General features: G+C 41.3%; 10 protein-coding genes across 23 annotated transcripts in view; 6 read left to right on the top strand and 4 right to left on the bottom strand.

The window, feature by feature from the left end:
* The first annotated feature begins 3,427 nt into the window (after nucleotides 1-3,427).
* ccdc9b (coiled-coil domain containing 9B) lies at nucleotides 3,428-19,276 on the top strand. 6 transcript variants are annotated; one of them, XM_019275185.2, is made up of 14 exons: nucleotides 3,430-3,688; nucleotides 6,604-6,711; nucleotides 6,850-6,954; nucleotides 7,120-7,278; nucleotides 8,596-8,745; nucleotides 10,958-11,020; nucleotides 12,730-12,908; nucleotides 13,965-14,026; nucleotides 14,151-14,201; nucleotides 14,584-14,680; nucleotides 15,688-15,721; nucleotides 15,816-16,434; nucleotides 16,526-16,608; nucleotides 16,956-19,273. In XM_019275185.2, the coding sequence occupies exons 1-14, from the start codon at nucleotides 3,677-3,679 to the stop codon at nucleotides 16,980-16,982; spliced, it is 1,749 nt and encodes a 582-aa protein (XP_019130730.2). In that variant the 5' UTR covers nucleotides 3,430-3,676; the 3' UTR covers nucleotides 16,983-19,273. The 6 variants fall into 6 exon arrangements, with proteins under 6 accessions (XP_019130728.2, XP_019130730.2, XP_019130727.2 ...); XM_019275183.2 differs by having other exon boundaries at nucleotides 3,428-3,688; nucleotides 13,977-14,026; nucleotides 16,526-19,276; XM_019275182.2 differs by having other exon boundaries at nucleotides 7,123-7,278; nucleotides 16,526-19,275.
* A 4,283-nt stretch (nucleotides 19,277-23,559) lies between these two features.
* LOC104924802 (uncharacterized) lies at nucleotides 23,560-25,496 on the bottom strand. Its single transcript, XM_010738262.3, has one exon. The coding sequence runs from the start codon at nucleotides 25,056-25,058 to the stop codon at nucleotides 24,369-24,371; it is 690 nt and encodes a 229-aa protein (XP_010736564.2). The 5' UTR covers nucleotides 25,059-25,496; the 3' UTR covers nucleotides 23,560-24,368.
* Nucleotides 25,497-29,405: 3,909 nt separating this feature from the next.
* Nucleotides 29,406-47,421, top strand: plcb2 (phospholipase C, beta 2). The gene is made up of 32 exons (XM_027275073.1): nucleotides 29,406-29,489; nucleotides 29,665-29,742; nucleotides 30,271-30,339; nucleotides 31,224-31,364; nucleotides 31,753-31,832; nucleotides 31,946-31,999; nucleotides 32,096-32,171; nucleotides 32,359-32,459; nucleotides 32,872-33,032; nucleotides 33,114-33,260; nucleotides 33,348-33,505; nucleotides 35,112-35,194; nucleotides 35,318-35,402; nucleotides 36,831-37,086; nucleotides 37,186-37,268; nucleotides 37,369-37,465; nucleotides 37,591-37,675; nucleotides 37,822-37,946; nucleotides 38,202-38,353; nucleotides 38,913-39,077; nucleotides 39,212-39,311; nucleotides 39,486-39,590; nucleotides 39,769-39,830; nucleotides 39,990-40,080; nucleotides 40,180-40,668; nucleotides 40,836-41,019; nucleotides 41,517-41,658; nucleotides 42,615-42,679; nucleotides 43,216-43,272; nucleotides 43,491-43,548; nucleotides 45,409-45,492; nucleotides 46,645-47,421. Exons 1-32 carry the CDS (start codon nucleotides 29,406-29,408, stop codon nucleotides 46,813-46,815), a joined length of 3,888 nt encoding a protein of 1,295 aa, XP_027130874.1. The 3' UTR covers nucleotides 46,816-47,421.
* Nucleotides 47,422-60,097: 12,676 nt separating this feature from the next.
* On the top strand, nucleotides 60,098-62,247 carry ankrd63 (ankyrin repeat domain 63). Its single transcript, XM_010738279.2, has one exon. The coding sequence runs from the start codon at nucleotides 60,203-60,205 to the stop codon at nucleotides 61,814-61,816; it is 1,614 nt and encodes a 537-aa protein (XP_010736581.2). The 5' UTR covers nucleotides 60,098-60,202; the 3' UTR covers nucleotides 61,817-62,247.
* Nucleotides 62,248-62,320: 73 nt separating this feature from the next.
* Nucleotides 62,321-83,283, bottom strand: pak6 (p21 (RAC1) activated kinase 6). 3 transcript variants are annotated; one of them, XM_027274815.1, is made up of 10 exons: nucleotides 82,805-83,283; nucleotides 79,148-79,518; nucleotides 70,017-70,264; nucleotides 67,956-68,615; nucleotides 66,923-67,456; nucleotides 65,762-65,895; nucleotides 64,577-64,703; nucleotides 64,364-64,489; nucleotides 64,090-64,224; nucleotides 63,663-63,830 (listed from the first exon to the last, which is right to left on the bottom strand). In XM_027274815.1, exons 3-10 carry the CDS (start codon nucleotides 70,218-70,220, stop codon nucleotides 63,663-63,665), a joined length of 2,088 nt encoding a protein of 695 aa, XP_027130616.1. In that variant the 5' UTR covers nucleotides 70,221-70,264; nucleotides 79,148-79,518; nucleotides 82,805-83,283. The 3 variants fall into 3 exon arrangements, with proteins under 3 accessions (XP_010736579.2, XP_027130616.1, XP_019130693.1); XM_010738277.3 differs by lacking the exon at nucleotides 82,805-83,283 and having other exon boundaries at nucleotides 62,321-63,830; nucleotides 79,148-79,683; XM_019275148.2 differs by lacking the exons at nucleotides 79,148-79,518; nucleotides 82,805-83,283 and adding an exon at nucleotides 74,112-74,600.
* Nucleotides 83,284-83,399: 116 nt separating this feature from the next.
* bub1bb (BUB1 mitotic checkpoint serine/threonine kinase Bb) lies at nucleotides 83,400-87,670 on the bottom strand. Its single transcript, XM_010738261.3, has 9 exons — nucleotides 87,547-87,670; nucleotides 86,588-86,744; nucleotides 86,436-86,495; nucleotides 86,205-86,349; nucleotides 85,904-86,100; nucleotides 85,652-85,815; nucleotides 85,333-85,526; nucleotides 85,149-85,249; nucleotides 83,400-84,371 (listed from the first exon to the last, which is right to left on the bottom strand). The coding sequence occupies exons 2-9, from the start codon at nucleotides 86,728-86,730 to the stop codon at nucleotides 84,089-84,091; spliced, it is 1,287 nt and encodes a 428-aa protein (XP_010736563.2). The 5' UTR covers nucleotides 86,731-86,744; nucleotides 87,547-87,670; the 3' UTR covers nucleotides 83,400-84,088.
* A 63-nt stretch (nucleotides 87,671-87,733) lies between these two features.
* zfyve19 (zinc finger, FYVE domain containing 19) lies at nucleotides 87,734-91,333 on the top strand. The gene is made up of 11 exons (XM_010738259.3): nucleotides 87,734-87,952; nucleotides 88,043-88,164; nucleotides 88,264-88,317; nucleotides 88,403-88,569; nucleotides 88,669-88,811; nucleotides 88,958-89,066; nucleotides 89,245-89,463; nucleotides 89,576-89,652; nucleotides 89,839-89,940; nucleotides 90,033-90,190; nucleotides 90,408-91,333. Exons 1-11 carry the CDS (start codon nucleotides 87,899-87,901, stop codon nucleotides 90,484-90,486), a joined length of 1,284 nt encoding a protein of 427 aa, XP_010736561.2. The 5' UTR covers nucleotides 87,734-87,898; the 3' UTR covers nucleotides 90,487-91,333.
* Nucleotides 91,334-91,425: 92 nt separating this feature from the next.
* ppp1r14d (protein phosphatase 1 regulatory inhibitor subunit 14D) lies at nucleotides 91,426-99,472 on the bottom strand. The gene is made up of 4 exons (XM_027274817.1): nucleotides 98,965-99,472; nucleotides 93,097-93,177; nucleotides 92,745-92,777; nucleotides 91,426-92,630 (listed from the first exon to the last, which is right to left on the bottom strand). The coding sequence occupies exons 1-4, from the start codon at nucleotides 99,142-99,144 to the stop codon at nucleotides 92,562-92,564; spliced, it is 363 nt and encodes a 120-aa protein (XP_027130618.1). The 5' UTR covers nucleotides 99,145-99,472; the 3' UTR covers nucleotides 91,426-92,561.
* Nucleotides 99,473-101,743: 2,271 nt separating this feature from the next.
* spint1a (serine peptidase inhibitor, Kunitz type 1 a) lies at nucleotides 101,744-109,649 on the top strand. Of its 2 annotated transcripts, XM_027275230.1 has the most exons (11): nucleotides 101,744-101,816; nucleotides 102,110-102,554; nucleotides 103,049-103,206; nucleotides 103,370-103,511; nucleotides 105,333-105,500; nucleotides 106,048-106,095; nucleotides 106,876-107,007; nucleotides 107,131-107,181; nucleotides 107,328-107,498; nucleotides 108,348-108,407; nucleotides 108,652-109,649. In XM_027275230.1, exons 2-11 carry the CDS (start codon nucleotides 102,143-102,145, stop codon nucleotides 108,834-108,836), a joined length of 1,527 nt encoding a protein of 508 aa, XP_027131031.1. In that variant the 5' UTR covers nucleotides 101,744-101,816; nucleotides 102,110-102,142; the 3' UTR covers nucleotides 108,837-109,649. The 2 variants fall into 2 exon arrangements, with proteins under 2 accessions (XP_027131031.1, XP_010736559.2); XM_010738257.3 differs by having other exon boundaries at nucleotides 101,785-102,554.
* A 2,756-nt stretch (nucleotides 109,650-112,405) lies between these two features.
* LOC104924797 (pleckstrin homology domain-containing family G member 3) overlaps nucleotides 112,406-117,440 on the top strand; it is a 30,291-nt gene continuing 25,256 nt past the window's right edge. The window contains exons 1-2 of one of the 6 annotated variants that reach the window (XM_027274834.1): nucleotides 112,406-112,645; nucleotides 116,499-116,504. Coding sequence is in view for 4 of the 6 variants with exons in the window: in XM_019275163.2 (XP_019130708.2) it covers nucleotides 114,116-114,186 (71 nt within the window). In the remaining 2 variants the exon portion in view is untranslated. Of the gene's footprint in view, nucleotides 112,646-114,052; nucleotides 114,187-116,498; nucleotides 116,505-117,344; nucleotides 117,365-117,440 lie in introns of those variants that run through there. The other 5 variants (XM_010738255.3, XM_019275163.2, XM_019275164.2 and 2 more) reach the window with 5 other exon arrangements.

Genomic DNA, 117,440 nt, shown 5'->3' with positions numbered 1-117,440 from the left:
ATTTCAAGTAAACACTTCCAACACAAACCAAAAAGCACCTGTGAGAGTATTGAGATCATTTACTTAAGTAGAACAACACTGAAAAAAATAGTCCTGCATTTGTTATTTTACTCAACGTTACAAAAGTATCAGCAGCAAATTATTCTGTATCACATAAACTGATGCATTATTACTGTACATATAACATATATTACATATATGTAAAATCTCATTCTTTGAAGTAGTAAAAAGTACAATATATGCCTCAGAAAAGTAATTTTGTATTTTGCTCTCTAGTAAAGTAGAAGTATTGTATTTTGTTACATGCATTGCTGCACAAATCCAGGCCCCTAAGGAATGTGATCAAGGAAACTAAAAAACTAACAAGCAGTGCCAACCCTGCTGCTGGTGTACACATGTTCTTGTTTGTAACCAGTAAAACTAAAACAGCAACAATTGCAACACCACCCTCACTGTCTGGTATTTGCTCTAATTATATACACAATTTCAGGGCACACCTTTCTTTTGTCTCTAGGCATTTCTATGAAGTGTCACATGAGGTGATCTAGGCAGTGCATTAGACAATGCGCCTGATGTTTGATGAGTGAAGTTTTGCAGTAAACGCCCAAATTATGATGACATGAGGTGATGTGCCTTTTGTTTTCTGAACTGCCGACATGCCCAAAAAAAAGGTTTTATTCACAGTGTGGCTCTAACTCTTTCTCATGTCAAACCCCATGATCACAAAGGCGTTTTCTATTTGTGCACCAACTCGGAGAAGGTTCTCATACATGGGCACATGAAAACACTGTCAAGACATATTTATTTAGATGAGATACCCTGAACTGTGCAGGAAGCTGTCCTAAAGCTGCAGCATTTCTCAAAATGCAGCTGAAAACTGCGTGTCTGTGAAGGAAAACCTCTGCAAGGTGCCAAAAATAGCAGATCCTTTAATGGCCACCTGAGGCCGGCTACACAACATTTCAACCTCCATGAGGCCCCATGTTAAAATATCACAAAAAACTTCACAGCACAAATAAACTTGTTTACAGCCTATTATAGCTAATTTCTCTGTTCATGACAACGGTACTGAGTCTGAATTTTTTTTTAACTCACCCATTCAAAATATATTAAAATTGTGCTCAATTAACAGTGTGGCACACTTTGATTGACATTTGGGTGCCATTACAGCTTCGGCCCACCTCAGGTCTGGATCTGCATCTACATCTTTGCCGATTTTTAGATTAGGGAGGTGGAAGAAGCAGGTGTACCAACATGACGGCAGCCATAGATGAATATTTTGAGCTCTAAAACAGCTGATTTTATTATTTAAAAAAATACTTTGCTTTGATCTATTTGATAAAATAGAAATCTGATTAAATAACAGAATAACACATTCTGATCTGTTATTAATAACATCAAAAACGTGGTGTGTTTCATGCTACAAGAGGACATGGTCGGTCACAGTTGATAGTGAACAGGGGCCTCTGGTGGTGAGAACAGTAAATTATAGTCTGATCATATAAAAACATTGATGCTGGGATGTTTACAGTGCAAATACTGTGTATTTACATTATACCCAAATGTTTTTGGATCATTGTTATTGCATTACATTATTGTTTCATTTATTCCTTTTAATCTCTGGTAGATTTAAATTACATTTTTTACAAAAAAAAAAAGTCTAAAACGGTCCAATATGTTTACCCAGTGGTGCTGTCAACTGCACAATGATCACTTCAAGTCAAATATTTTATATCTCAGCTTAGCCTGAACATCTACAAATCCATGGCAAATCAGAAAACTCAATCTGTTGATGAAGACCAAGAGATATGGTCGAAAGCTCCAGGACAGGCGAGGCATCTGTCTGTAGTAGCCTGCAGCTGTTGCAGCAGTGAGTTGGCTTGTGCACTTGTTCGCACACGACCTCAGCCACTATGAATCAAGTCAGGTTATATTTTAGGAAAGCAGGCAGGGAGGGGAGGGAGGCAGCAACATGTTGGCCTTACTCCTGTCAGGACTTCTTCAGGGCTCCACACTCCAGTTGACAAAAGAGCTGGCGCCAACGTGTGGACTTGATATGCATTGTGCAACTAACTGCAGTTTGTTTCTCCTGCTGCTTGATGGTGAATCAAGCTAATGGAGGTGGAGGTCAGTACAGTTTTACTATCTATCTATCTATCTATCTATCTATCTATCTATCTATCTATCTATCTATCTATCTATCTATCTATCTATCTATCTATCTATCTATCTATCTTTATAGATTAAATTCAATGAAATTATAATAATTAAAATATAACTACTACCCACTTATACCACCCTTATAACAGGTTTATACTAATAGGTTTATACCTAGACTGCCTCTGCAGCTTATAATCACAAGGTTGAAACTACTTAGGTCACCATGTAGTATAATAATCAGCAGATATTAGTATATTTTCAAGACATTTCTTATGTTAATTCTAAAATAACTCAAATACTTATAGGCTAAAATGTTTTCTCGCTCATTAGCCGGGCTGATCCATGTAGAATGTAAGCTATGTATCTAAAAATGTAAGTCACACTGGTAACTTTCAAAGATGTGTTTGTTTCCATAATGCTCTGGCAATTGCAGAACAAGTCTCAAGTGACTGACTTCACCTCTGCAGCTCTCCTTGAGACGCCTGTGGCATTTGTCTCTCCGAGCTGCCTGTGTGCTCCATGCATGTCATTAGCTCTTAGACTTGGCTTTGGCAAAGGCAGCATGCCGTGCATGAAGAATTGTGAGAAATTCGGCAGGCAACCCCCCCCCCTCCCCTCCTCCAGGCTTTAGGAAGCTTCTTTAGTACTCTAAACATGTAGTCTGGATCTCATAGGAGACGCAGCTGTTGAAACCACAGTGGGAACAAACAACACACGCATCTAATTTATGATGTCTGGATTTATATAGTGCTATGTTTACATTCACAAAACGTTTAAAAAATGTATATTTTTTTTAAAGATCATTTCTTCTTTTGTCCCTCATCTTGTTTGGTCAGGACACTAATTAAATTAAAGCACCCACACAGAAGACACACACAACATAATTAAATATTTTAATCTCTTTTTCAAAAAAATCACAAATTATCAGCACAAATACAGACTCATATGCCTTATATGCATATAAACCTATTGCTTTAGGGAATACATCTAATTGTGGATATTTAAATCATATTTCCACTCTGGTATTTATTATGAAAAAGTAAAAAAAAAAAAAATAATAGTATTGATTTGCTTGTCAAACATATGATGACACATTTATATTAATAATTGTTCTAACTATAGTGTCATTTAAGCACAAGTGCTAATTTCCTTTAAGATTCAGAGTGCTGTACGCGGGGAGGGTGACAGGATTTTAACTAGCATGCTTTGAGCAGATGATAAGTGAGGAGGGGAAAGAGCAAGTGCTTCAGAGAGGGCGAGAGGGAGTGAGAGAGCATATGTGCAGGAGGGTGGGAGGGTTAGAGGGAGAGAGAGGGGGAGAGAGAGAGGGAGAGGACAAGCGGCGGATGGGTGCTGTGAAATCCGTTAACAGGGGAGCTCTGTGCATTTGTTAGACGTCTTGGCTGGTTGCCCAACTTGGCTCATTGTAATCGAGGCATGATCATCGACTCCAGGCAGCCCTCTCTGCTGCCTCGGCTGCCTCACGCCTGGACCCAGCCCAGCTCTCACCGCTGACATGGAAAGACCCGTGAGTGCCTTGTCTCTATCCTTCCCCTCTCTCTTCTCATCCCACACACTCTCTCTCTCTATCTCTCTTTCTCTCTCTGCTATTAGGTCTCCCCCCCCTCCTCTTCCTCTTTTGCTCTGTCGCAGATATAGCTGTGGCTACATGCAGCGTTTCAGCTGTGTTTCTGGTTCTTTCTCTCCCCCTGTTGTAGCTTCTGTAGGTGGCAGGAACGCTGGGTAGGGAGGAAGCCTTGGCAGCTTTCTCTCTCTGCAGGGCCCCCCTCCTCCCCTCCTCTGCCTGCCTGGCTGTCCGGGCATGGGTGCCGTCCGCTGGCAGACCCACAACGTCTCTGTGTGTTTTGTGTTTGTGTGCACATTTGCTTTGCTGCTGCTGCACAATATCAGAACTGGCCGAGCCAAAATCCAAAGGGGTACTGTCCCCCCACTTTGGTTTGTGGAGGCCGGTGTTCACTTCAGTCTCCGCCATTGGCCTTGCTGAGATTCGGAGTCGACAGTCCCTTCCCTTGCGCCTATTCTTGGTGGTATGTCCTCACGGTCTGTTGTGTTTGGATACCCTGACAACTAGAAGCTCTGAGGTAGCCTCTTTCCAGCCTGCTGCCTCTCTGAGTGAGTTACAACTTTTCTCATGCTCACTGTCTTTGCAACTTTGACACAACTGCCTGTTATTGTACAAAAAGTCTGTGCTGACACCTCTCCTCTCAGGTCGCAGCTCTCTTATAATAAGATTTGAGGCTGGTTGTCGACGTGAAACTCTTCGACATTGTCTCAGTGGCAGCCAGGCATAACAGCGGCGATGATGGAAAAAAGCATGAAAGAATTCCTCGCAGTCTCAATGTGATGGTCTTTGTGCGCTTGCTAGCCATGAGTCATGGTTGTTTGGTAGCAATATCACATTTAAGCAGCCTTGACTCTCTTGTCGTCACAGGGGTAACAGTGGAAGATGATTGACTCACTTTGGCACTTCTACTTCCTCTCTCTCTCTGTCAAGCAGGTTTGACCCCCTCCGAATAATTTACACAAAGCGTGGAGAATGGGATACTTCAAAATGAATTTCTCACAGATTTGACGGCGTTGTTGTCACCTCTCCTCGGCTGTGAATAACAACAGATGATGCCAGCATTGATTCAAAATGGGAAACGCTTCAGCCGACTGAGCTGAAAGCTCCTTTTTTTATTTTTTGACAATCGGAGTACTGTTGTTTGTGTGCTGAATGAAGTCTTTGGGATGATATGAAGAGAGATGCATCCCCCAAGTGCTGCCTCATGATATCAAACAAGAGACTTATAAAAGAAACAGCAGCAAACCTAGAACTCCCATCTCTTGAAAGTTTTGCCACATATTTTACCTTCTGTTAGGAATTATTTCTTTTAAAACAAACTCAAGTGACTAGTTTGTTGAGAGTAAAAATGTTTCTCTCCTAGTTGCCTGGAGCACAAGTCTTTAAAACAATAGGTTTTATATAAGGCATGAGCTGCCTTGTGACTAGTCCTCGTGCAGACATCTTATATACACTGGTGAATCGATTAAAAGAATGGTTCCTTTAGGGAAACATGCTTATACGCACTCTTGCCAACAGTTAGATGAGAAAGTCGATACCACTCATGCCTGTTTGTTAAATATGAGGGTACAGCCAGCATTGACTTAGCTTAGCACAATGACTGGAAACAAAGGGAAACAGTTAGCCTTGGCCTGTCCAAAAGTAACAAAATCCAATTTCTAGCACATTTTGTTCTGTATCTGTCCCAAAAAAAACAAGCTTTGGTTTCATTTGTGGTTGACTATTTCTGCTGCCTGGCGACTCAAGGAAGTTATGTCTGTATGCTAATCTAATCTAAGATTCCTTTTTATCAACAGATATAAGAGTGATGCCAATCTCATCTTACTCTTGGCAAGAAAACGAATAAGCGTGCTCCCGTCTTACTGTTCCTTTAAAACACTCTATACACTTCAGTGGTTTTATTGCAGCTTCATTTTTCATGGCATCTCTGACATGCCGTGCACCTGACCCGAACCCCTAGTGATCTTTAAAGAAGGTGGCATACCCTCTCCTAACCCCCGAACTGCAGAGAGATCTTCTAGGATATGTGCTCTTTAGCTTGCTAAATGGAACCACAGTAAGAAAGACTTCACAGACCAGACCAGAGAGGGAACATTAAGTTATTGCAGGCTAAAGGAAATGAGATCCATGCTTAATTTCTCCTCATATATTATCCTAATTTAGTATTCCTTTCAACTCTTTCTCCTCCTCTTAGTTAAAGATTTCTTGAAAGGAAGTGTTAACACACACCTTGTTCTCAGAATGAGGCCTCTTGTCGTGTGAGGGGGCATGCCCTGCTGACCGCATTGGGACATTTCGGATAGCCTGCATATGCATTCTCCCTGTGTAACTGAGCTACGTAATGAATGCCCCATCTGTGGTGGGTGTCGGTGTGTTAGTGTTGTGTGTTATTGCAGTACAAGCAGTGGCATGGACACACATAGAGACTTTGTGGTGAGAAAAAAAAAAGATTATGGAAGTATCAAATAATTCTCCATGTGTGCCCAGATATTCTTTATCTCAGAAAGAAATGTCCGTACAGTCTGTAACTGTCTGTACACAGTCCATGTCACAGATGTCAGTAGTTCAATTAAAAGCCGCACATAAATCAGTATATTGTTGACGAAAAGTTCCCGTGCAACTACAATATTTACCATTTTATTAAATAACAATCCTGTTCTGGTATCTGTACCCTAGACTCAAGTATCACACTAGTATCAAAAAATATCTAATGCCCAAGCTAGGGTTAGGATTAGGTTCAAAATGTAAAGCTGCAACAAGTTGAGGCACCAGAGAAACATTGTGCACTGTAGTAGATGCAGTTTCGAAATGTGAAGGTCCTTTTTATTGTATCAACCATCTGATGTGTCTCTTCCCAGACCCCCAGTGACATAATGCCCAAGAGGGATCATGAGAGGGACCTGGAGCTGGACAAGAAGATCGAGGGTCTCCGCAGGAAGAATGAAGCACTCATGAAGAGGTACAAGGTAAGGACAAGTGCTCGCAGATGGAAAAGCTTGGCCTTCACAAGGTTTAGAAGTCTCGAGTTTGTTTCTTTTCTGTGAAACCTTGCAGCTCTTTCAGGCTTCCTGATTAGTTTGTTGTCTCCGTTGAGTTGCATTTAGGAGGTGGAGGAGGACAGGAAAAGGGCAGAAGAGGAAGGAATGGCACTGCAGAGCCGAAAGGGCAAAGCCGATGATCTTACCATCACGATCAGCAAGTCGACCAGTGTGAGTTTTTTAAAATGAGGTGATGAGCTTAAGAACAGATAAAACTAGACTTACCAATGCCTCAAAACACTGTTATTGTTAATGGCAGCACATTGTTACAGTTTGTTTCTGAGGAAAAGATGCCACAAACTGAATATTTTATAAGATGTTCTTCTCTTTGGTTAGCAGGATAATCGTGTGGTGGTGACGAAGCTATTTAGCGGCGGTTCACCAGCCGGTAAAGGACAGGTGGAGGCCGGGCCTGACAGGGGGGAAGAAGGCCCTCCGCAGGGTGCTGGCCGAGGCCACAGGAAGCAGCTTATGGTCACCATGGCTGGTAAAAAGGTAAATACACTGCAGCACCAATTGAAGTGGCACAGAAAAGGAGAGCGCCTGTAGCTTCTCTGTAACAAATTAAGGAATAACACAAACGCAATTCCTCATTTTAATCAAAAAGTACATTTAGCTGAAAGCAGTGTAATAAAAAATTCAGCTAGTTTTGGGTAGAAAACAAGTATGATTACTTCATAAAGAAGGTACTTATGAAACTTATGAATGATGGATATGCAGTGTAGCTTTTATTCCATGAGCTGATGCACGTACAAAAGTCTGCCGTCTTAAGAGTTTAAAGCATTTAATCACTGTACAGCAAGGATAGGTCCAACAAGATTGTCAATTATTATGAATATTATACAACATGAACTGAACATACCTGTATCTACATATATAGAAGCTTTGGTGGCACTACGAGAAAATCTCAGAGCTTTTACAGTTGAGATTGCTGCATGTGTGTCTGCTGCTCAGCAGGTGGTTCAACTTAATATTTAATCATTTGAGGCTTCTAGTTTTTAATTTAGATGTAACACAGTGCACTCTTTCACACTTGACTCGGGCCAATATTCATAAAAAACGTTAGATGTTAGTGAGTCAATGATGAGTCAGTGCTGAAACTTGAATGAATGAAATGAATCTACTGTATATATTTGTGTTGTTGTTAATAAATTAGGCTAAATATGTCTGTTTCCTGCTCAACCAAGTTGTCAACTACAAGTGAGCCAGAGCTCTGCTTTGAGCTAACATGCTGACATGCTCACAATAAAGATACTAAAATACTGCTGTTTTAACATTTAGTGTCTAATAACGCTCAACACAAGATACAGCTGAGGCTGATGGCTTTAGTTGATTAGGTACTAAAGTACTGGAAATTTTGAAATATCATCTTGCTGGTTTTGCTACAGGAGAAGTCTGGAGATTATTAGGATGCATTCTCCATTCTCAACCATGGATATCTGTACCACATTTCATGGCAATGCGACCAATAGCTGTTGACATATTCGATTTTGCTGGGCTGAAGTGCAGTGGGCCGACTAACAGACTGACATAGCTACCAAAGAGACAAACTAAGCTAAAGCTAAAAATGTGCAGCTGTGTGAAGCTCAATACGTCTTGATCAGTCAGAAAGCTGCTGGATAAAAGCAGTCCTCTGCTGCCCATGAATAGTCTGTACAAAGGCCAGCAGGTGTTAAAATGTTGTGCTGCAAATTAATTTCTCAAGTTAATTACTCTTATGCACACAGTTTTGACATAATAAGGACAGGCACTCATATGACAGTGCACATTGCTGCAGCCTTGATACACTAATATGAATAACTGTCTCTCCAGGGTAAGAGGGTGGTGAGTGAGAGGCCAGAGAAGAAGCTGGTCCCTGTGGAAATCAAGAGCCCTACAGATGACGGACCGGGGAAGCGCATGGAGTCAGCGGGGCGGGGGAAGCAGCCGCCTCATGTGACCAAGAGAGATGCAGCAGCACAGGTCTGAATCAGACACTCCAGTGATCATACACTTCAGCATGCACCGCCCCCCCCCACACACACACACACACCAGTCTGCTCCCACTCCCACACCCCCTTTTGTTCATTCTCCCTTGCTGCACCGGCGTGTTTTACATAGATGTCAGACATGTCGGCTGGACACACCCATCCAGTGATGGAGCACAATGGTTTGTGGACAGGAGGTGGACCGTGGCTGTGAGTGACTGGTGTGGGATTAACGGAGGGAGCGCTGCTAATAGAGCTGTAGGGGTTCTTCTAATAGCCTTCTTTTTTTGTGTAACCCCACTTAGGTCTGGTGGTTAGTTATTTATTTTTCTCTCTCTGAGGAGCTTTTGTTGTATTTTTAGCCAAAAAAAAATTACCCAACCTCTGGGTGTAGGTGTCTTTGAGCGAGTGGAACAAACTGTAAGGTTGACAGAGTCCCAAAGGACCATGAAAGATAGATAGATGCTAACAACAAAAGGCCTTGTGTATCAACTGTAAGAGATCAGAGATACTATATTAAACATTAATACTGTCCTCCCATGTTTAACGCAGATAGGCAGACACACATGTGCACATGCAGTACCCCCGGCTGGGCTGTGAAATGCCACACTGTCACTGACCTTACCCCCCCCTCACCCGGGTATGCAGAAACTCTGAAACAGCTGCTCGGCCTCAGTCTAAAGCCTGACAGACACACAAGCTGCTCAATCAATAAGCTGATGCACAGACAGCTGATCCTCACCACTGTAAACCCAGACACAGTCTGATCACAGGAAGAGTCTGTGGACACAAAACCAGCCTCAATGTGTGTATATAAATATACATACATATACACATACGTCTGCCTCTGACTGGCTCATACATTGAGTGCCCGTCTGAGTTAATGTCCACTAAATCTATGGGCTCAACATGCTGTTCTCTTGTCTTTATTCCTGGCCCGCCTCGTCTGTCCCCCCTTTTTATTTATCATGTAGACTGAATCAGCACTTGAACAGTAGCCAGCGCTCCAGTGCACCAGTCATCTGTAAATCCCAGGGACCTTGTTTCCATGTGGTCGCTGTTTACATAACCAGTATCATTTAACTCATTTATGACAGAGGGGAAAACGCTGCGAAAAGAGTGTTGATGTGAGGTGAAAGTGCCACGGATCTATCTGGCGAGTGTTAGAAAAATATTTCTATGGAAAAGATCCATGCTGTATGGTTGTTACCCTGCCTCTGAAATATTTTTCGAATGAGTGCGAGTGTGTGTCAGAAAACCCTGGAAATAAATAATGACTCTGTGAGAGGGGTGTGGTTATTTGGCAGTGTCCCAGGCAGATTGTAATGCCTGGAAGTAGCTCACGACTAGACTGTCAGTTCAGCCTCACAAGCTGAGACAGGAGAAAGGAAATGTAAAGTGACGGAGAGGAGAGAGGGGAAAAAAGAGAGGAGATACTCCTGGCAGTACACCATCTGTTTCCAGCATCCATTTCTCCTCCTCTGGAACCTTAAGTGGTCTGCTCTCCTCTGGCACGATTGTTTCCCCATTCCCACCACCCTGAAAGGACCGATTTGATCTAATTAACATTCGACTGCCTTCTCACTATGAAAAGGCTCATTATGCTGCCAAAGAGACAGACCTGGCGAGGTGCCAAGATAGGGTCAGAGAGAGAGACAGAGAGAGAGAGAAGAAGGAAAGAGTGAGAAAAGAAACTAGGTAGTCAGGGGTCTTTTGTGTTTGTGCAGAAGCCAGACTGCACTCGGAAAGTGTGTGTTATTGTGTGTGTAGATGCACTAGACCACTCTGCACAGCGTTTATTGTCTGTCCCCTCTGTGTCGGCTATTTTGTGCTCTAAGTGTTGCTCTTGATGGCAACATGACTCATCCACTGTTCACCAGAGTCAGAAATACACTAAAATTAACACAAGGCTCTATCTGCTGTAGCATTTCCCCGAGCCACTGAAGTTCAACCACCTGCAGACTGCACTGAATCTGATGACCTCATCGTGGAGTGGTTTAAAAAAAACAAAATCACTCGATTCCACTTGGGGGCAGTGTAGGCCTCTTAATCTTAATGTCTGCACCCTCACTTGATTTGCTTTTATACTGTTTATGACAGCACTAATGGGACTCTTTACAACCATGTTTAATTGGAGGCCAACAACTGGATGTGTCACCCTTATTGTTATTATTCTCATCTTCCTTTTTATCTCTCGTCTCTGACAGGATGAAGTTAAACAAGGGCAGAAGAACGCCGAGGAGCATCACAGGCTTTCAGAGCAATGCCAGGTACCACAACCACACACCTACACATCATATTAACATGCAGGATTTGAGGATAAGCCGAGGGGGTTTTTATCTCCAGCTCACAGTGATCACATGATTCACTGGAATGAAATATGAGGTTTCCATATGACAGTGTCATTATGTACGCAGAGAAATGCAAATATGCACTCTACCCTCTTCACAAACACTCACCGTGCAGACAGACACAACACGTTGCCATGCACCCCCTCCACCCCGCCTCTCCTTTTTTCTAGTTTGTCCCCATCTGCCTCCCGCTGGCTCACGTGTTAACGTCGCTGGAATAGCTCAGAGCTGTCTCACAGATCAGGCGTGCGATAAACAGGCTTACAGGAGAGGCACGGAGGACTGACTTCAAAGACATGACAAGTGATGCTGTTCATGCTCTGCAGTCTGAGGTCTCAAGGAAATACCATGCTGTTTTTTTTTTTATTTTTATGAATGTGTTTCGTGTGCTGGGGGAAAGTCAGACAGCTCTTGATTTTGTTAGATGTTTTGGTTAACAAATATACTGGAAACCAGTGCAGCATTGGAGCAGAAGAAACACTTCAGCAGTGCAAAACAAAAAGAGCATGATCCCTTTTTATTGACCATTTATCAATCTTTAATCTATCTAGATCAACTCAGCTCAAGTCCTGCTCTCTCACTCAGCGCTGGCTGGACTCATCCACCCCACCTGCCTTGGCCTCTGACAACCTCCCTGCGAGGCCTTATGTAGGCGACATATTGAAAAGTGCTAATTAGTGGGGCGGCAGGGGTGGCAGAAGAACACGGCCTGTTGGAACATGCGATCAGCGCCCTCCCTTGCGGCCCTTGACATCCTCTGAGAGGCCAGAGGAGAGGGAGGGGAGAGGAGATGAAAAACACAGGATGAGCACAGATGCCATGTTCTCCCATAACTGTACACAGGAAGGCAACATGTTTACTTGGCTGTGATTGGTTCACACCTGAGAGAAAAATCATCACCTATCATGGTTACTTCTTGGCACTGGACTGTTTTTCTCTCTGTCTGTGTGGCAGCATGTAAGAAGAAATCACTCACAATTCTCATTTTTCCTCTAGACGGCAACGCCGTCTCTAAAAAAAACGAGCGCTGATGAACACTTTCTCTCGGAGATTGCTGGTCTTTTATGTGATTCCCCCTTTTGGAGTGAAGCAGTGTTTGTGGTCCTGGTGCTTTGTAACAAGAGCACACAGCCTCCGTCCCCTTTGATGTGTTAAAGAGCCTGCATCAGTTTAGTATTACAGTAACAAGCAATGCTTCCGGCTCTCATCACAGTAATCAATAAACAGGTTGAGAGGGGAATAGAGGAAGCGGACATAATTGCATTTATTGTACAACGCATTTTTTCCTGGAATATTATCTCAAAGGATTTGATTGTGTCGCCTTACAGTCATCATGGTAGACAGACAAGAAGTAACTGGTGTTTACAGTTATGTAGAAAATCAGAAATGTCCTTGTTTGTGCCCTGTTGTTCTTGTTCATGACCACCAATGCTTTTGTTGAGCCTGTTCCCTTCACTGCTCTGACTGGTGTGTAGCGTGATCCTTCACATGTATTATAATGTGACACTCTGAGGTAATCCAGTCACGTTTTCAGTTGCCAGCACTTCATTACTGATGAGTGGATGGTACCACGATATAAATCCATATTAAAAAGGTTACTTGTCATGCTCTGCTTTGTGTCTGTTAAGGAGCCCGAAAGCCCACAGGCCAGCACAGACCTAAACATCCCCACATCGAAAGAGGAGCAGGAGGAGTATCTACGGTGGAAGAAAGAGCGTGAGCAGATAGACAGGGAGAGAGTGGCACGCCACAAAAACGCCAAAGGCCAGTGGAGACGGGCGTGGGACATGGACAAAACTGAGAACATGTAAGACGTCTTGGCACGTCATTCATTATTTTCCTCTTACATTACAGGCCGTAGTGCTAACAATTCCCAAAGGTTGATTTTTGAAAGTCATTTTGGGAAATATGCTCTTTCACTTTCTCTTTGAGACATGTTGCAACCCCGTCACCCTCTCCTTTCTAGAGAGAAACACACATAAAAACACACAGTGTCTCTCTAGAGCCAGTTTTTTTTTAATGTGTACAAAAATGTAATGTAAAAATCCTCATTTGTGTTTTTTTCTCAGGCACTAATGTACATTTGTACTACTTTCGACTATATTTCTCAAAACGATGCAATCATAATACGCATAGTAACTTTAATCCCCTGAATAGCTAACTGTTATTTTAATCATCAAAATGTTGCTTCTTTCCTCTTTCTATTGAAGTTTGAGAAAAGCTTCATTCACTGTTAGTGCAGATGTGGATAGGTAGTAAGTAGTCTGTTTGTTTCTAGTCAAATTATTTAGTGAAAGAATCCATTAGATTAGGTATCTGGACTGCATGTCCTGCAGCACGTCCACAAGACTAAATCTCAGTTATAAATAATTACATAAGAATTTCATCTTTGTATGAACAGTTACATTGTCACACTTTCAGGACTCTGTTTGATCACAGCTTCCCCCATTCATTTTAAGTGTTTGTTAGATTTCAGACAAACCAGGCTCTCGTACAGAGAGTGTCCAAGCTGCAGAGTAAATTAATGTGCTGTTTAAGGGAGCATCAAAATGTAAAGAGACAAGGGAGGAGTGGATATTTTTAGCTTGGGATAAGCGATGGAATGCCTTGCCTTATTTGGTGAGGCTTAAACAAGGCCCTGGAGTAAGAATAGAAGAGGAAATGTGTTTCTGATTCAACAATTTAGATGGTCTCAATTGATGTGATACACACCAGGGTTAATGGAGTGAAACCTTTCACTGATTCTGCAAAATCTCAAAGTTAAAATGTGGCCTGTTGTGTCACCTGGTGAAAAAAATGATTGAAAAGAATGATTTTTGGAGACATGACTAAAACACTGCTTGTGTTTCTGTCTAATCTGAAGCTCCACTTTTAGGTTTTCAGACAAATCCCTCCCTGACAGAGACTGGGGACCTTCCAGCAGAGGTGAGAGATTCACAAAACATGAGGAATAACATTTTACACATCAAAATATGATGATGTCATGATGTGTTGCAGTGTTATTTTGGTAATTTCTCTTTATTATTTAACCAATTTCTTTAAATTCCAGGTGGACGTAATGCTAGAAGAGGAAAATCCGGGGCAGGTGCTGATTCAAGAGGTATCCTACACGGAAATGTTATTTATTTATGAGTTTAGTCCTTAAAATCAAAATATAGTGAACTGAAAATCTGAGAACACTTTTGTGAATTTATGTTATTTCTGAAGTCTCAAGTGAAGCACCATACTCAGAGTATCTTGTTGCTATAATTTGATATTTTCCTCGTTGAAACAAGATGTTGTAGGATATAATTCTCGTGGGGGTTCACTAAACTGGGTAAACTGGTGGGATATCAGCCAGCACGAAAATGGCAGATAACATCGAGGGTGGCTTGAAACTGAAAGACATTTAAGCCCACACATTGAGGAAACAGAAATGCTGCTGTGACAGCTGTTTGTATACAATGTCATTATTATAAATGTTCAGTATTCTTCTGTTCCAGGTCATGAGAAACGAGGCAAAGACAAGGGAGCTAAAAACGTGCAAGTGATGAGCAGTAAGGCAAAAGGCATAGATCGTCTCACTGGGAGAGCCAGGAGGTTAGTAACAACATAATTTACATTAGTGCCACACACACGCGCGCACACACAACAGCCTGATGTTAAAGTTGATTCAACCACACGGATGTTTTTAACCACAGCCTCAATTAGATGTTAGAGTTAGGAGGAAAACACACCATGACTAATAATGAAAGACGTAAACTGAATGTGGGAATTTACGTTGTTTTCCTGCACTGTGCCCTAATGTACGAATTCCCCCAGATATCATGAGAAGTCACAGCAGCTGACTAAATGCCAGAAGCCATCATCCACTTCTCAGTACATTCAATTTCTCTCCCCCAGCTTTCTTCTGTTGTGAAACAAGCCACTATGTTAAGTGGTGTTGAGGCTTTCAGGGTGTGTTACACAAGCATTGCTCATAATCTTAGCAAGCCACAGACCTAGACGTGAGGCATTATAGCCTTGCAGTGTGACAGTGTAACGTGCCAGATTTTTTCTCTGTGTGTCTGTGATGGAAATATGTACAGGTCAGGCGGACGGTGCATTCAGGTGTGTCCAGACATGTTGCTGCTATCATGCTGTCACAGCTGGTAAACTGAGCTACATTCAGCTCTGTATAGCTGATCATTTACCTTCTCTTACTTGACAATGCAGCGTTAAAGGAATGGTTTGATATTTATGGAAATGTGCTTATGATCGTACATATGAAGCTAGAACCAGGTCTGGCTCAACCCAGAGGTTACATTATATCTTGTTTATTTAACACATATAGAAAGCCAAGTGTAAAAATTACAAACCATGTTTCTTTGCACATGTGTGGGACTTAAAATGAGATATAACATTGTTACCTCAGTACAGCCAGACTAGCTGTTCTCCCTGTTTCCCATCTTTATGCTAAGATAAGCTATCTACAGACTCTCTCTTTAGCATTGCCATAGAGTTTACTGTAAATTGCATATTCTTGTGGACAACAGAATGACAGATTTACAACCTGCTATCTAGATTGTTACAGAATAGCTTCTGATAAAACTCACTTTATGTTTTAGATGGCAGGCAAATGAAGAGGGAGATAACCTCCAGGTGAGATATCAAACCTTTGTGAGTGTAAAGATGAATTGGTTCATAACTAAAGAAACAAAAACACCCGATTTGTTGACCTCGTTTCATCCTCTAGACGTCTGACACAACATTAGAGGAATTTTTGGAGGAGCTCGACGCCCTGACGGAAGGTGACGTAGAAGATCAAAAAGACCAGGACTCCAAACTGAAGCTGTCACCCAGCCCAGATTCACTGAATACATCTGAGGAAGTGAGTGGGTGCGCAGCTCCTGTGTCAGCTGCTACCCTGAGAGAGGACTCCTCTACTCAGGTGAAGGCAGAGGCCTCGTCGCCTCGGGGTTTGGAGAAGAAAGTACGCTTCTCAGAGGAACTCGTCCAGGGAGGTCATACACAACAAACCACAGGCTCTCGGGACTCTGTCAGCTCAGAATCAAGAAGTCTGAGCTCCTTAAAAGCTTCTTCACCTAAAAAAAAACAACACGAAGTGCAGGGGCCACAGCTCTCTCTCGAAAGTGCCAAGCAGGATGATGATAGTCCTCAGGATCAGGGAGGTGGTCCGTCTTCTCTTCCTGTTGCCCAGCAGCAGACACCTGAAACTGAATGTACTAAAAAAGACAGCACCCTCCCCACAGCTCCCAGCTCCCCATCCCCTGAAAAAGCCTGTGCCTCTCTACAGGAGAGCTCTGTCCAGCCTGTAGAGCTTGCCAAGTGCAACATCAGCAACACAAACACAGGTGAGCAGTAGTTTCAACGACCCTGACTTATTTTCTGACGTTACATTTGGATGATATATTCTAACTAAGCTCCTTTTTTTTTCTTTCAAAGAGGAACTAATAGACTCTGGTCTGTCTGTCCTGAGCCTGGAGTCAGGAGAAACACACCCAACACACTCCACCAGCAGTGACAAGGTCATTGTGAGAGACGGGAGGAGGGGTGGGCGAATCGATAGATGTGTAAATGGACTGATGGAGGGAAGTGCAAATGGATGATGAGTTAAATGGATGAAGAGAGAGGGAGACAGGCAGTATATCTGAGCTACCGCTGCGTAATATCCAATTTCGGTTTATTCACCACCCATGAGGCCTGCTGGTGTACAGGAGAAATAGTCTCATGAGAGAATGCCTTTCCCTCTCATCCACCACCTCCAAACAGCTTCATGATATTTAGCCACCTTCTTAAATCATTCATGTAGAATTATGGAAAATAAGTCAGCTGTAACTAAAACTGTTGTGTATTTTTCTTCTCTTTTTTGCAGGCAAGAGAGCATGGGAAGATTGTTTGATTGACATTTTCGGGATGTAAATACTGAAGCCAAATCACAGCATCATAGAGCCTTGCCTCCTTGAATTTGGATCCATCATTTTGCTTCAGGTAGCTCATTCGAGATACCCTGTTTATGGCTTACGCACAAAACCATGGTTTAATTTTGCTGTGGCGTGTCCCACCTGTGGAAGTTTTCACATATATAAAAAAAAAATTGACATAGGAACGGTGAACGTTTTGCTCAAAACCTGCTCAAATTTTTTTACATCCAAGCACTTTATGAGTATAAAAGCTTGTGTACTGACACATTACTCAGTATGTTGGTATGCTGCTTGAGTGCAATATCATTGAATGTTTACATTTGTATGAAAATTTCAAGGTACATATCAGGAGGAATTGAGGTAGCCCTTGAAAATAAACTTCAGCCACAGTCAAATTATCTAGTGCCTGATTCTGCCTTAGAGGTATTTTCAATAAACAAAAGAAAGCCGGTGTTGTATGATGATAGAGTAACGACAGACCTACAGTAGAGTCTGTATTTCTACACTCGAAACTGTGTGAGACAATATTTGTTAACTGCTTCCAGCATCAGTCGATGACCTTTGACGAATCATTGACGAATTATTAAAGGGCACATTTGAGACTTATCGTCTTATTGACCACTGACTAGGATATTTATAAGATTTAACAAAGAAATCAAGTTGGATTATGAGACTAAAAGTCTGGATGTCTCAGCCTTAGACAGATTTAGACTCTTTTCTTTTTTTTTTAAATCTCCAGTCCTCCATCTTTATGAAAGAACAGATCTAAATTGTTGGAGTGCCTCTTTAATGTTAAGCTAAACAGCAAAATCCACATTACTGGCATCAACATATATGTCATATAATATATGACTGTTTTAAAATGTAGAACTAAAATCTCAAATTTGCCCTTTAACACATTGTCATTTTGTTGGCACAGATTTACAGCTGAATCCTAATTATTTGTTCTTCCTTAGATTCTTATTATGTTTCTGAAAAACCTAATATGACATTGTAACAATGGACGGCAGAGACATGAAATTAAAACTCAAAAACTAATTTGGGAACTAATGCATGAATTTCTTTCAGTTTGCTCATGCTGCTTTTAAACAACCAGTTTGTAAGTGAGTTCCCTACAAAACAGTCTCTAATCATTTGGCCCCTGTGGGACCGACAGACTTGAAATATTGGAAATAAATCATCCAGGTCCGGAAGTCCACAGTCAAATCACTGGGATGCAGCTGTAATTCCCATTTGTTCTCTTTTATAATCATGAAAGACAACTAATATTTTTGAAAAGCTTCATCAGTTAGCCAGTTGTTGTGCCTTGCATATTGGCTTCTTCAAATACTGAAGGTGTACCTTTATGTTATGCTTTGTATCATAACACACAGTAGTGTTAAATATACTGTACTAGCAGTGCCACATCAGTATTGATTTTATTTATTTGCCTCTCCATTTTGACAACCGAATGTTAGCTAGAATGTTTTTTGCAAATCTAAAACTGTGTTTATTTATTTTCAGTATTTTATTTTTGGTATCAAATGGCAACTATAAGAAGAAGCCTTACAAGATCTCTGTCCTCAAATGAAGTTTTTTTGGCTTTTGACAATAGTAAACAGTTATGTAACCTTAAGTAGAGAACATAGTGGACATGCTCAGAGCTGCTTTCAGCTTCAGTTGTGGTTACATAAAATACAAATCATCAGGAATCTAGTAGAAGCACACTGGGAAAACAAACCAAGAAGCAACTCACAAGGTTTTGGGCCAGTCCAGCCATCAAGAAAGAAAATGTGTAGGGGCCTTATTCTATATTATATATGGGATCTGAATGGATGGTAAAGGAAACTTCTGGTCATACAGATTACCTCTGAAATATTTAAAATTCCTGTGGGATTCAATTTAGCAAAATGAAATTTAGGACCTACAACCATAGAGCAGTTCTACATTTGTCCTTTAACACATGTAGTTATTAGACATCTGCATTGTTGGCTCACATTCAAGAGGTGGTTGTGATTGTCTTGTTGCACCGGAGTGTCCACTGCTGTCCTCTATGTTTTCACATACACTCATAAGGAAGGATTTGTGAGTGCCTGTGTGTGCGGATGTGATCCCAGCTTTTTACTGCTCGGAGTGCTCATGCTAATTTAAATCTGTGTGCAACATAGCTTAATTTACTGTAGAACAATTTGGAAGGAGGCATACAGAATGTCAATAAAGTTTTTCTGTATCAAACTCTTTTGTTGCACTGTCATCCTCTTACTCCCCCGCCCTCTCACTGACTGATGCACCTGCGATCACCACCACCACATGCATGAATATCGAGCCTCTGGAGAGTTTTTATGTCCGTAGAAAAAGGGGAAAAAAAAGGTCACTGCAGTGAGTCTCAGGGAGAAACAGGTGCAGATGTGACAGAAATGTTGAGCACGTTGTGACATCAACAATCCGTATAGTTAGACCTCAGTCGACTGAGCCTGCCTTCATGTTTTCATGCTGCATTTGATTAATTTCAGATGAGCTCTCTGCAGGGCTGTCACATTGGAAACGGCTCCCTGTCAGCCCCATAGGTGGGACCTCCCATAGGCGCTACTATTTTAATTATCTCCTCCCAAGGCTATCTCCATAGCAGCCTTCTGCGACTGAGACTCTTGGGCTTGTGACCTGAAATACAGCAGCCTCACTCTCCTTGAAAATGAACTTTAATGTTTTCTTTTCTTTACTTTTTAACACACGCAAGCCTGAAGCTTTTTTAAATTCCCTCTAATGGTATTATAAAACACAGTCCATAGCACTTATGGCTCACTTTGGTGCTAAACTAGCGAATAGTTTGAAGGGTCTGACGCAATAGTACACTACAGTGGGGGTGTTGATATTATGGAAATAAGACCTGTAGGCTGTGTTAAAGGGATTGAAGTGCAGTGTAGGATTATGTCAGCTGCACTCTGCGGCAGAGACAAGCTTCTTGAGGAAAAAAACTTCTGGTTAGAGCAGCATTAAAGAAGGTGCTGCTGAGACATGACAAAATCATGTTGTGTGTGCAACATGCTCTAAAACAATGTCACGGAATGAGGCTACAGCTAAGCCTAATGGATTAATGTTAACTTCCGACTGGAGATGATCATTATTTGGGATTTGGACAAAAAGCACTCCCGAAACAAGTGCAATGAGAGAAGGATTAAAAGATGTCCTATAAATGAAGCTGCAGCCAGCTACCTGTTAGCTTAGCTTAGCATAAAGACTAGACTGGCTCCATCTAAAATGTCAAAATTCAGCCACCAGGGGCCAGTCGGTAGTGTAGTGGGTTAAGCGGCCGCCCCGTGTGTGGAGGCCACAGTCCTCGCTGCAGCTGGCCCCGGTTCGAATCCCGCATCGGACGGCTTTACTTCGTGTCACTCCCCCTCTCTCTGCTCCCTGTCTATCTTCAGCTGTCCTATCATTAAAGGCATAAAAAGAAAAAATAATTTTTTTTAAATTCAGCCACCAGCACGTCTAAAGCCTACTTACATCTATATTCAATTTATTTGTCTCATTTGACATTACTCAAACCCCCAATATGAGCAACAGCTGGATAACATCCTAGCTTTTAAACCAAGGCTTAAAGCATATTCAGTGCTACAGTACAACCTCACGGTGACGGCATGAATTCAAGAGGTCAGTCACTGCATCTGGCCAAGAAACAGTCTGGCACATAACCCCCTGTAAAAACCACAAACTGTCCACAGGTTATGACAAAGCCACGTTAGCTGGTTTGCGTTCCCAGTCCAGTTGACAGATATGACAGTGACATCAATGTTATCATCTAACTTTAGCTAAAATCTAAATTAAACATGGCGCCATCTATGAGCCATGCTTTTGAGGTAACAGTCGGAGGCTTTCGAGGTGTTTCATTACAGTTGATGGATGTAGGTTAAGCGGAAGCGAGGTCTGGCCTGGCCCTGCGACCCTGACAGAACCTCACACAGGCAGGCTGGCAGTCCCCACTGAGCGTGTGCGTCATCTTCCCAGCCCCTGTCATGGTTTGGGATATAACAACCACGCCTCAGCAGCTGCCCTGATCAAGGAGAGTGTATGTGCTCCCCCACCTCCTCCTCCTCTATCACCACCCTCCTCTTTCCCCCCAGCCAGAAGGCTGGGCTGACAAGGTGTCCATGTGCTGTCTGACATATTGATCTGAGGTTGTTTCTATTTGCTACCACCTTTTAATAACCCTATTTAAAACCCTGTCTGTTTAAACAACTGTCATTTTTGTGATTGTTGCATCATGGGATGATTTTTGTCTTTTGAAGCATAAAAAGTAATGTGATATTAAATTGGTCAATTGGTATTGGTTGACAATTACCACTAGCTAGTGGCCAGGTTTTACCTTTTGAAGCAAATTTTAATAAGTCTGCACCTGTGTTTATATGTATGTCCATATATTATATGTACATAAATATATACAGTATGTGCATCTTTGTCATCTACATCATAGAAATACATAGTTCTTGTTTCAGCACTGCAAACTAGCAATGATTGAAAAATCACTGGCATATATTTTTCAAAAAGTCTGAAAACATCATTATCATTAAACTCCCTGAAAGATGACAACACAACCTCTACCTTTACGCACAAGCTGTACTGGATTTATTATCGATCACTCCACACTTTCGCCCTTTTAGTAATCGAAAAAGCTATTGTGCACTGCCTTCATATTATTCTCCTGTATTGCAAGACATCGTGTTAATATTTCATAACTTTTGTGATGGTGTCTCACTCAAAGAAAGGCCTTTAATTCCTCCGGCTTTGTTACTGAAAAGGTCTCTTGGTTGTAGTGTGTCACCCTCCCCAAATGATGTCAAATCCGATGAAGGAAACAGTTTCTGAACTTTAAAACTCTCAAACATGTTTATCGTTACTTCATTTGGACGCTTCTCTGTGCAGAATGATGTGCAGAGTTTGACACTAGAAGGCCATTTCCATAGAGGAAATTTGGGTGATTACCATACATCTCAGAATCTCTCATATCTCTCATAAGCGTGATTTTGAAGTATCACAACTGGTTTGGAAGCCAATCAGAGTCCAACATGAAACACACACGGTACATTGCATATTCATAGATTCTTGGAACAGTGTGTTCAGACGCAAATTAGACAATTTTTCAATGTCTTACTTGTCTGGATGGGATCTTTAAGCATGTTTATGCATGCGCTCCTTACATTATCAGCAGTCTGGCAAAGGTGTGTCTTACTGTACGTTGTCTGTCTGATAGATAATGGGTGATTGGCATTAAAGTGAGCAGTACAGCTGCAATTGCCACACAATTTTTTTCTGATTTGATAAATGTATTGTATGTCTGTGTATTTCCTGTTTAAAGAAACCATGTGATCCATTATCTGAGCCACAAAATAAATCCTAAACTGAACTCTAATGTAACATGTGACTGATTTCATGTAAGATAATGTAATCAGCTACCTTGGTGACTTGGTTTCAAGAGCCATAAGGTCAGATGATGTGTCCTGACTCAGACGTAGCTTCCAGCAGTAACTGTCATTAGTGATGAACTCCTTCATCAATAGGTCAGCCATTACTGCTCTCATATATCACAAGAAGCCATAAGAGGCATTGGAAAGAGACCTTTCAAGGCCCTCTTTTATGCAGAGGCCACAGCAGCATTGACAAGTCTGTAATTGTGTTATACACACTCTATATTACATTTTTCCGTCGCATGTTGTTTGTGTTGTGACGATGGGGGATGTTTGTGCATGATGCATGTCTTCCCTGATGAATGGACTTCCTCTTTGGCCCACAAGACACATACCTTGGCTTTGCTTCTAAAAATCTGTCATGTGTATGTCATCACTGTTTACATCACAGCGCACTGGCTGCTCAGCGGAAATCAAGTGGTTTTATTTTCAGCGTGATAGTGAATGATGCTTGTCACCGCCAGCATGGAAACCAAACCTTTCAGGCAAACTCCTTTTTTTTCAGAGAGAGTTGGATCAAAATAGCACCGAGCGGTATTGTGTAATGTGTTCCTCTTTGTTTTGTACGGTGCAACAACAGAGCTCTTAAATCGATACACCTCCCTCACATGCTGCTAAGACAGCTGCACGGGGTTGGTTGGTCTTATTTCCACTTCATAGTTCATCACATGTGACTGTGTAGTTTCTGTGAGAGCTGCAGCGACTGAACTGTGGCAGACGGGGAGATGGACGCTTCTCTTTCTATGAGGAGCAGACAGTCCCTCTGATCACACACTGGACAGTTCACTCAGGTAATTAAAGGACTCCCCCACCCTACACTGAAATTAGATTAAATCTCCACATCACAAGAATGACCGTAAACTGAGTGCTCTTTGTTCTCACACGGTTATTATTATATCTGCTGATACCTCTTTGTATCAACCAATATCCAATAATACCTTACTCCAATTACTTTAAGTTAAATCCATATGACTTTTTTGGAAATAAAATGTAACATGTTAGGAAAAACCTAACATTATATTATCCAGTCTGGCTCTGAATAAATAAAATGTCATAAACATACAGGATAATCAGTGATTGAATCATAGATCTATTATAAAACCATAGAAATGAATCATTTTCTAAGGATGTTTATTTGTACCTTGTGATATAGTTATAGCTATTATACATACTGTACCTTTAATAAAAATCATCTAATTACACTAAAAGTTCATCTAGGCCAAAAAGATGTATGCCTGACATATGTACATAACCAAATACACAATACATTTACATGGTTATATGCACATACCTGAGCATAACTCAATAATGCAGGTTCTTCTACTTGGAATCCAGGTTTGATCCATGACAAGAAAATACAGCCTATATGTTAAAATGCAATAACGCAGTATTGATTTAGACCAGCCGACGTATGGCAGTGATGTTAAGCTTTGTATGCCTGTGAGAAATATTTAGCTCCTGCAAAAACCATAAGCATCTCTGGAGCTTGTGTCCTATTCATTTAGCAAAATCTCTATGCCAATGTCGTCCACACGTACAGGCAGGTTAGTGGCCTCAGAAGCTGTCCGAGGTAAGACAGGTAGACACACATTGATTTAAGGCATACAGATGGCCTAAAACAAAAACAAAAAAAGGAAAAAAAAGCATAGTTGGTGCTGAAGGGGAAACAGTGTTCAGTGAAGAAGCCAGGTCTCCTCTCTTCTTAGCCATGGGGGGGTTTCAGAGCAAGATATCAGATAATATGTGCAGTTCAGCATCCAGAAGAGGCTCTGCAAAATGAGTTTAAAGGAGAAGACCTGTGTGTTATCCGACCTGCGGCTTTGAGTCTATAAAACACTCCATGTTGGGTCACTATGTGTGTAAAGGGGTGTGTGTGGCGGTGGTTATGGTAGTGGTAGCGGTGGTAGTGGTGATGAGGCCCTATCAGTCTCCTCTCAGGCCGCCTCGGCTTGTCGCTGTGGTCGGGGGAACAGAGGCAGCATCTGCAGCCGCCTGGTCGTCGTCCCGTCTGTGCGCATCCCTCTCCTCCTCGTCCTCATTTAGCGCAGCGCCAGACTCCCTGGTGCTCGACGTGATGTAGTGGCTCATTTGGGGTTGAGACGCGTGTTTCTGCCTACCCAAAGTGTCCGATCTCTCCGCGGTTGTGTGACCGTGAGAAGATGCGTAGAGTCCTTCCTCCTGCTGCGAGTGCGCAATTTCTGCTCCGGCACCGCGCGGAGACACGGACACACTTTGGTCTCTGCCATCCCACTGGCTGTGCGGGGTTGTGCCATGCCTGGTCTGGTTGAGAGATTGCAGTCCTGTCTGTGTAGAGTTCCACTCTGAGACATTGTTGCTCGTGGAAATGTTAGTTGAGATGTTTGCGGTGGGGGTGACCTCGTCAAGCACTCCCGGCTTCCCCACAGAAGAGGATGCACTGGTTGGTTTCCAGATCAGGCTGTAGTAAATTGCCAAAATAATGGCTGCTAAAGACACGGACAATACATATGCAAAAACAGTGGCTAATCTCACCCACTTCTTGTTAGTCTTAGCAGCCATCTTAGCCTTTTTGTCCCCTGTATAAGTAGCAGGTTTGCCCCTCTCCATATTGGGCATGAAGTCCCGCTCTCTCATATTGCCCCTATTTTTTCCTCGATGCTCCACCACCCCCTCCGTCTTGAAGCCTTCTTGTTATCCACAATCCAAGAGAAGACAGGAAGCAGAGGGCTGAGGAGAAAGATGCTGGACCACCTCAAACTGTATTTTGTCGCTAAACTGATGTCTTGCAATTCATTTGCTCTCAAAAAGCCCTGCGTCTAATATTCGGTACCCGGTGCAGCATTGCGTTTCATAACGGACATCAAGCATCCACAGGCTGATTGCGCGTTTCAGCATCCGACAGCGGCGGGACAAACGTCCACCATATATGACGTTTCCAGGGAACAGCTGGCTGGGCTGTAGGCTCAAGGCGAATCCGCAGTAAAAGATTTGATTTATTAAAACGATTAAGTGAGATCATACGGTACACAACTGTCTGTCTTATCCAGCAAATGAAGTGGCTGGCTCAGCTAAAAATACAGGAGAGGGGGCGGGCGGTGGCTCTTAAAGAAGCAGCAGCCCGAGAAGAAACCACACACACACACACACACACACACACACACACACACACACACACACACACACACACACAAAAGAAGAGAAAAGAAAAAACCCACACATCACCTCCACATCAGGATGCTTGTGGAGAGAGCAGCGGGGATGAACACTTATCCAAGCTGTAAAGTGTTTACCTTACACTGTGCGCACCCAGGTGCAACATATGCATGCTAGACACGTGCAATGAGCCAACAAAGTGGTAATTAATAAGTATGACTGGAATTTTTTTTTTTTTTGCATTATGTAATGCTTATCCAATCCAATGACAAACTTGTGAGCACAACCAACGCCACACAACTCATAGGCCTATCAGAAATTTGCTTGATTTTGATTCAGTTTTTTCCGACCTCATTTCAGCACAATGGACAGCGTCCGGGATTTGTCACTGCGCATGTCCTCTGGGAAACCGTGGAGGTGAGACAGGTGAAGGTAAACAGGCCACAACATTTGATCAGTGATGTGTTTAAACTCCCTAAACAAGCAAAACATTTACATTTTCAGAGAAACAGAAACAAGTTTCATACATTTTTACCCTTTACGGTATCATGTGAAAATCAACAACAAAAAAACACAAGAATTAGATCTCCATTATAGATATCTGTTATGTGATGTAGATAGTACAACATACTCATAGAGATAATTGTACATTCACATAGATCATTTATGGGTGTATAAAGACAAGATAAAATGAGATAAATGATAAGATACGATAAAATAGACTTTAATGATTCCACCTGAGGATATTCACTTGTCGCAGCACCTTGTATACACAAGGTGAATAAAAACTTACTTTTAAATAAGAAATGCATTAAAAAAACACTTGAAATATGAAAAACAAAATAAAATATAAACGTACATACACCTTTGAAGTATATGGATATGCATGTTGGATCATTTATTTTACAGTCAGTATAATTAACTTCAGTGCTGCATGAAGTCATGCTGGTGTTAAGGAGTCTGACAGCTGTTGGAATGAAGGACCTGTGGTAGCACTCCTTCTTACATTGTGGGAGTAGCAGTCTGTTGGCATCCACAGTCTCATGCAGGAGGTGAGAGGAGTTGTTCATGGTGGACGTCAGCTTTGCATCCTCCTCTCCCCCACTTCCTCTATGTAGGGGGCAGTCCAGGACAGAGCTGGCCCTCTTGACCAGTTTGTTGAGTCTTTTTCTGAAGATACAAGAATCACATAGCATCTATCTACAAGTATATACACATTCACACACATGTGTATAAAGAAATGCATAGACCCATAACAGTTGACAGTGATGCCACAAATAAACATTTGAAAATAAATTAAATTAAATTAAATAATATTAATTTTGAGAAGATATGGTCATTTAAAAATATCTCACTTTATAACCCAAAAATGTCAGTTAGTCAGTTATCCTTATTGCCATCAGTGATTCCTTTAATACAATATTTGTAAGACTTTACCAGCATATTTAAAGAAGGGTGTCCAGGTTTTTTTTTATTATCTCATATAGCTCAAATGTCAGTTGTGTCTAACCCTAACCCCTTTTTATCAGGTGATTATACACCAATGAAAACAGAGTTATGAATATTTCTGTCAACAGATCGCCTAAAATGTTACACACTGGATCTTTGCTGCCTCCACTTGTCAAACTTGGATTCATCCTGTGTCTAACCCTAACCCACTTTACTGTACTTTAAGCATTAAACTTCAAAATATATTAAATTAAAAATAATATTTTTTAAGCCCCCCCGCGTCCCTACTAATTCAAGATGCAAGATTCAAGATGTCTTTATTGTCATTTCACAGTGCACTGTAAAATGAAATTACGAGGAGCAACTCGGATTAAAACATCACAGTGAAAAATTATAAAAGAAATACAAAAACAGTTAAATAAGTCAGATAATAAATTAAAAGACAGAATAAGAAAAGCTGCTACATTAATTATTTTTGCCCATTATCTGATTTGAGACTCAGTGGGGTTTAGTGTTCAATAGTGAGGATTAGCGGTTACAGAAAATGGATGAATGGATGGATTATTTTAAATTAATTTCCCTCTATAACATCCAACCATCTACAAACACTCGTCATTGTATTTCATGTTTCCTGTCACAAACTTCCCTCCACACACCCACATCTATGTGTTTAAACAAAGGTTTATTGTTTTTATTACAGTGTGTTTTTATTACCATGTGCTTTGTTACCATTATTATATTGAACGTGGGAGGAGTATGATGATCAGTCTTAATGTGAGCTGTTCTATCTGACACACCTGTATGGTTAATATGATTGACCATTTGTTTTTTCTTTTCTTTATAATATTTCCACATAAAAAAAAAGAGTCATCTTAAATAAATAATGTTAAAAGAGTCTGTGGTTGTTTATCAACTGTCACTCCTCTGATGTCTGACTGGCATAGTGTTTGCATCACATGCTGTGTGGTCTTGAGGTTAATTTGAATGATAACCAAATGACAGTGAATCTTTTGTTGAAACAGCAGTCAGACACCACATTATGCCCATGGGCTGGTGGTTGTGGTATAATTTGGTAAAATGATAAGCTGGGGAATTCCAGGTGATTTCCTGTTAATGTAAAGAATGCTATATGTGAAGCTGCAAGCTCACAATGAATAAGAAAACAATCAAATGAGAGCAGTTTGCCTTTAAACCGTATTGCATCCTGCTTCCTCCATTTTCACTCTCCAATTTCACTTGTTTCAGTGTTTTATTTTGCAGGCAAAAAATCAATATGTTGATAGCAAGTGGCAACCCTAAACCTTTGTGTGAAAAGCACTTATTAAAGGGTCAGTTCACACAAACTACAAGAAAAACAGTTTCTCACTTTTCTCTCATCGTGTTCAGCCATTCAGACACTTAATGGTAATATTTTTGTCTGGTTTTGAGATGTCCGAGATTTCTTGCCTCCACCCCACTGCAAAGAAGGCGTCTAGTGCTCACAAAATTAAAAATGTATATGCAGTAATATTTATGTGAAAGGAATGTGTCAACACTTTTTATGTAGATTATTTCGTAAGGAGCAAGCTTGAATATAAACTACTAGTGATGATATGTGTGAACAAATACAGGCATTGTTTTTAGGAAGAGATGTACAGTGGTGCAATGGTTAGCACTGTCACCTCATAGCAAGACGGCTCAAGATCCAAAGACATGCAGTTAATAGGTGTTTTGGTGACTCTAAGTTGCCCATAGGTGTGAATGTGAACGAGAAAGATTGTTTGTCTCTATGTGTCAGTCCTGTGATGAACTGGTCATTTGTCACTCTCGCTCAATGCCCGCTGGGATTGGCTCCAGCCCCCTGTGACCCTGACAAGGATGCATTTAAAGAAAACGGATGGATGCTGCTTGTAAATGTTGTATGAGTGGAGCACTTTTTTAATTCTGTAAGTGGTGCAAACAAAAATCCCTTCACATCTTTCACTTATCTTGAGGCGGCTGCAGCAATGTCACACACAAACAGCTTAGGTAAATCCTAATTTAAGCTATAAAATATTCTTTCTTTGTGTGATTTGGCTAAACTAACCCTTTAATATCAGCATATCTTTTTTTCAGATGCTGTCTACTCTGTCTAGAGTTGTGATTCTAGGTAGCTTGAAAGCAGCTCTTTCACCTTTGGTCAAGTGTACTTTGTTTTTTGTTGTTAGCTTCATTTGCAATGCATATTACCCAGGGTGTGCCCTGACTACAGTCAGAGTCTACGCACTGAACTCCATTTTAGTGTATCCTTTGATTGCAGATGGAGGTATGAGCTAGTCATTGGTTACAATAATGGTGTACATGCAGATAGTGGTTATATTTGACTAAACTATAGAAAAAAAATCACTCCAGAAGGACAAAATGAATAAGAAAAGACACTTTCTGGATCCTCCAGTGATCAAAGACTACCTGGTCAAAGGAGAAAGATTTACGAAATGGTCAGAGGTGAGTGAATAGTGATCTAATCTTTATTTTAAGTGTTGGATTAATTAACTGAACTGAATCTTCCTCATCGTCATTTAGCATCAACACACCATCTTCAAGTAGCTCTGTTTCAGAGGTTTAAACTCAGTAAATGCCCTACATGCACGTGAACTCTATTTCCCTCATCTCCACCAAGGACTCAACAAAGACTCATCCGGTCACCATGAAGATGGATCCAAAAGGTTTTTATATCTACTGGATCACCCAAAGCAAGGTAATCAATAGTGGTTTATAGAAATGAAATGGCTTTTTGTGCATCAAACACATCCTGACAGATTAAAAGATCAAAGAGAGAGGTAGTCATGTTTCAGTGACTCACTTCCAGAGTGCATGTGATCAGGATCCGCCAAAGCTGTGGGATAGCTAAGAGCTGCCTTGCACCTTCCGGTCTCAGCAGCTTGTGGAGATTATTGATTGGTGCTGATGTGGGCTCACCATCCTGCTGCACGGTGCGGCTGAACTGTGATGCTTTCGCTCTCTCAGCGAGGCACCTTCTGGTTTTCACCACAAAACGAACCTCCATCAGATGTGTGCCTCATGTGTCTGTCACTGACGTTAAAGTATTCATGTGACGTTTCCTCCATGCTGTTTCAAGGCAACGCAGTCAAATATTCTTTACACAAACAAAGTGAACCCCATAGTTTTTGCACTTTGCCAAAGGATGACTTGTTTTTGAATCCATATTTGGACAGGCGCCTACATGTTGTAAATCAGTAGATGATTCTCTGCTTCTTGTTTCTAGGAGACAACGTTCCTGGATATTCAGACTATCAGAGATACCAGAACAGGAAAATATGCAAAACTTCCCAAAGTGAGTACAGTATCATCATTTAATGTACTAACCTTCTCTCCCAATTAAAGTGGTGTATTGGTTATGTAAGAATCTCTGCAGGCATGCAAATAGGGTGTCAAGCCCTTAGTTTGCCCATTAGTATAAGAGGCATATTTGCATTGCAAAAAATGGCAAAGGACACATGCACCCAGGCTATTCTCCCACTTCAGAAACACACTCACACACACACACACACACAAACAAACGTAAACACACACTAAGTCATGATCTGAGATTTCTGTGAGCGAGCTTGTGTCTGCATGTTTGTGTCAAAATCTGACAGCTGTAGATCTTTTCCACTTCCTCGCTGGCCTCCACAGAGAGTTGCAGTATGCTATCGGCGTCATCCCTTACTGAGGGTTCATAGGTGAAATCTGTTCCCCTCAGGGACAGCACAGAGCTTTGAATCATCCCAGTCGGGGTCCTGTTGGAAGCATTTGCTCCTCTCGGGCCTCTGAGGTTTTCTTTTGGGAAAGCAGCTCCATGCAGTGCTGACATTAGCTCAGCACATCGGAAAGTAGCATGGAAGTGATTGGTTGTAGAGTAGCAGATATAAGAAGGTAGTATGTAAAACACTGGTTTTCTTTGCTGCTGCTGCTGTGTGTGTCTCTGTGTCTATGTGCATATGTTTGCATGTCTTGGTCAGCAGATTTGCCTGCACTGAATAAGCTCCCAGAAAGCAAGTGGTGCTGACATAATTTCAATTCTTTAAGCAAATAAAGGGAAGGTAAACTGATCAACTAAAAACCTTAAAAACAGGACCAAATATATTGTGATATTTTGAGCAACCTTAAAAACAGGACCAAATATATTGTGATATTTTGAGCCAATGAAACATATTTTCTCTCTTGTGCCTTTCCCAGCACCCCAAGGTTCGCAACGTGTTTAACCTGGATTTCCCGGAAAGCAACCATCTCGCCAAAACTCTGACCATTGTCTCAGGTCCAGACACAGTGAATCTGACCTATCATAACTTTTTTGCCTCTAAAGAAAAAGTGACACAGGTAAAAAAAAAAAAAAAAAACACTGTATACACTGACACTTTCTGCCAACCTCCTCTGGTTGTTCAAACACAGCCCAGGCTATTATCCATTACACAATGAGCCTTTGCTTACCCCCCAATAAGCTGCCCTCTCTCTACCTTTTAGATTTTATTAGACTTTATGACTTCAATATCCTGATTTAATCAGCCGTAATGAAATCACAATTATGCTTTGATCAAACACAAATGCACTACTCTCATTTCCTGAGGTACTATCATATTAATGCCCTCTAGTGGTGAGTTTGCGTCCATTAAAATCTTTTATAATGGTTTTAGGGCTAATGACATTTAAGCTAAATTCATGCTGACATTAACTGCTCTGTTTGTATTTGTAATTAAATGAACATCAGAACTGGGCAAGTGACATTCTTGCAATTGCCTACAATGCGGCAAGAAACAACGCATGCAGACATGTCTTCCTGGAGAAAATGTAAGTGGATATCATGTCATCTGACAGGTCAGCTTGTATCGTTGCTCACTGCTCACTGAACTATTTCTTTTCCTCATGTGTAACACAATATTGGACTATGTGTTTAATCTTAGATACATCCGTATTTCCCTTCATACCAACAAGGACGGCAAGATCCCAGTGAAAAAGTAGGTTACAGTGCAAACCACCTGAAGGTGTAGGATGGTACACAGTTGTTAGTTTGTAAGGTACATTTTCATGTTTTCTACTCAATGTTTTCTCAGCATTTACAAGATGTTCCCTGCGGATAAGAAGAGGGTGGAAAGTGCCTTGGCATCAGCACACCTCCCTAAAGGAAAGGTTAGAAAATGTGATTTTTTTTCTCACCTCGCCCTCTAAGAAGTCCTGGTGTTTGTTGTGATTCTTGATTGCAAGTTATGTTCATAATAAGGTTCACAGGCTCCAGCATGAATACAGTAAAATGAGGTCAAATGTTTGGTTAGGTTTTGATAGTTTTATAATGATGACATGTGTTTTTACATTTTAGTATGACACCATGAAGCCTGATGTCTTCACTGAAACTGCCTTCAGGGCCTTTCTGATAAATCTCTGCCCTCGGCCTGAGATCTATGAGATCTTCACTTCATAGTGAGTTGTACTGTCCTGTGCATCACTAATTATCTCCTAATATTACTGAATAATTCTCCATTTATTGTTTTATATCCTGTAGTTTTTCCACTGTAGCTCAAATCATATATGATTCTGATATTTCGTATTATCTTGTTTAACTGTTTCAAACTAACACAACCTTTTGGTTATGATTATCTTTATCAGCTCTTTGTGGTAAAATACGCCCACCCTAAAAGCCTGTTTTTGTGTCTGCTTAGTTATAAAGCCATAAACATGCTTCTTTACATATTCTAATTTGGTAGCACTATGCCAGAAATGCCTGCTGTAAATAATATTATGCTAGCCAGTCAGTGGGCTGGGTGCAGGGAAATGCAGGAGCAACACAATGTGTAGAATTGATGTGATTGTTACGTCTCAATGTGCCCTCCAGCTCCAACAAACCCACCATGACAAAGGAGAATTTCACCAAGTTCCTCAACGAGAAACAGAGGGACTCTCGGCTCAACGAGGAGCTGTTTCCACGTCTGCGTCAGGACCAGATCAAGGCTCTGATTGACAAATATGAACCCGCCACCACTAATTCAAACAGAAGTGAGATAGGTGATAGGTTTGCTATATGCAGGACTTGATAATACTTTAATACCTTTAACGTGTTTCTCTGTTCATCTGCAGGTCTTATTTCTCCAGAAGGTCTCTTATATTTCCTGATGGGGTCAGAGACATCAGTTGTCATGCAGGACAGGCTGGCCATATCTCAGGAGATGACCCAACCCATACCCCACTACTTCATCAAGTCCTCCCACAACACATACCTGACAGGTCGCCTACACTGCTTTCTTTTGAACTCATACATTCCAATATCTGATCAACTCAACATCTGAAGTTTTCCTGTCTGTCACCCTGCAGCCGGTCAGTTCTCGGGTGTGTCCTCTCCGGAGATGTACCGTCAGTGTCTGCTGTCTGGCTGCCGCTGTCTGGAGCTGGACTGCTGGAAGGGCAAACCTCCAGATGAAGAGCCCATCATTACCCATGGCTTCACCATGACCACTGAGATCCTCTTCAAGGTGCTTACATGGGTCTCATACACTACACATTTCACTCTAAATTAATATTTCTTTAATATTTACATGTTTGTTTACATTTTATACATTAGCTTTCAGGATCTTGCATTTAAACAGTTGAGATGTAAATGAGTACAAATACATTTTTCAGATAACAGATTATTACAGATAATGTAGTCTGAAGATAAAGTGAAGTCATGTGTCTCACACCTTGTTCAGTTTGACAGTAGATGGGAAGCTGAACAGCTAAATTTAGGGACTGTCTCTAAAGTGCATATAGCTTTTTCAAAAACTTTCTCTTTTTTTCATTGATACTTAAACTATATTTTGTTGTGTGGACCTTCTCTCAATGCGTGGACATTCTCATCAAAAACCAGTGTAATCCAATTAGCTATTGTGGCCTGTTTTGTCATAGACTCTTCAGACCACCTTTGAATTAATGTGGACTTCCTCCTATTACATACACAACCCCCACTTTTTAAAGCTAAATCATGCAATATGGCCTTTGGGACCAGTTACAAATCTCTTATTTAGACACCTTTCTAAGTCTTTTTTGAAGGGTACATCCAGTCTGTAGGATTCAGTGGCATCTCACGGTCAGTTTGGAAATTGCAACCAACTCACCCTCCTTTCCAAGCGTGTAGGAAAAACTATAGTTGCTGCAAACTCAGAAAAGATAGGCGATCTAAAGCCAGTGTATAGTTTCCCCATTTTGAGATAGTTTAGAAACATGGAAGTGCAACACAGTGGACTCTGTATAAGAGGACCCACTCCCTCTGTAGATAACAAAAACACAACAATTCTTATTTATACAGTAATAAATATATATACATATATACATACTTTTGAATATTATATTCTATTTCTGCTATATTCTACCAATAAATCCCCCTAAACCTTACATACTGGTCCATTAATTCACACATATAACTGATGATTAGTATAAATAAAATACTTCCAATACTTCTATCATACATCTTGGACCTTTCTAGTAAATGGTCAACCCCAGTTTCCTGTAGCCACAGTTTACATTGTTTCAATATGACATCTTCATGTGCACACTCATCCACTCAGCTATTCATGCTGACTAAAGAGAGCAGCAGTGTGCCATGGATATCATGTCAAGTCTAAAATTTCATGGCCATAAAGAGGAAAAGGTTTTTTTTAAGTACAAAGTAACACAGAAGAAACACACACAGGCAGGCACAACGCCCTCATCCCCTCACAGTCAACACTTCCTTTTAAGGGCAGGCGGCGCTCCACAGTCCCCGAGGGCCCAGACACAACACCTCAGTTCAGTTTACTGTCAGCCTCTAGATGTAATTGGTTTGGCGATGACTTCAGGGGCTCTGCAAAGAAACAGCTTTGCAGTTTGTCATGTGTTTTGGGAGAATAGTTATGATTGGCACAGTCTGCTGTTCTCATGCTTTTGTGTGTTTTTCCCCCCTAATTGTATCCTGATTGTACCTGTTTTTGTCTGTTTGCTGCTGTGTCACCGGCTCTATGTCTCTTGCCAGTTTGAATGCTTTAATCCTAACTGAATTGAAATATAAGTTGAGTTAAAAGCATAAAAACACATCACTCTGTATCTCTTTTTGATGTGTGACAGGATGTGATTGAGGCCATTAATGAGTGCGCCTTCAAGACCTCACAGTATCCTGTTATCCTCTCATTTGAGAACCACGTTGACTCGTAAGACCTGAGCTTTTGTAATGTTATTAACGCAATGTAATAACGTCCTGATGCCATTGTCCCAAACCTTTAAATCTGGCAGTAATGTCAGACTGTAATAGGTGTTGCTTTGCTCTATTCCAGGGTGAAACAGCAGGAGAAGATGGCAAACTACTGCAAAACCATATTTGGTGATGCCCTGCTTACAGAGCCGCTGGACAAATACCCTGTGAGTAGACCGCTGCAACATAGCTCGCTGTCAGAATAATAAACGCAGATAAAGTTTGTGTATTGGATGTTTGTAAACAGAACACTTTGTGTGATTAGATAAATCATGTTATGATTCAGCTGAGTACTGCAGTTTAATCTCATCAAGGCAATATATGGTCAAGTTCAAGTTTCATGTTTGGACTCTTTCTTATCACCTAACGTGACCCTCATATATTCCTATACCCATGCAACGGATTCAAATCAACAGCCAAAACCTGTTTACCTAGCTGTGTGTTTGTATTTTTCATGCAAATGACGAACATGTTTATAAGTCTGAAATTATATCAACAGTTTAAAGTTAGGTTTAAGTATCTGATCCTGCACCCCGTTCAGTAAGGTTTTTTTGGTGTATAACAAATCCAAGGTACTGTACAAACCAGAATTTGTAGATGCTGTCTGTGGTTGTCAAAGAAATGGTTTGACATTTTGGGAAATGTTGTTTTCTTGGCGACATGAGAACAATGATAAAACGTTCATGTTTGTCTGGAAGCTACAGTTAGCAGTTGATTAGCTTGTGTTTGTCATGACTGTGGGGGCGTGTCTGCTGAATGTGCTGAAGCCACAGCCACTCATGGGAGCAGTAAGCAGAAATTCTGAAGCGACTGAAACGTGTCAGATGAGTTCAGAAAATGAGATGACTAACTTTAAAAAAAGTAACGAGAAATGAATTCATCTCCATCTCTCTGCTAAGGGTGCAAGGGTATGCTCAGGGTGGCCTCAGTGTGTCATCGAGCCACCCTTTAGGACCGCCCACAAAATCCTGGACTGAAAACTGGTGAAAAACTGTTCTCTGCATTTCAGTAATATATGTCTTTTCACATGTTTTCAGCAACTATTTTCCAACATATTTAATGTATTGTATTCCTTTAAAGGAAACATGGGGAAACAGCTAGCCTGGCTCTGTCAAAATATATAAAAAAACAAAGCAAAAGAACAATAGCACAGATTAAACAAAAGTGTAGTTTTATGGCGTTTTTTGTCTCTGGATATTTCTTGAGTGGGCGTAGGAACCTAGAATCTTGTTGTTGCTGAACAGTTGCCAGGCAACCAGTGGAGAGTCCAAGGAAGGTGCAAATTAAACAAATACATACATTATGTTAATTATTGAGCCTTGCTGGTGCTCAGCCATGTAACTGTTTCCAGTGTTTGTGCTAAGCTAAGCTAAGCAGCTGCTGGCTGTAGCTTCATGTTTCCATACCGAGTGGAATTGATGGATCTTTACAAAAACTCAAATAAGTTTATTCCTCAAGGCGTCAAACTTATTCCTTTGAGTTCTCCACATTCACAAAAGCAACACTTAAAATTTGACAATGCTGCTGTAGTGTGTTTTGTCAGTGTTTACCCTGAGTTAGTTTTAGGTTTCTTTCTGTTTATCTGTGATATCTAGCTAAAGCCGGGCCAGCAGATCCCCAGCCCGTCTGAGCTCATGGGCAAGATCCTCATCAAGAACAAGAAGGGCAGCCATGAAAAGCCAGCCCAAACTAAAAAAAATGCTGCTGCAGCCCCTGACCAGGCCGTAACCGTAACCGCAACTGCAACTGCAACCACAACCACAGATGCACCCACAGATGCACCCGCCCAAGACCCAAACACCACTTCCCAGGATCCCTCCAACCCAGCACCCAGTACCCAGGAGAACCAAGGTGGACGAAATGAATCTCAAGCCAAATCAGATTACGCTCCAAAAACAGGCCTGTTTAGTTATTTTTAGGCATCACTGACATGTTTACTTGTTTAACCAGAGGGTGACGCAGCTGCAGAGGACAACGAAGAGCAAGAAGATACAGAGGAACAGGATGAGGAGAAAATGAAGACATCAGATGAGGTAGATTATGCTGTTGTGGTGACAGTTTTATGGCTTCACATCATCTGTGTCCTGCTGAAACAGTTTAAACATCACTTAACTTCCTGTCATTCCCCCACAGGGCACAGCTGGACAAGAAGTAACAGCATATGAGGCAATGTCATCCATTGTCAACTACATCCAGCCCAACAAATTCATCTCTTTTGACAATGCCAAAAGTATGTCTTCATAAATTTAACACAAATGCGGAAAAAATATATTCTGACAGCACCCAAAAAAACAAAATCACAGGTAGACAAATCAAAGTCAGTGTGATTTGTGCCATCCTTTTCTTCCTTCATAGAGAAAAACAAGAGTTATGTCATCTCATCTTTTGTGGAGACCAAAGGAGAGGCGATGATTGCCAAGAGTGCTGTTGAATTTGTCGAGTATCCTTTAAGGGTATACTGCAGATGTCATGCTCCAAAACAAGGCAACCTGGTTTAAATGCACTGATTTAAAATGACAGGAAATATATTTTTGTCATGCTGTCATAATACAATACAAACTGTGCTTCCTAAACTGTCTTTCTCAGATACAATAAAAGGCAGATGAGCAGGATTTACCCCAAAGGAACAAGAATGGACTCATCCAACTACAGCCCCCAGCCTTTTTGGAACGTAGGCTGCCAGTTGGTGGCGCTCAACTACCAGACAATGGGTAGAAATGACCACACAATGCACTGATAACCGCTTAAAATGCCATAAATGTGTCTCACCACCTGATAGCATGTCACTGTTCCTGACATATCTATATATCTATAAACCTGAGCTTCTGTTTTTCACCACAACGGGACAGTGTTGCACCTCTTTGTGCTGCAAAGGCCTCTGCTGTGCTTTGCATCCCAAGCATTCACTGCTTCTCCTTGTGCTGAAGAGAGGGGGCATGAATGGATCTATTTGTGTCTATTTTCAGATTTCCCCATGCAGCTGAACATGTCTCTGTTTGAATTCAACGGCAGAACGGGCTACCTGCTCAAGCATGATGTTCTGCGTCGCAGTGACAAGAAGTTTGACCCTTTCTGTGACAGGATTGACACCGTTGTGGCAAGCACATTAACCATAAAGGCAGGTCCACCGCCTTGCTATTATTATGCATCAAAAACCATCCCTGTGGTGTGTTCCTTATAGGGATCTTAGTATCTCTGCAAACTAAATATAAAATGTGAAAATAATGACTTTAAACCTAAAATTTAAAAAAATCACCAACTAAAGCTGCATCCTTTAAGATATTGCACTGAAGGGAAAGTGATATGGGTGAAGCTTACAGCTAGTTTTGCTCTTCTAAATAAATTTGCCTCCTGCTTTGGAAAGTCTGTGTGTGTGTGTGTGTGTGTGTGTGTGTGTGTGTGTGTGTGTGTGTGTGTGTGTGTGTGCGTGTGTGTGTGTGTGTGTGTGTAGCTATGTTGGTTTCCCCTCTTGTTTAGGTGCAGTTCACAATAATACAAGCTTCATGCTGAGACTGATACATGGTTCCTGGTATTCAGCGGTCTCTGCGGTGAAAACCTGAGCTCTATTTATATCCACCATGTCCTGAACATGGGTCCACACAACGGGACACATCCATACTGTTAGCTATTCATACATGTACTGTATGCCCTCAAATATTATTCACCTCTCTCATTAGATCTATTCAGGCCAGTTTCTGTCTGACAAGAATGTGAAAACAGGAGTCGAAGTGGAGATCATTGGGCTTCCGGGAGACCCCAAGAAGAAGTATCGCACCAAGTGGTCCCCCACACCCAACGCCATTGACCCAGTGTGGAATGAGGAGCCTTTTGTTTTCGAGAAGGTGTGTATGAGTAGATAAAAATTTTCAAATATATGTGAGGGTGAATGTGTTTGAGTGGAATCAGCCATTTTGCCTTGGCCTTGTGCTGTTGCTGCTGTTTTTCTTAATATATTTGTTGTTGTCATGATGGATAGATCCTGCTCCCAGAAATGGCCTCTCTAAGACTTGTAGTCCATGAAGAGAACGGTAAATTCTTAGGACACAGGATCATCCCACTTGATGCCATCCAATCAGGTCAGTGAAAGTGAGAAAAAAAGAAACACTTCATTTCATGCTTCATCTAATCTACATAATTTAAAACATCACAGAGTCGTCAAGGGCACAGAATATCTGCTCATGTGTTTTAGTCGCATCAGGGAAGCTAGCGCCTTGTTTTTCATTCACCAAGGTTTGGTTTATGCCCTGTAGGTTTCCATCACATATGTCTGCGCAGTGAGAGCAACATGCCTCTCACACTGCCTGCTCTCTTTGTGTACATTGAGGTCAAGGACTACATCCCTGCTGCCTTTGCAGGTCTGTCTTTTTTCACTGTGTTTTTGCAAAAGAAACAAGAAAAAATCCTCTGTTGCAACTAGATGTATTTGCGTGTCACTTAGGGACAAGACTGATTTAGGTTCGATGTGTTGAGCTCTGCAATATTTAGTGTTTTTAATCCTGCATTGTGCACTGATGCATTTTTATCCTACCCCAGATTTCACAGATGCCTTGTTTAACCCAACAAAGGGGGAGAAGACCACAAAGCCCCCAAAGGAGGTAACAAAAAGCAGTTAAAGGAAACTTAACTCAGCCATCATTGACTAAAAATCAGTACTATCCTTAGCTCTCTTTTAAACCTGCAGCACTAATTAACTTCATGGGAGATGACCACCCTTGTTTGACTGTGATGTTCCTGTCCTTTTTGTGCCCATGCAGTCATCTGCCAACTACGTTTCTCCCTATGAGTTGCCTCTTGCAGACCAAACACCCGCAGACAAAGCTAAAGAAAGTGAAGCCCCTGCTGCAGGTAATGAAGCTGGTGACACAGTTCAGAGCTTAGGTATCAACAAGCCAAGTGCTGAATTAAGAAGCTGCATTTGATCACTGAACTTTCCATCTCCTTTAGAAAAGGCCGCATCTGAACCTACACCACCAGTTGATGCCAAAGACGAATCATCTCCACCAGAAGCAAGTGCAGAAGAACCTAAAGAAGAGGCTGAGAACAAGTCAGACCCTCCACAACCTGAAGCTGAACCTGAAGAACCTCCTCAAACTCCTGCTGACACTCCTGCTGAAGATCCAGCCCCGGCTGCATCCGAAACCAGTCCTGAAGCTGTTCCACCCCCTGAAGAGGCAGCCCCTGAGAAAGAAGCAGCTCCTGAGCAAGAGCCAGAGCCAGAGCCAGAGCCAGAGCCAGAGCCAGAGCCAGCTGAGGAAACAAAAGAGGAGCCGGACAATGACTCCAGCATAAACCCAGAGCCTGCTTCAGATGATAAACCAGGCACAGAAGCTGCTCCAGAAGAGCCTGCTGTTGTTGCCGTGCCCTGTCCAGCAAGTGCAACTCCTGAGTCTGCAGGATCAGATGAGTCATCTCAGCCACCGACATCCAGTGAAGGTAACACCTAAGTATTTCATGTGTTGTGCTCCTCAATTTTCCTTTTGTCAGTACAGGCAAAATACAGTCCAATGCAGACATTTCTTGTTGAATAGATGAGTTGCATATCCAGTGTCGACACAAGAAGGAGGATTCTCACAACAAAGCCCTGTGTGTTTCTGCTGCAGAGCCTTCAACTGTGACTACTGAAGAACTGACACAGCACAAGAACTATCTGAAGGTCATCAAGCGCCAAGAGAAAGAGATGAAAGAAGCAGAAAAGAAGTATCAGAAAAAAGGAGAGGATCTGATTCAGAAATATTCTGATTGTTTCAAGGCCATAAAGAAGAAGGCCTCAGTGAAGAAAAAAGAGTAAGGGGATTCATTTGTTGTTTTCGAGCTTCTCAAGATCAGTTTTGAGATTTATTTTTTTTGGACAAAAGATCCAGTCCAATTGTTTATGTTTGTCATTCACCAAAGATTGTTCTGTTTCCTACAAAGTAGCATTGAATTCTACAGCATATTAATATTGACCCACTAATGAAGTTGTTGTTGTTTTGGTCCCTGTCATTAATGAGATTAGATTTAGAAGCACTGAGAATATTCCTCGGCTAATGTGTTTTCCTAGCTGAGGCAGAATATTAGAGGATGAAGAGAACAACTAAGTGAATATAGGCTGCAGTGCTTTTTGTGCACACTAACAAAACAAGGTTTATTCAAGGCCAAATGAGCTTTGCTGTACAGGATTTCCAGTAACCACAGTATTATGCATTAATTCCTGTACTCTGAGGGGTAGTGACTGTTAGTCGATAAACTCTATTCCCCTTGCATATGTCCTGTTATGTTGTATCGTGTTATGTTTCCTCTAGGGGAGGGGGAAACACCACTGACAACAGTGTAGTGACAGAACGTGCGCAGGAACAGAAGGACAAAATGCAGGTTGAGCTGCAGGCTTTGTGGTCGGAGCAGAACGATCAGCTGAGGAAGAAGAAAGAGCAGTGTGCTACAGAGGTCGGTAAAAGACCAGTTTTAAAGTTCGGTTTCCAATTTAAAATGTTACGTGGGCAGAAACACGACTCTTAATGCCAATGTTGCTCTACCTGCAGATTGTGTAAATAGTGTTTGGTAGCGCCTTAGCTGCAGCAACTTTATGTTATGGTTTTATTAAAAAATCTTATTACATTGCCCCCAAGTGGCCAAAAAAATCAATGATTGGAGGTTCAAGTACACATTTAGTGTACTTTCTTTTCTGCTTCCTCTCCACTGCATTTCAGAAGAAGACATTTATCATCGCTAAAACTGAGTGGTCCATCAGTCATTTTGCTGCCTGATCGGTAGTAGGTTCATCTGTGTAGTGAAAGAGGGGCCTTTATATTGATTTTTTTGCTATTTGGCAAATTTCAGTGTAAATTTTTGCATTTAATTTATATATGAAGGAAAGTCAAGATTTGCTCCTCGTCCTATCATAACCTGCTCTCATGTGCTCCTCATTCAATCACCACTCTCCTTATACCCACCTCTTGGCTGTCTTTATTACATCTAACATCTATGACATCTCTCGTAGAGCACCTAATTTTACCTCTCTGTGCTGTGTATCTGCGATCACAGGCGAGCAGCCAGGGGCTTTAGAGTCTCTGTGGTACTCTTACCATAAGCTCTGAATCTGTATGAGACTAAGGGGTCAATCAGGTAACTTTTCAAGGGTTGTCACCTCATTAGACAGAGTGTGGACCATATTGTAGGAGTGCCGTGCAGTGAAAAGTGAGTTTGCATGTTGCATACAGATCCAGATCCAATACGCTGATCATGTATAAAGCAAAAGTTCATGGCAATTAAATTAAAAAGGCAGAATTTTTGTTTTGATTAAAGACTTGAATCGCACAAAGCATGGATGTTGTTATTCAGAGCCATTTTTCTGAGCTTTATTTTGACTGTGATTGTGTCACTATCCTCTTCTGTTGTGACAGAGACTGACCAAACTGATGGAGATGGCCACGGAGAGACACAGCAGTGAACTGAAGACCCTGGAGAGGTGAGAGCACGCATGTAACACATTTAGGACACGTCGTACACACTGAGAGTGCAGAGGGCTTTGCTGAGTCTGTCCAATCTGTGCCTCGAGATTTTGGTGTGACACTGTCTGTGTTTGTGTCATCTGAGGTGAAACATCTGACATTTTGCAAAGACAATACCTCAAATATTGAATGAATCACCTCAATGTGCCGGTCTTCCAATGTCCTTGGCTGGCTTATGATGTTCTGGATGTGTGTGTGTTATCCTAAGTCCCCAGCTGGCAGATGGTTATCTCAGGACGACTATTATCCAACAGGTGTTTAAACAGCAGTAGGGAAGCCAAGGCAGCCGTGGTCATCTACCTGCCCACAAAGACACTATAATCTCACATTTAAGCCTTCATTTTCACTGAAAAGGTCACATCAGAGGCACACAGCCCTGCAACTGTTGTTTAAAGGAAAAAGGTTGTTTATAGGGCCACTTCTGTTTTGTTTTTTTATATTTTAAATATAAACAGCACAAGTCCTTACTTTCTGTTTTTACTTTGTTTTGCAGTGAAAGCAAAGAAAATAAGAAGAGACTCTCAAAGCGTGCATCCGCAGACAGGGCAAAGTGAGTTCATAGCGTGGCCTTCAGTTACTTTAAATGCTTCTATTCATTGCAGTTCTTCTTATCGAGGTACAGCTTCATGTCCACAATGAATAAAAATATGAGAAGAGCTTCTTACCTCTCTGCCACATGGCACTGCACATTATGTCTGGCTTGATTTGATGAATTTTTATCATTATGTACAAGAGGTCTAATTGAAAATTCTAATTATCTTCTCCTAGGCTGAAAAAGGCACAGAGCACAGAGATGCTGGATGAGACTAGTCAGGCTGATGGCGCAGTAAGTAGTCCTTTAAACTCATTGAAATCGCACATTTTGACTTTTTAAGCTTGGATGTACAATTAAAGGAGTAGTTTGACATTTTGGGATATGTGCATATTCACTTTCTTGCTGGGAGTTAGATGATAAGATTGATACCACTAAGCTGGTGATGGCAGCTGGATATCATAGCTTAGCGTAAAAACTTGAATCGGGGTAACACCTAGTCTGGATCTGTCCAAAGGTAACAAAATCTTCCTACCGACATCTCCAAAGCACACTGTTTAACATTGTACATGGCCTAAAGACAGTTTTCATGCTAAGCTAAGCTAACCAGGTGCTGGATGTCACTTTATATATATATATAATATAATATATATATATATATTTTTATATATATAATATTTTTCTATATATATATATATTTTTATATATATTTTTTTTTTTTTGTTTATTGAATTTTCGAACACATAAATGACAGCTATAAGAAAGCATGTCACTTTATATTTAAAGCAACATTACTTACCTACCTAGTTTCAGAGTGCAATACTACTGTCGTAAATGTGGACAGCTGTACACGTGTATAACATTGAGCAAGTGAAACAACACAAGACATATCAGCCGGCTAATGTTACTAGTCCAACAGCAAGAAGTCCAGCTCGGCGTCTGTCTTTCAGCCTTTTATTTAGCTTCCTCCGTCAACGTCACCTTTGGTCTTTCCGTCTCTGTCATTATGACCACAGAGGCTGCTGAGCCCAGATACAATGCTCACTTGGCCAGCTCCGGTTCTGGCATGACACCAGCTTCGATCCCTGTTACTGTAGCATTTGTCTTTAAACCGGGTCTCAAAACCTTGTTCTACTGGCGGCCCAAAACTTTGATCACCAGAGGGAAAACAGTGTTTTTTTATGGTTGAAAAGTTAAACAATGTTGCTTTTAAGGACAAATATGAGAGTGGTATCAATTTCAGGAACTATCATGAAACAGTATTAATGTCACAACTCACACTGAACATCACATGTCGTATTCAATAGTGTAACTATGGTTACAAAGAGGCAGCAAGTGTCTGAACAAAACATGGAAAAAATATCACCGTAGGCATGTTACACACACACGCACACACAGTGTTGAGCTTCAATAGTACACCCACACACACACTTCGTACACACACTTCATTCACCCATATACTAACCATACACACAAACACACAAACCTTTTCACCCGCAGAGTAAAGTGCAGTGGGCTCTGAGCATAGGCCAGCCCTGTCCATTACTCAGAAGCTGTTTACAGGGAGCAGGCTAATCCACGTGCAGTCGATGACTCACTGAGCAGTGCTCTTGTTCCTCTGTTGGCTCATCAAGAGTCAGACCTGTTGTATCTGCGTTAAAGACCTGGCCATCTCACTCCTCTCCGATCGACTCTGTCTGGCTGGCGCCAAACCCCCCCCCCATCCCTTCACACATTAGGGTTGCATTGCAGGCTCATTTTGATCTACTTAATCAGCATTTGCTCATTAATTACAGCAACAATTTATAACACAGTCACCTTTTAATCAGCGCAGCCTCAGTATTGAATAGCCAGGGTGCAATAAGGGCTGTGTAACCGAAATGGACAAGTCCAACCTGTTGTGACTTAAATGTATTGATTCTCTTGCTCAGGTTGCATCCCATGGGTGCATTTTCCACCAGATATACACACACATACACTCACAGGGAGGAACATGAGAAGACAAACAGGTTATAGACATGCAAACAGTCTTTATCTCTCTCTCTATCTTGATACCACGTGCACAGACATATAAACTCACACAGACTCAAACCACAGATCGATTGTGTTTTTCTCTAGGGACGTCTTGTATTGTATTTTATTGTGTTGTTACAGTCTCCAGATTTCAGTGCACAACAAGAGGCTCTGATGAAGAAACAGGCTGCTACACTGGAGGAAATCAAGACACTCACTAATCAGGTACGCACGCCAACGCGCCAATACACTTGTTTTTGTCACCCAGGAGGATGTTTTCATAGGGAAACTATAGGTCACAGGAACTACACTGTTGTGTTTGTGTTTCCATTCCATATGAAGATCGGTGTAGACTATACAGAAAGCCTTTCAACCTGCAATTATTGCACACTAAATTCAATCCCTGGTTCCTCGAGGCAAGACGCAGATTTCTGTTCCTCAAAAAAGTCTTGGCCCCCTGTGGTGGAAACCATTACATTCATTCCTTGGAGACTTACCCTCACTTTAAACTCTATTTTTTGCCACCCCCTGCGGTCCTTACCATAGCAGCGTAAAATGACTACCCCCACTCAAATTTTTTGACATTTTTGACACAGCCCCTAATTGGGTCTGTATCAACCCTAAACCTAAAATTTTGTCCCTTTTTAACTCAACTGTAGGTGTCTAGGCCCATAATATTATACATTTGAATATGCACACATGCATGTACACCCATCTACAATCCAAAACTAACAACAAACACCCACTGTCATCTGTCCATTTTGAGATTCTATGTAATTCTGACAAGTGATCCATCCCGCTTGAAAATACAGACCAAGCTACTACTACTATAAATGACATCGAAGCACTTTTACGACATGGCTTTGCTTTGAATTGGTGAAATCTTGGCAGCTGGCGCTGAGCAAAGAGATGTTAGATAGTTCAGACAAATGGATGATGTGTTTTTATGTCTCACTAGTAGTATTAAGATACAAATCCAGTTTCTGATATTAAGAGAAGCAGTAGTACTAATAGATTAAGGGACAAATGAGGAGAACTCCTTTCAACACACAAGCTAGCCTTTCTTGCATGAATTAACATCACTGAATGAATATTGAGCAATTTTCCTTAATACAGACACACTGCCACATTACTAAATATCCTTAAAATAGCTCATCATCAGTCTTATTTTAAAATCAATCACTGCCACTGGGTTCCAGCCAGTCCCCTAGCCTGAGCTTAGTATTGATATTTATTTTTACTGGTGCCAATACACAAATCCATTCTCTAAAGATCACGATACGGCACCTGGCAGAGAAAAGAAACTACAAAAATGCCAATGTGTCCTTTCAACAAGCCTATAACCTTTAACTAAACTTTGGCCTCCTGTGTCCTCAGCTCAATCAGGAGGCCCTGAAGGACCACGAGCAGAAAGTAAGGTCTCTGCCAGCAGAGGTGAAGGAGGCTGTCAATTCTTGTGTGGGTGCACACTTTCCTGAAATGGTCGATCAGGCTGGAGACAAGAAGATGGAGGGAGTGGGTGTCTATGGAGATGTCTTCCTTGGTTAGATGTGCCTGGCCCTTTAGTGTAACCCTGTCCTAACTTTTTAGAAACCTTTTTCACTCTTATATTTTATTTTAAGCTGTTACATAATGTAAGCTACATGTGAGAAAAACTCTGGGATAGTAGAAGGTTATACACACAGAGCTTAATTAAGGAAGCTCTTTCAATTTAGAGGTGCTATTCATAGACTTTGAGAGTTGTATGTTTTAATGGATGTTCTGTTGAGTAAAAGTTAGATGATTTGGATCTGATTTTAGTTTTCTATGTGACTATTTATTTAAATACCCTAATATAGCTACAAATATCTTCCAGATGAAAGCCCGTCTCGAAAAGCTTTGGTGTGGCACCCACAGTCCCCTTTATGTCCTCTTAATGAGTTCAAAAACAGGAATAAATGTAGCAGCAGAAATGGGTTATCAGAGTCTGCAGGCTGAGTTGAGACAATGTCTCCATCTGTCACACATGATGTGTGATACACAATGAAGCCACAGCAAAGCATTCACTCTGAGATTTAGGTGGGCTGTAGAGAAAGTGTTGCAGAAAAAAGAGACACATTTATGTTATAATGAGGACAAATGTCCAATAGAGAATTTTCCCTTTGCAATAAGATTTTGTCATTTTCTGTTGTGATGAATAGGTCTTAATAAACTTGGATGATACATGTATGTTTTTGCCTTTATTTTTACTACATTTTCCAGGGAATTTCATTCATTCATTTCAATCTTTAGTCTGGATTTGATCATAGGGATATGATGTTTGCATGGAGCATAGTAGAATATAGTTATTCGTGGCACTGTTTACATGACAGTATCCAGGTTTCATAGGAGGTGTGTCTTCTTTTGATTCCACCACAATTAACAAATCTCTCATTCTGTACGTTAGTATATGCCATTTTTGTTCACAGTTTAAATACAAACTGGTTAGTTATTGTTCGGTATTTTTGTTTTACTGGTTATTATGTGACTCGAGTTGAAGACACACATGCTACATGCATTACATGCATGGCAGAGTATGATCATAAACCTGGATGAGTTTTTTACCCACTGAGAGAAATGCTCTCTTTTTCAGGAATGTCCCGTTCACACTCACACAGTTACCCACATTCACACCTGCAAAACTGTCCTACATAACTACAGTTTACTCTGTTGGGCATTTCTCTAAAGGGTTGTGTTAGCAAACATGTTGCTCCAACCTGAGTAAGAAAAACCTGAGTAATAATCGCAAAGAGGTTTTTACTCTTGGCTGAGGTGAAATCTGGTGCCAGCTACTGTTTATCTTAATGCACCCAACTCCTAATATCAGTAGTGAATGGAAACACTCAGTTTTGTATTTTTAATTGGTGATTTTCCAGAAATTCTGTTAATTGCACTATTTTTGAATGGGAATTAGACTGATAGCTTCCAACCTTTTTCTGGTTGTTGCCCCTTAATGCCAACCAAATATCGTCTTAGAAACCCCACATCATAGGGTGCATGTTTGAGAGCCCTCTTGAGAACTGACTTTCCTTGTTTCATTTAGGAGCCTGAACAGTATTTCACAAGATGCAGACAGAAAATGCAGACATCAAATACTAGACATCATCTCCTGACCAGGTAGGTATACATGTATGTTTAAAAAGTACATAGAGTCTTGTTTCAGTCAGCAGTAGAAATGTGAATAGAGCCGTTGGTAGATCGCTCCCTCTCTCCTCTGTGGATTGCGTCAAACCTCTACACTGGCCAGTGTAATTTGGCACATTATGGTATGACTGATTCATAATGCCATATAATTGCAGAGTCTTTTCTTTCCAAGTATTATGAGATCTGCGATAGATCAAGTGTTCTTTTCAAAACAAAGCCATAATGAAGGCGTGTGGGCTGGAGACAATGCAGGTAATTTGGATAAGAAACAGAGAAATGTTTCAACTTAATTTCAGCTCTATATATAGGAGATTAAATAACAGAGAACAGGGAAAATCTGTTGCATCATTGTGAGGCACTTGTTTCTTCAAGTGTTTACACACGTGCATGCATTTATTAATGAATGCAGTTTTTCTCTGACTCACCATCCAGAGCAATCTGTTCATTTTTCTTGTTTCCTTTTCGGTGTGACTCCCTTTCTTCTGAATCAAACGACATGACTGACATTTAAAAGTGGATGATCTGGACAAACCACGTCTGGGACACACAGCTTGTGCCTGAGAGTCCCGTCACCTCATGCATAGCACAGATGAACTGTGAACTTTAGAGTGTGAAATCAGTCAGCTCTGAATCACTGGGCTGATAATCTTACATAAGATGAGGAAGAAAACTCCAGCAGCTCTGTCTCATACCAGCTGGAGAGGGGTAGCCTGAGCAGGATCTTTAACCACCGGGCAAGGCTTTTACACTGGATGGGTGATAGAAGAGATAGAAGGAAGTGTTTCCCAATCTCACACACACACACACACACACACACACACACACACAATATTACAGAGCAGGCACTGGAGCAGAAGTTCAGATAGAAAGTGTTAGAGAATCCCCAGTTAGAGAATTCCCAGTGCTTGCATGATCAGAGAGAAACATGTAAAATTAGATTAAATTAAAAGGTGAAAGTGAGAATAAAAGACATTAATAAAGCCAAACCCTTATATACTCATGTGTCCATTGCAGTAAAATGTCTACCTCGTTAGAATATGGAAAGAAATGGAAGATATGGTGCATGTTTTAAAGCTTTTTAGCAGAGTTTTAGGAACAGGACCACACCTTAATCGTGCCACTTTGGACATTCCTATGAATATCATCCTAATCTTAATCTTTCGCTCTCGTATTCTGCACCCCTCCTGCCCACCGGATTTCTTTCTTCTATCTCCTCATCTCCTTCCAGGTCTCCGTCGGGTCCTGAGTGGGGTCCATCACGTCCAGCTGCTATGGCAGGTTCTCCTATAACTTTCCCACAATGCAGACCCAAGAAGTACAAGAGATCATGCTTCACTCCCAATCTTGTTAATAAATCATTTAAATGTATCTTGTTGAAGGTGTGGTCCTTGCTAGTGAATTGATTGTTCGTGAACCTTAAACAAGTGCTGTAGGCTATATACATTCTTTTAAAATGGATTTCAATTAATTTCCTCTAAACAGAAAAACACAGTTCCTGCTTTTCTTCTTTGTTGTTGTTGTTGTTGTTGTTTAATCCTAAAGGAAATAGAGACACGAAACCTGCAATTTAAAGACTCATTTCTGCACAGTGTTCAATGAGAATGGAAAAAGTGTATTTTTGGTCAGATAAGCGCAAAGAACGAGGACAAATTCACTTTAAGAGTGAACTACTTTTGTCTTCCGCTTGTTGTTTCCTGTGCGAAGGAAGCAGGCCTGACCTACAGGAGGTGGGGAGTCATGATCTATAGTCCATCTTGGCTTGATTTGGATGCCATCCTGGATGAATATTAAGCACCCACACCACCCACATACACACCACCTGCTGAGGCTGCTCTGTCACAGGCTGCATGTGTGTGTTGGATCATTCTGTGGGCTGCATACTGTACTTAGACTGCTTTTAAAGAGGAAAAAGACGTTGCCAGGACAAAAGTTTGCAAAAAAATGCTGATGATTTGCACGCATACTTTCACCAAGCTGCAGGAAGTTGTGTTTTGTTCCCGGATACCTTGCATAATCCCATTAAAATCATGGTTATGGCATGGGGTTAGCAGTCTAATGAGTATTCCATGAGGCTCATCTCTGTGCATCTCTCCTGTGTATCACATGAACACTGAGGGTCTGTGAGAGGCGCCTCCACGTTCTCACAGATGCAAATTTTAACTTCCTACGTGTTTTGAGGCGTACATTTAGACAAACATGCAGACACATACAATTACACACAGACACCCACAAACTGCAAGCCAGCATCAGACAGCTCTCTAATGGGTACTTGAATTCTGATATCTGATATACGCTCCACAGGTAGGTTTGGAGCTAAAATTCATGCCATCAGGCAACAAGTTCATAGCATCAGCTGATGTAAAACGTTGCTGAGAATTTTTGTATAAGAAATAAAGTGCATAAAAATAAATACATTTAATCAGTCATAGTCATTATTTTATCTAATATTTGTCAATACTTTGGCCATAAACATACCTTTTTCTAACCTTTGTTTAATCTTTGCAGTGTAACACCAAAACAGTGTTATTGGGGTTTATGTGCTAGGCTAGCCTTTTCCCCTGTTTCTTGTGTTCTTCATAAGTTAACAGGATCTCCTGGCTCTGACCTAATTTTTATTGTGTATACGTGTGAGTCCTCTTATCTCTCTTGCATGAAAGTTAATAAATGTATTTACCAAAAACGATTTCTTTGAAGATTTGGATCGAAATCAAACGTTTCTGTTATTTAGCAGTACTAATAACATAGTGAGTTTCATGGTCCCTCACATATTAGTTCCAGACATGTTTTCAAATAAAAAATACTCTCCTTTGGATATATTTCGTGTGTTATGATTTTTCACCAAACAACAAAACTTATGCACATGCACACTTTTACACAGTGAAGGTTAAATATCCAAGTGAAGTAACAAAAAGAAAAACATATTTTTGAGCAGAGGAACTAATAAACATCATCGGAGCTTAAAGAAATGTTCTTGCTTTTAACCAGTCTTACAACTCCTAAATCCATGGACCCAGTGGCTTTTTCAAGTTGTCCTCAAATCTTTACACTCATTTTATTACAGGTAGCTGCAGTGTCCATTATAGCATGTTAAAGTAATAATAATAAAACAAATCAGCAGTTAATCTCTTCACTTGTTATGCTCTTTGCATCTCTGCTGGCAGGTATGGCGAGTGTGGAAAAGGTCATGAGCCATACTGACACCCACGATGTCATGACAACATGCATTTTATGTTATACACTTTAAGAAGGTGAGTCACAAAGTACCTCGTTTCAAGATAATAACAGTGTTACCGATGGGGTCATTTGATGTGAAACTTGCTTTTACTTAAAGCTACATTACTGTACTGTATATGGCATATCGCTAAGAACAGACCCAAAGAAGCCAGTATGACAGTGAACACTGAACAAGAGTGGCAGAGCATGTGGGATGGATAGCTGTGGGCCTCAGGGACATTAGTTCATTTAAAAAGAAGTGAAGTTGCTCCTGGGAATATAGAGGGTTGTCATTTACAGACCTGTTGTGTCTTGAGGTGACGTTTGACTTTGACTTTCTCTGCTGCTAATGTTGTCATCTATCACTCCTACAGATTAACTCTATCAAAACATAGAGGGGCGTTAAATATGAAACATTTGTTGATCATAAAACGCTAGATACTAGATAAAAGATGCAGCAGTGTGAGCAGTCAAAACATCATGTGAAATGAAACCTGGCATCTGTTATTGTCTCAAAGCCTCAAGGTGCTTTTGTTTCTGTTTTCTCCTCTGACCCAGTCAAACCTGCCATTTGCTGCTGCATCCTTTGTGGATGTGACTGTGTGGTAGACCTTTACTCCGGGTGCGGCTGAGTGTTACCCATCTCCGCACAATGTACCCATCAAACAAATACATTTGTTATCCATTTGTACAATTTATTGAGCTGTCAGAGGTGAGCGGGCCTGCAAGGCCACAAATAGGGCCTGTCAGGTGGGAGATGGAGAGGGAGCTCTCTGGCCCTCCATCTCTTCCGCATCATTGCAGGGAAGGAATTTCCATCAGACCTGATAGATTAAGGAAGGGGTACAGGTGGCTCATGGGAAACAGCACCGAAGCAAACAAAAGGTATTGACACAGAATCAAGTCCTCTTGTTCAACAGGAAATCAGTGCCAAATCTGATTAGTAGAACATCTATGTTGTGTTTGTGCTGCTGTCAGACCTGCTTTATCTTGATTTTTTTTGTGTATATGCACATATAAAATGGCTTTTCAGCTAAAAAAATTTGTGTATATGCACATATAAAATGGCTTTTCAGCTAAAAAAAAAAAAATTATTGTGCACAATGATACTTTGCTAGTGTAAAACTGAGTGATACTGTTAAGCAGATATTTACATTTCCGACAGTGCCAGGCTAGCTATTCCCCCCCTGCTTACAGCCTTAAGATATACTAAGCTGATCAACTCCCAGCTCTAGCTAATGCACAGACCCGACAGACAGCCCACCTCAGCTTCATGCACGATCCATGTCTTTGCCCATTTTTGTTTTATACTGTCTTTGGCTAACTCCTGCCAAGATGTTTATCAGATGATCACTACCTTAGTATAGTATAGTTAGCATGCTTACTTTAATTTAGTACTAAAAACAAAGTACAGCTGAGGCTGAAGGGAATGTTACATGTTTTGCAGGATGGAAAGACAGAGGATCACCAGATTTATTAAAATTTGTGCAGGTGGGAAACATGAATGTCTCATCACAATGCATCCAACGGTGAAATTTCCATCTAGACCAAAAAATGCTGGGAAATGAGTTGGTCTCAATAAGTGCTCATATTAAATTGTCCAATTTAATGAGGGGGGGTGAATTTTTATATATATATTAAGTTGCACATAATTAACAGTGTGACCACTCAAATAACAAGTAGGTACAGATGGCTTATTAGAGCACCCAGGCGTCATTCAGCCCTCAGGTCTGCTGATGATCCACGTCTTTACTGATATTTAGATTAGCTGGGAGGTGGAAGAAGCAGTAGCCTACATCCAATATAGCAGAGTCCAGTGATGCATATTTTCAGCTTCAAAACCGTTCTTCGGAAACCTACGGGTGACGTCACTCAGGCTCTGTCCATTCTTTATAGAGCCTTTGCTAGACACATGCTGTTAGTGTGGCCAAAAACATGGTCTATAATTAGTCAAATAAAGTTGTGTCATCTGTTATGCAGTGTGCAGGTACCTTTTTTTTATTTCAATAATTCATTCATTGGTTTATTTGTGCAAAATCACCCAACATTCTGTCATGATCTGCTTTTTGCACTTCCCCTGTGTACTGCTGCTTTCCCTTCTCAACTGTTATTGTCCTGTGACTGGCATGGGAAAAGGACCACGGGCCAGTCACGACGTAGCTGCTAATTCTCTGCTGTCCAAAATGTCTCAGTCTGAGAACTGATATTAGAGTCCCCTAAATCTAAAGGCTGAAGGAACAGCCTACTGTTTACCATCTGGTTGTGGCAGCCTGACAAGCCTGAGTCAGGGCGATAATTGATGAGAGCAGAGAGAGCAAAGGCGCTGATGGGTCCGCCTCATGGCCAATAACATATCAATGGCCCCTGTGAGTGGCAGCTCCTGGTGTGCTGTCAGGGTCTTCAGCTGCAACCCTGTAACTCTATGCAATTGTCCTCTCTTCAGCTCTGAACAGCAATCTGTCTTTAGTCTTGAGACAGAAATGTAAAATACAACAATGTCTGCCTTTGGTGAGCTTTTATCCACAGGAAATAAACAACAGCAGCAAAGTGACTTTCATTACGGTTGGAAGTTCCTGTAAAGATTTTCTGCTGTTGTCCATGACATTTTCTTCCTCTTTCTACGGGACAACAACAGTGACCTCACCTCAACCCTAGCGATGATCCAAACACACTATAGTTACACAGTGACAGCAGGCCAGCTGCTGCCTCTTTCCTGGAACAGAAGGCGTGTGAAATCTCAATTCAATCTAAGACTGCTGTGTCCTTGTATCAAATCAAAGGGCATTATAGGAACTGAATGGACACACAGACACATGATTGTTCTTGCTGAATGCGAATGCATCAATTTAGCGCTTTTGTCCCTGCAGGAGTTGTTATCTCCCACTGTTCAAATGACAGAGCTACCTGTGTTAAGACATTATAACTGTGAGGAAACAAAATCAGATTGTGTTTTGCTGTGATTTGAACATAAGAGGGGGAACAAAAAGTCTAAAAAGAGATCTGTAATAACGTGTTCTGGGAAAGTGACTTCTTACCAGGTTAGGGATTATAACGTGATTAGGTTAATTGTTGCCTTAGCTGCCAATATTTTTTTCACAAATGTGTGGAGGGAGCGGAAAATAAAGGCCATCACATCCTGTTTTTCACACTGCAGGGCAGGTGATAGCCTAAATCACGTCATTCTCAGGTGTGCTCAATTAGCAGGCAGAAGATGAAGTAGTCCATAGAGGATGAGGGCATGTTGAGTCACTGGTAAGAAAACATTTTTAGTTACAAGGAATGGACCTTCTTGTAATCATTCTGGTCTCGAATGAACTCCATTTCCTACCATCTCCTCATACGCTAATTTAGTCCCAGGTGTTTGTAGCTAAGTGGAGTTACCAAGGGGCCTTAGCTTGGTGTTTTGTTTCCATTTACAAGTTTGTCTCAAAGAACCTTGAGAGATTTGTTGATTTTGTAGCACTGAAAGTGCATTCTCCCCAGTGACTAATTAGGACATTTAAGGCTGCGGATAACACCTTAACTTGACACGAGCTTTAATTTCTAATCAGGCATTCAAAGTGACTCCTGCCTGGGCCAGGCCCGCAATGAATGGGAGATCACGTATTTACCATGACATGTCTGCCTTATTGCATACATCTGTCCAATTAGCAAGTCTCATGGTACCGACTCATTCACATTCTGAATATTTCATCCACATTTCATTCATTTTTGCTCAGTCCATTTTTAACATTCAGTGAATGGATGGTGGAGTGGGTTTTATGTCATGACATTATGTTATGGCATAGTCAATTAGCAGGACCTACACTCACCAAGGGGCGCGATTAAGATATGACCCTCTGTCTCTGACAATATACTGTTATTACTTTAATCATTAACTACTGTTAATAATCACTCTTGGGTTTGAAGTAATATAGTAAAGAATATGAATTAGATTGAAAAGGAAAATGTATTTATTCTGCTCACTACATGCTAAAAATAAAAAGGTACATATAGTGCATAAATATCCAATGGACAGTCTCAAAGAAAATGAATACAGTAAACTGAAGGGACGTAAAACCACTAACCGTAGGTCAATGGGTCCAAAGACAGAAAAATGTTTACATGATGGAGCGAATGACTGCAAGTCTGCAGGTGACTATGGACACAAAGATGGACGGTGTTTGATGGAGGGAGTAGGAGTACTGTTGGGAAGAGATGCCTATTTGAATTAGTCTTTGGATAATATTGCTTAGCTACCATCCATGGATGTCTGCTCCTCTACCTGCTGTTATTATTATTACTATTTTATTTATCTTACTTTACTTACTTATTTTTTATTTATTTTTTTTTTCTTTTTCTTTTAAATTTTTGTGGCTTATTGATATTGTAGTTCATATTACCTGTCATTTAATATATGAAGTATATTCCTATGTCAGGAAATGTGTAAAACATTACAAAATTCAGAGATGCAGATACAGGTATGTTTGCAAAAGGTAAATTTAATACTCACAGCAGGAGTTGAACACAAAGGATAGAAGACAAGATGAACTAAAAGGCGGCTGGTGATCCTGGCAAAAATACAAATCGAAAATGCAATATCAAAATCCAGGACTAAGAACAAAAACTGGGGGAACAGAGGCAAGAACACAGGTAAGTTTCAGGCACATGCAGACACATTCAATCACTGTCGGACAAATGACAGACAGACAAAGAAACAAAGGAACGAAATAGCCATGCAGGACACCAGGTGAAACAAATCAGGGACAGGTGCGTAATCAAAAACAGGCAAGAAGTAGAAATGCAAGACACAGACAGGGGGGAACTACGAAATCAAACAGGAAATACAAACCAACTCAAAACTGTTACACTAGCATCTGTGCTTGACAAAAAAATCCGATCCATAGAGGCTTTACCTTGCAGCTGACAGGACCTAAAAGATCTGCTGCTAACGTCTTGGTGCCTGATACCACAGCACACCTTCAGAGGTTTAGTGGAGTCTATGCCTTCATGGGTCAGCGCAAAAGGAGGACCTACACAATATCGGGAGACGTCATACGTCGTCATAATGTTTTTGCTGATTGTTGTATATGAAACTGGAAGAAATGGGTAAACAGTCTTAACTCTTTCTTATAAAAACTAAGAGCCCTAGCAGAAAATGTTACCAGACGTTCAGATAATCAGCAGTAGCCAAAAGTCAACACAATAACTCAAGTATGGCTCACAGCCTGCCTGTGAGGATGCATTCAGTCCAGGTGGTGAAAATATATTTTTGGATAAACTGTCCTCTAAAAAATCATCAAGTCTCAGAGCATTCAAACTGCAACACCTGATAAGAAGTCTCATAATGAGCACAAGACTGCTATCAAGCCCTGTGCAATGTCTGTTTTATCAGTTTTATGCTAGAGGTGTCTTCCTACTTGTTATATATTTACCCTCCAAGTAATATGACAGTACCGAGCTGATGCTTGCACTTTATCAACATGTTTCATGTAATGTAGTCTTGAGACTTAGGAATATAGTCTGAAATGATCAAGCAAATTTGCACTTCATTTTCCCTAATCTTGAAATCAGTGGGTTTTTGGTTTGCCTGAAATAAGGTCTGTCGAACACAAGCTTCAGAGATTTTCACACTTTGTTCAAACGACACAAATACCCCAGTAAATACCCTGCTTGTGAACTGTATGTATCTTCCAGTTGCTTTAAAATTGATAAATGAGTTTGTCGGCGACGTTAAACACAATTGCGCCCAACATTGAAAGCATAGTGGTGGCGACATGCGACCCTAGCTTTGTACTACTGGCGATTGCATCTACGCTTCAAACAACATGGAAGTATAGTAAAAGTATCATGAAGTGGTGTTCATTTGTGGAAAGAAAATATACAAATATCACAAACCTTATTTAACGACATTTCTGCAATAATCCAAAAGCCATTGCAAAAATCTCATTGGCTCGAGTGAACCAGGGTGATGCTAATGTCCATCATCACTGTAGCACTCTATTAACATGTCATGAACAGTTCAGTACAACAGCATTGTCAAACACACGAAGAAGTCTTGAAGACAAGGCTACAAGGGAACATAAACAAAAATAAATGACTGCAGTCCAGTCCCAGGATCCATGTCTATGTCAAAGTTAGAGCAGGCAGAATTGGTGGTTTTGCTTCAGAATGCATAAATGTTATTGCTGGAAAGTTGCATCTCTTCAAGGTCTCAGTATTATTTTTCAGATGTGTACTAGGAGTATGGTACAACATGTGCTCAGCTGTGCAGGATTTTTCCAGAGGCCTGACAGTGACTTCAGTTGACTCTGACAGTTTTCACTCCAGATTTGAACCCAGATGAACACCTTTGGGAGGAAGAGGAATGTGAGGCATACTGTATACAAGTGAAATATATACAATACTTGACTCACAGAAATGCTGCCTACCTTCTTCAGGTCAAAAAGGCAGGGTTCCTACTATCTGTTCTAGCCCAGTAACATGAACATTTTATCTATATAAATACTGTATATTATAAATACTATACAATTAATAAATATACCAGAATGAGTTCTTAGTCATGCTAGCTAGGCTCTGTACTGGTTTGTAAAACAGACCACCAATTTTGTCCAGACTAAATCTCAACAACTATTAGATGGATTGCCCCGAAAATTTGGTGCCATGCGATGAATCTTTCTTTGATTTTTCATCTAGCATCATGAGGTTGAGATTTGTGGTTGTGAGTGAAATTATTCAACAACTATGAAATGAAATTGGTGCAGACATCCCTTCATCTTTCCTCTAGTGTCATGTCAAAATGTCAATTTTCCTAATACTTTGGTTTATGTAAAAATAATTTTATTACTAGCTTCAGCTGTAATGTTTAGTACAAATTAGCAAATGTTAGCATGTTAGTATGCATCATATCATATACAGAGCTTTATGTTTCAGTCATCTCTAAGGCCTCTATCACACATTCAGGTTTACCATTTAATATGTGGAGTTAGGACCTTTCTATTGATACTATATATGCTTTGAAGAGAGAGGATCAATCCTGAGGACACCTGTGAATCCTGGCATTGAGAAACTAAGTCTACAGTGACATCTCTGGCATTATAAGTACTTAAACCTATTGAGATGTTGCCATGATATGACTTTATGATATAAAAGATATGTCTGTATTAACAGAATAGCCTTCATCCGCTGAAAGACACCCAGGAGGAAATGTCAGTCTGTTGATGAATTTCAGCCATGTTTAGATGAGTCAATGGCTCTCTGTGCTCTATAAAGGACCCGCTGAGGGTTTGATGAAGCCGGATGGTGAACAGTGAGGAAGGCAGAACCCCAGCAATGTTTCTCTCACCTCCACTGTTTGGTGCAGTTTTGGTCCTGCTGAGATTTATATTAGCAATTGAAATTAAATTCTGGTCTTGTGGAGGAGAAGCAGCGATGTAAAGAGTCCTTGTCACTTTTTAAACACAAGTCTTGACTAAAGATGCAAGAGAAAAGTGTTTAAATTTGGTGCTTTTGACGTTATTAGCGGTTAATTTAGTGAGTTGGAGAAATGTAAAATATTAATGAATTACTTAATGCAGAAAATGCATCAATAGAGCAGGATTACGTGCCAACAATCCACATGATAGGCACACTGTTGCTGATATTCTTGTATAAATAGCAATCTATAAATATAAGCAATTAAAGTCAGTAAGAGGACTGGATTAAAGAGCAGTCTTATCACATCAACTGGGCAACTGTTTTTTTTCTCAATTCACTTGGGTAATAAAGCAAGGCTTTTACTACTTTTTTCTTGTGAAGGTCAATGGTGTTATTATTTTCCATGACAAAAAAGATCTTCAGGCAAAGTCATTATTATGAAACCTTGACAAAGCACAATAGAGTAGTATAATTTCAACTTTTTGTACTGTATTTCATGGATGAAGCAAAATACAACCAGAACCACGGGGTGGATGGATCGACGCAGCATTTAAAAGGCAGGTTAGTAAGTATATATTTATTTCTATTTTCTCCTCCCTTTGAAGTGAGTGCTCAAAGCCTAATTTCAATCGTCCCTCAAACCTTTGGTAAGAGTCCTGATAAAAGTATAGTCTTGAATATAAATAGGACTCGACATAATGCACTATTCATGGAGGTCGGAAAATGCTGGATTGTTCTTTTCTATATTTGACTATTCTATCAGCAGAAGGGATTTGTTAAGCAAGTTAATTTGCGCCAAAGAAAAGTATAAACGGGGCATTTAAGTTAACCTCACAGACCTCACATGAAAAACACTGTCCGTGTTTTTCTCCTTGAGTAATTATTCTGTTCAAATAGCATATATTTCTCTCCAGGCAGAGAGTGCTTGGGCTGAATGGATGCTGCCACTGCATAATGGTCCTCAGACGTTTGTTTCCTAGGCAACGTGGGGAGGGCATGTGGAGAGAGAGGTATAAAAACACTGGCAGCGCCTCTCTGAGTCTTACTCCGAGGTAAATGCACTCGCTGTCAACACAGAGAGCCTCAGAGAACTTGCAACACACTTTCTCTCCCTATTAGTCACCTTCTTTCTCGGCTTGTTTGAAGGCTGAGCTCCACATCAAGAATGATGCGACCGAAAGATTTACGCCAGGGCTCTGGCACCAAGACCTTCCTAGATGCCATGCACGGTGGTAAAGTACACCTGGCACGCTTTATCCTGGACGCCTTGGACGGACGCATCATCAACTCTAAGACAGAAAACAGCCGCACCCCGCTCATGTACGCTGTTTGCCTGCAAGACCCTGGGACCAGGGCCAAGTTTACCCGTCTGCTGCTGGAAAAAGGGGCAGATGTCAACTGCCAAGATGAGGACTGTCGTACGGCCCTGAGCCTTGCCTGTGAAATGGGTCACCTGGACGTGGTCAAGCTTCTAGTGCAGTTCAATGCTGACCCGGATGTCTCTGACGCCTGGGGTAACAGCGCTCTGATGTATGCTGCCTATTCTGGGCACAGCCAGGTTCTGGAGTTCCTGGTCCGGGCTTTCAAAAGATTGGGACTAAGGCTGGACAGAACCAACAATGCTGGTCACTCAGCCATCGAGGTGGCCAACTTCTTCGGACACAACCACTGTGTGCAGATTCTGAACTTTCCATGCAGGAGGGGTGCTGGTACAGATGATCCTCTCGGTGATTCGGGTACCACTGGTGAAGGAGAGTGCCGGCTGCCCAACAGGCTCCCCAGACACGTTCTGGAGAGGTTCTCCAAGCAGCTGAATAACAATGAAGACCAACTGCCCGGTGTATTTCAGAGACAGCTGAAGATTGGAGACAGCAGCAGCAGGCTGTGGAACCGTTTCAGATGTCCCAGGAGCCAGTCTCAAGAGGACAACCATCGCCACAGCTGGGCTCTGCCTCCTCAGATAGAGAAAAGCCAGACTGAGGGGGATCACAGCGTTCTCTTCACTGCCAAACAACTGCAAAACGTCCACCTTAGAGAGGTAAGAGAGGCTAAAACACTGAACCCTCTGCCTAAACCAAGCCAGAAAGATGTCAGCCGAGATAATGGACTCCAAGAGCAAACACCACTAAGTTTTCCTCTCTGGGGAAAAGCAAAGTCTTTTAACCTGGATCTCCTGAGCACCAGAAAGCAGTCCTATCAGGGTGACGTGCGTGACATGAGCCTGTCAGCCAGCAAATTAAAGAGAGCCTCGCTACAGGATGAGAGATGCCTGATAGACAAGATTGAATGTCAAGGGAACACCCGGGGCCTGACAAACGATGCTGACAAAACTGTCTCAATGCCAAAACCTCTTTTAAACGGCAAGAGCCAGCCTGCGAGAGCACTCGAGGAGAATGTCAAATCACAGAAAGAAGAGGCAAATGACATAGCTTCATCAAGCAGAAGAGAGCAGAAGAGGGGAAGCTTTGGCCCGACCGGCAGACACAACAAACTGCTGTTTGCCAGAGGGGAGATAGAGTCGGGGAAGATCCCAAACCGTACACCGGGATTCATGGGTCTGGGGACCAGACTGCTGCGTCGATTTACTGCACCAGAGTTTATGAGGATGGTGATAGACTGTTCGTCAAGCTCCTCAAATGGCCGAGGGCGGATGTCCCGCTCTGAAACCTTCCCTCTCTCTCACACACATCAGCAGGTCAACAGCCAGCCGAGCGTCGACAGCATCAGTGGAGTGAAGTGTGAGTTTGAAAGCTGCTCATCTCAGTCTGCCCTCGATTAGAAAAAGGACAATGTCTAGTAACATAAACGGCTGGTGGGGAAATTTTTACAGCACTTAAATTTATTCTGACAATGCAGTTTGATTGCTTGATGATATATTCTATTTATTAAGAGGAATAATCTTTTGCTTATGTTGCAGTTTATCAGATTTTTCAATGTTTATCAATAATAAAAATTTTAAACAAAAGCTAATTGTTCAGTTGCATACAATTTTGGTATTCTATATTTGAAATAATTTATAAATGAACATAATATCCATCTGTGAGCTACTGAAAATAATTATTTTGTTTTACATTTAAGATTTATATTGTATGGAATTAAATGTATTTGATATTGCTTTTGTGTTTTCAAGAAAAAAATCTATGTATTTTGCTTAAAGATATTCATTAACCGTGCACTGTATGATTCATGCTGAATACCTAATAAATACGTTAAAACACCAGCCCCTCAACCTGTATTCATGCATTGTGTACGTACATGAATGAGGATGAAATAAATTCCGATTCAATATGCATCATTTATTGATTTATACAAAATTAAAATGTGTAATTCTCTTTTTCGTGAATGATCCACACAGAGATAGAAATACATGAAACATGTCAACATGTATCCGTGTCAGAATACAAAGACTATGTGCAAAGTGTTTCTCAGCAGGTGGACGTCCTGCAGCATCACATGCCAGGCCTGTGTGCTTTATCTAGGCAAACAAATGCAAATACAGTCATACACATCTTGTTGAGGAGCAACACACACATCTTAGTGGTTTTTTAAAAAGTCTGTCACAATACAAAGAGGGTTGTATCAGAAGCAAACACTGAGATGTCACCTCACACACATCCATGTGCCCATGTGCTCAAACACACATGCACACATACATACAACTATACACTCACATTTTCAGTAAAGAAAAGTAAAATTTTAAATTCGTCTCATATAATTTACTACAGTAGATCAGCAGGTATAAGGTATACCTAATACTCAGCATTTTTATTTACATTATTAATTCATCTGCTTATGTTTCAAGTCCATACTTAATAATGAAACCTTATTTGCAACTTCACATCATACAAACAACCCACAACACCTTTTGGAAATAAAGAATAAATATGAAAAAGAGGAATATGGTACTGGTGATTTTCCAATAGCCCAATAGTAGCAGCTGGGCTTTTATCTACCCATTTATTATGCTAATAAAGGAGAATTGTCTTTCACATCCCAGTTTGGTACATATTCAAGCATTCACATCAGGCCAGGTGTGCCTCCATTTGGCCATGCAAAGAGTCTACTGTCAGTGTGTAAGTGTACTGACCGGGTTGTTGTCCACAACAGGGAGTGTGAGTATGCAGAGGTAACTTTAACTTTCCTTAATAATGTCACAATGAGCTACTGTGGTTTGCCTAACACCAGCTTTACATGGCTACCAATAATGCCCACTATGAACACTATAAAGGATCTTTAGAGTAGCATGTGTTCATTACATAGAGTTAGATGGAATATTGATTTTTGCTATCAGCACCATGTTGTGTTGTGTTGAATCCCACTGAATGTTACAGGAAGCCAATCAATAATCGGACTGAACCGAGTTGAGAGGTGAAGAACTGCATGCTGCCTTTATCTCACTCCTAAAGTGCTTCTCTTCATGCCCGAGACCATGCGGTGTCTGTCAACCAAACTTCCCGTCCTGCTACCATCACTCTGGCAGCAACACGCTGTCTGGGTCTGCTTCTCTGCAGCTGATCGCCCGTTGGCTTGGGTGCTAGAGGAGTGGGAACCCGGTGCTGGTCCTCGTCTGCGGCCTGGACAGGTCAGACTGAAGGTGGGTGGTGGGGAGCGGGAGCCCCAGAGGGTCAGCAACGGGACATGCGTTTGCGGTACTGCTCCACCAGTGGGACCAGGCACTGAGGTGAGCCACTCTGCAGCAGGAAGGGGTGCTCTAGCAGGTCAGTGGCGCTGGCCCGCTCTAGGGGGTCCCGAGTCAGCATACGGTCCAGGAAGTCTTTTAAAACTGGGGAGACCTGGACCAGAGTACATATATTTTAACTTCATTAAATCCTTGCAGCATTTTTCTGATCCTTATATGATATCTGGTATGATATGTGCTTGTAGTTTCTCCTGTTTAATTTAATGTGTAATATGACTGTATTGTTATGTGATTAGTACAGTGTTTCATGCTTTTTGTTGCGGGGCGACACCAGGGTCACTTTAGAGGTTTGGTGGTTACCTTGTTCACAAGGTACACCTTCATAGAAAGAATACGTCTGTCTGTCCTCATACCTGGCTAACATTTCGTACAGTAGGAGCCGGCTCATCCCTCAGCCTCTTCATCGCTGCTACAGGGGTTTCACTGAAGTACGGGGGCTCTCCGTCCACCATCTCTACCACCATGATACCCATAGACCAAACATCCACCTGGTGCACCATCACACAAACGTCAAAATTATGTAACAGATTTCATGGCACAGATTGTCACTGTTGGCATTTACGCTACATGACAGTGATCAACACTGTTTTCTTCAGCGTGAATCCATTTGAATGTGTGCCTCCTCACCTCAGTGCCATATGGTGATTTGGAGATGACCTCAGGAGCCATCCAATAGGGTGTCCCCACTAGAGACTTCCTCTTAGGGATGTCCTTACTGATCTGGGCGCAGAAGCCAAAGTCTGAAAGCTTGACCTGTGAGGAAAAGAGAAAAAAATGTACTATAAAGATAGTGAGAAAGAGAGATAGCAAGCAAGAAAGAAAGAATGAAAGATATCATACCCGTCCGTCTAATGTGAGTAGTATAGAGTCACTCTTGATGTCTCTGTGGATGACTCCCTGTGAATGGAGATAGGCCAGGGCTTGCAGAACAGCTTCACACACTGTGGCAATCTGCTCTTCACTCAGTCTGCAGGATAACACACACACACACACACACACAAGTTTACACACACATACTGAAACAGATTTTTCATTAACATTTCACACTTTTCCATTACGAGTTGCGACAAATCAACAGCTGAGAAAGTTGATGTTCATGATTCACCACACATTAAAGCCAACGATAAAGAGTGCAGGGTTCAAAACAACAACTCCCACACAGCGAAATGACCCACAAAACATGTTTCATTCCTCTACAGCGTCAATGTGGCTTTGATATTTTACAAGTGCAACATAAAGACATAAGCACCAGGTGACAAATATCCATTTTCACAGTAAGCAAGGTCAGTAGCCCACTGAAAACAACACAAGTAACACAAGGTAACAATTTCCTAACAGAGTGTTGTATTCTCCAACACATGATTCTCGTCATATTTAAATGACATATTTATATCCAAGAGGAGACTTCCTGCATTAATATAGAAGTAGCAGAGGACTCTTATTCTTGATTGTTCTGACAATATACTGATTATCTTTTAGTTTGACGAACAGTGGTGGTGACAGTTGGCTCATTTTATGTCATCTGGCTTGAGAGAAATTGTTTCATCCTTTTTGTGTCAAGAGATTTAACCTTGAGGTCATCCAACCGAGATTGAGCCAACCATCTGCTAATAATATAAAATACATTGACAGCTCAGAGCAAATACACCAAGACAAAAGTCAACTTCCCCCTCCTGGTCGATATGTTTTCCTTATTTTTCATTTATGCACTATTGAACAATGTGACAACATCAGGAAATCAAATTTCCATCCAAAGTTGACCTTCCACATGGCATCTAAACATGCACATATTTGATTATGTGATTGAATTATTACTTTTCCGAAGAGAAAAGCAGCTGGCTTGGAGTGAAGACAGGAGGCTGAATGGCAGTCTTTGTCAGCCTTTATGCTGCTAGGATCAACGCTGATCACTCACCAGTCAATACCACACTGCCACCTTGTGGTTGATTTAGTTATTAAAGATGATATCATAACTAAAGTGAATACAACAATTCAGCTAAGATAATTTCTTGGCAGTGCTCATACCTGGTTTCAGACACAATGTTGGTCAGTGCTCCACCCTGCAAATACTCCATGATAACCCACAGCTCCTCCTCCACCAGAGCTGACTTGAACATCTCCACCACATTCCTGTGCTGATAGTCCCTCATGATGACCACCTGCGGCACAAAACATTCACGTTAGAACCAAGATGTTTAGACACATAACCAATAATGTGGCCACAGTGTGGTTCTCTAATTTTAAAGGGGTACTTAAGTAATTTAGTGAAGCAATTTCCATAAATTGTGAGAGACAGTTTCAAAAACAAATGGTCAAAATTGGCGCTGCAGAAGCCAAGATATCCTGACTTCTTCTTTAGTATGGATCAGGCTCTAACTACTCAACTCAATAGTGTCTTTCATTAGAGATGCTGCCTGGCAAAAACCCATGTCTTTCAGTGTCTCCAAGCTGAAGCCAAAATAACCCTCCGGAGCCACAGAAGACATTATAGATCAGTTTTTATAGGCTGAGTTGTATTTCCAATGATGAGCAAACTGAACTTCTTGTGCGAAATTAAAGATGTTCCCTTAAGTAAGTATTCAAGGAAAGTTCCTGGTCATTTAAACCTGGCACATTTCCCATAAATATGGCTCTTATGACTCTATGGGCCGTGCTAATTTTGAACTCACCACCTCCGTTGTACAGATTCAGGACAAGGGCTCATGCAAAACTTCCTAATAACTGCTACTACAATTTAATAGTAATCTGACCGAGCAAAAGTAAACAAAAAAAAGTAGCTAGAACATCCATTTTGATGAGGGATCTACATCCGGAACAACTTGCTGACTCACCTATCCAGCCAGCATATTTGTCGCTGGATGCAGGTTTTTGGTTACATGTGTAAACAAAAAATCTCATTCACAGTCAAACTCTGAGACAAACAGTTAAAATGATTTATGTTGAAATCACATTTATCTGGAAAGCTGTAGAAGGCAGCTTGTCCTGATAAACAATGCGCAGTCTAAATCTTTAGAACAAAAGTGGTGAGTGCAAAGTTAGCATAACCCACAGAGCCACATATTTATGGGAAATATGCCTGGTTGAAATAAAACAGAATTATCCTATATGCCAGACTGCAAAGAACAGCAAGCTTGAATCCTCTTTTTTTCTATAACCTTGAATGTCTTGTGTGTTGGTGATTTGTACCTCATTAAAGAGCAGCTCTCTCCTCTGCTGCCGCCGCAAGTCCATCATCTTCACTGCCACCTGTCTGCCACTGTGCTTCTCTGTAGCAATACACACCACCCCTGTCGAGCCCTCCCCAATCTTCACAAAGTTCTCCAGGTAAGAACGTGGATCGCCCTTGTCTACCACCATCTGCAGGGCCGCCTTGAACTGTTCATGGGTCACCTTGGGAGGGTCTGGTGGTGGTCTGGGTGAAGGATGTTGTGGGGGTCGGAAGGCAGGGGAGCAGGTGCCTGGAGGACTGGTGGCAAGTGAGCCAGTAGGAGAGGGTCGAGGTTGGGAAGGGCTGTCTTGCCGGGGGTAGGGAGGATTTGGGCATCCAGAGTGTCTGAGGAATGGGTCAGGTCCGTTGGGCCTCAGTCCCATGTTAGGAGACAAACCCAGCGTGTAGCTTGCTGAGGAGCGGACGGACCGCTGAGGTCTGATGCCGCCCACAAGAGGACTGCTGTTTACAGTGGGCAGGAAGCTGGAGTGGTACCTCACTGCCGACTCTGCCTGCACGATAAGAGAAAAAGGGTGAGGAACTTTAAGAGAGAGAGCTAGAAGAGAGTTGGCAGTCTGCCGCGGGTTCAAGACCTGCATTAAAAGTGAATGTAAATCACATTGTTCACTCTCGCTCTGCATCCATTTCACCTGATATGACCGATGTAAAGATGTTGCTATGTGGCCCCAAGTGTTTTGCTGAGATCTTGCCAAACACACAATTTCTCAACTTTTACAACCCCACTGGCACTTTAAATCCACATTTCATATTTTAATACCAAAATTAAATAAAATACTCAAACCCCACTTTAATCACTTTTAGTATGAAGCCAATCAGTATGCTGCCTGATTAAAGTTTCCACTACCTAAGCAGGAAAAGGATCCCCTATAATTTCTTGACAAAATGGATTCAGAAGTCAGGCAAAAACATGCAGAGTACTAATAATATGATGTGCATAGCATTAGAAGAAATATGCATATATTGTGTGAATATCAGTGATGTCAGACTTACTTGCAGGTCATAAGATGAGAACGGCCTCCCAGGGCTATTCTGAGGGTGCATGTACATTGGTAGGTTAGGCCGCAGCTCTGTGGTGACTGTCGCTTGATCTCCATGGGGCTGCTGTATAGTCATTGCTGGGCTGTAAAAACAAGCTATAGGTCTCTGACTTGGTGGCATTCCCCTGGGTAGCTGGAAATCTCTCTTCCATATCACTCTCTCCTGAGGGCTGCCCACCTCACCACTCATATAAGCTCCGTGACTTAGCACTGGGATGTTCTGAGGATGAGCCGGTTGCGAGGGTCCCTCCAGGGAGCTTACACCGACTTCATAGGTGGACTTAGCCTTTGGTAAGATCCCGTTGGGCTGCAGAGTGATGCTTTTCTTCATGCCCAAGTAGGGTGTGTTGGTTTCACTGTGGATGTTCCTGGCCTTGTCCCTCCACTGGTCTTGACCGTCCTCATCGTCTTCGTCATCCTGGGTCAGGCCTTCATACTGATAAGTGTCTCCCTCGTTCACTTCCCCCAGCCTTCCGAGAGACTGGGCCCTCTTCCTTGCTGAGGGGCTGCTCTTCCTCAAAGAGTTGGAGCTGGTCACAGACAGACGGCTCATATCATTGATCATGGCCACGATGTAGTCTCCGTGACCGATCATACTCCCACGCACAATGGTCTGAAGAAAGAGGAGAGGCGTTCATCTTTATCATACTGTACATGCATAGAAGAGTGAAAGAAATAATGAGGGTGAAGTAATCATTGCTCAGAGGCAAGTTAAATTTAGATTTGCGAATCTGTAAAGGACATCTTTGTCAAAAACAGTGACTTATATCATTTCCCCAGTAGCTTATTCTGACAATACACTGACAAATATACCAAGCAAATGTTTCAAGAGACAAACTGCTTAGACAGCTCCTCTACAACTCTTCTGCCATATGTTGCAAAAGTTAGATATTATAGATAACAGTTTATATGACCTTTTACATGGTATGCATAGTTAGCAGGCACGCAAAGGCAAAGATCCTAAACTTGCCCTGACATAAAGTGATCAAACTTAAGATCTCTTGCCAGAATAGTGTTAGTGTTGCAACTGTAAGAGAGAGAGCATGGTGACTCATTAGTCACTCTCAGGATAGAGTCATGTTCAGTTCACAGCCAGTCAACAGCCTCTCCTGTTTCTCTGGTTCGGTGCTATTACATCTGCACAGGGGGTAGAGGTCAGATGACATTTCACCTACAACAGCACCTCTTGCAGAGGAGAGAGAAAGACAGGTGATAATGGCCTTGGTGAGATATCCTATTTTAGTCGATGCTATATAATAATAGTTTGAATTTTGGCATCATTTCAGATATCACATCACAGTTTCCTCTTTTCCTGTCAACGTCTGAGCAATCATCTGAAATGTATTGCATTTTCATGCGTATGTTTTGTTTACTGCATTGTGGGAAACACCACACTCATCTTGATGACGCTATTAAGACCATAAACCTGACCTAAATGCTGACTAGTGGTTCTTGTATCGAGCAGCACTGATAACGTCAGGGCATTAAGGAAATGTTGGTGTTTTCTCTGTTTCTTCTTTTTTTTGGGAGGGTCACAAACAGCATCGACACTATGCTCCGTGAAGCGTAGAAATCCTTAGATTTGCAGCCTTTATCACTCACTAGCATTTCCTCTGCTGTACCTGCATTTTTTATCCCTTCTGCTTGACATCTGTGGGAAGGCACCATGGACTGTTATTAATTGCCTGCATGGAGTAATAAATCTTGTGGCCCCTCTGAGTATTCAACATTGTACAGTCAGTGTACACAGCAGGGTCATTAGCCAAGCCCCACGATAGATAAGAAAGCAAAAAGATGGGGAGCGGAGTGCGCCTTCTTTCTACGTTGTCATCAGAGGATTATGGCATTTTCTGAGACAGCAGGATCTCTCTGCGGCACCGTCAGACTTTTCTGCATCAATAAAACTAGCAGCATATGTTTATGCATCAGTATCTCTGAGATTAAACTTTTAGCGTGATTAGTGCTAAGTAAGGACAGTGGATCAATAAAGAGTTGAATGGAAGGCATGGTGTACCTTCTTTGGCCTGAGCTCCACCTCTGTGATCCTGGAAGGGTCGACCATGGGTTTGGGCCTGCGCAGGTTCTCTATCAGGCTTTGCCATTGGGTTGGCAGGCCCACAAAGCAACCGTGTTTGGCGTCAAATGAGGTGTGAACACGGTGTTCAAAATTCTTGGGCGCTGATATCTCAGGCCTCTTCTTTTTCTTCTTGCGAAACATCCTCAGGTCCACGAGGGTGACAGCTTGCCAACTTCAAAATGTCCCTGTAGAAAAAACGTATTCGGCCTTTAATAAACTGCACTTAACATTACATACAGCACATGTTCATGTAACTGTAATCTTAACATTTGAATATAAGCAAATCTTCCGCAGTCATCTAAAAGATGTTGCCACTGACACTTTCCTTTGCTATCTATTCTTTGACCAGCTGTATTCAAATAAAATCCGACAACTGATGATCCTTCCACGTGGGAGAAAGTATTCAAATGTCTAATCTAAAAGCTGCTCCACGTCTGGGATGTGTAGGTCCCATGCTGCCATACTGGCGGCTACATGCTTGTGACTCTGAGAATGACTGTAAGCACGTGTAATGAAGGATAGCTGGTCAATTAAGGCTTATTCATTCCCTGTGCCATTTCACTGATGAGCATGTGGCCGTGCTGGCCAGTGCCAACAGGCTTTCCGTGCATTCATAGGACAAGGAGTACAACGCACAGACACAAACACACACTCATGCACACACACATTTATACAAACCTAAACATACTATGGCAGGCTGTCCTTCATAAACCATTTATAACCCTCACATATCCCGTCCTAATTAGTAGCTTGTGTGCCATTGATTGTACAGGGTAACCACTTAATCCTTGGATGGATGGTCCCATGTTTGGCAAGCAACTAACTCGGGTTAACTGTATATTAAGCTTTATTTTCCATTCAAGTGTAGGGAAATAATTATATTTCATACATCTCATTTCCCCAGCTGCACAGCTGCACTGGGAGATAATCACTCAAATTTAAGTCTTATGATTAGTATTATTACTGTTGTACCGTATAGCTCACAGTATGAAGGACTTTCTGGCTAGTCATGCTAGCAGCGTAGCTGCAGGGATGACAGCGGTGGTTAGTCGTTCCACGACAGGACTTGAGAGAAGATGACAAGTGATGTAATGAGCTGCAACAACATGGAATAACATGTTGCTGCTACATTTTGCTGCATATTTTATGTTAGTGGTCTGGTACATCATACACAACAAAGTGGTTGGAATACAGGGAATGTTGGAGAACACATCTACACATCTAATGTCACTGTAATGTCACCCACTGTATAACTGTGGCTATGGCTGGGAGTAAAGTTTTGCTTTTTAGTAGTGCTAGGGGCTAGAAATGTCGGTCTGTTGGTTCACCACTCGATCCAAACTCAAATATCTTGACAACCATTCAACCATGAAATTTGGTACAGATGTACAAGGTCACAAGAGGATCACTCTGGCTTTTCTGCTAATGCTACCAGGGGGTTAAAGTTTTCCCTTTTTATGTGGAAGAGATCAATGGATTGGCAAAAAAAAAAAAGACTGTCGATACATTCATTCACATTTGACTTTTCCTCTAGTGTCATCATGAGGTTGCCATTTTTGTTTTTAGTGAAATGTGTTGACAACTACAAGAAGGATTGTCATGAAATTTGAAACATTCATTCATAGTCCCCAGAGGATATGGTGACCATATTTCCAAAACCACAAACCAGGATGCTTAAGGGTACTGCACATTCACACATGCACACATGCATGTGCTTATGCATTGTACCAAACGTGTTTTTATTTCACGAAGTGCTTACACACCCACTGAGCACCTTTAAACACCATTGTTGCCATACATGCAGCATTTTTGTTCTTCTGGGTTCTTCACAAATAAGCAAGCATTACGTTTGACCTGGGACACCCAGCTTGAAACCGGGACAATACCAGACAAACCTGGACAATCCCACACAAACTGGGACAGATCGGGACACCGCACAAGAGGAAGAATTGTAAAAACTTTAATGCCCTACTCTTTTATCCAGCGCAATCGTTGAAATAGTGCTCAACCAAAGACAAAAAAGAGAGAGCTGCGGTGTGTGTGTGGCAAAGGCAGAAAAATGTAACAAGGTTTGAACACCAAAATACAGTTTTTAATGTGAAAAGGAGAAAACAATAGACACACATTTCATATGCTTTCATAAGTGTGTAATAGTTTAATGTAATAACTTTTTAGCTACCTGTTGTCAGACATGTCTAGCTAATTATTAATGATTCTAATATTCTAATATTTATTATTACACTAGCATGATTATATACACTTCATCTTGACTGTTTTTGCAGGATGTAAAACTTAAAGGTGGTGTATGTGAGGCCTACAAGATGCCCCTAGAATATCAGATAAAATCCCCCATCATGCACTGTGAAATAGTGGGAGTTGAGTAAATGAGTTTTGCAGTCGTCTGCAGCTCAGCGGGCGATCGAGCTAGCAGCCTCTACTCTCTCTACCTCAGTCCTCAGACCAGCACGGCTCTAACCGGCATTGGCGACGCCTGTTATGAGCTGTATCTGTGACTACCACTCTACCGCTTACTCGCCGCATCACCAGAGGTTAGAAGGAGGTCAGGCCCACTGGTCACATCAGCTAAACCTGCCTCATAACAGGGAGGTGGGGTAGTAAGGATGAGACACAGAGAGAGGAGGGGGAGCATGTTGCCCTCCAAGGGTAATTCAATCACAAGGCTAATATGCTAAGTGTTGCATAAGCGCATCACTCTGTGCTCTTCCTATGTACACAATGTGGTGCTGGGAAGGACTTTAATTCTCTCCGACAGGGACATTATGGTGTGAGGGCTCTCAGGGGGTGGGAAAAGAAGAGTTGGGGCCAAGATTACAGTCAGACCTGGATGTATTAGAGAGACAGGCACCCAGTTTCCTCCCCTCAGACACAGAGAGGCTTTTAACCACCAATTGTGGTCGGTTTTTGGGTAACGAATGCCTGAGAAAACAAGCTACAAAACAGAAGAGATTGTGATCTCTGTTATGTTTTTCTTTCCCCACTGACTAAGAGACTATCTGCTTAGATGGCTGTTCAATGTGCAGATGTTGGCATCGCCTGAACAAATATTTACACACAGCGCTCATGTATCCTTTTACAAACAGATCAATCAATATTTACTCATGAGTCAAATGCAAACTGCTACAGTCCTCCACTGCCAGCAATAATGGGGTGGTACGAGCACAAATAGGATGGCCGCTTTGTGTGGTACTTTATCAAGATTCATCAGTTCAAAGCAACAGAGAGCAGAACATTTCCCAGTATTCATTATTCATTCTGTTCGCCTTTGAAGACTCTGGAAATACAAACTAACCACTGTAATATCAGAGGCAAGTAAAAACACACACACATACACTCTGTTAATTCATGCCCGGGCAAAATGAATTGAAAAGTTGATGCAATTATTGATTTACAAGCTTTAATCACATGCAACTGGCCTTATATTGACCTCTCTGACTCCATCAAGCTTATGACTGTCTTGATAACAATATGCTATTGATTTCTAAGTCTGTCATATATTACGTATGCATAGAGCTGAACTTGCATAGTGCATAATCACGCTTTCTGGTCACATCCCATATAAACTGCAGGGACTTGACCCTCTGCCTCAGCGGCTTGTCTTGAATCTATCAAAGTGCTGAGGCAAAACTAAGCCAGCTGCTGTCAGGGATATGAAGAGCCAAAGAGGATGAGGTCACTCGGAAATTGTGCTACATTAGATATTTCCATTTCTACAATTGTGTTCAGAAGCAAAAAAAATTTAAATAGATCCAAATGCTGCATGACCTGAAAATCCACAAATCACAACACTGAGAAATAAAATCCCACTCACCGAAAATCACACGAGCATAAAGCAGTTTGTGGCAAGTCTGCTTGTGAAGTCTGACTCAACACAAACCTTCAAAAGAAGAATGATGGAGCATGCAAATTGTGTAAAACATGCAAATAGATCCCATTTTCTCTGCAGAATCACCACTTAATCACAGCAAAAGGCTCAAATGAAGGTCCAATCACAAATGAATAGAGCTTCTTCACCTGGCAGAGCGGCTCAGGGCCTCTTATGCCATGCAGAAACGCAACCAGGTGATCCATATGTTTCCCACAGACAACATGTCAGAAGAAGAAGAGGGCATGCTCGCATTCCTCTCATGTTCATCACCCCGAGCAGGAGTTGTGGATGAGTGGGAGGGGATTGAGAGATAAGAGAGAGAGATATTGGATTTGCTCGATGTTAGTGCTCCAAGCTCTGTTGAATGATTTTTTTTTTCCCCCTATTTGTCCTGATTTCTTTTTTGTTGGCATGCATGCATATAGCGAGTGTGCAGGTGACTGTGCTCGCAGGATTAGTATGGTGTTCAGTCCTTCACTGATCTAATTTTAGGACACATCATGTCCCCCCCCCCACCCATCCACCTCCCCCTCTCTAGCACCAGACGCATGTTTATTTTGTACAGGATTCATGTCAAATAGTGAGGTGAGGGTGGGAGACGATGGGAGTTGAGGTAATCCTCTTTTTGTGTTTGTCAATGTATATAGAGGCATAATCCAGCTACACTGAATTAACGGGAGCGACGTATATTTCATAGTGGCATAGATAGCATCAAGGACTTAACTGCTGTTTCTGGACTCTGCAGTGCAGTGTGGGGGGCTTAGAGATTGCTCTTCTATCAGCTTCATTATGATGACCGTTCTGCCCTTTGAGTGTAATGAGACTGCTTCACTGGTGATGTGGTGGTGAGGGAGGGGGGGGTCTTGGTTGGTCATCTTTTCCTTGTGTTTTGTAAAAACACACACACGTGCGCATGCGCACACACACGCCATCTGAGGACATGAAAAAGGTACATACATGCTGGACGTGACCGGACAGAACAATAGCAGTGTTTATGATTTATAAGTCACCTCTGTGCAGACACAGAAGGATTGTCAATAGGAGACTACGAGACCACGATGCATTCAATGACATGGAATGACACATTGCTGCCATGCATATTTCATGCTAGTGGTCTGACAAATCATGTGTGACAAAGCACTTGGAATAAAAGTGGCACACATCTACTGTCTCTGTAAAGTCGGCCCAGTGTGCAAATGTGGCTACAGCTAGTTGGTTGGCCAGTCTAAAATATCTCAACAACTACGTGAGACAATCATGGAGTATGAATCACGCTGATTTTTGGTGATCCCCTGATATTTCCTCTAGCAGCAGCACGAGATTCACATGAGGTTCTCCTCCTTACTGACAATTGTTGAAAAGATTTCCTTGAAATTTGCTACACAAATCCACTTTATCCCCTCTCATAATAATTTGGATGAATCCCCTGACTTTTCGTCCAATTAATCCTGAATTTATGACCTCCAGAACTTTGTGTTTTCTGCTAATTAGCAAATGTTAGAATACTAGCGTGCTGAACGAAAATGGCGATCATAATAAACATAATACCTGCTTAGTATCAGCATGTTAGCATTGTCATTGTGAGCATCTTAGCATGCTGACATAATCATTTAGCTCAAAGCACCACTGCGCCTAAGTAGAGCCTCACAGAACTGCTGGCATAGCTCTATGTTTTTAGTGTTGTTTGTAGTGTTGTTTATAGGTTAAATGTCTTTTAAATTATAATGATTAAAACTATTGCCTTTTATTAAACATTGCCCTGATAACAGGTGATAACCTCACAGGGCTGTTAGACACTTAATCTTGTAACGTAATTCAATGAAAATGCAGGATAAGCATGAAACCGAAGAAGCTATTCAGAATCACAGGAAGTTCAAGAGCTGAGAGAAAAGTACAGGTGAAGATGTGTGCCAATTATTTCTAAAGTGGTCAAGCAACTTTCTCAGCCCTCTCTGTATTTGTATCTCTAATAAAAGCTCTACTCAGGGGTGAGGACACAATGTAGAGCATACCCAAGGGCATGTGAAGTGAATGGACTAGTTTATAGTTTATGAAAAGTGAAGTTCCAAAGAAGGTAAAGGTGCCTGGAGTGTGCAAATTATGATAAAATGTCACAGTCGAATGATTATATCCATATTCTGCATTTACATTTCAGTTTGTAAAATATGACATTAAAGATGACCCATATTCACACAGAGACTTCATTGATAGTGACGTTTCTTGGGGTATTTCAAAATGTCACATAGCTCGCAGGGATGCGTCATGTGTAGTCTTTCACTTAAACCTCTTGTATGAAGTAGTGCAAGTTGGAAATTACTGCGACTCTGAGAAAGTAAAAAAAAAAATAAAAAAATCAAAGTCTGTCATTTTCTCGTGCGCTGAATGAGTAAGAAAAGGCCTCAGGATTTGGAAGTCCAACAATATGGGCTGTCAGTTCTTCAAGGGCAGACATGTGCGCAGGAGTGCACATCAGTCCTGTGTTAATATTGACAGGAGGAAACAAAAAATGAGAGGTCGAGACCAGGGGGGAGTGAGGGAGGGAAGGAGAGTCTGGACACTCAGATGTAGTGACAGCGAAGAGATGGAGAAGATGAAAGGGAAGAAAGCAAGAGCGTCGAAATGTGGAATAGACGGACGTAGATTTAAGTGTCCTGGAAAATTCATGTTTTTTTTGTCTAATTTAGTGGCACGGTGCTGTGGATGGCAGCCCTCTCCTGTCTGAGCATGTAACCTCTTTTCTCCATTATCTTGGGCAGCTTTTCTTTGCAGTAAACAAACCACAGCAAAGGGGATTTGAGGACAGTTGCATCAACAGTGCGCATACATCATTCTGTCAACTGACATATTGGCACTGATTCTTCCGGATGAGGAAACGGACAAGAAAACTACTTTGTTCTGTCCTGCGGCGAGGAGTGTGGACATAAATGCGCAGTAAAAGCCATAGTCTCTGTCTACTCCAAACACCTTAACATAATGACATTGTAAAAGCAACACTTCTAGTGTCCTGGGGCTTTTATGGGTTGTTCTATTGATGCTGACACATCACTAGGAAAACACACTCTTAACTCAGGAAGTATGCTCATCCATGCAGTGTAACAATATGTATACTAAGGGCTCGAGTCAGGAGAGTAGGAAAATGCAGCACTGACCAACACTCTGTTTAATTAAAGATCCTCTTGGCTCTCACAAGTGCTCTGAACAATTTGACGCTGTGCTGATAGAGACGTATGATCAGCGCAGACCAATGATACGAGCCCAACTCTTCTCTCTTGGGTCTAATTTATTGATGCGCCCGGCCTCAGTACAAGCTTTACTGTACACGCATGTGCTTATGAAAGCTTTGATTTATATTTTTTTAGCCCAGGCCTCAGCGTGTCTCTTCCAGGGACAAAGCACCAACCATTTTTAACTTGAGTTACCTTAATGGTATCAATCTGCACTGACTCTGCTGCCCTCCTCTGTCACCCAGCATGGGTGCTGTTCTAGCCCAGAGAGAGGAATCGTGGCATGCTGTCCTAATTTGGACTCAGAGTCTGTTTTAATCCTTAGTGCTTGGCATCTCATGGCCGGTGGCGACACTAAGCTGGTAATGCACACTGTCCTCTCCCTCCTTTCGGCTGACATTAACATGAGCATTCCCCCCCAAAAAACAATCACAAACACAGCAGGGCACTTGTCAGTGATCTGCTTCCTAGACCTGCGTGCTATCTTTTGTGCGTTTTTGTGAGAGGTCCCTATCACTTCCTGTCCTGTCAGTGTCCCCAGTACATGTACAAGAGAGTCTGTGCTGCCACTTTGTGTTGCACTGTGAGCCTGTAAGAGCGTGAAAGCAAGATGGGCGACATGAGACGGCCTCCAAAAAACAAAAAAACAAAAAAAAAAACGAACGACTTCAGAAGATACCGGAGAGTACACATCATCCTCAGTGAAGCAGATGTCCAGCTGTGTGTGTGTGCATGCACCAAAGAGACCTTCTCTGTCACCTCCTCTACCCTTTCCCTCCTCCTCCTTGAATATCAATGAGTAACTTGAGACACAAACACATGGTAGTTTAAGAATTGCAGGACCTCAGTTAGATCATCAGCAGACTTATGAAATAAGTCAAAGTCCTCTGTGTAGATACTGTAGTTACAGTAAATGTATGCATAACACTGGGTGCAGTCACAACTCCTAAGGGAAGTGCATGAATGTTATGATTCTGTCAATAAGGATGAGTGCAATGGCAATGCCAAAGCAGTGGACTAAAACTAAAATCTATAGACTTCTTTAAAACACCTTAGCCTTAAATTGATTCTCCCTGGGGATTTAGCGTCTGACAGACAGACTTTATGAAGCTGTTTTCAACAATAGAGGGCAGAATACTTGTTTAATATTTAAAATTCAGAGTCAAATAGAGAACAATTCAAACATCATCGTGTACGCTAATGCAACAACCCTCGTACAACAGGTTTTCTATTGATTACATCTACAGATTGGACGGAACAAAAATATGTCACATGCTAGTCTCCTCTCCTGTGCTTTGTTTTCCCACAGCATCCATCTGCTGAAGTGTGTACACACAGCAGCAGATTGAATCCTCATACACTGGTAGGACCAGAAAGATCACCTGAGAACTCCTACAGCCTACACGCAGACACACACTTGAATACACACAATGGTTAAAAGCAGGAAGCTTCTCTCCACAGTGCCCACGGTAATGGCACGGCCTTGTATGTAAGTGTGATCCATCTTGAGAAAGACAACATTTTAGGGATCCTTTTTCCTTGACACAGAGGTTGAGGACAGAAGCGGCAGAGACATGCAGAGAGAGAGTATGTGGGGGGATTTTTGGAGGAGGAGGGGTGAGCAGAAGGTGAAGGCTCCCCTTTTGAGATGCAGTCCATCACTGAATACATCCAGCAACCCTCTCTGTCTTCCCTTTTCCTCCCTTTCTCCATCACACCAGCACCTGGCTCCACTGCATTCTACTCACAGCCTCTCCAACACCTCCTTCTTCTTCCCTCCACCACGGCTGATGCCTACCGACGGCATACGCTAGCCTGCTCTTTATCAATGACGTTAAGCCTCCCCCCCAAACCCCCAGCTTACCCCACTCTCCTGGCCGTACGGAGAGGAAATGGGGGCTCTGGAGGGATAAATCATTGCTAGAAGAGGGGGGAAAAAAATCAGTCATCCCCCTTACCTTGCCGTCTAGTGAAGAGGAGAGCCTCTCTCCTCCAGGAAGGATTGGAAGCCAGGAGTGCGCACACACACACACACACACTTACATACACTATTATACACCGCTCACTCACATTCACACACACATGCACTCACACACGGACATACACGCTCCCTCTCTCTCCCTCTCTCTCTCTCTCTCTCGTACACACAACGACGAGGAGGGCTGGCTCTCAAGCGAGCACACACTGCAGGCTGCCGCTTGCCTGGGAAAGCCTGATGCGTTCCTCCCTCCAGGCAGAAGCACACACTGCCATCTCAAAGGTTCTTTGTTGGGGCTGATTCATCCCCGGCTCTGTGGCTGAGTGCTGGTCCGTGTAGCGGTGCCTGCTCCTGGGGACACAGGGTGACCGTACAAAGAAGGGACAAAGCCATGAAGAGGAAAGGCAGCATACAGGAGGAGAGAATATCACGGCCCCATACAGCTCCTTCCATCCCCCCCCTCTCCCTCTCCTTCTCTGGCTCGCTGTCTCTCTCTCTCATACACTCCCTCCCACCTCCTATTCCCTCTCTCTCTCTCTCTCTCTTCTCTCTCTCTTCTCTCTCTCTTTATCACTTCCTTTCTCCGCCTCCTCCCACTCCCTCATTGGGCTGCAAAAGAATTGATAGCAGCGCGTGTGTGTTGTGAGCATGTGTCTGTTTGTGTGTGTGTGTGTGTGTGTGTGTGTGTGTGTGTGTTTTTAGGCTGGTTTCCAGTGACTGTAAGGAGAGGAGAGGCTTGACTATACCTCATCACCTGGGATACCTTTCATCCACCCCGCCCTCCATCTCTCCCTCTATCTCCTTTACACGCAATGTGGGTGACATGAGAACACGAGGGTGCCGCGTTCACCCAGTGTGCTGCTGTTCAGTCAAATGCATTATCCATGGAATGACAGGGTCAGGGATGGCAGATGGCGGGAGGGGTTGTTGTATCTGTGTGTGGTAAAGATGAGGAAGGGGGGGGGGGGGGGGGTACATTGTGGAGCTATTTCTGTGAAGGGTGCAATCCTCATTCTCACAATCTCCTCTTTTTTTTTTTGGGAATCCATTGTGACCCAAAAATCAGCACAAGAAACTGAAGTTATAACACTGCCCTAGTCTAGCATCCTCATTATTTGACTGAAACATTCCTCTCTCTTTTCACCACAATCATTTCCTGAATAATTCATACAGCCGCTAAGACCAGACACAAAGCAGGAAAATGTATTAGGGTCAAGTCGTGCAGAAATTGCTGGCAGAGTGAGCCAGATTTGGGGCATACATGTAATACATGGCGTTTTGATATGACAGAGGCATAAAAAGGCCCCATAACAAGCTTAAATAATGATGTTCCTCCTAACACATCAAATAAGCTCAAGTGAATAAGGCTCCACTGAAGCAATCTGCATAACAATAACAGATTTGGCAGTTGGGGGTATAGCAGACATGACCCCTCCCTCTCTTTCACTCTTACTTGTCAGCATTATTGTCACAGATATTTATTGGCTTGGCTATATTTTACTGCCTCGCATGACTTATGTTCACGATTTTCTTTGGATTCAGAGCAGCGAACAGCAATAAAATGTGTCTTTATATGCAAAAAGTGGTGTTTATCTCAAAAAATGTTTCCTCAGACCATCTGCTGAGCCGTTTACGTACCCCACGCGTGTGTCTCTGCTCGACCAAAGGAAACTGGAAGGGTCAGAAGGTCAATTAATGAATCACTTCCATCTATTTTCATGACACGGTTTACTGAACTTGAACAAACTGAACTGAACAAATAAATACAGCAAATCTATATTCTTTAATACAGTGGTTAACTTTGCTAAAGAAGTTTCTGAATACTGTATTATTGATTAAGCAAGTAACGTTTAATTTGTAGGCACAAGAAAATTGGACTTTTCTGCTTTTTCATTTATTTAGGCAGCATTTAATTTATATGGTATAATATTAGTGTGCGAGTTAAATTAATACAAGATAAAATGTGTAAATATATATTTGTTCATATTTTTGTTCATTTTTCACTTTATTATTTTTACAATTAATTTTATTTGTTCTGCATGTGCACTGTATAGACGTTGTTTATTGTCTGTGTCTTAACAGGATTTATTTTATTTTATTTTATTGTCACTATGGAGAGACACTATAATGGAAACTAAGATTTCTGTTATCTCACCAGGGACTAAAGGGGTTTATTCATATGCATTTGACAGCTTAGTCAGACTTAATGATTTTGCTGAAACATCTCCTGAAACGCTGCTGACCCCCCATTTGGATAAAGAGTGCTAAAATAGCTTGTAATGTAAAAAAGGGCTTTACAGTGACAAGAGGAGTCTTAAACCACTGTGTCATTACAATGAAAGCCTGGGGACCATATACGTGACACTGCCTTAATTGTTAGCATTTCAATTCATTCTATTGTTTAGGATGAATCTGTAAGGATTACACCAGGGGTTATCAGGGTTCAGGCTATACAGCTATAACGAATATAATTTCTTGTCAAAACCCATTGACATTTCCAGATGACCTATAAATCCATTTTAATTCTGTAGGAGTGAGGCATCTACAGTAGACATCAAGACAAAGTCTGTGTCATCCTCCTGCTTGCTCACTAAGAGTTTTATATATGGAACCTCATTTCTGCCCAGAAAACATAAAAATGTCATAAAGATTATGCAAAATTATGAGGTAGTAAGTCAAAAGATCTGACTTACTAAGTCAAATGTATGATGTGGTGACAGGATAGTAAGTCAATGTTTTGATATATTATATATATACTTGAAATCACGAGACAGTAGGTCAAAAACATGGTGCAGTAATTCAAAATGACAAAATGAGGGGATAGTAACTCAAAATGATGAGATAGTATGTGAATATTTTGATAGAATTTTGATTTATTAGGTCAGTTTGGCAAAATTATTAAAGAAATAAGTCAAAAATAAGCAGTAGTAAGGCATAATTACAAAATATTGAGTCAAAATTCTGAAATAGTAAGCCATAATGATGGGATAGTGAGCCATAATTATGGGATGTTCATGGGATGGGAAGTCACAATTTTACTTTGAGTAAAGTTATTTCCATCATGACTAAGTGAGCTACTTTTTCCCACCCTAACATATTATATATAAGATGTGCTGCTGCACTTTTGAAGGCTAGTCTCTGGAAAATATCTTCTATCTGACTTCTAAGTGAGATACTCTGGAGACCTGTGCAAAGAACTTTCTGTGAACTGGTGCATGTAAATACAAACCGTATAAAGTAGGTTAAGAGATCTGACTGTAAAACATGGCACACACACACAGCCTGAGTGTTTTTGTCTCTTTTAAGAGTAACAGTGCAGGACAAAAGCTCTTCTCTGAGGGCCTGTCCAAAGCGCATTAAAGAAAGGTAGCCTGCTTGTACCATCTGTCCGCTGCAGAATCAGAGAAAGCTATGGATTTCCTGTCTGAGGTGCTATCGCAGTCACTGGCTGCTTGCTTTCATGGATGAGCATTTAATAATTCTTTCCAAACAGTGAGCCATAGAGGAAGCATTATGATGTGGTTATGCTGGCTTATTATGATGGGAGTGCATCACGTTGCCTATCATTTATCACTGAATTTCAGCTGCTCTCAGCGCTAAGCCAAAAAATTTTAAAGTAGACAGTTTGGGAACTCACCAGTGGAGAGGATCTTGGCTGCCAGTGTCATATTTCCAATACGGGATTAAAGTCTGTTCCTCCAGCGCTCCGTGCGCATGTAAAAAGCAGCGACACTCTTGTTTCATAGCACATCGGGATAGTGACCTCTTGGGGATACTCGAGGCTTGTGCTGCCCACCGCTGCAAAGGCTGAATTTTACTTGCTAATGAGCCAACCACCACCTATCTTCCAGCCATTCATCAAAGTCCTGCCCGGCGAGCTGCCTGTGTTTGAAGTACATCCCATCATCACAGTAGATTAGGTTTACTCCCACCACTTTAGTCAGCGGGCTTCTGGGTTAACCTCTCCTGGACCATGATTAACATTTGGGTCAGCTGAATGTGTGATTTAAGCACAGTGACAGTCATCAGTGAGGGAGTTAAATTAATGAATAAGAAGCAATACTTATGGCATTCATGTTTCTGTTTTTACTCATGCACACTGCAAAACTAAACTGCATTACAGTCGACATTAAATTGTTCTAGCCACCCATTAGTAATCCAAATACCACTACCAGGAATAAAATCCATGCTTTACCCCACATGCCCCCTGCTGACAGTGCATTACCACAATCTCCAGCCAGACATTTCACAAGTTTATTGGACATCAATGAGACATAGCCTAGAAGGGACATTTTAGTCAGTCTGGGACATAAATCCCAAATGAATCACCTCACTGAAGCCCACTTTAGTCTGTGTTGGAATTGTACTGAAGTATCTGCTCAAGAAATACTGAGCAAGACGCACATTAGAAAATGTTCTAAAGAACGATGTTAAGAAAAATGTAAAAAATTAGGAACAAGTGTGAGAAGTATTTCTGCAGGAGACTTGAGCAGTGGTAGACAAATGTGTTTTAGTATTAACAAGGAGTGGACACATACATTCACACAATACAGTAGCACTTCAAATACTACTGTGAAACTCATGTTGTTTATATTGTTTGTTGAAACTGTGTAGACATTTATTCCATGCTATTGTGAAATTGTGGTATTTTGTACAGGATTCAATTGCGTATATTTAATCCGCCCACCATATTTTAATGATTCAACATGAGTGAAATACTGTCTCCAGTTTAGACGGTTTCTAAAAAACTTCAACCTTTTTGTCTTTTCACCTTTGTGAGTAACTGGATCTCTTTAAACAAAACTACGGCAAGATAACAAACCATACATAACAGTTACGACATGATACTTGCAGATAAAATCGTGTTTAAATGAAGGTAAAAATCATTTTTTTTAAAAGTCAGTTAGTCTTCTTAGATGCATCAGTTTGAGGCACTGGCACTAGCCGGATGACTTTTGACCTCCTGAGATTCCTGTGCCATCTTTTTGAAGTAGCGTTCAGCACGCAGCTCCTCAAAGCAGAACTCGGTGGCACCGCTGAGCAGCAGCTCTTTACAGTACATGCTCTGCTCCTGTGGTTTTCCTGATTCTGCTTCCTTCTGTTGCTGATGGTGCTCCTGGAGTCTCTTTAGTGGAGTTTCCTCTTTGCGGGGCTTACGTGATGATAAAACTGTGTTCACTGCCGGGTTGATCTTACATGGAGTCCTAAGAGGGTTGAGGTAGGTGACAAAGCAAATCAATACAATTTTAACCATACAGCCCAAAGGGAAACCTGAGGCTTTGTTCAGACCGCATGCAAATCTGATTTATTTCTCAAATCACATGTTTAAGACAGAATCAGATCAGATTTGTATGTCGAGACATGCCAACCTATCTGCATGGGTTGCTGTGGTAACAACGTACACTGGTGACACAGCTTTCCAACGTGGAAGCAGCTTTGTCTGTACAGAGGCCTCCCTCCCCAAAGTGCCAGCAGACAATTTATCTCAGCAGCTGTTCACAGACTGTTGTTCTCTGTGTTGTCCTCAGACTGCTCTGCTGGTAGCAGCATCATTCTGCTCTGATGCTCTTCCATCACTCTGGATTTGACATTGTTATTATGTGTCGCAAACTCAAAACACCGGGGTGCCCGGACCGAGACACATCTGTAGATATCCAACTGGCATTGTATTTCAAACCACCTCCAAATGTCTGTCCAGTCTGTCTAAAATCAATCTGTCAATGAGCACAACACAAACTGTGATACAGATCGTTTTGTCTGATCATCTTCCTAGAAAAATGTGACTTTTATTTCTCTTATAATAAGCAACAAAGAAAAGCATCACCACAATTGAGGTCAATAACAGGATTAATTAGTTTCAGTGCATGCATCGATTTCAGGAATGTGTCACATCTTATTGTCATAAACCTGAATGTGTGATGAAGATTAAATGTTCAGCAAATAAAAGCAATGAATTCAAAGTTCAGATAAAGGTTACTCACATTGTTGGAGGCTGGTCTGACTCCTCAACAAATGGTTGGAAGGTGGGTTTGGGAGGCGGTGGGGGCATAACAGTATGTCCGAATTTGGACTTCTGAGGCATCTATGGCACATACACATTAAATTAATATCACAGAGTTTGACACATCTTTAAATCGATGTAAACAGCACGTGCTTGTCCTGTACCTTGACATCACACCATCTTTCAGGCCCCTGCTCGTTCTCTTTTGCCCTGGAAGTGGGAGGGGCCATCCATGACTCCAGCTTAGGCTCAGAAGGGCCAGCATTTTGAGACTTGTTCTCATCAAAGATCACCAGCTGACTGTTGGACGCATTGCGGAGAACAGGGGCGCCGTGCGACTGCAGGCCTCTTGAAATATCTGTTAAAAAAACCCATCAAACATCAAAATTAGACACCTTTTTTAAAAATGATAACACTGATATTATAATGTGTCACTGTGCTAATATTAGCATAAAATCTCACAGCAGATATTCACGTGCTTACTTCTGATTGCAGGCCCAGTTCGGTTAACTGGGGCGATGGCCTTTTTCTTCCCTCTGTGTTTGAGGTCGGCTAGAGAAACTCTCTCAGGTTGTTTAGGCTCATCATCACTGTCGTCCTCCTCCACGTTCATCATCACCTGTCGGGACACACGTGCCTGCAAAGCCCTACAGATAACAACACAGAAAATTGTGATTAGACCAATGTTTGATCACTTTCGAAAGATATCTCTAACTTCTCTGGATGAATCCGTACTTATGAAACTGCTGGAGCTTATCATGCGGCTGGGCACACTTCTTGAATCCCTCCTGGTAGACCAGGTCTGCTTTCCGGGAGTTGCCCTGATTCTCATGTTCCTCAGACCACGCGATGTAGAAGGATGCCTGTGTCAATCCTATTCCCTGTGCTTGCATGTACCTAAAAAGGTCCAAGGGCTCCGGGCAGCTCTCTGCCTAATGACACACAATACACATGTACAGCAAAAGTCATTACTGCTGCGTTAGTTTGTCAGAGTAACAAAAACAGTCAAGAGGTTTTAGGAGAGTATTACACGTACAAATTTGATCCAGAGTTCAACATAGCGAGGGTCATTGTGATATTTCTTTTCCTCTGTGAATTTGGTCACGACTCGCTCCAACAGTGTGTTGAGGTTGCTCTCTTTCCCACCCTGGGGGAAGGTTTGCTCTGTCCACTTAATATACCTGTGAAAAAAGACAAAACCATGTGAGGATTAAAAATTAAACCTTATTAACACTTTATAGTTTACATAATATCATATTTGACTTACCGATCCCAAACGTCAAGTGGATCATCTCCGTCATACATTCGCAGTTCAGACTCAAAGGCCCTGGTGAAACAAAAAGTCACAAAATCATGCTGTGAAAAAAAGAAGCTGGCCTCACACAATTTCAGGTTTAATGTTTTAAGAATCATCCGTACTGTCTCTGCTGGTTGATAGCAGAGATGACTCCGTCCTGTTGTTGACTGAGCGCCTCCTGTAAAGCTGATATGGCACGGCCCCGCCGCAGTGGCTGGATGTTTTCTTTGCTTAGCTCCCATTCAACATCTCCTCCTTCTGCCATCGTGGAAACTAAACCTACACACCAACAAACAAACACACCAAAATGTTACTCCAAATATATATTTTCTTGTACTTATTCTCATCTACACTGATGATCAATTCCCTGGATATAAATTAAGTCAGGGCCTATTTCTCTCTGACTTCCAATTTTGGTAATGGAATAATCTTTTAAGCCACTTATCAAGGAAACATGCCAAACATTTCATGGCTCCAGCTTCTAAAACATATCTTTGGATTGGACTGCGCCAAAATAAGACACTTGAAAACATCACTTTTGGCTTTTTAAAAACTTTTTCTTATATTTCATAGCATGAACAACTAATCAATGATCTAATACATATATATTATAATATAAATATGAAGATTAATTGATAATAACATCACTGTTAGATTTCATCACCTTAGTCTATGTTTAAATATAGACGTAAACTATCACATACCTAATGCACTTTGCTGTCTGACATGCAAATATAGTTTATTACACTCATTATTATGATAATTATAAATCATGACTTAGAGATTAAAGTGTCCCAACACCAAGCCACGAGAACCGTGTTACGTGTCTGACTGTATACTGCTGTCTGTTAGTGTAATAACACAACATAGCGACACGTGTGTGAGTATAATTTGTAATATTTAAATTAATAAGAACAGCCGCGTGCTGAGTCACTAACGTTAGTGAGTCTTTCTAACGTTAACGAGGGGAGCTAACGTTAGCTTCAGCTCGATTTGGTCGTAATTCGTAACATTAGACTTTACAACTTAAACAAAAAAAATAAATAAAGCACATAATAGACAAAACTGTGAGTTTTCATACCGCTTCCGAGCCTGCCCTTTGTCTCTTTTTTTCGGATTATTACACAGCTACAAACGTTGTAGAACGAGAGACGTTGGTCGGCGAGTCAGTTTTGTTATTTTGAACAAGGACCGCGAGACAATTTGGAGAGAGCTGATTGGCTGGAGGCGGAAACAGGAACGACGTCAGTTACGTCACTTGTTCCTGGATGGTTCCTGTTTTGATTGTGGCAGCGTTGAAAGGTTGGAGCAGGTAGCTAGCTGCCAGATTATTGTTCTCATTTCATCATCATCTCTTTTTTTTAATGCATACCTGCTAGAACAACATCAGTCAATTATAATTGACTGTCTCATGACTGTACACACGTGCCGGCATGGACAACCGCTGTTATTGTTGTGCATCAAAGTTCAGTCTCTTCAAGAAGGAGGTAAGAGCTCTCCGGCTGGTGTTCAAACACATGATGATAGACATTAAACGCTTCATGGGATGGTGTAATTGACGTTTAATGTCCTCGCAGCTCGGCTGTAAGAGCTGCGGCCGCTCCTTTTGCTCCAGCTGTTTGACTTTCAGTGCTGTGGTGCCTCGCTGTGGCAACACCCAGCAGAAGGTCTGCAAACAGTGCCATGGTAATCTGACAAGGTAAAGGTCGAGCTGTGCAGAAAAAAGAATGTGATTATTAGTCAGTATGAACAAGCATTTTTTTTTTTTTTTTGCTAATCTTCAATCCTTTATTTTTAGCGGCGAATCTGCAAACAATGCTGGAAAATGGTCTCCTCCTGAAAATTATAAAAAGTCAGTATAGGATCAAATTTGGAAAGATGACACTTTGTCAACGCAGCAGTTTTCAGGATATCTAAAGTTCATGTTTCTTCCGTAGACGGGTCGCTGCACTTGAGGCCAAACAGCAAGGACAGTCGGCACAGCCTCTTGCACATGGAGGCAATAGAAACAGTAAAGCAGGCTATATACCAACCAAAGGCCTGAGTAAAGAAGACCAGGCTATTGCTGAAAGACTTCAAAAGCTGAAGGAGGACACAATGCCAAGTAATGAAATTTTTAGCAGCTGCCATTTAATCTGACAAATACTGTAATGATATTTTCTCTCTTGGCCAAAGCCACTGTAAATTTCTTACCTCTTCCCAGAGTCTGTCCCCACTCAGAAAGAGCTTGAGTCTCGCCTTGCTGCTCTGAAGGCTCCCAGCCGGCCTGTGCCTTCTACAGGGGAGATGGAGGACCGTCTGGCAGCTCTACGGGGTCAACCTCCTCCATCTCAAGCTCCTCCACCTGTGAGCTAAATCTCTTCCTATTTGTTTCTAACATCTTGGGCCTTACAGTATGCCTCACAGGCAGCTTAAAGTACTTACAGCAGTAAGTGAACTACATTCTAAAATCGCTTACCAGTACCAAGTATTTGTGTGCAACGTCTGTGCAGGTGCACCAGCCTCCAGATAACAGGTCTCAGACTGAACAAGCCAATGATCTGATTACTCAGATGGCAGACGAAGTTGCCATAGACAACCAGCAATCAAACCCTGAATGCAGTAAGATGTTACACATCTTATTATTTTCTCCCACGTTCAATTAATCATTAATTATGCAGTCAGATCATAAGCATATGCAACCATAATAATATTTTATTACTACTTTTTAAAAACTGGACTTGTTTAAGCTTATTTGGGGATCTCTTAAGTGCGCTCAAACCTATCAATCCCTCTGCAGGTGTAGATGGTCGTATGAATGATCTCAATAAAGGGGAGGGGGGGACGTTGGAGGACAATTTGGAGGAGAACCAGGAGGGGGTCAAGGACCTGGAGGCTGAGAAGGCACGTATACTGGAGGAAGCCATGGAGGAGATGAAGAAGGAGCACCATTCACAGGATCAGGTCCTCCACATGGCCAAGAGGCTAGCGCAACTGAAGGGGCAGGACCCAGACAAAGGTGCATACTCACAAAGACCCTGGTGTATCACTTACTTAACCTCATCTGTTAACTTACTTTCACATACAAATGTTAGAAGTCTTAGTAGTTGTATTTGTTATCTCACTTCCAGTTACTATGAAGGACTTTCAGCATCCTGACAGTGACGAGGAGACTGAGGAAGAAGCTGTGATGAGAGTCTTAAAGCAGGTCTTGTTTCATGCAAAAGTTCATACTGTAATGTAATTATAGTTTATCTTACATAGTGCATATCACACCGTTAAAGATTATTGTGATTGTGAACTAACCTGGACCAGTATGCAGGCCACAAGAGGCTGCTATTTTGCCATTTGCAGTTTGTAAGAGGACATCCTGTATTTCTAACTTTTGTTGCAGCTTTCTGAAGAGGCTGCATTGGATGAAGCCAGTGGCTACAATATACCTTTAGAACAGAGTGGGCCAAAGAACACAGAGAAGAAGAAAACCTCTAAGAAGCCGGTACTAAACAACAGCCAAAATACAAATTCATACATTTTTCAAGCTATTGGAGAAAATAACGTGTTAACTCGTTGATCTGATATGTCTCAAAGACCCAGGCACAAAGGAGCAGGATTTCACCAGCTGCTGTTGCACATCAGCCATCAGACAGCGATGACGACGAGCTTCCATGGTGCTGCATCTGTAACCAGGATGCCACCCTTCGCTGTCACACCTGTGATGGAGACCTATACTGCAACCGCTGCTTCAGGTAGCGTAACATTCATTATAAAAGACGCAACAATAATTCTGCTGCGAGCATTGGAAAGGAAATCTTTGCCCTGATGCCAAAGAAAGATGACTGTGATTTGGAATGCATACCATGACCCAGATAAATTGTAAGCAGGCTGCTGTCATACTGTTAAGCAGCATGACTATAAAGTATTTAGTGTGATGAATTATCAATCCACTCTCCATTATCTCCCCAGGGAAGGCCATGATAAATATGACAGGATGGAGCATCGCACCGCTAACTACACTGCACCAAAGAAGAAGAGGAAGACATGATAGTGAGACTGTGCTGTAGTTGTTTGCCTTAACAGGCTCTAGTCAGTCATCGCTGTTAGACTTGTGCTTTAGACTTAAGTGACCTATTATTGTTACTAAAACTGCTTCTCAGAAGATTTAAACACTACCTATTATCTAAAGCAAGCTAGAACCCTACACTTTAACCCCAACTTATCTTCTCCAATCTGTCCAAAGTGGCTATGAACATGCATCTGTGTAGACCACAGGAAGAGCAGCATCTGCTTTCTGTAACTACTAACAGATGAACTAAACACAATAAAAAAACAAAACAATGGGCAACATATAGGGCAAAGCAAGTACTAGAAATAGAAATAAAGGGTAATGTACATGTAATAAAATATGTATAATATGAAAACCATAGCACCTATTTTTTCTGTAATGTATAAAAATAGAGGTGAGTGAAGGCTGCTAGACGGTGTTTAGCAAATACGGCACAGCTTCTGCACACGGAAAAGTTTTAAACTGTCCAACTGAATAAGAAACTTGATGTGTTATGTCACTTATTCTACTTCCTGAAGGAAACAAAGGCTCATCTGAGATGCATTTTGTGCTTGTCATCATTTGATTCTTTTTTTATTTTGTATCTTTTTTATTTTACAACATACAGAAAGTAGATCATGAGCTCATCTGGGATGATGTACAATCCCAGACTACTGTCAGCTCTAGGATGAAGAAGCATAGAGGAGCCAGTATAAAAGGATTACTGAGGGCTTTGTTTTCTTTTGGCAGGCACTGCAGTCACTCCTGTAATCTGTTTGGCTGCCAGTCTGACACGAGTATTGCCTTTCTTGTCCGTGTGTGTAATATCATTATAAAGGATGCAAAAGTGTCAGTAAAGGCGCTATGTCACATGCATTTCTTTTTAGTTATATTTTAAACACTGATGGCTTTTTTTGTTTTCTTGTTTGTTTTTTTTTGTTTTTTGATCACTCAACAAAAATGTCTCAGGCTGACGGGCCTTGTCAGAAATGCAGTCTTATGGTATGTGTCAGAGAGGCAAGAGTGAAAGTGGGGACGAACCAAGCAAATTACTATAATGGAGCCCTCAGACGAAAGACCCCCTGCGTATGACAGAGAAGGCCAGAGTGCAGTTTCATCAGTGTGCATTACTGTCGAGCTAACTGGGGAGAAACCGCAATTACACTCTCCTCTAGGGGCTTGCTCCATTAAGGTTTGTATGGAGGCCGTTACTGTGTTTGCCTTTTCTGGCCGTGTCAGACGTACATCACAGACAGGAAATGGATGAGGATAATGGATGCATTCTTAATGGACCTTCCTGCTGCTGATTTCACTGTGTTTACTCCTCGACCTGACATGTCAACGTCTCCTTTGTTTACATCACTTTGTTGAAAAATTTACGGCGGAAAACAGAAGCTTGTATTCTGGGAATGATGTGCTGACAGCTGTATTACAGTAAAGTCTTGTAGTTGTCTCTAGACAGTAGAACATAATCACTGTTAAAAGCAAATAAGTGTTTTAGAGCAGTAATAAAGTGCAATTATGATAACAGGATAGTAGATAGATCATTGGTACTTTAAATTGATGAGTGTAATGGACATGTCAATATTTATTTCTGTGCGTGAATAATGCCTGACAGATGCTGTCAGATGTAACCCCTTTTTTATTATTCATCAACAGCCTTGTCTTGAAAATGTTCAGTTTTATTTTGACATACAACACTGTTATCAGAACAAAAAAAAAATTTATGTACATAAATAGGCAACCGAAAATGTACAGTCTTGCACAAAAAAAAAAAAAAAAGCAGTCCGTCTCTGAGTAATAGTCTATACAGCTTTTATCACATGTTCATTATTGGTTTGTTTATGGGAGACAAAGTGTTATAGCAGTCCATAAATTAAAGTGAAATAATAATAAAAAAGAATCCATTCAAGACCCTACTGCTCTGGTGCTAGACTGATGCTGACTCTGGAAGGGTGCAGAGGGCAGAAAGATAGTCCCACAGACATTTGAACCGCACATACAGGCATCCAAACAGTTAACGCATGGGAAGATAAGAGGCTCCACATTGTCTCAATTCTTTATTTGACCTATAATTATTTCTTCAAGGGACCTGACATTTTGCGTAAACCCTTTATCCTGTAGAGCAGCCCGTTGATAAAGTCCTGTGGGGAAGATGGAGAAAATTGATTTTACACACAACACAACACAACAGTAACCATTTAATGTTTTTTTCCTCTGTTAAATATTGAATATATATAGAATAGGTTTTGTCTCACCTCTTTTGGCTTTCCGCATTCCTGCAACAGCTCCTAACAAAGAAAACAAACGCAGGAAGGCTCATTAACAACATTGGACATTGCTTTTTCACTACAAACATTGCAACACTAGATTCCAACAGAGGTCACATACTTGTTAAGCTATTACCCCACATTGCAAATAGTTAGCTATGTACTCAGGTGTCAAACAAAAGTGTTCAAGGGTTCATATTCTTTGGCCTGAATGTTGGACAGCTTGGAGAACTGCAGTTTTGCAGTTTCATATTAATATATAAATAACTTGAGATGCAATCTGAACAGTGGCTAAAAATGTACAAATAAAATGTCTGAAAAAGAGTTAACTTAATCTTACCTGCAGCCGGGTTCTCTGCCCCTCGTCTGTCAGCTCCAGGAGCTCATCTATGTCAATCTCTAACTCTGGTATCTCTTCCTCCTGTAGAAGCAGTGAAAAACAAAAGGTCTATGGTTAATATTCCCCTATTACTACACTGCCCACACTTGTCTTTCTGCAGGCTACAAAATCTCTTGTATAATGTCAGTTCCTTGTCATCCTTTCACTCACAGTGGTAAGACTGTCCACACCACTGAGCAGAGTCATTCAGAAGACAAAGAAGGAGTGTAAGATAGGATCCAGGATGTGATGCAACATGGCAGGGGTTTCATTGCAGCACAGTAATGAAATCCTTGCACTGTAGTGTGTAAGCTGTTGGATCAGGTTTTCAAGAGTTGACGCTGTACTTTTATTAGTAGTCAACCACCTGAGTTAATAGTGTTGTCTGTATTGTTGAAATAAGAATAAAAACTGTTTTTTCTTCCTTTATAATTTCTCATAACAATTATGTGATTGATGATGCGCTGTGCACATAGGCAGAGCTGAAGAGCACCGAGGCATGAAGGCAAAAAGGCTCCAGGAGGCCACGCTTGCCACATGCCATCATCAGATTTCATGGATGGTTTACCCAGCCAGCATTTAGCTCAGCCATTACTGAGAGATTATTTCCAGTTGAAATGTTTCCTAAAGAATATATTCATCTCGGCTAGGATGTCCCACATTATATATATGTGGGCTGCATTAACTGTATATGAACTGTAGGTGTTACTAAATCAATACAAACCCCCTTTTCTAAGGAGGTTAGCCTTAACTAAATCACTAAAAGATTAATGCCAACCTCATTTAAAGATTGTAAAAAAGGGTTATACAAAGCAAATATGGCAAAGTAATCAATTCATATCACAAGCTGTTATCCACACATTTGAACTACATTTCCAGAGGGAATGAACAGTGCTCACTGGAGAAATCCTGAGCACTAAGATATCTAGAGTCAGCAGGTGTACACTCATATCTGACAAGTGGGGGCACTTTTTGAGAGGAATATTTTCTGGTTGGGGAGTTTTCATGGCTGGTGAGGATGGTGCTCGCATAGCTTTCTGGACGAAGAGAGAGCTAATCAATGTGGAAGTGCTGAGTGGCGGAATAGATGGGCCCACCTTCCGAGTCCCCTGTGCCCCCTCTAATTGATACATGCTGCCAATTTGGACCCCATGTGATTCTGCTGATGTCTGCAGGACACATGCAGGGCTGTGTCCGTGCTGTATATTTCTGTGCTGCGTGGGCTTTGCTTTACCAGCTCGGCTGTGGGTGGTTGTGTTTGTGCTTTTCAGTTTGTTTCTTTGTGCGTCAATTGCTGAGGTAAAAAACTTGAAAACTGTTTGAAACTGTTTCTTTTAATTATCACCCTGTTTAACCAGTTACTACTCATACAATAATTATTTTTTAAGATGCAGCTTTAGCTATATAAAGATTGCTATTTCGAAGATGTCTGCTGACATCCAACTATAACTTTTGGGAATAACCAAATATCTTATAATAGACTGGAATATACAATGATGTTTGGCTGATTTTGTGAACAAGGATTATTAATAAATTATCATTAATTGCATGTAACTTTAAATGGCTATCTAAGGATGAATGTGAAAATGAAACCTACTTCTACATTAGTGATGAGTATGAACAGGGATATACTTATTGAGCTTAACCCCGCCTGCTGTCTGCATGTGACTGCAGGACCATATAGAGCACCACTGAATATCAATGAGAGGAACATGTGCATGAAGAAATACGATGACCCCTCCAGTAACTTTTCAGTGTTTCGTGTTGGAACGCGGTCGCATTTTCAGCTTGGTGAAAGTTACCCTCATTGTCAGAGGAAAATTGCATTTTAATGAGGCCCCCAGGCAGAAATGTCTGAGCAGCACTTTTTGAAGTTAAAAGCAATAGACTGAAGCTAAAATGAATGTTGGCACTAATACTGGAATTCATGAATATCAAAGTGGTTCTCAGAGGAATGCAGTCCAAATAGTAGCTGGATTTTGTAGAGATATGACGACCTCCATTAGAATTTATAATCTGAATCAGGAAGGTTGCAGCAGTATGATGAGATGACCTGCTTTTTCCCTGTCGGGGGAGCAGCATGATCATTTAAATGTTTTTACTCTTTTTTATTACATATTTTATTTATGTTGACTGTAGTTGTGCTATATAAATTAAGTTTCATAAAATTGCCCTAAAGATGAGGGATTGATCAGTCAGCCCATGCAACACTTTCGACCAGAGGTAGATTTGTGAACTAACAGCAAGATTGTCATGAAATGGAGTATTGATATTCATGACCCCAGTGAATAGTTCCTAATGATTCTGGTGACCCCCTGACCTGTCATCTAGGACAACCCTCAGGTCAGAATCTGCCCTTGAACATTGCAAGGTATATTGAAAATAAAGGGTATACTGGACATTCATGGGCAATGAAGTATCGACCTTCAGGACCAAATAATAGAAAACACACTGAGCAGGTTACCATAATATTCACTCATTGCATTTAGGTGCATTTAAGCTCAAAAGAAGATTAACTGTAGTGATTGTGGTGACCCACTGACCTTAAAATACAATTTTAAATTACAACTGACAGATTACCACAGTGTTTACTGTACACACTCATGCTCCCAGTGCTCCCAACACTCCAGGTTCCCAATCGATGTTTTGGTCATTATATAACGTTATTCCCTGCAGCCCCACCTTCAGGTCAATGTATCAACTTTTGCTGATTAAAAGATATCTGACCATAAAATCTGCAGCAGACATTCAAGACCCATGGAAGACGAATGCTTTTTAATTTTCTGAGTCAGTGATCTGTTTTGTTGTACTGGGTTGGCTTCTTTATTTGGTTTGTTGATCTGTTTAACCCCTTTTCAACATGATGGTGTTGTCAGATAGCTAGAAACATGTTCGGCTTTTAGTCTGTAATTTAAAGCATGCACCTGTATTTAAAGCAATGTTTTGACATTTTGGGAAATATACATATACACACTATATCTGTACACTATAAATGCTACATAATATAAGCATGATACAATGCTATAAAGCTACACCCAGCAGCCACTTAGCTTTGCTTAGCATCAAAACTGAAAAAGGGAAACTCCTAATGAATCACATGTTAATTAGTGAGCTTTAGAGATGCCAGTAGACAAATCTCACTGAGCCAAACTACCCCTGTTACTGCTCTTTATGCTAAGCTAAGCTAACCTGCTGCTGGATATTAAACAGTCAGATAGCGTGTAGAGTGTATTTCCCAAAATGTGGAACTATTCCTTTAAATGTTTTTGTTACACTTTACATGTAAGACTTAGGTGATGATATCGATATAAACATTGCATCAAAACCTCAGCATCAAACACAGTGTGGTTCCATAACACACATCATGTGTTTGCTATTATAATGTAGAGGAAACCATGCCCAGGAAGTTCAGCTGTTTTGAGAACATGCCATCGTATGTTTAACTTATCAGACCCTTCCTTTTTCCTGTCAGAGGCACGAGCTGGCACAGGTCGAAATATTCATTAACTTAACTGAGTCATGACACAGTTAAAGAGTTAGTTAAAGTTAAAAAAGGGCAAGCAAAGAGCAAAGTCCAAGATCCTGCTATATACGAGAGCGCCAATTTGAGAATTAAAACTCATGAAAACAATATGTAAAGTCTTGGGCGAGTTAACCTTGTGTCAGTGGAAGAATCGGGTTTCTGGGTTACTATGCAAGCCTAGACGTGGCTATCTAGTCTCTCTGAAAGCTGTTTTTTACAACTTTGTTTTAGTTGATCTTTTCTCAGAAGGTGTGAAGTTTGCAACGTAAGGTGGCCACTCCAGACCAAGGCAGCGCTTGTATGAATTAGAAATGCAGCTAAATAATTCAGGTGGTGACACAGGGGACTGATGGTAAATGCTTCCACGAGGAAGACTCTGAGAACCAACAGAGTAACCTTCCCCTGAGCCCATGCAAAATTCATTACACAGGCCAGTGCACGTGGACAAGCCACGACTAATTCCGGACAAGTTGCTAATGCAAATATTCTGTCCCTCCTGACTAGAAAGTAAGGCCTTCATTTTCATATTCAGACTATTCTGAACATAATTATACAGAAGAGGAACATCAGCTTCAATTCATAATGTCAGGCACTAATCAAAGACATTTTTAGACTTATTGATATCTCTCATCATCTCATCAAGCACACCGAGAGTTCAACATGAACCTGCATATTATGTTAGGACCAGAATATGAAAACCCAAGTGCTGTAAATGTGAAATAATTTTATGTTTCTGGGACAAGATCAAAAGAGTACAAGAGAAAGACTCCAGATCAGTGTTTGTTATCCACATGTTCTGGTTTCAACTAATGTGATTTATTCCGCCCTCAGCCTTACAAGCATATTATCATATATTACCACAGGGGGGAAGGCTCGGGATGTGAGCGGAATATAAGCTCATAAAAGAAATGAAATGTGATAGTAGCACAATACTTGTAGCACTCAGCTAAGTGTTTCACATTTAACCAACCAGCATTAACCCCTTCTACTGAGAAGGTAGAAAAATATGAGCACACATAATTGAGGATGCTTGTCTACAGCTAGATTTACTGTAAAGAACATCCGCGTCTGACTGGTGCATGCTCATATTCTGCAGCATCGCTACATGCCATATTGCAAAGGGCTCCCTGGCAGTGTAAGGGGATGCCAGACAGAGAGGTGGCTACAGGCCGTCTGCAGCCAAGGGTCTCCGTGTGGTTCGAGGATTAAACGAGAAACAGTTTGTCTCTGTCTTCTCCGGCATGAAACGGAGGCGGTGTTGTCATCTGATCTGCATCGTCATTAGGAAGCTCATGCTCCTAAACAGACACCCCTAATTCTACTGTGCCATGCTGCCTCATGTGGGCGATGAGACATCTGTTGCCATGGTTTCCCCTCAGAGAATGCCAAGCAAATCAATATGGAGCCTCTGACATAATTGGATTGTATCCCACAGTACAGGAGTAGCGTTATGAAGGATGCTGTTTGTGTGTGTGTGTGTGTGAGCTGGTTGATGTCTCGACATAATCCCCAGGACATATTAAACATTAAATCTATGCAACAAGGACATTAATTAGGCACAACATGGAAATAGTGATTATACCTCATCTTGTTTTTCATAACACATACACGGTGTTGATATAAACTACATATCTGGATAGAGGGATTTACAAAGGGGATTGAGGAAGATGAATTTTATACCTTAAATAGTTAAGAGTGTATTGAGGGGCAGGACACATACACGCAGACGACAAAATGATGACATAATGTCCTGGGTGTCACCATAACAGCAGGACATAAATGCTCTCTATCTCAGTCCATAATTTTTATCACTCTGGCATTTCTTTATTACTTTATCACAGAGTTACCGGATAATATTGTTTGCTTCCCATGTAAGTGAATCTAAGCTACTTAACTTCCTTGTGTCAAACCAACTTGTGAATTGTGAAATGAAGCCATATCCTTAAAGTGAACTGCAACATGCTCACAAACGCTTCCTAATGACTTAAGGACATTGTTTCATGGAAAGATAATCTTATCACTATGGTAGAACACCATGGTGCACACTGCACACAGCTGATACTGCAGTCAGGTTGATGACACATGAGGGCTTGTTTGCCAAAAATTGCAGCCGTGGAGCAAAAGCTACTTGCCTCCCACCCACCCACTTCTCTTTTAGGTCGCTGTAATCTCTCACACATGATGGATAGCCCACCGCAAGCACCTACGAGCAGTGCAGTTCCTTCCTTGCTCCTTCCCTTCACCTCCTCCTCCTCCTCTTCAGTGTGTGTCTGTGTGTGTGTCTGTGTGATCCAGCCCTACCCTACCTCACAGTCAAACAGCAGGTGCAGCTGCCCGTCGATCCACTCCTCAATGTCCAACCTCCTCTGCAGATCCTTGCGGTTGTATTTGACTGTCAGCTTGCCCAGCTTGCGGTGCGCCGGCTCCTCTGTTTTGTCCGCTGCCTGGAACATCACCCTGGACTGGGTGCTTGGCTCTGACGCCATGGCTGCCACGGCCTCAGGAGAACCGTGGAAACACACTGAGCTTTCTCACGCACACACACACTCACACACTCACACAGACAGACCCACAGGCTATGACACGTACGTTTTGCACACCGGCTCCCCTGCTCTGTCTCTATCTTTGCCTTTCCTGTGGGCTACTGTTCCCACGCGTATCTCCTATTATCTTGTTGAGTGTTCGTGCTCTCTCTCTATAACACTAGCTCTGGTTCTCTGCCTGTCCTCGTCCTCTCTCTCGCTCTCTCTCTCTCTCTAAAGCTCACTGTCTTGCTCTCCTTCCCTCCTCCTCTTGCAACACCCACTGGCTGCACTATCAGGAGGATAGTAATGAGATATGGCTCTGTGCATGTGTGTGTGTGTGTGTGTGTGTGTGTGTGTATGTGCACATGTACCTTATAGGGTGTGTGTTTGCTTTTTGCTCTCTTCCTCTATGTTATAGCAGGAGGCAAATCATAGGTCAATTGCAGTGATAAAAAAAGAGGAGAAAGGTTGAGAAGGAAACCACAGCACTTAAGTTAGGAATATTACTCTGCCTGAAAAATGTGTCTTGTTGACATTATTGAAATGTACTTTTATTCTTTTCTCTATGATCATATGATTTGTCAGAAACATCTGCATACCAACCCACATATTCCTAATATTTACTCAGCAAAAGTAAATATATACCAAAGTATTCATCTGCTCACAAAGTTGAAAGGGTTTGACACGCTAAGGGCTCTTGTGTTCACAAACACGTCCAACAATAGCTGGGTCCCCCTGACAGGTGAGCCAGGGTTCCTCTAGTGTGATAGCTGCCTTGTCCTTTATAACAGGCATTATCAGGTGTACGTTTAATAAGCCTTGAAGTCAAATTGGCATCCTCAGTTACGCACCCATCAATAATGGATGAATATGGGAGAACTGTTTATGGCTGTTTAGAAGTCAAATGTCAAACAAAAGTCTAGAAACTATCAATGTTTGTGAAGTCAAATATCAACAGTGGCAAATAACCCAAGGTCAAAAATTCAAAGTTGTACCTCCCGGTGCCAAATTATTACAGTTGAGACAACAGAGACAACAGAGCTGCAGAGTTTCCACAGATCCTATTACGATATGAATAATGGGGTTCAGTTTTTTGTTTTGGCAGAGACTATCAATCAGCCATAGCTGCGCGTGTTCACCCACTGATGCACCGTCTGTTACAAATACTGAATTATTGAGTACCCCCAGCAGCTCACCTTTCCAGGCAAACAAATTCATTCATCTCGTCTTATGCTGCTCGGTTCTGCGCTGCTGGGTTGTCAAAAAAAAAAAAAAAAGGGAGGTTGACCATAGACCTGTGTAAGGCCTTCTCACCTCGGACTCGGCCAGGTGACGTCTTCTGTGGGAGAAAAGGAAAAGTGGAGGCAGTAAATGAGCTTGACCTCTACTGTTTCATCTTCACTGTTGGACGAGGATGTAACATCGCATTGTCAGGAAGCTGTAGTGTTTGTGGAAAGATTCTTTGGTTTTCCCAAATTAGCCTCTGGCTGGAAACATGATTCAGTCTAAATCCCTAAATCCATGTTGCATAATGTGAGTGACCACTTCCTCTTCACCTAGTCCTTGATGACTTCAAGGGTAGCTTCGTGACTCATTACATACTTTAATTGGATGACTCATCACATGACTCATCTCAGTATCACTGATCCTGTTAGTTTAAATGAGAAGTCATGTTGATTTGATACTCTATGTGAGAAAGAAGCCAAAATACATGTTTTACAAGCCCTTGAGAGGGGGAAAAAAACAATACACTGCCCACCTGCAGCTGATCCCAGAGCTGTAGATGTGATCATACTGCCACCTTCTGGATTAAACCCTGTGAATTTGTTTGGATGATACAGTTCCTTGCTTGGAAAGTGCTATTTAAATACAATATTACCTATAAATATTTAAAGAAGTGATGATATAAAGACATCCTTACTCTATATCAGGAACTTACAATTTGCTTTGCCTTTTAAATTAAACATAATGGCATTATATTTATATTTAGCAAGCCCATAAGGGTATAGGTAACATTATATTATGTAGCTGTATGTCGATTTCCATCATCCTGTAAATTGTGTAAGACTGAGATCACATTGAGAACTGTAGCCTCATTACCGTGTGTTTACTTGACCAGTAAAGCTGATTCTGACCTGTCTTTTGCATAAATGATATCCATTGTCCTCTAGCGGTGTGACCTGTTGTTGTTATCCCAGTTTTAGGAGCACAAAAAATGGAAAAAACTACCACAACTAGGACACAATAAGAAGTTAATCTTGTTATAATAACTTCTTTTGAGCTGATGAATAAAAAAGCACACACACACACACACACACACACACACACACACACACCTTAATAATTCATTTATCAAAACCAGGGTTTGTAAACTGATACCACAGAAACACAGACTCTGGTCTATATATTCAGATATTGTGTCAGTGAAAAAGACGAAGGAGAATTAAAGGTGGATGAAAGCAGCTTAGTCTCGAGCCATATCCCCTGTCACAATATGAAACCATTTCAGTATTGTACATATCTCGATGCTTTACACACGCACACAAAGCTCTGTCCTTGTTTTGCCCGAGTCATATAACAGGTTGAAGGGAGTGGCATCTCGGTCGTGGAATTTCACTTCCTGTATCTTTCAGGTGAGTCACCTGGGCAATGTCGTCGATCGCGCAGGTTTGTGTCGACATCAAACCGGTGAATCTCTCGTGAAACTTTCGGAGCTCTGTCGGGGGACACTTTGTGGAAGTTTTGAACCATTTGCGGATGCGCAGCTGGAATTAGTTTCACATGATTTGACTGGTTTGTGAGAAGAAGGAACGTGTTGTTTTGCCTCTCTGCGGCCTAAACACACAGGAAAAAGTTGACTTAAATAATAATCGATATATATATATATATATTTTTTAATTCCCTTCTGACTTTACTATCGTTACAGGTGGATTTTTATTCCTGTGCAAATACTGCAAAAATGAATTCACTCCTTAAAAGACAATTGGGCGCGTCTGCGCTCCTGCTGCTGGTGCTTCTACTAAACACCGCTTTTGGCCAGGACACTGGTGAGGTGTGCTTTGATCGGTTCAATAAAGGACGGGAGGATTTTATCCTCGATACAGATGAATCTGTGAATGGCGGAGCGACGTTCATTTCGTCGCCGAAATTGAGTCGATACAGGGACTGCGTGAACGCCTGCTGCAAGGAGAAAAAGTGCAATGTCGCCTTAATGGAGAAAGGAGCCGAGGAAGGCTTGGTCAACTCCTGCTTTCTGTTTGACTGTCTGTACAAAAAGCAATACGTGTGCCGCTTTGTCAGGAAGAAAGGATTCATTAATTACATCCTGGACACCGTTTATGACAGTTATCTGAAAGTGGATACTCCTCCAAGTGAGTAATCAAATCTCTATTTTTTCTTAAAAATATTCATGTAATAAAGGAGCTCCATGTAGAGTTCATATTACAGTTTGGGCCCTCTGTTGATAAGATCATCATGAGGGACCTTTTATCTGTACCATCACTGTGCTTAGTCATACTTTTGTTGTGTTTCTGTGGAACTGTTGGAAAGATTTCCTTCCACAGAGACACCTTGAAAGGGTCCGTGTGCACATACCAGTTAGATTTTTGGCTCATTTACCAAAATAGATAAATAAAAAAATGGTTAAATGGTTTGTCTTAAAGCACAGTGTGGAAACAGGACATGTGAGGCCACAGATTTTAGGGCAGAAACCTTCAATTCAGCATGTTCACACACGCCAGGCTGTTGCAACCCATGGTTCAGGTTTCTGTTTCTATGTCTTCCTCTTTAGGTGTTCCAAATGGATCTGTAATGTTTGCTCATCTATATACAAATTATACACTTTAATACCATTGTCTCTTTCCAGATGAATCTGACCAACCACCTGTGGCCAACGGAGGCCAGGACCGGGTGATCCAGCCTCACGATAGCGTGCTTCTGAGCGGGATACAAAGCAAAGATGATAATAAGATTGTCTCCTACAATTGGCAAATGATCACTTTATATCCTGGTGCTATCATTGAGGTGAGTAAAGACTGCAGTGCAAACTTGATGTCGAGAGTCCAGTTTGGGCATCAGCGTCTATGATATTCGTTTAAATGTCACTTAATTGAAAATCAACAGGTGAGTTTCATTTGTGGATAATAAGAAAACTGTTTTTTTTTTTTTTCCCATCCATGCCTTGTAGAAAACTAACTTTGATGATCAGATTGAGGTTTCCAATCTGACATCTGGGAAGTACAAGTTCCAGCTGACCGTCACAGACACCATTGGCCAGTCAGACTCAACCGAAGTTGCCGTCTTGGTCCTTACACCTGAGCAGTCTGAGCGTGAGTATCTAGATGGAAGAAAAAGCTGTATGAAACCCCAGCATGATCTAAACACAAACATAACTTTAGTCCTATTGTACTACAAAGTTAATATCCAATCTAGTATGAGCGTTGGCTCATAAAGTCTTATTAGTTTCCCTGCAAAGAGAGACTCATGAGAGACATTTGGCAAAAGACATGATTGAGTATCAGTGGTAAACATGAGTCATGCGTCTACTCTGTGTCCAATACAACAAAGGAAACGTCAACAAACAGAGTCACCTGTTTGGTGTTTAATGTTGAGACATACGTAAGAGAGGATGATGCACTTAGGTTCTTATATCTGATCCATAAATCTTTCCCCTTTCTGTTGTTGGTGGGGACTTTTTCGAAGGAACCCAACCTTTTGTTTCGCATTTGTCACAGCATGAGCCGTTTTCACGTTAGCTGTAATCAAACCTGTCCAGGCATGCCTGCCTGATTCCTGTGGACTGAATGAAGAAAGAGCACGACGACAGGGAGATAAACTGGCTAGAGCCTGATCTTTGAGAAGACCATATTTGGCTTTTGTAAGGAGGAAACTGTTCTAAAGTATGGAAAGACTGTTTGTTAAGTTATCTCCAGAATAACACAACTTATCAACATCGCTTCCTTCAAAAAAATAACAGAGAAAGCAGGAGTGAAGCACGTATATGTTTCAAGTTTCTGTGGAAACGGAAGTGAATAGAGCAGTTGGCCTAGTTTTTACTGCTCCCCTGTTACCATCCCACTCTCTCCACCCCCGACTCAACGAAACTTGTCAGTCTGGTTTCAGTTTGGATTACACAATCGAGAAAACTTTGTGATGCTCTTGATTGATGTTAACTTTATTAAATTTGCTCTCGTTTGTTCAGGATTGTACTTGCAGGTTGTTGGTATATTGTAGACTAAAGAACGATAAAATACTTTTAACCATTCAGTTTTTCTGTTACTTATTAACCTCTGGTGTCCTGAATAGTGTTAGGAATGTGTCTCAGTGGAAAGGGCTTGGCAGTGACTCTACATGTCAATGCTACCACATTTACACCACAATAATGAATGCATTGAATAGCAATTAAATCCATTGTCGTGAGAGCATGAGAACTTGGTAATGAAAATGTCACTTACAGTTCCTTTTTATAATTTTGTAGTCAGCTCACTTCTTTGTGATGTCTTGAAATAGCTGTGCTGTGCATTTACTCTGGTAATGCTCAGAATATGTATCAGCAACCACATGCAGACGGTTTTTTAACCTCACTGTCTATGGCAACACACCACATCTTGTTCTCAGCTGCATTTCTCTATATGCGACAACCTCATATGTAATTATGTGTCTGTCTACTCATGAGACAGACACTGAAAGTAGGAAGTTGCAAAATAAAATCCCACCACATTTGCTGTTGGATCAGACATTAATGGTTAGTCTATCAGGTTTATGTGTTTGAAACAAGTGTTGCATTGTTATGCTCATCTGGTACACGTAAAGTCAGTATTTTTCAGTCTTTGCAGTGATGACTTCTGAGGAAGAAGACCATTGAAGAACATTGCTCATTTATGACTAGATTTTACCATCAATAAGTCTTTGTGAAAGTGCTATCATAATGTGTTGAATAAATGAAATCATTAACTCTTAAACTTCTCACAGTGGTGGAAGCACTTAAAAAATTAATAGATTCTTCACAACATTTATTTCTACTGTGATAATAATACTGATGCAATTTGATATGTACAATACCGGTATGCAGTAACCAGTTTTTCAGGGAGTATAGCAAAACAATTTTTAACTGTGGATCAGACTTTATCCTTTATTTTGTGTCCCTTCAGATCACTGTATGGCTCCAAAGAAGTCTGGGCCATGTCGCGGTTCTTTTCCCCGCTGGCATTACAATGCTGCCTCAGAGAAGTGTGAGGAGTTCTCGTTTGGGGGCTGCAGGGAGAATCTCAACAACTATCTCTCCAATATTGAATGTGAAAAAGCCTGCTCTTCCTTAGGTATCTGCTCTGAGTTTTCTCTGGTGTCATTTTCGTATTTTTTGCAGTATTGCAGGGTGTATATTTTAAAAATGTGACTCTTATAATTAAAGGTTTGTGTCACAAACATTGAGGTCACCACAGTGACTCTAAATATCCAGGATGCATCTAAATTATGTGGCTACAGCACCTGGTTCCTGTTGTGGTCAATATTGGTGTATGCTCTGTGCTGCTTTCAGCTTTATCTCAGTGGTGTAGCAGCATGCATTTCTGTCAGCCATAGTGTCTTTTTGATACCATATATGCCACTGTCAAAAATGTTCAAATTTAACTTATGGTGTCTTTAATATCGTCAGCATTCTTTTATTTGTTTATCTGTACAAAATCTGTAGTCTAAAGACATCACATTTTGTTTTTATGGGTGTTGTGTGCTGGACTGTCTTTTCACTGGCCTAGTAACTCACTGGAATTTCCACTAGCTGCCTGGGGAACAACATGTTTACCTGGTAGATGTGTCATTTTTAACAAATAATTGAATTATAATCTAATTTTGTTGTTTCTCTTTCAGAGAAAAACGCTATATCCGGTAGAGGTTTGCCAGTTCCCACGCCTGGCGGTAGGTGAATTCCAACATGTTATACCTTCTTACACAGTTTCACTTAGTTTAGCTTAAATCATCTTTTTTGAACAAATGGAAAGCAAATGATCCAAATATACTTGTGCAAATAATGCATGTCAACTGATATCTGTGGGTGGTCTTAGTTAGTGCATATCCAAATCTTTTTAAAATCCTAATATCGTTCCTTATTTGAGATTCTATGTTTGAAAAAAACTTTGTTGTCCTTCCTTCCATCCTTTGAAACCAAACTTCCTGCCGAGTCAAACCCTCAATAACTTAAGAAACACCATCAAGTTAATATTGCATTAGGGTTAGCAAACTGTTGCTTCTTCTCACATCCAGCAGTTACACAGCATCATTAGGAGTGCATTTTTGTGACTCTAAATCTGCTAAATGCCCCATTAATGTTCATAAGATAGTTGCTAGCTGTGTCTGTCTGCCATTTGGTGCTGAGCAGGTAGTGAGCAATTCTTTTTTTAGAGCTTCATCTATGAAAACAGCAGCCTGTTGTGGCCAAATAGAAAGCTGAGAGAGTGAACCGAAACAGTAAAGTTGCAGGCCACACTAAACAAAGCTAAACAATGAGCTTAAATACGCTGTAAAGCTGAGGGGAGCTGCAGATTTAAGTGATAATTCTCTTGAGGTTCATCATTATGAGTGACCTCTCAAGAGATCATATTGTTGTACTGGTTTCACATTGTTATTTGATACATTATTATGAAAATATCAATATAGCTGCCTTAAAGCAACAGTCTGCTTTGTGTTTATTTGACACAGGAGAAAAATGTGGTGCTCCTTGCACCATTGATCAATTCACCTGCGCAAATGGCTGCTGTCTGGATCCGGGCCTGGAGTGTGACTCAAAACAACAATGTAGCGACGGATCTGATGAGCAGAATTGCAAAGACTGTGAGCACCGACTATGCAAACTAGGCTTCATTTTCATACATGCTCTTGAAATTATAAATACAGCATTGAAATAATACTGATAACATGACACACTAACTTGAATTGTTCTGTGTGCTTTTTTAGTGGAGATCAACTTTGATGGTCTGCTGAAGATCCCATTGAATGAACAAAAAGGTGATTTGAACTTTGTCTCTTTTTGTTGTTTTGGGTATGATCATTTCACTTAGAATTAGTTTGAATTGTAAAACACACTTTTGCCATCTGTTAATACTCTACTACCGACAATCTCACCCCACCTGCTCATTTATTGTCGTTCACAGTGCGCTGCACAGAGATTCCTGACACGGGAAGCTGCAGGGACAGTATCACCAAGTGGTACTACAACCCCGTCTCCAAGTCATGCAACCGCTTCAACTATGGCGGCTGCCTAGGGAATGAGAACAGATTTGACAATGAGGCGTCCTGTATGAAACTTTGTAAAGGGGTAACAGGTGGGTTCTTAAATGTTTGCATTTTAAGTATGTTTGCATCCTGGTAAATTAACATCCCATTTGCACCCCTGGAAACATACTGTACTGTACTATACTATACTACTGTAATACTTCAACATATCAACTTACAGAGTAACGGCACCTTTCAGCGTCGTATAAATTTCTTTGTGGCTATGAAAATGAAAACTATCTCAGCATGTTAAGTTAGAAATAGGTGTGGTTACAATAGACCGTATTTCTGTGACGTCACTCATAGGTTTCTGAAGAGCTGTTTTAAAGCTCAAAGGTAGGTAAAAGGTAGTTCCGCCTACTGGCTAATCTAAAAATCAGCAAAGACGTGAATCATCCACAAAGCTGAGGTGGGCCGAATGACATTTGGGTGCTCAGACAAGCCACCTGTAACAGCAACTACCTGTTAATCAAAGTGGTCAAAGCCACATCGTTAACTCTAAGCCTAAATATAATTTGAACAGGTGGGTTAAAAAAAATTCAGTCTCAGTACATGGGGAAATTAGCTATAGAGACCAAAACGTTTTTTTTTTTTTTTTTTTGTACCAGGCTGTAAACATGTTTATCTTTGCTGTGAAGTTGGACATTTCAATATGGGGGCTTATGTAGTTCTTTAGCTAGCCTTAAGTTGCTGTTTAGGGAGCTGCAGCCTTTGGCCCTTCATGTTGGTTGCCACATGCTCTTCATCTCTGTTTGAGGCTAGCAGCTTGAAAAAATTGTTATTTCTGTCTTAATTTCCCTCTGTTGCAGAACGCAAATTGATGTTTAAAGATATACTCTTGTATGTCATGTACCACACAAATGTTATAAAACAATGTCATGCCTTTTTCTTTATTTCAGAAGAGGACGTGTTTGCAAGAAGAAAGGAATTTGAAAAGAGAGTGTCCGAAAGCCAGACAGGTATATTCAGTCTAGACTGAAAAAAAATCACATTTACTTAAAAAAAAAACTATACATGTCCATCAGCTTTGACTTCCACATCCTTGCTGTTCAGTAATGTTGTCAAACCTTCATTCTATAGGCATTCACTAAGCATTTGATTTAGTCATCTGCTTTCTCAGCTTTGCAGCCTTCGATGTACTGTCTTTAAGTGACCATTCACCAAATTAACCTTTTTTTAAACGTGTTTCAATTCATTTAACAGGTATTATAGCAATAGCTGCCGTTCTGGGTCTAGCTATCCTTATCCTACTAGGCGTCCTGCTGTACTGCTGCATGAAGGCAAAGAAGAAGTCTTCACAACACCAACGGGTGCCTGTCAACACTGTCCCGGTCACCTTTGAGGACAGAGAGCGTCTGGTCTACAACAGCACAACCAAGCCCATCTGATCCCTCAGTCCTCACCTTTGACACCTGTCCAGGTGAATGATGCTGATTGCTGGAACTCTTTTTGTACCATTGAGCAAACTCAGATTGAGGAGAAAGGAAACTGTAACGTGATGTCTACTGATTTGACTTTTAGCTTGTTTTTAATGCAGTGCTCTGTTAAAATGAGTTGTTGGAAGTCAGTTTGTTCTCAGGTTAAAAGGGAAGGAGTTTTTTTTTTTTTAGTGTGGAGGTGAATTACCACTAGATATCTTCCCATGAGACCAGTTAAACTTTGTAAATATTTTCTACTTCACTGTTCTTCCTTCTATTACGTGATTAGACATTTGTAGTGAACAGCTCTTTTTTAAATAAAGTGAGTTTTGATGTCTTACTCTTATCAGTAGGTCCACGTTGATGTATTACTTCAAAGTAAGAGTCTAAATTCCCGTCTCGCTCCTTAAAACTGAACTCTGGGAACATTTGTGGATATGTAATGTAGTATGGTGATCCCGTCAACTTCTTGAACTCCTGCCACACCAGCGTCTTCTCTGTAAGATTAAATTCTATCCTGTTTATATTGTTACATTGAATTATGCATACATGCTTAATGTACATAACCTTAAAATTTTGAGAAAGTAATATTTTACATTAGTTTTTTTTTGGTCAGTGAATTTTTAAGTGTTTTTAGGACAAACATGCATACATTAATGTGTTAGAATGCACCGTTGTTGATGAATCTTATTGATCTTTGTACATATCTCCTGAACCTGTAGTGTGCTGTAACTTTGGCAGTTATCACAGTGTTTATACAGAATAAAAATATTAACTCAAGAAGTACTTGGGAATGTTTTTTGTCTTACAAAAAGATGCCAACTTGTTTGAGCATGTTTGAAAGTGTTCGGTATATACACATCTGTCTTATTCTGTATGAGACACATACATATTACACATTTTTCCTTTATTCAGACAAAATGTGATACTTGCCTTCCAGACAGTTAACATATCCTCCAGTTCTCATCTAAACACTCTTGACCTTTGGGATTTTAGTGTCTGATAACCTGCTGGAGCTTGCGATGCCACTTCTGTATGGCCTGAACCTCTGTTCAACTGTTGCATTCAAAAATGACTGATGTTATCACAGTCACATTTGTATGGCAGAGATAAGACAGACAAGAACGTGTCTGTCGAACATGCTAAATACACACCAGAGATATACAACATAAGCTGATAGTCACACGGTTGAATTTTATTTTACTTTCTAGCAAACTCACTCAAATGGTCTACTGGTAATTCATGTCACCGAAGACTTGTCCTTTCAGAAATTAATAAAAGGATTTCTGCTGGAGAAATCTGTGTACTGAACCCCATACAGAGCATGTATACAGCAGGTTTAACTTAAAGGTTCAACGTGTAAGATTTAGTTATATATTTAAAGACAGTTTTATTTACAGAATATGACAAAAGAAAAGAATATGATATTCACTACTGTGCTTTCATTGATGATGTCTGTCGTGGTTATACTGTGGCCCAGAATAGACAAACTGAACACTGGTTCTAGATTGGATCTTGTGCATTACATGTATGTTTCGTGGTCACCATAGTTTCTCCCTCACACTAGGAAGAACAATGTGAGACAGGTAATTGTAATCAGCAACTAGACCGCTAGATGCCAGTAAATGGTACACACTGGTCCTTGAAGCTTTAGTGACATCTAGTGGCATTTAGGTGATCTCCATGACAGTGTTTCACAAACTACAGGGAGGTCACAGACCAACAGTGGTATTCATACCATATTTTGAGAAACAGTGCTCTAGGACAAAACCACAGGAGCAGTTTAAAATGCAGTGACTTGAGGACACGACAATAGGGTATCTTGAGATTATTCCAGACAACACAGGTGCTCTTTGCTTGTATTATTTTTCTTGTATTATATTGTTTTACAGTAATACGCCTGATGTAGAGTTTTATTATTTCTAAAAAAGAAATATTTTTGAATTGTTTTTCTCAAAGTTTCAAAAAAACAGTTACTGATATTTAAGATTCGTTCAGCTTTCATACATGCACCATCTGTATTACCTACGCAATTCTTGATTTTTTAATCTTCCTTATATTTAACTTAATGTTTGTTTGTTTGTTTGTTATGCACCAATAACACTATGATAAATTCCTGGTATGTGAAAACCTGATTCTGATTGCCATTGTAAATGTATTGCCCTTTACTACCAACAGATGGCGATGTTGTTAATGGGATATAAGTCCGCAGCATTGTGCAGATATTCCTGATGAATATGGGCAAATGGTTAGGGGTTAGGGTTATGTCTCTGGTTATGTATGTGTTTGATTCTAAAATCTTTGTTGATATTTAGAATCACTAGGATCGCGCATCTCTTGTTTTTAAACATGTTCAAGGAAATAAAGGTGCAGATAGTACTGGAGCAAGTTAATCCCATAAAGACATGTATCTGACAAAAAGAGCTGCATTTTCACGTGTTGACTCTTTAAATAAAGTCGTGCAAGCATATTGTTTTCTTCACAGCCTGTATGGAGACAGAGAGGGGGGTTGTGCAAAGCAAGAGCGCCCCTCTCTATTTAATCAGCCAGACATAAATTAGCACCCACCCAATTGACTCACTGAAGCTATCCTTTGTGAGCCCCCCCCCCCAAACCCCAAGTCTACTGACCCGACCGTCATAAATGTAATTGGCAGGGTTACAATTTGTTATGTCCTTTCACCAGCCTGTCATTGGTTTGCATATAGATAACTTGGAAGTGGAAGAAGAAATGCTTTTTATTTCTTTTCTGGGAAGAAAAAAAAACATTATGTTTGTTTGCCTAATTCTTAAACTATCTCTGCCAAACTATGCAGTCCAGATGTTAAGATGTGGGAACACCTCTGACACTCACCAAACAGACACAGGCCTGTCAAAAACAGGCGGTCCTTTGGTGCATTCATGTGCTCCTTGTAAATTAGAAACATTAAAAAATTGTGGACTTTTCTCCCCTTTCTCAAAAATAAACTTTTTACTTACTTGAAGCTCTATCAGATGGAGCACATTACATATTTGTTAAGGCTCCAAAAATCAATTTTTAACAAACGGTCCTGTCATTGGCTTTATTAATCCAATGAGATTCATCAGACAATGATGGTTAGGCTCCCTCCTCCTTCTTATACCCCTCTTTTTATACACACTTCACACAATGCCTCATTGCTTTTTAGAGTAAGTATTGTTTGTTTCTAAGCTATGGAAAAGGCCATTATTATCTGGATTTTTGTAACTCGTCTGATTGTTTGATTATGTATATTTAATTTGGTGTGGATATTTTTTCCTATTTGCTTATAACTTAACTATAATGTGTACAAATGTCTACAGCTGGACGGGGGGTGTAGATGCTACACTGTTGTTGATGAAAACTAATGATAAAATAAACTTTTATTTCAAACAACAAAATGCCAACAATGCAAAATGATAAGGTGTCGCATTAACGGGGTGATGAAATACATAATTTCACATTCTCGATGTAGTCGCTCAGCTTCGTAGTTGCTTATATTCCCTGCAGGTCTTGAACGCAGCATGAGTACTTCACTGTTCTCCAAAGATGCAGCAGGGTTTGGAGGTCGGGGACGCAGTGTGAGCTCGTAACCTGCTCTGGGATGTTGTGTGTGCTGTGTGTGTGCGTGTGTGTATGTGTGTATGAAAGAGGCTTTTAACATGTGAAAAGAAGAAACTAACGGAGTAACTTTTTAAGGATTTTCATCATAGAAACGACAGATACACGTTGTGCGGTGTTTTCGCTGAGGACAGCAGCTGCTGCAGGGAAAGAAGTTGACGGTACGTTGACGTTATGTTACTCTTGACTACTTCAACAAATCTGAGTTAACTCAACGTTTGCTTAAATATAACCAGTCTGCATGTGTTGTGCTTATTCATATCTGTTATGAAATGGATATTTTTATTTGCATTGTTAAAAGAACGAGGGAAACAGTTTATCATCGCTCCATCTCAGCAAAATAAGTGTGAAAGTTACAAAAACATTTGTGTGTTCTTCATTATGAGTTATGTCAAAACACTTTCCTCATAATGAGCTCCTTTTGTCCTTAACGTTGCACAACTTTTAATGCATTTTTTTTTTTTTTTGCTTCATGTAATGTCACAACCTTCCACGCTATGAGCTGCTTGAGTTTCAGTGAGATAAGAAATGTTTGTCTTTTGAAACAAAACCCCTCTCAGTTGAGTGAACTTTGATCAGCTGCTGGAGTTTTTTTTTTTTTAACGGGGGATGAGATTTTTCCACATAAGCCTTGATAACTTGTGACACAAACTAACCTGCCGTGCTGCTGTTGAATCATTTGCCATTTCCTCTTTCCCTGCATCCCATTCCCACCCCCTATGGTGCCCATTACTTGGCCCCCTCTTTGCAAACCTAATTGTTTTTTCTAATGAGCACCCCATTGAGGACACAGTGAGGTTTTAAATGCGAGCTGTTCATAGCTCAATGACTTTCCCCAACCGGCAGTTGAAGAAGAATGGGATGAAATCAATCAGTTACCAGAGAAAAGTTCAATTTTTCTCCTCCTTTGACCTCACTTGACCTTTCAGACAATAAAGTCTCAACATCATTTTAAGATAAATGTAGCCTCGATGCGATAAACAGAACTGAGCTCTCTTCCAGGTGGTCCAGACAGGAAACTACTCAAGTGTATCTTGGATCTCAGAGTTGGCTCTTTATTTCGTCTTCCCCAGTCTTGGTATGCTGCAGCTGTGATAAAATTACCAGAGGGTGGTGGTTTCTTCTGCAGAGATCTTGTAAGTTAAAAAAACAAAACAAAAAAAAAGACAGCATCTGGGCTTTTCATCAGCCACCATCTTTATTATTCAGTGCTTCGGCGCTTATTTGGTGATGCTTAGGATAGACCTGTATCTCCACGAGGAGATCATAAAGTTCCAGCTTTCGCAGGCTACAGATAGGATTGCGCTGTGAGAGTTAAAGGTTGACTTTAAACAAGACCTGACAACTTTTGTGTTTGTTTGAGTGAAGAGAGGAGTGTGCGTGTGTGCGATAAGTGATTTAGCATTCCAGACACCCATGGGAATCCCTGACTCTGTGTGTTTTTGTCGTTACAACGGGCACGAGGGAGCTTTTTTCGCCTGCATATGTGGTGTAATGCACCTTTAAATGGACACACTCCAGTTCTATTTGAAGACCTAGACTGTCTAATTTTACCCAGCACTTCAAACACTGCAGAACATTATGGATGACTACTTACCGCACTGCTTTCTACTGGTTGTCTATCACTTATTATGTCAAAGAAGTGGTGGTCTTTGCCTGCGTTTTTCAAGTTAAGATGGCACTTGTTAACTTCACTTGCCAGGTATGTATTCTGTGGTTGAAGGTCATTGATGGGGAGGTGAAAATTGCTGTTTCTTCTTTCTCGGCACAGCATGGAATGATTATTCTCCCATTAAGGGCTATTTTGGCCAGGGTGTACGTGCACCATATGGGCAAAACTCCTCACAGTTGGCCTGTGGGTGTTCATTGGGATGGATCACTTATCGCCACGTCTATGCAGCATGCTCTAAAAAACGCAGTGGACAGAAATAAGAGGACTCATATGTTGTGCGTCTGTGGGAAGTCGTGGGTTTGGGAGGCACTTTTGTGAAAAGCTGTAGACTTGATTGAGATGAGGAGAGAGGGTAAGGATGTATTGTTTTCCCCCCATTGAATGAAAAGCTGTTAGTCTCTTAAGGCCTGTGTGTCAGGGGACAAACTGCAGGAGTAATGTGGGAAAGAGGGCACTCACAGAAAGGCTGTTTGTCAGGGGATATTTTCTGCTGGGGTAGACAAGGTTAGAGGGTGAGAGAGAGGTCTTGCAAGATAAACATTGCACCAATGGTGAAATAATAAAGACTCTCTGTCTCGGTTAGCTGTAGGACCTTGGACCTCTGCTCGCCATGCCAGGTTTGATTTTTATTTGTTCTGAACGTAAACTTCCGTCCTGACTGATGGTGTCTCAAGAAAACCAGCACCACCGTGTCTGACTGGAGGCATCCCAGGGGGCTTATGTCATACCTCCAGATTCTTGTGGGCCTTTTTTGGGCAGACGGTGAATGCAGTGTGATGCGGTAGGTCTCCGACTGTGAGAGAGAAGTGCAGCAGGAATTCTCTGAGACTATTTTTAGCTTCTCCTCTCATCAACTTGTTCCACATGAGGAAATAAACATTTGTGCAGTTAACTGTTACACAAACAGCTGATTTAAGTTTGATTCAGAAGCTGCATTCGACCTGTATGTAATCAGCTGTGAGCATCCTCAATGAGCAGTTGGTCAGCTGGAGGATGGGAGTCTTCTCCACAGGCAGCAATCTTGGCATCCAAAAAGGGTATTGGCAAAGTGTTATGTCACACTGACTTGTCTGTGCCCCCTGTAACGTTTCCTGAAGGGACAGAGAAAGTGAGCAGAAGTCTTGTTTTCCTTTGGCTTCCTCTCTAGACGTGTTTAGTGGTTTCACTTCTCTCATAACCTTGACAGGCTGTCTGTGGTGAAAAATGCTCCAGATAGTCATCAGCCCCCGAGGACCCTTTTTCTCTTTAACACATTAGGCCAGAGGTCTTACTTCAAGGTACATGTTTTTCTGCTCGTATTGTCTCAGAGCGAGGCTTTTTAACACATTTGTGATGGTGACTCAGTATAAACTTTCTCTTTATTTATGAGAGCGCTGTGTTTTGCCAGCAGCTGCCCCTCTTAATCATCTGTTTGTTGTGTTTTAAAGCAAGGAATTCAGGCTTGGATCAGTGCAAAGCCCGGCGATTAGGAAGAACAAGGAAGTTTATCAGCCCATCTGAAGAAGTGATCCATCGCCAGGTCTTTCTTTTAATAACCATCAGATTGGCTCTCGTAGCATCTGTCTTCAATTAAGAACAAGTTGCAGATTCCCATGCGGGAGGTTCATGCTGCGGGTAATTCAGTCATCAGCTGTGGGAACCAAATGCTCTCCATTTGTGTCGAATGGCAACTAGTCTAAGCACAGGTGGCCGGCTTGGCATGAATGTTGGCCTGTATGTAGTGTTTTCTTTAGGATTTGAAATTTGGCCGTGCCCCCTCCCTAGGAAAACAAGGATTTGGAATTGCCATATGTCAGCCAACAGGAGGTGAAAGTTAATGAGTTATGATTGTTGAATTCTGTCCAGATGTGATACGATTGTGGGTTACACCGTTTTACCATGTCTTACTAGACATTAACAAACATTTTCACTTTGGCTACCCCAAACTATTGAAACCATAAGATATTAGAATAACCTTTTTAAGACCCAGGCGTCAATATTATGGATTTTGAGCATAATATTCCTAGTCTAGCCTCTCATTGACCAAAAACAGATTAGCATAGTTTTGGCCTGGTCATTAAGCGGGGTGAGCTCATAGGTCACGGTAGGTGGGATTATCAAAGGATTTTATTAGTTCGCTGTTCACTAAGACAAGTTCAAAGCCAGCCACTCGACATGAATACTACTACAGCAGGTTACACAAACTAAACCTCCACTTGAAAATCACTTGGCCAAGCTTGGTCAAAGGCTGTTTGAGGAGGCTTCACTCTTAAAGAATGTCATTGTAGTAGTGCTGCATTCCGTACATACAGCGTTCGCTATGCTCTTTCCTCTCGAAGATGAAACAAGATTATTGATTTCAGATTTAGGTTGAAGGGAAGGCAAGAGACAAGATCACACAGTTATTGTTTTTGGTAGCTAACGCTCTTCTTCTTCTTCATCTTTACAGAACAGTAGATTATCCTGAAAACACTGAAGTTTATGTGTATCCCATTACCATGTGCTTGCATGTGCGTCCTTGTGCGTCACAAGAACGTGGACCCACTCATGAAAACAGCGATTTGCTGTGCTGCTAATAGTCAAAACTGTACAGGGTATCTTTTAAAGAAATAAGTCAAACATGTTTCGTTTGTGAGTCCAAAAAGAACCAACTTTTCTTTCTTTTTCCTCTATTCAATTGTTGTGCTTTACTGTAGAACCACCAGAGCATAAAAATAGTTTTATGGTTGCTGACTTTCTTGTCCAGGCTGCAGCTGCAGGGACCCTACAGTGAAGCAATGATCTTAATGTGTGTGATCCAGCACTGTGATTTTTTCTCCTTGCATTCCTGCACATCTTAATTGGCGAAGCTCCTGGCAGCGGCCTCGGTTTGGCCTCAGCTGGCCTGGCTGTCAGCTCGGCACAGTGGCCAGCAAACGCTCAGGGAACAATGCCCATCCTAATCCCAGAAGAATTCCAGCTCTTCTGATCTAGCTGGCCTGAGAATGTGAAGTTTTAAAGGCCCGAGGCTCACCAGGAATCACAGGGAGACGTTCTCATGCACAGTCTTCCATGTTAATTCGTTATAAGGAGACAGAGAGGCAGTGATGTGAGAAACTGGCAGCACTGTGGCTCAGAGGGGACGTACCTCATCATTAACAAGCACCACAGCCTGACATGAGGGATTATAAAAATACATGTCACCAGGGGTGAACCTGCGATCTCACGGAACTGTTACACTGATAATGAGGTGACTTGTTTTGATGTAACATGGACTTGTTTGTGACACTTATTAAACACATTTATAAAATCAGATTCATATCATA

Source organism: Larimichthys crocea, chromosome XXIV, assembly GCF_000972845.2.
Source record: "Larimichthys crocea isolate SSNF chromosome XXIV, L_crocea_2.0, whole genome shotgun sequence".
Taxonomy (NCBI): domain Eukaryota; kingdom Metazoa; phylum Chordata; class Actinopteri; family Sciaenidae; genus Larimichthys; species Larimichthys crocea.
This window is presented reverse-complemented; position numbering and strand designations above follow the sequence as displayed.

Coding starts and splice junctions, on each gene's coding strand:
- spint1a (XM_027275230.1), top strand. CDS start 102,143: ATGAATTCACTCCTTAAAAGACAATTGGGCGCGTCTGCGCTCCTGCTG. Junction 103,512..105,332: donor TACACCTGAGCAGTCTGAGC/GTGAGTATCTAG, acceptor GTGTCCCTTCAG/ATCACTGTATGGCTCCAAAG. Junction 107,008..107,130: donor TGAGCAGAATTGCAAAGACT/GTGAGCACCGAC, acceptor GTGCTTTTTTAG/TGGAGATCAACTTTGATGGT.
- ppp1r14d (XM_027274817.1), bottom strand. CDS start 99,144: ATGGCGTCAGAGCCAAGCACCCAGTCCAGGGTGATGTTCCAGGCAGCG. Junction 93,178..98,964: donor ACCTGCTGTTTGACTGTGAG/GTAGGGTAGGGC, acceptor CTGCTTCTACAG/GAGGAAGAGATACCAGAGTT. Junction 92,778..93,096: donor GGCAGAGAACCCGGCTGCAG/GTAAGATTAAGT, acceptor TTTCTTTGTTAG/GAGCTGTTGCAGGAATGCGG.
- pak6 (XM_027274815.1), bottom strand. CDS start 70,220: ATGTTTCGCAAGAAGAAAAAGAAGAGGCCTGAGATATCAGCGCCCAAG. Junction 67,457..67,955: donor TCTCATCTTATGACCTGCAA/GTAAGTCTGACA, acceptor CTTATCGTGCAG/GCAGAGTCGGCAGTGAGGTA. Junction 64,490..64,576: donor TACTCACATTAGACGGACGG/GTATGATATCTT, acceptor TTTTCCTCACAG/GTCAAGCTTTCAGACTTTGG.
- bub1bb (XM_010738261.3), bottom strand. CDS start 86,730: ATGGCAGAAGGAGGAGATGTTGAATGGGAGCTAAGCAAAGAAAACATC. Junction 86,496..86,587: donor GCTATCAACCAGCAGAGACA/GTACGGATGATT, acceptor TTGTTTCACCAG/GGCCTTTGAGTCTGAACTGC. Junction 86,350..86,435: donor CCACTTGACGTTTGGGATCG/GTAAGTCAAATA, acceptor CTTTTTTCACAG/GTATATTAAGTGGACAGAGC.
- plcb2 (XM_027275073.1), top strand. CDS start 29,406: ATGAATAAGAAAAGACACTTTCTGGATCCTCCAGTGATCAAAGACTAC. Junction 31,365..31,752: donor CTAAAGAAAAAGTGACACAG/GTAAAAAAAAAA, acceptor AATGAACATCAG/AACTGGGCAAGTGACATTCT. Junction 37,676..37,821: donor AGTGCTGTTGAATTTGTCGA/GTATCCTTTAAG, acceptor TGTCTTTCTCAG/ATACAATAAAAGGCAGATGA.
- ankrd63 (XM_010738279.2), top strand. CDS start 60,203: ATGATGCGACCGAAAGATTTACGCCAGGGCTCTGGCACCAAGACCTTC.
- zfyve19 (XM_010738259.3), top strand. CDS start 87,899: ATGGACAACCGCTGTTATTGTTGTGCATCAAAGTTCAGTCTCTTCAAG. Junction 88,570..88,668: donor GAAGGAGGACACAATGCCAA/GTAATGAAATTT, acceptor ACCTCTTCCCAG/AGTCTGTCCCCACTCAGAAA. Junction 89,464..89,575: donor GGGGCAGGACCCAGACAAAG/GTGCATACTCAC, acceptor TCTCACTTCCAG/TTACTATGAAGGACTTTCAG.
- LOC104924802 (XM_010738262.3), bottom strand. CDS start 25,058: ATGAGAGAGCGGGACTTCATGCCCAATATGGAGAGGGGCAAACCTGCT.
- ccdc9b (XM_019275181.2), top strand. Junction 14,202..14,583: donor GGCAGGTGCTGATTCAAGAG/GTATCCTACACG, acceptor CTTCTGTTCCAG/GTCATGAGAAACGAGGCAAA. Junction 16,435..16,525: donor CATCAGCAACACAAACACAG/GTGAGCAGTAGT, acceptor TTTCTTTCAAAG/AGGAACTAATAGACTCTGGT.